At 37.3% G+C, this 144,179-nt stretch overlaps 8 protein-coding genes across 8 annotated transcripts; 3 read left to right on the top strand and 5 right to left on the bottom strand.

Annotated features, from left to right (window-relative positions):
• The first annotated feature begins 38,878 nt into the window (after positions 1-38,878).
• LOC135083893 (peroxiredoxin-2-like) lies at positions 38,879-42,704 on the top strand. The gene is made up of 7 exons (XM_063978647.1): positions 38,879-39,013; positions 39,095-39,143; positions 39,365-39,506; positions 39,756-39,891; positions 40,280-40,382; positions 40,968-41,096; positions 42,329-42,704. The coding sequence occupies exons 1-7, from the start codon at positions 38,981-38,983 to the stop codon at positions 42,418-42,420; spliced, it is 684 nt and encodes a 227-aa protein (XP_063834717.1). The 5' UTR covers positions 38,879-38,980; the 3' UTR covers positions 42,421-42,704.
• Positions 42,705-42,785: 81 nt separating this feature from the next.
• Positions 42,786-50,210, bottom strand: LOC135083879 (cytochrome P450 4C1-like). The gene is made up of 10 exons (XM_063978626.1): positions 49,915-50,210; positions 49,664-49,753; positions 48,878-48,991; positions 48,408-48,593; positions 47,708-47,907; positions 47,297-47,360; positions 46,181-46,370; positions 45,166-45,317; positions 44,532-44,708; positions 42,786-43,140 (listed from the first exon to the last, which is right to left on the bottom strand). Exons 1-10 carry the CDS (start codon positions 50,057-50,059, stop codon positions 42,974-42,976), a joined length of 1,485 nt encoding a protein of 494 aa, XP_063834696.1. The 5' UTR covers positions 50,060-50,210; the 3' UTR covers positions 42,786-42,973.
• Positions 50,211-52,383: 2,173 nt separating this feature from the next.
• Positions 52,384-58,813, bottom strand: LOC135083880 (cytochrome P450 4V2-like). Its single transcript, XM_063978627.1, has 10 exons — positions 58,632-58,813; positions 57,280-57,369; positions 56,681-56,794; positions 56,062-56,247; positions 55,308-55,504; positions 55,161-55,224; positions 54,860-55,049; positions 54,502-54,653; positions 53,553-53,732; positions 52,384-53,121 (listed from the first exon to the last, which is right to left on the bottom strand). Exons 1-10 carry the CDS (start codon positions 58,780-58,782, stop codon positions 52,964-52,966), a joined length of 1,482 nt encoding a protein of 493 aa, XP_063834697.1. The 5' UTR covers positions 58,783-58,813; the 3' UTR covers positions 52,384-52,963.
• Positions 58,814-60,604: 1,791 nt separating this feature from the next.
• Positions 60,605-66,816, bottom strand: LOC135083881 (cytochrome P450 4c21-like). The gene is made up of 9 exons (XM_063978629.1): positions 66,701-66,816; positions 66,232-66,345; positions 65,591-65,770; positions 64,933-65,126; positions 64,552-64,591; positions 64,271-64,454; positions 63,062-63,213; positions 62,244-62,411; positions 60,605-61,608 (listed from the first exon to the last, which is right to left on the bottom strand). The coding sequence occupies exons 1-9, from the start codon at positions 66,774-66,776 to the stop codon at positions 61,412-61,414; spliced, it is 1,305 nt and encodes a 434-aa protein (XP_063834699.1). The 5' UTR covers positions 66,777-66,816; the 3' UTR covers positions 60,605-61,411.
• A 15,383-nt stretch (positions 66,817-82,199) lies between these two features.
• LOC135083986 (protein SHQ1 homolog) lies at positions 82,200-84,763 on the bottom strand. Its single transcript, XM_063978748.1, has one exon. It carries the CDS (start codon positions 84,649-84,651, stop codon positions 83,260-83,262), a length of 1,392 nt encoding a protein of 463 aa, XP_063834818.1. The 5' UTR covers positions 84,652-84,763; the 3' UTR covers positions 82,200-83,259.
• A 466-nt stretch (positions 84,764-85,229) lies between these two features.
• Positions 85,230-106,987, top strand: LOC135083817 (wolframin). The gene is given in 10 exon segments (XM_063978562.1): positions 85,230-85,602; positions 87,461-87,565; positions 88,550-88,649; positions 89,631-89,750; positions 91,208-91,476; positions 92,966-93,076; positions 94,112-95,301; positions 95,594-96,102; positions 96,654-98,114; positions 106,549-106,987. Coding segments are annotated over 9 exon segments (2,808 nt in total). The 5' UTR covers positions 85,230-85,568; the 3' UTR covers positions 97,024-98,114; positions 106,549-106,987.
• Positions 101,023-106,119, top strand: LOC135083816 (myrosinase 1-like). Its single transcript, XM_063978560.1, has 7 exons — positions 101,023-101,123; positions 101,560-101,735; positions 102,256-102,828; positions 103,200-103,442; positions 104,572-104,729; positions 105,132-105,373; positions 105,967-106,119. The coding sequence occupies exons 2-7, from the start codon at positions 101,585-101,587 to the stop codon at positions 106,112-106,114; spliced, it is 1,515 nt and encodes a 504-aa protein (XP_063834630.1). The 5' UTR covers positions 101,023-101,123; positions 101,560-101,584; the 3' UTR covers positions 106,115-106,119.
• A 6,287-nt stretch (positions 106,988-113,274) lies between the features above and the next one.
• On the bottom strand, positions 113,275-135,076 carry LOC135083897 (serine/threonine-protein kinase pelle). The gene is made up of 10 exons (XM_063978652.1): positions 134,882-135,076; positions 133,717-133,945; positions 131,345-131,418; positions 130,602-130,673; positions 128,819-128,981; positions 126,957-127,094; positions 125,823-125,949; positions 125,124-125,288; positions 117,732-117,925; positions 113,275-115,372 (listed from the first exon to the last, which is right to left on the bottom strand). Exons 1-10 carry the CDS (start codon positions 134,996-134,998, stop codon positions 115,200-115,202), a joined length of 1,452 nt encoding a protein of 483 aa, XP_063834722.1. The 5' UTR covers positions 134,999-135,076; the 3' UTR covers positions 113,275-115,199.
• Between the last annotated feature and the right edge of the window lie 9,103 nt (positions 135,077-144,179).

The following is a 144,179-nucleotide window of genomic DNA, read 5'->3' as shown; positions in this document are numbered from 1 at the left end:
TATACGTGTACCTACTCACTTCTTTTTTTTTTTTTTTTATACACTCCTTTTTAATCCTCGTCGCCATTGTATTGTACACCTTTATCTCCGCCATTAGATTATTATTTGGCTCGCCTACGCACACAGCACGACCTGCCCGCACCACGGTCGGACGCCGAATGCCCCCACCGCTGACTGGGCTGTGACGTATGCGCTCGAGACAAATGTCTATACACTACAGATTTTATTTTAACTTTATACTAATTGACATTACGGTTTACATTTGTTTTTTGTGTAGGGCTTGGTGATAGGCTGAAGTCTGATCATTATTTATTTTCCAAAAAGTAAAAGGAAAGCCAATAGTTTCCTTATTATACCAGTAGGTAAAAAAATACTACTCTGTAGGATTATGTTATCTATCTTTTAACTTCATTCAATGGAGTGTACTTAGTATTTAGGTCACTTAAAGCCTTCTAACCTTGCTATTTAGTTGTTACTGCAGCATTCTAGAAAAGGATTTACATATAAATGTAAGAGATTATACTGATGCAGATGTGCTTTTTAGTCTGGAATAAACATGTTCAAGTAATGTTGTACATTGCAGGTTTAGCTAATGAATTCCAAGAAGAGAATTTAGCTGGGATCTTGTTCATATTTTGTTAATTCTTGCAATTTTATAAAGAAACTAGCTGTGCCCGCGACTTCGTACGCGTGAAAACCCGTTTTCGCAACATTTTTCATTGTTGCTCTGCTCCTATTCATCGTAGCGTGATGTTGCCTATAGCCTTCCTCGATAAATGGGCTATCTAACACTGAAAGAATTTTTCAAATCGGACCAGTAGTTCCGGAGATTAGCGCGTTCAAGTAAACAAACAAACAAAAAAACAAACAAACTCTTCAGCTTTATAATATAAGTAAGATGTTAGATATTATTTACAATTTGCAATAATAGCGTTTCAAAAAGCGGGACTAAAAACTATGCTATTTTTTGCTCTTTGACATCGTATATGTATTACTTTTAAGATATACTTTACCCTTCCTTCCTTATTATTAACTCTAAGCATCTATTGGTGAAAAAAGCATGAAGTTCGAACGTTTCCCACTTCCCACCACATGATGTGTGTATAACCTAATAGGAAATCGAAGATGCAGGCGCAAGTTAAATTGGATTTTTTGTCCACAGACTTGCAACTCAGTTAAAAGTTTATTTACAGGTAAAATTCGGTCCAAGCATTTTGAATGACATTATTTTCAGGGTTCTAAAAAACTATCAAAGCTTCATTCATTTACCTACATTAAACTCTTTGGTTATTGTTAGGTAACCCAAGTATCCCTATATTTATAGTTTCTGCAACTCACGAAGGCGAATGAACTCTACTTGTACGTGTACATGCACCACGAACGTGTAGTGTGTATCAAAACTTTTGAAAAACGAACAATAGCGAGCCACCACACATGTAAAGCTCACTCGCCTTCGTGAATTGCAACAACTAAACATGATAACTACTTACATTAAAAAAAGCCTTGGTAACTACGCATAAGTAAAATTCACCTACACGTAAGCTACAATAACTATTAGAGCATGAAAATACATAATTTTCTTTCTACATAGATTTTCCTCTAACACAAAGAAAGTTGTCATTTCCCACTAATGTAGATTATCATACTCCCTCCATAATTTCTGCCGACAAGTAAGTAATCATCTAGGTGATTTAGTTACCGACTTCTGTGTTTCGTCCCCAGATATTAGTGTGATTGATGTAGGTAGTCTATTATTAGTAGTAGTTTGTTTTTGTTCTGTAAGAAGAACATGTTTTACTTGGCCTAGGTAAACTTAATAATTTATCAAGTCTGGTAAAGGCGACTAGGGAATTACCTAAAATTTTTTAAAGGAGGTATAACTATAAGTTAATTGGTGACATTTTAGTTAGAGAATAGACAACCTGTGGGTGGATAAAAAAGAAACATAATTCTAAGAATAAAATTTTAGGGAATCAGCTGGGCGTGACGTCACATGCCACGCACCTTACCAATTAAAATGGCGCGTTATTTTAACGTGACGTAATATTATTTTTTCATTTTGCCACTCAACTTAAAGTTCACAAAGCAGCATGGCATTTGTTCCATTCCACGCTCTGAAACTAACTTTTCTTCAGATAAAAACAAATACCAGTCTCTACATAGACGGATTGCCATTTTATCTTTGTTTTCTAAACTCCAGTTATTAATGCAAATGTCCAAACCAAACTGCGAACTAACCACCGCAAAAAGTTCGCGGTTTTTGTAAGCGATTTGTAAACCCTCCCCGGAGTTAAGGTCCTACTTTGTAGGGTTCCAATTTTACTAGCATTATAATCTGTCTCTATTACTAACCTATGGTCGGTAGTATGTGTGACAAAGACAGGTTTTTTTTAGTTTATCGAAATGGTTGTTTGAAGTAGACCACTGGGTAGTTTACGTACGTGCTTCGACTCTGGAAACTTCTTTCTCTCGAGTCCCTTCGTTTATCGACAGAGCAGCAAAAGTCGCGCGTAAGTGAAGTAACCTTGCAATTCCATGGAACTATGATGATGTAGTGTCAACTGTAGCATAAACTTTACTCTTATTCCTACTGCCCAAACATTAAGAAAATATTTTGGAAGAAATGTATCTACCTGTGCCTGTCTACTTATACATTTTTGTCTCAAAATGGCACCTTTTACAACAGAAGATGCTTTACAGTGCTAACCTTGGTGTGATGTCCTCAATACTCTAGTACCTCCGAATAAATCTGGCAGAACGTTAAAAGTCCATCCAACCTAATGCAAATGTAAACTAAACAACTAACCGCAAGAAGTATCAAAGGCCAAAGCGCGGTCTCGCGAGCGATTTGTAAACCTCCCGGATCCCGGGGCATCCCGGGACGTGCCCGGACTCCGGGACTCCGCTTGATGGCCGCCGTCTCAGTTAACGTCGAGTGGGAAAAATTAGTCGGATTACGATGGAATCGCTCTTTATAGGGGACAAGACAAGGATGTAGAGAATATAAATTAGGCACTTTTTGGAACTCAATAAGCACATTTCATGTATGGCAACGCTTATTTAATTCCTAAACACTACTTAAAATTGACTTGGTTCTCTACGCATTTACATCAATCAAAATAAAAGTCAATAATTTCGGTAATATGTACTTAGTTAGACCAATCTCACTCTACCATGAGGTTGTAGCAGAATAGAATAGGTTGACTCTCACTATTCCCGTAGATGTCGTAAGAGGCGACTAAGGGACAAATTATAATTAATGCAAACATCAGGCCTTCCCAAGACCAGCGTGGGGAGTGTAGGCCAAATGGACGTCAATAAGCAATACCATGTTAACCCACAAGTCGGCCATTTTGAGAAAATCGATGTTAAAGTTTCAGATAACACATTGCCCCCCAAATTTAAACGGTTAGTGATAAGGTCATATTAATTGTTACCCACTGCTTTCTAATATTGATTGCTCTCATTGGAAATAGTTAAATTACGCAATATCAAGTAATAATGCAATTATTTAACTGTTTTGCTATTGCGAAATCCGGAATCACACTAAATTTGAGTCGAAAAAGTGTCAAGAAGCTTGAAACGTTTTTGAAAAACTCCTAAACCAGGGTACTATTTGTTCTACGTAATGTCAAGAGACATAACACTGTGTTGCTTAATTAGTTAGACACCGTAATAAAATAAGCTAAAAAGTCAAACATCAAACTAAGGCACATAGTTTTATTTTTTGGCACATTATAAGTAGGTCCTCGTTGTTTGTGATACGTGGACAATTAGACATATCAAAAATCAGCAGTCTTAAAAAACATCCCCATATAAAAATATGACAGTACTCAAGTAAGAAAGTAGGTACCTAACAAAAAATATTCATAACCTTCTTTAAGTATGTATGTATGTACCTACCTTCTAAGGTAGGCTAGGCACTTATTGCAGATCAGTCTTAAAAGTTTAACGACATTGGTCTTCTATGGAATAAATCTATTACAAACACAACAAAAACGACTTAAAACATTACCTTTTAGCTAAAATAGATGTTAGTATCAAAAATACAGTCTTAATATAGCCTATACCTAGACTATAACACAATTAAACAATGTACCTAAACAACATGGCATACAAAATGAGATCACTCTTACGTTAAAACCGTCAAAAAATTAACAAGGCTTACGATAACAACAAAAACGAGATTCCTACACCTACTTCCTAAGTAGGTATCTAAAAATGTTGGATAGACATTTCCGTGACATTAATCTTAAAACAAAAGCTAACAACAACCCTAATCGCAGGTGGGCATCTGTAACTTATTAGAAAACAGCATAGGATAATAAATAGAAGCGCCAAAGTAACTTCAATATTATTCAGATACATCATCCAAATCAACGTCAAAATCTATATTGATACCAAATCCGTCAACATCATCTTCGAAATCAGCACTGTTCGCATTTTTCAAGAAATTGTAAAATGTCTTAGCATCCTGTGGTACTAATTTCAGAATTTCTTTCAAATCCTTGATTTTTGCGCTGGACAATTCACGACCTTCAGGATAAAGAACTGGTAGATCCGTCTGAAAGTCGATATTTAATTTTGTTTTACGACCCTTTGTCCCTTTGGAAATGTCGGTGATTTTAGGCTCAGCATCCGCTAAATTCTCATTCATATAAATTTTTGCAGGTTCTTCTTTCCGCATGATAATTTCACAAGTTGATAACCATGAAATCTTCTGCTTGTTAATATCTGTTTTACGATTGGTTATACTGTCTTGAATTGGCGAAATAGAAAAGAAGTCTTCTTTGGTCATCCTTGTAACAGTAAATTTATTTTTACGCCTACATGACTCCATGACCTCAATATAGTCATCAGCAGTGTACAAACGGTTATGAGTCTTCAAGGCACATTCAACATCCCCAAATTCTGAATCGTTAGGTAGGTAGGTATGACCAGGCTGTAAGAATCTCAATGTTATTTTCTTCAATGTACTATGTCTTTGTAAAATATATTTCAGCATGAGAACTAGTTTTATACTTCTGTTTTGACCCCCGCATGAGTCAGCCCAGAGGATCAAATGGGTCGTTCCAATTTTTAAATAATCTTCAATATATCTCTTGAGGCACGAGCCCACTTCCTGAGTGCCTCGGCCAGACTCATACTCGACCCAGACATAAAAATAGCCTTTTCCGGAGCTACCACTATGTATTCCAAGATTGTGGAGATTCAACTGACGTTTGTAATAAACAATACTCGTAGGAACTTTCGGCAAGCAGTGTGTCTTTTCTAAATCAAAAGTGAGCGTTTCAATTTCTGGGTTTGTTTTCGCTGATTCCAAATCCTGTTTCATTTGATTCCTCAAGTTGTAAGCTCTGTCCAAGTGTTCTTTGTGCTCTTGTTCTGCAGTTGAAGCTTCTGTACTTGTTGAAGCTTGTGAGCTTTTCAAAGCTTTGTAGCGATCGCATCGGTAACAAGTATCTTTCTGATTCTTTTTAAAACAAAGATTGAAATCTTCGTGGAAAACTTTGCTAAATTTAGACAAACTAACACCACTTGGATGTTTTTCTTTGTAGAGATCATACAGTTTTGCAATGTTGAGATTAGGTGCCAAGTACTTTGCAGTTGTGCTATTTCTCGAGTAGTGTGAAACGTATCTCGGAAAACTGTTGATAAAGGCTTTAATTTCAGCAAGTTTCTCAGGAGATGTAGCATTCTTTCCACCTGATTTTTGGCCTCTTTGATCATTGACAGGTTCCTGGTTTTTAAATTTTTTCAGTGCAAAATCAATTCTTGTTTGGCTTATTCCAAAAGTATTAAGAAAGGTCTTTTTACACACAGTTTTTCCATTGACACGATAATATCTTGTAAAGCTTCGTTTTGAATTAGCAGTATAACTTCTTTTAGTTTCCGTTTCTGTAACACATCCTTGTAAGATTGCACACCTAGCACCATAGTTTCCACACATCCAAAATCTGTCAAATTCTTTCTTGCGTTCTTCTGCTGTCACTTTATCTGTGCATTTTTTTGGACACTTACAATCAAAAGAATCACCAGAAAATATTTTTCTAGTCACTTCTTTTCCCTTCACGCTTATGTAGTCTTCGTTACAGTTAGTCTTTTTTTTACGAATATCTCTGTTTTGTTCAGGGTATTTCCTTTTTCTTCCTCGTTTTGGTCTACCTTGGTTTTGCTCATCATTAGCGTCATTACTTGAAATAGGTATATAGTCCGGATCGCTGCACTCATGTCGTTCACATGCTGGAGGTAAGTTATTAATTGGCTCATGACTAGTAGATGATGTTTCTCCAATGATTGGTGATGCTTCTCTTGTGACTGACAAATCAGAAGAATGTGTAATTCTTGGAGATGGAGCACTGAATTGGGGCGTATCAGGGGCTTGGGTAGTTATTAGAGTTGAAGCTATGCTAGTCTGAGGCAAACCCGATGATTGTTGGCTGCTTGGATTTTGGGGCGATGAAATAATATTCTGGAGCACGTTTGTAGATTGAATATTTTCAGGAGACGTGTTACATTGAATTATTTCAGGTTGTGTTATGGTTGTAGCAGATTCAAAGGGTGATAGTCCGATTCGTGGCGATAGATTGTTCTTTCCGAACATATCTTCGCTTTGTTCCATGTAAGGAATTCTAGCGTTTGCTTCAAGCAAAATATCGGATGGTGATACGTTAGCATCTTCAATAGAATTTACATTCACAGTAAGATCCCTGTGATGATCGTAATACGGTACGCTGGCTGTTATGGAATTAACTGCATCTAACAACTCTTTGTCATCTATTGGTAGAATTATGTCCATTGTTTTGGTTGCAGAATTAAGGTTATCAATTGGCTCATGACTAGTAGATGATGTTGGTCCAATGATTGGTGATGCTTCTCTTGTGATTGACAAATCAGATGAATGTGTAATTCTTGGAGATGGAGCACTGAATTGGGGCGTATCAGAGGCTTGGGTAGTTATTAGAGTTGAAGCTGTGCTAGTCTGAGGCAAACCCGATGATTGTTGGCTGCTTGGATTTTGGGGCGATAAAATAATATTCTGGAGCACGTGTGTAGATTGAATATTCTCAGGAGGCATGTTATTTTGAATTATTTCAGGTTGTGTTGTGGTTGTAGCAGATTCAACGGGTGATTGTGCGATTCGTGGCGATAGATTGTTCTTTCCGAACATATCTTCGCACTGTTCCATGGAAGGAGTTCTAGCGTTTTCTTCAAGCAAAATATCGGATGGTAATACGTTAGCATCTTCAATAGAATTTGCATTTAGAGTAAGATCCCTGTGATGATCGTTATACGGTACGCTGGCTGTTATGGAATTAACTGCATCCAACAACTCTTTGTCATCTACTGGTAGAATTATGTCCACTGTTTTGGTTGCAGAATTTAAGTCATTAATTGGCTCATGACTAGTAGATGATGTTTGTCCAATGATTGGTGATGCTTCTCTTGTGATTGACGAATCAGATGAATGTGTAATTCTTGGAGATGGAGCACTGAATTGGGGCGTATCAGAGGCATGGGTAGTTATTGGAGTTGAAGCTGTGCTAGTCTGAGGCAAACCCAGTGATTGTTGGCTGCTTGAATTGGCATCAGGTGCTTCGCATAATTTAACGAGATTTTTTCCTCTTAACAACATTCTGAAATAAAAGTAATTACTGCTTTATAAACAATAGGTTAAGGAGACATACAGGATGCCCCAGAAAGCTGAAGTCTATTTTTATTTGCATGCGTACTTACCTGCTGAATAGCTTTTGTCCGGTCCTTTTTGCAGGATTGGCATCAGGCGCTTTGCATAATTTAACGCGATTTTTTCCTCTCGAGAACATTCTGAAATAAAAGCAATTACTTTAAAAAAACAATAGGTTAAGGCGACATACAGTTTGCCCCAGAAAACACACACGAAACACACACACACACACACACACACACACACACACACACACACACACACACACACAAACACACACACACACATACACACACACACACACACACACACACACACACACACACACACACACACACACACACACACACACACACACACACACCAAACACTGTATATTGTGATCTAAGTCTACCCTTTAGTACTAATAGGCTTAACGCGATAATAATTTTGAATTAAAAGAAATGTCTCTATTCGCTAAACAATCTCAAGTCCTTTGACATTCAATTCTAATGAATGTAATTAGCCAATATCAATTTTTCAAAACAATGTCAAGTCTCTTGACGTTCAATTCTAATAAAAGTGATTGGCTATTATTCATTTTTCAAAACCATGTCAAGTGCTTTAAAATTGTGCTAGGATCGCGAATGTGGTCAAAACATTATTTTGCAATAAGGTGTTAAGGGTTATCTATCAAAAAATAGCAATTTTACCAACATCTGAATATTGTTGAGGCACGGAACACGAAGATTATGAATCTTTAAGTATTGTAGTTTATACTTAAAAACAAACATTTAAGCTTTACTGTGCTTAGTACACAGAATATTCGCAAAAGTCCGAACTATAACCTCGAAAATCTATTTGATCAGCTATCGTATAAATAAAGCACTTACCTTGGAAACGTCCACTTATTTTCATATCAGTAATCCACATAGAAACTGTTTTTACACTTCTTTTGTCAGGAATCACAATGTGCTGATTAAAAACACGAAAAAACACAGAGCTGCACTTGACACTGTCCGAAAGGCACCAACGGTTTAATTTGAAGTTAGATACGCAATAACGTGTCAAGTGTCATAACACGTTTTTTGCTCGGACAATAGGGCCGGTAACGATACACTAATAGTGTCATATGACTTGCGACTGTTTTGCTTAATAATCTATGTGAGATCCAGAGCCCTCAGATATTTTCAAATTGATATTTTGTTAAACGAAATATTTTATGGCACATACCACTCTTTTGAAAAACGTTCCTTATCAAGAGGAAATTCCAGTTAGGTGCATAACTCTGTTTTCGATTTTTTGTGGGTTAACATGGTATTGCGTATTGGCGTCCAAATACTCTATTATCCTCTGGTAAAATAGAGAGGTCACCCAAAGGGCGATGGAGCGTGCTATGCTCGGAGTTTCCCTGCGTGATCGAATCAGAAATGAGGAGATCCGTAGGAGAACCAGAGTGACTGACATAGCCCGCAGAATCGCTAAAATCAAGTGGCAGTGGGCGGGGCACATAGCTCGGAGAGCTGATGGCCGCTGGGGCAGAAAAGTTCTTGAGTGGCGACCACGAGCCGGAAGACGTAGCGTGGGCAAGCCTCCCACTAGGAGGACCGACGATCTGGTGAAGGTCGCGGGAGGTGCCTGGATGCGAGCGGCGCAGGACCGGTCTTTGTGGAAATCCTTGGGGGAGGCCTTTGTCCAGCAGTGGACGTCTTTCGGCTGAAACGAACGAAGTTTTGTTTTTCATTATTATAATAATTAACTTTTTAAAAAAATAAAACCGACTTCGAATGCGTGAACACAAAAAAAACTAAAAATTAAAAATATTGCGTATAAAAAAGTTCATCCCCAATTTTCCACCCTTGGGGGTGAAATATTTTCTTCAAATTCGCATGAAACCACCCTTTTGATAATACCTATTCAACAAAAAAATAATCGTTCAAATTGATTTATAATCGGCGGAGATATTGCGTATAAAAAAGTTCATCCCCAATTTTCCACCCTTGGGGGTTGTTTTTTCTATTATTAAATTTAAATGGGACCACCCTTGAGGTATTACCTATACGCCGAAAAAAGATTTGTTCAAATCGGTTCGTAATGAGGATCATTTCGATTTTTAGCTGTGAATGCAGATTTATAGGGCTAAGAAATCCTTAATATACAGTCCAAAAATTTTTGTTCTACGACAAAAATTGACGAAGTTATGGCCAAATTACTAAAAAAGTTCACTGACCGCCCGGCGCGGGACCGATGACGTCATTATATCCGATCCGAACGCTCCGGCGTACTGCGTGGATAGAAAATATTTTTTTCTAGCCAAACTATCAGTTTTAGAGAAAAACTTGTAATGACATTTATTCATCAGAATAAAGTAAGCTATCGATAGGTAATTTTTAAAAATAGAAATTGTGAAAAATATCGCAGAAAATCCATACGCTCATACAATTCAATGGAACGCGGAGACGCGATTGGGGTCTCCGCGGTGGTATATTTGGCGATTTATTCAAATAAAGTGTTCATAAGAGTTGTTAGTCATATCTTCTTCCAAGTAAAATATAAAAATGTATAAGTATTAATTTATTTACTTCTAACAATAAGGTATAGCTGAGGCAGATACACTCTGCCTAGGCTACAAGCAAGACATTGCTATTCAGAAGATCATTTCGATGTACACACAATACCTACCTGTTATTTAGTTTTTCTGAGTTTAACCTACGTACCTACCTATCTATTCGCCGTTCCCATGGGCGGGCCAGCTGCTGCAGGAAAGGACAGCTGCTCCCCTATGACTTGACCCCACCCCCCTCCCCCAGGCCAGAAGCTGGGTAAGGCTAAGCCCCTCCCCCCAGCCCATAAGCATAAGCTGAGTATGACTTACCCCGCCCCCCCCCCCCAGGCCAGAACCAGAAACTGGCTATGACTTGATCCCCCCCTCCCCAAAAGCTGGGTAAGGCTAGCCCCTCCCCCCAGTCCATAAGCATAAGCTAGGTATGACTCCCTCTCGGCCAGAAGCTGGGTATGACTTAAACCCCCCCCCCCCCCCCCCCCGGCCAGAAACTGGGTAAGACTTGCCTCTCCCCCCTCCCACCAAGGCCAGAAGCTGGGTAAGGCTTGCCCCTCCCCCAGGCTAAAAGCTGGGTATTACTTATCCCCCCCCCCTAGGCCAGAAATTGGTTATTAGCACTCATATTATGTATTATTATGTTCAATACAAACAATCATAAAGTTACACTAACCCCAACCGCGTCTCCGCATTCCATCGAATCCTATGAAAATGTGGTCTTTGGACATAGCGATACTTATTTTTCACAATTTTTATTTTTTAAAATTACTGGTCGATGGGTTACTTTATTTTGATGAATAAATGTTATTAAAAGTTTTTTTCTAAAACTGATAGTTTCGCTGGAAAAAAATATTTTCCATCCCAATAGTACGCCGGCTGCGCTCGATTCGGATATAGTGACGTCACGCGGCCCTGCGTACGTTGACTTTTAGCGGCAAAAACGGCCTATGTTTATTACTTAATATCTTCGTAAGTAATGGTCCGATTTGGATAATTCAAAAAGATATATCTTTCTTATGTCTTAAAGATTAACGTAGATACTAGTTTTATTGCATTTTCTACAACAGTACTGATCCTCATTGGCGGAGTTATCGCGTAACAAACATAGAAAAAAAAAAAAAAAACATACGGGTCGAATTGAGAACCTCCTCCTTTTTTGAAGTCGGTTGAAAATAAACACTTAACCTCTTTTGCGTCGTACAGTCGGGTAGAGTGAAGTCTCATCCAGGATTTGTTTGAATCAATGGAAACATGGCTAAACGGCCTGTGTATGTGGGTAATGAAGGAAAGAGTAGGTCAACGTTTATCCAGGTCACATGTATGTGACCGATTTGAGTACGCTTAGTAACATAATGTTACATTACATTATTATAATGCATTAGTAAACAGCTAGCTGATGAAAACCGTGAGCAATCATAACTTCTACTTGTAATCTGACAATAGTAAACGGGGAGCTGATGATAGCCGTGAGCAATCATACATTCTACTCGTACCTAATCTGACAGAAAAACTCTTTTCATTATGTAGGGGAGAGTTCGGTATATTGTACCGCCGGGTAAATTGTACCACCCTCATATTTCGTAAAGTATTTATTGAATTGCAACACTCAGCGATACACAACTAAAATCAATTAATATCGGCCATGTGGTTTTTGCCGTGACAACAAACACGTGTGTTTTATTTTAATAAGTATTTTTTCATTGTTTTCAAGTAACTTTTGACAATACATGTTTAGATTGTAATTTTGTTAAATTTAATCACAGGGTGTTTCTAATATATTATTTAGAAGCGTAAATTAGTGTGGATTACAATTATTTGAAACATATTTCGGTATTTATAAGCTATATTTTTTACCGATTTTTTAAAAGCACTATCACCTAGTCGGCTAAAGAAGTGTACCACATCAAGTTGTATGGAACTTTACCAAAGGATTTTGACATTTTTTTTAGTTATAATAGCGTAGTTATGTTTGACTAACAATAAATGAAAGCAAAAGACTGGCAAAGTAGATTAGGTACAAGTGTGCGTTACAATAATTGGAATTACAAAACTCCTACTCAAAATCGTGATAACGTGTAAAACAATATCGATTGTCTATGTTATTAACTACTGTTCCTCTTCGTTTCCTAATTTGTTAAGAATGTATCGTATAATATTTTGCCATAGTTTTTTTAAAGGCTTGAAATTTATTGAAATCCAATTTAGTAACCCTGTGGTACAAATTATCGAACCGGTTGGCTAAATTGGACCGAAGCTCTGAACTCGTACTTTGTTGATTTGTGCTAAATATACAACAATCATGTTAATTAATACCTATGAAATAGTAAGTTGAATAATGTATCTTTTATTATATACCATGGACATTAGCAAAAACAAAAGAAAACTATGTGTAAAATGGGATTGAAAAAAACTGGTCCAAATTAGCGGACTCTCCCTTATTAATCTTTAAAATGTGCCAGTATTCTTTTATTAACGTATGCTTACTTATTCCTTCTACATACATGAGATAGGAATAATCGCGAAATACCACTCACTGATTAAACCCGAAATATCAGAAACTATAACACCAACAAACTTGAAAGGCATTTAGGTTCCTTACAGGATGTAGACGTCCACTGAGAACGGATTTTAAGGAACCCCACCCCTAAGGAAGTAAATGGCCGTATGGTGACGGCAGAGTAGAATACATTTGTCACCAACCCCTACTCTTCCCGCGGGTGTCGTAAGAGGCGACTTAGGGACTACACATCAAACAGAGAACGGGCAGCAGCGCTCTCTAAAAAACATCAATCTTTTAAACTGCGATCTCCAACCCGCCTGCCAAGCGTGGGGATTATGGCAACACCCTCCACTATAGTGGAGGAGGCTCATAGTCCAGCAGTGGACTGTAAAGGGCTGTTGATGAAAAGGAAGTAAAACGGAGCAGTGAGCAAAAGCTAGTGAGATATGAATGACAAGCAAGTTTCGTAATATTACCTAAGTTACTACAGAGTCCTAACTGGGATCCTAACTCCTTACTACAATCATTAATCCTAAGTCTAACTCATATGCTGAAAAACAGCAAGATGAAGTACACACAGGCTCCAAATGTTTGTCAAAAGAAATGTTGTCACGTAAAACTCACGTGAAACAACTCGGGCTTCGAATTAATCTCACTTGTTTGTTTTGATATCTACTTTTGGTTCCACGTGTAAAAATAACTTTTTGTTTCGTTTGCCGTCTTTTTGTTTAATGACTAAGGGTGGATGGCACCACCTAACATTGACCGTAACTTTAATGAAAACCGGTGATTTTTGTATGGAATTTGACAGATTTTTGACGTTTGTCAAAGTTAAAATAAGATGGTGCAACCCAGCCTAAGTAGCTAACCTTACGTCGTTCTGTCAACGAAGGATAGAAGAATAAGAGGATTTCTAGGAAGTTCTCTCAAAGAAGAATACTATGGTTGTGTAAACGAAAAAGTTTACTCATCGTTTTTCAAAAGAACCCCAAAGGTATTTTCGTTCTAATTTCAACCAAATGTCGTTCTCCGTAGACAAAGGTCTTCCCCGTGGATTTCCAAAATAACTGGTCCTGTGCTGGTGGTTCTGCGAACTTCACCAGATCGTCGGTGTAACTAGTAGAAGGCTTGCTCACTACTTTTCCGTTCTATGATCACCACTCGAGAACTCTTCTGCCATAATGGACGGCCATCAGTCTACGAGCTATGTGGGCACATAGCTTACACTACCACTTACCACTACGGCATATGCTGAGTGGGGTCCCGTTGCAGTGGGCATCTTGTTGGTGAATGTGAATGGGTGGCACTGCTCAGTTTACTCTTGTTTTTATTTTTTCTTCTTCCATTATTATGTGCCACTGTCATGTCTATGTAATTGCCTGTATTTGTGTGATGTCCATTGTAATAAATGTATCTTTCTTTCTTTCACTTAAGTTTGGCAATTTTACGGATCTCCTCATTTTCTACTCGACCAATTAGTAAGAAGTTTTTCGCCCGAGTGAGTCTAGTCAACATCATTGCTTCTCCACAGAACTTAAAATATTCGATGCAAAGGCCAAAACCATCCAAAACTGCAATTAATTTTGAACTGCCCTCAATAACTTCGGTTTATCAAATGAACTCCATGGTCGCTCCCTAGTCCCTACATTCCTGTGGAGACAGGAATGCCCGCCCTAATCTTGCATTTCGTCTTCTACCTCCGAAAATATTTGCAAATATCCGAGGGGCCGGAGCGTAATGGAATGTAAATTGAACAAATATTTGCGAGACTGAAATTATTTTTGAATAAATGCAGCCTTGGTGCACAGGTAAGGAATGCGGAACAGCTCATTCTAATGTTAAAGTGAGCCAAAATAACACTAAAAAGTAGACTGAAAATATCAAAATATTGATTTTGTCATGTACTAATTAATGAATAATCATGTAAATGGCTATGCTTACCATGTGATATTGGCAAATATGGAAACACATATCGCCTTCGCCATGCAGGTAAACAAACTTTTTACGTACCTACTCGAAAAATAAATTGGCACAAGATAAGCTGGGCATGCTTCGAGTTATCCGATAACACTTGCACCTGAAGAAAAATTTCTTACTTCAGTGAGAAGTGTGCATGTTGCAGTATTCTTTAAAATGAGCCATTCTTAGAATGTAACAAATGGCTGTGGCATGACATTGACTACTGCTCTGCTTCTTGTAAAATTCCTGTTTTGGACCAACGACCTCACAAAGGTAGAAGGAAGGCGCTGAATGCAGGCCGCTCCCAACCGGGTTATTTTGAAATCATTGGGGGAGGCCTATGTTCAGCAGTGGACGTCCTGTGTCTGAAATGATGATGATGAATGCCTACTATTATTTTTAGATATTTTGCTGAATTTCCTACCATTGTTTAAACTGGCTGTTTTGTCCCCATTGTGTGAAGTTTCGGGTGCGGTTCAGTGCACCTTCCTTTATTCGCAGTTCACTGCAATAATGCCAATTTGTATTCCGCTGGCAGGTTGAGAAATGAAAAATCTCTGTCGGAGGCCGCATTTACATAGAAACTGGGGTAAACAAAACTTCCCAGTTTCCCTTTGACTGAAACCGAAATTGTGCACGAACCATTTAAGCTTCTAGTGATGGGTATTTTTGCTGAAATATTTTTGAAGCGAGTTTTAAATTCAAGGAAGATCGAGATCCTATCGAGCAGTGAGATCGACTAAAAAACTGACGCACAATTGAGCGCACGATACTTCAACGGAGAAATCATTCATCACGGAGATTTCTATTGGTTTCGAAATCTGATTGGTTATTCTCTCAAAACACTTCTCCGCTTCGCTCCGCTCTACTCCACCTTGGTGGAAACCGGGTTAACCGGACCTTATACAAACAATTTACTCTTAAGTTTCGGCCAAACCAACGCATGCAGCCTGCGTGCGCGATAGCGATGGCGATCAGATGTCGTGTATGAATTTGTAGGGATGAGTTCACATCAACGTATCCTGTCATTGGTCGCGACGATCTATGCACGCGCAGTGATCGCCTTCACCGATGCGACCTGCACGCGTTGGTTTGGTCGAAGCTTTAAAATAATCTCAGATGGACTTGAGAATATCCGCGAGCAAAAATGTAATGCTGTAAAACGACTGCAGTAACGGCAAATATGTTAAAAGCTAGCCAACAGTTCTCTGTCATAAAGATGTATGAACAGAAACTTTCAGACAAGTCTGCAAGCGAATGAACTTGTTTTCTTCACTAAGTTTAGTGGAGCTACCTCGAGATAGATATTTGGAGCAAGTAAGACGAACTACGACGAAACTTAACTAAAGTTTGGAACATCTGTTCTCAGCGTAGTTATTATACACTAACTATGTATATCCAGTTTGAGACGGAGGTCTTTTACAGAGTTAATTATTTTGTCATGAGAAGAAACGCCGCAACAAACTCAGTCACCACTGTCTGCCGGTTAATATAATTAAATAGAATAGTAGTAGTAGGTACATTCGATTCAGGAGCAGTTCACTGAATTTACCATGCATTCTTGTATGGTGTATCTTAAGTATAAGAATGGGTATACAAGATTGCGTGGTATATTAAACAAGGTAGTGACGTGCTAATATCTAGTTTTACATAGTATTAAACGTGTTTTAAAACGAAAATTAGTAAGTACAAAATCAAAAACATTTCAAGCTTTTCACACATAACTCGCTAAATTCCTATCCAAAATAATATTCAGATGAGTTATCGCCCGAATTTCCCATGAATTTTGAAGCAAATTCCGATATCCTATTGCAGAGATGAAGAACCTTTACGTATCAACGACAATGTGCCACTTTTCTCAAAAAAATTGATGTAGTCATAATTCATCATCATCATCATCATTTCAGCCATAGGACGTCCACAGCTGAACATAGGCAGCAGGTAGCAGGAAGGCGCTGGATGCAAGCCGTTCCAACCGGTAATTATGGAAATCATTGAGAAGGTCTCCAAGCCTATGTTCCGCAGTGGACGTCCTATGGCTGAAATGATGAAGATGATGAATTTTGTGATTGGTGGCGTGCCCTAATATTGTAGCGTGTGCCATTGGTTCACCATCCCTGTCCTATTGGAACCGTTCAAATATGTATATTTCCGCCTGTTGCATACGATAATACTAATTCGCGATGTATCGTGTGCTAACAGCTCTTAGCGTGATTGCAAAACGCGAACAAATAGACAATTCGCAATATCCGCTTTGTCAAAACCATGTTGCTAAAGGTAAATCAATTGCAGTAGCACAAAGCTTTGTTTGTTTAACAGGATGCATTCTGAGAACTTGATGTAGGTAATTCTCATTTTGAGGCAGAGGAAGACCACCTAAAAGATGGACAGATGACATCCGACGACAAGCTGGAATTTTTAATTAAACAATTTGAAAAATCAAACTGCCTAAGGCGGGAATTGAACCCACTCCATTGAAGCTTGAATAAACTGGATGCAAGTGGCCAGAGATATACATATAGAAATCGGTGGAAGGTTGAAGAGGGAGGCCTATTTTAGAAGAAGAATCCCAAAGGCCGTTAAAAATAGTCTATAGATTTTTTTATTCGCACCGCCTATGTTCATTAGAAATACCTAGTTAATGTAAAATTCTAATGGAAAAATATTTTTTCAAATCGGTCCAGTAGTTTCGGAGCCTATTCTATACAAACAAATATTGTACCTACATTATTTATTTATAACTTTCGCTATTATAAATTACTTACTTTTCTATTACATCAGTTTTTCCAAACACAACCATCTAAAATGCGAAAGTAACTCTGTCTGTCTGTCTGTCTGTCTCACTTTCACGCTTAAACCACTGTACCGATTTTGATGAAATTTATAATAGAGATAGTTTGAGTTGCGAAAGTAACTCTGTCTGTCTGTCTGTCTGTCTCACTTTCACGCTTAAACCACTGTACCGATTTTGATGAAATTTATAATAGAGATAGTTTGAGTCCCGGGAAAGGGCATAGGATAGTTTTTATCCCGATTTTTGTAAATAAAGAACGCGTGATAAAGTTTTTCTGTGACAGACAAAATTCCACACAGGCGAAGCCGCGGGCGAAAAGCTAGTATTTATAACTACAAAAAAATTTAAAACGTGCTGTAGAAAATAAATGAAACTTAATCTGTAAATATGAAACGCGAGTCCCGCATTGGGAAGCAATTATTCGCGCCGCGTCGATTAATTTCCTGCTCCAGAAGGCGTGCATTTGAAGATGCGACGTCGATTACCAATGTAGACGTGGCGACGAATCTCGCTTGATCGTGTGAGATTTTTGAACGTATTTTCAGAGCAGTAGAATTTCAATTTGCATGCGCACAATATAAATAGTATAAAAATTCTTATACTCACACAACTTAGGCCTTAATCGTTGTCCTGAAAAGTAAAAATTGCATAGATACCTACTCCTTTTGGAGTTAGAACTCCAGAAGAAAATAGCGATATTCTTTATAGCGATATCTTCTTCTTTTGCTTATCGCTAAAATACGGCTTAATTATTTTCTAAGAATGTGATTGACAGTTTATTTATCACTAGCTTTTGCCCGCGATATATTTTATAGCCTTTATATGTTATTCTGCGTTAATAAGAATAATACTGTAAAGTTTCATCAAAATCCGTTCAGTAGTTTTTGCGACAAACATCCATCCAGACAATCTAGACACCCTTGGCTTGGCTTTCAGAGCTAATGGATTGTACCTCTAAAAGATTAATAACTACCTTACTAATGTTGCTGTTTGTTCAATTTTTATCTAGTTCGCACTTTATTCAGTTCAGACTTTTACCCATTTACCAAAATGGACCGTTCGAACTACTACGTACTACAACGATTGTCGAGTAGGTACTATTCCTTTGAACGATCTTCTACTCGTACGAAACGTTTACCAACATCCATTCGTACTCCATTTTCGTTCTTGTACTCAAATTCGCGCGCAAACTGATGAGAGAGCACGGCGCTTTTAGCTTTTGCTTAATTAACGCTGCAACCGCCCAATTAGTGAATGGCTGATGCGATGGATACACGACGTTTGTTTGCAATACCTAAAGCACATTCAACGGTAAATTACCTGTTTATTTAGTTGAAATGGTTTCTTACAACAGAATATGGCAGGTCTCATTAAAATGGACAAGTGGAAGGCTTTGGTTAGATAATCTGTGGAGGTAGAGCCCAGTAACATGGAAGTAAAAAGGTTTGTGTAGTGTATAGACATTTGTCTCGAGCGCATACGTCACAGCCCAGTCAGCGGTGGGGGCATTCGGCGTCCGACCGTGGTGCGGGCAGGTCGTGCTGTGTGCGTAGGCGAGCCAAATAATAATCTAATGGCGGAGATAAAGGTGTACAATACAATGGCGACGAGGATTAAAAAGGAGTGTAAAAAAAAAAGAAAAAAAAAGAAGTGAGTAGGTACACGTATAAGTTAAAGTTATAAATTAACTCACGGAACATTATTAATTTCAAACAAAGTATCTATTTAGATTGTGCTTAAATAATGAAGTGTTTACTTTATATTTTCTCAGCCACCAAAGTGTAAATGTGTGAAGAGTGATATTCCCGTTGTAATAATAAAGATAAGTGATGGTGTTTTTAAAATTAATTTATCGATCGGAAATAACGAAAATACTTTTTGTTGTGTGTGTGTTTTGCAGTAAAACGATTCTTAATATTTTACGTTAGTAACATGTACCTACATTAAGAAGTAGCTAATATAACACACTCACGAAAATAAGCGGAAAAGTAATAATCAGTAAAATATTATAATAATTTATTTTATACTGAAAGTTAATCTGGTCTGCGCATAGAAATATGACAGGAATTTATGACATAGTCATAAAATATGTTATGGGCTAGGTAAATATCTATTTTAACAATCAAATTACCAGCAAAAGTTTAATTACCTATCCAGTAATACAATTACGTAAAATACAGCAGATACATGCAACGTAATTAACTAGAGGAATGCTGGGATCGATCACTATCCAATAACGGTATTTATTTTTAAATTATTGATTGAATTAAAATGTTTGATGCAATACACTCAAACCAAATTAACAGTACCCATTTTGTCTATGCTTAAAATTGGTTAATGCCATGGAAATGAATTATTTAATTACTAATTGTTGTACAAATCTAGATTAGTATAAACATGTTGGTGATATTTTAATATAAAATAAATTACCTTTTCCGCTCGATGGCGTATGGTGACTATAGTCACTATTAAAAATAAATCGTAGTGTTATGGCAATTTATTTATTGACTTACCATAAGCGTAGGTGTATAATTATAACCCAGGTGTTAGTACTATCTATTTACTTTAATCGAGAAATGAATTAATGGAAATATTTATTTGAAATAAAACTCGTTTCACTGTTATTGATTATTATCTTGTTATATCAATATTTAGAATAAACATACGAAGATTTGTCTGTTGGCACTTTGAGTTTACAACATGTAAACGATTATGTTCACAATACCATTACCTATCTAAAGGTGCTTACTAACGGCAAAATGTCGTTACCTCATCACATAATAAAATAAATTGAATTAACAAATCCCTCCACCATAGTGGAGGAGGCTCATAGTCCAGCAGTGGACTGTAAAGGGCTGTTGATGATGATGATGATGATGAATTAACAAAATAAATAATTCGCAAGGATTATACATTTACATTTATTTTGAAACGTTTATAAACTATAACACCAACCTACGCACACATCAACCTATGCACACAAATTATAGAAGCAACATAGCAGCTATATACTGGACACATAAGAACAGTACTAAACATCAAATTGTTACATAACCGCAATTATTATTTAACACAATAATGGACAGTAACGTTCACGAGCGTTCAGGTAGTAAAGGATGATACGACAGAACGCTTACAGACGTCATAGTTTTGATTCGTTTAAAATTGAAACTGCTCCTAAAGGCAATGTATATGAATAAGTAGTGTCTTTGGGAAGTAATTCTTAAATTGTACAGTCCAACAAAGTGTTAACTGGACATTCAATTGTTAACAGCAGTTATAAACTGAAAATTAAATTGTAAGCAGCAGTATATGCTGGACATTAAATTGTTAACAGCAGTTATAAACTGAACATTAAATTGTTAGCAGCAGAATATGCTGGACATTAAATTGTTAGCAGCAGTATATGCTGGACATTAAATTGTTAATAGCAGTTATAAACTGAACATTAAATTGATAGCAGCGGTATATTATGCTGGACATTAAATTGTTAACAGTAGTTATAAACTGAACATTAAATTGTTAATAGCAGTTATAAACTGAACATTAAATTGTTAGCAGCAGTATATGCTGGACATTAAATTGTTAACAGTAGTTATAAACTGAACATTAAATTGTTAGTAGCAGTATATTATGCTGGACATTAAATTGTTAACAGCTGTTATAAACTGAACATAAATTGTTAGCAGCATTATTGCTGGATATTAAATTGTTAACAGCAGTTAAAAAACTGAACATTAAATTGTCAGCAGCAGTATATGCTGAATATTAAATTGTCAGCAACAGTATATGCTGAACATTAAATTGTCACATAAGAGCATTATAATGTTGAACATTAAATTGTTATCAGCAGTATAATAATATGCTGACCATTAAATTGTTAACAGCAGTATATGTTGAACATTAAATTGTTACATTAGAGTAGATAAATACTGAAATCGTACTGAATATTGTATAATTAATTATATAATACAATCTGTTGAATACTGAAGTGAATAAATAATATTGTTCAGTCAATATAATATAATGTCGATATACCTATTCTATTTAAAAAAAAACATATTAAAATCTACACTATCCAAACAAGGTTTAGTGATGATGAAATCAGCCAAGGGAATATTAAATTGCGATTAGGCATTAAATTGCAATGAAGCATTAAATTGCAATGAGGCATTAAATTGCTATGACGCATTAAATTGCGATGACGCATTAAATTGCATTGAGGCATTGAATTGCAATGAGGCATTAAATTGCTAAGACGCATTAAATTGCGATGACGCATTAAATTGCAATGAGGCATTAAATTGCAATGAGGCATTAAATTGCTATGACGCATTAAATTGCGATGACGCATTAAATTGCAATGAGGCATTAAATTTCTATAACGCATTAAATTGCGATTACGCATTAAATTGCAATGAGGCATTAAATTGCTATGACGCATTAAATTGCTGTGACGCATTAAATTGCGATGGTGCATTCAAGTGCAATGACATATTAAATTGTGATGTGAGGCATTTAATTGCGAAGACATCATAAAGTGGGTAGATAGGACTTGATTGCAATTTTTAGTTGTATCAGTGTACCTACCATGGAAAAATCATTCTTTTCAAGAGTAAGTACGGCTAAGTAGACTTACGCCCGTATTCACAAACGATGCTGCTTAAGAGCCATTTTACATTTTCGTGCAAATTTCTAAGATTTTGGAAGCATGAATTACTATCTTAAGCAACACCCAGAGATTATTTAATTACTGCGAAAGATAGTTCAATCCTTGTTGTTGACCAATAATGTAACGGATTTACTAAAACTCTTTTGATTAATTCTCAGTGCCCCATCTCCCACAACCATTTTACGGAAAAATTGCGCAAACTCAATTTCAAAGTCCTGTATCTATTATTTATGCTCGTATAATAAGCTTAAAAATATATAGAAATCATCGGACATATATTCTTGTAGTCCAATAATCAAACGGATTCTTGAATTTCATTACCATTATTGAGTAAAATCTAAAAATATTTTGGCAAATTTTTAAGATTTACGTCACATTTTGATCGTGATTTTTGGTTTTAATACACAGCAATAACAGCAATAAAAGTATCCCAAAATAAAGAATATTCATTGGAGAATTGATTTCCACAGTTATTGTTTAAATATTAGTAACTACTTTGTCAAAATATTGATGTGAATATCAGTATAAATTACAATGCGGAAGCCGACATTGATTAGTACGGCGCGAGCGCCCGTCAAGGCAGGACCTGTGTCATTTTTCCCGCCATGACGTTTACGTGTGTTCGTGTCATGAAGCGGAGATTTATACGGCGACCAAATACTTTTGATACTATGCCGGGAGGTCCGTTTTGAGTCGGCCGTTTGGTGGTTCGAAACAGACTAATATGCCAAGAGGTCCCGGGTTCGATTCCCGGCCGAGCAGAAATTGAAATGATGAAATTTAATTTCTTTGACGGGACTGGGAGTAACTATGTATTTATGTATGAATTTAATTTAATAAATAAATTATAAAAAAGGTTGTAAGTACATAGTATATCCATTAAGCTAGCACCCTTAACACAAGCATATTAGTTGCTTATTTTGGGACTAGATGGCATTGTGAAATTGTCCAAAGATTTGTTTATTTATTTATCCGCTTTGAGTTTTGTTTCGTGAAGAAGAAAAAGAACCGTTTTGTTTCGAGAGGGAAGTTTTGTTGTTAAATCAATAGTAATAAAAGAGGAAAGATTTGATTATTTGTTTGTTTGAAGGCAATAGGCTCCGAAAAGAAATTCTTTCACTAAATGTTTCCTATGTTGGCTATAAAATATTTTCAAAAACTTTACTCCAAAATCTTCGATAATTGGTCGTTTAATAAATAAATTAGATAACATATTAATATTTTTTTATTGTTTCCAGTACGATTTCAGTACTAGTTTTTAGAAATTCTATGATTTAACTAAAGTGTTATTTTATGCATAATTTATTAACTTCTAAAATATATTCCCTATTGATAGATGACGTGCTTCGTATTTGGTTAAAAAGGTGTAGAATGTTATTTTGAAGATAACTTGCTTCCATAGAGATATAGAAAGATGCTAAGTAATGCGCTGAGTTCGAAACTCAGTGTCAAAGAAGTTAAAATATGTGCTCATTATCCACTGCGGTATCAGTATTCAACGTTCGAATAATCTTTAGTAGTATGCAAGCAATGTAAACTGTTTACATTATAACGTCGCTGCTGTCATCATTGCTATCACAAGCAATATGTTCTGTTTTTGGGCATATTGTTGCGACACCGGCTCCGCCCCCTTATCACATTTCCCTTTAGTTTCTGTGATCTGTGCTTGCTTCGAAGTTGATATCAATTAAATATTCCTTAGTGCTTTTGATTTAAATTATTTTTTTTTATTTTGACACGTGTTTGAAAAATCAAGAAATAGTCAATAATACAACAAATGAAAACGAAACATTGCATTGCAAGTTGCAATGTTTCAATATTGATGAGGAGATTCCATTGGAAAGTCTGTATTCATTCCTAGGATTCCCCTAACACCATCAAATTCAAGAGAATTCTAGAGAGTGCAGTTTCCCATCTCATGCTTAGGGCCACGGTTTAAAATAGCGTGGTTGCATAGAGCCTGCAACGGGCAACCGCGTGCGCTGCTCATACTAATTTTCGATACAAAAACAAGTGTTGGCTCACGAGTTTTAGCGGAGTTCCATGTGGTAGCGGGAGTAGACTTAAGGGAAATCTATGCTTCTCCGACGGCCAGTTGTAAGTTGTATGCTCCAGAGTGTGCACACAATAGCCTGGTGATTTTAGCACCCGAAGGAAATGTTTCAATTTTGTTGTAGAAAGATATCATAATTTTGTAAGTATTCAGATATTTAAACATACCTAATAATTTGTAGGTTTTATATTAAAAAATATTATCATATAACAAAATTAATAATTTCTTAGAATAATTTAGTTTTATTAGAACCAGTTTCCACTTCTTCGCGGAAAAAGTCGCGGGCAAAAAGCTAGTATGGAATATGTAGTATTGCCCGCGGCTTTACTCGCGTGAAATTTAGTTTGCTACAGATCGTCATAAATATATTGTTATTCTGGTCGACGCCAGGGATGGATGAGCATCGCTGTAGCTGGCGACAGGGTCTTCTGGTTAAGGGTTCATGACGTAGTTCTCAGGCAAAATGAAATCCACTCATAGAAATTAATAAACTCAGTGTATTCACGAGAATAATTACACACAGCACTAGAGTCGTATCGGAACTGAGTGAACCAACGGTCTTGCGATAGGAACGTCCGACCCGAGTGATAGTTGAACACAAACTGCCTAGTACTGCTGTACTGTACTGTAAAGCTTCATCAAAATTTGTTCAGTAGTTTTTGCGTGAAAGAGTAACAAACATCGAAACATCCATACAAACTTTCGTATTTATAATATTAGTAAGACTTGTAAGAAGAAAGATAGTAAGATGAATTTATTTTAGTTATTTGTTAAATAATAATAATATTTATTTATTTCTTAGCTCTGTCTGATAATGGATCTGGAGGAGTTGCAATGGCCACCTCCATTGCAACTCCATAACAAAACAATAGAACCCTATGGAGTTTGGGCTTGTGTAATTCGCCTTGACGAATACTTCGTCTAGGTAAATGATATCCAGGGTCCGATGATGGAGCTGCAAGGGGGCAGATTTTTTTTCACTATGTGACTGTCTTTATTTTGTACTTAATATAATATATTTTACATATTATACCTATTCGTGTTTCATTATTAATCGAAATAAGTATAAAAATCTTTAAAAGACTAAATAAACTCTATTAAAATTTTAAATTAATTTATCATGTTTTAATACCTTATTCTACCTTAAAATTAATAACTTATATCAAGTCTTAATACGGTCACGGCTCAAGATTTTTTTGTCCATTTCGGCGTTCTTTTTACTCTTTTGTCGTTGCGTTGACAGTTTGTAGCTAAATTCGCGCGGAATATTTTTGTGAAATGGCTCTTAAGTTAAATGTAATGTTATTCTTTGGAAGAGTTAGATTGTGATGGGGAGACAGTCTCCGTTTCAGTTATATTTTCAACGCAACTGTGACTTTTAACATAGGGGGTACTGAAGCAGACTAATTTATGAATGTGTCTCCCTAAACACTTGACATTGGCAGAATTACTGCGGCAATAAAAAACGTGGGATAGTAAAAAGAAAAAAAAAACAGGTGGAACAAATGATGTTAACTTCGAATAGCATCTATGCGCTTATAACGACTTTTAAACATTGCAAGTTTGCTCCTGTCTGAGGTAATATCGTCAGTTGCAGGTTCACTTGGGGTAACTGACAAAATACAGTTTTTCAGTAGAGCCGTTTAAAGTTTTTTTTCGTCTTAAATCGGACATAACTTTTTTCCTATTTAACCTTTTTTGGATCTGTTTTTACATAAATGCTTAGAATTCTACGCGGTTTTAGATTAAATAAAAAGAATTATCTAATATGTCTTAGTTAAGGAAATAAATTGCAGTTACACCAATGTATTTTTGTACTTTTGACAGTTACACCAATTTTAAACCATACTTATGGAAAAAACATAGGTCGAATTGGTGTAAGTACTGCCCAAATTAAAATAATTTGACGTATTTGCTGGGTTTTGTTTACTTAGTTGCTGTATAATTTACGTAAAAGTATTAAAAAATAAGAGAATTTACGAAAAAAATAACATTTTGTCGTTTTCTTTTTTTTTTTTTTATTTTATTAGAAGTAACTTTTATTTTGTTAATCAAAAAATGTTAAAAAAGCCATGAAAATCAAGAAAATATGTGTATTTAATTTTTTTAAGACAGAAATATTTAAATAACTAAAGTATTACTGTGAAACTAAATAATTTCAATATTTTTTTAAGCTTTGACTTACCAATACCGTATTTAGCTCTACGGGGCAACTTAAACTGAAAACAATATGGATTTAATTTCCTACCTATTTATAGCAATGTTGAATTAAGTTCATGAGTACTACAACAGTAAAAGTAACAGAGTAACAACAGGTTAATGTTAGCAACACGCAGTGACGCCTGGTTGGCTGGATAGTTGCTCAATTTCAATATTTTTTTTGTTGAGCTAACTTTAACTTCTTTAACTGATACTGCTGGTATAATAATAATGTAATATGCCTTAAAACTTTCTAAATTCCTATTTTATTTCATGTTATAAACCTTAGCAAATCAGTGTAATTGCAAAGTTTTGTAACAAAATTTTTACATTATTACAGATACACCAATTCAACCTGGTAAAATTATAACAATGTCAGTTACACCAAAATTGTGAAGGAAATCTGAAAAGTTCACACCTGAAAATGTCCGTGTAATTGTAATTTTTTTAAAGCTAGAATTTTTTTACGTATACCATTCGAAAGAGCAGAAAAAACTAAGAAAAACTGTATATTTAACTCAAAAACCGTATTTTGTCAGTTACCCCAAGTGAACCTGCAACTGACGATATTTGAATCTCACGAAATAAAAAGGAGGTTAATGCAGATTATTAGTAAGTGTTACTTTCTGAGATACAAATAATATTGATATTAATACGTATAATTGTTAAAACGCTTATGTATACCTATTTATAAGAGATAATACGTAGTAAGGAGCATGCCGCGCGACTTCTCAGGCGTCCTCTTCTTCTGTCACTTGTGTGTTCCAACCTTGGACGAATAAACCACATGACTAGCGATAGATATTTACTTATCGCGTGACCTTTAGCGAGTGACGGAAGCCTTGAAAGTCCATCCAATTGGCTTTCACCTATGGCCCCTATCACGGATCATCAGATCACAAAAGAAAATTAAAGCGAGATGTGACAAGGAGGCATGGCCAGTGACGCAGCAATATGCCAAACAGAACACATTGCTCGCGACAGCAATGTGCCATGAAGTTGACGTTTTATGTATAAATAAACAGTTTATACTTATTGCTTGCGTAGTACAAAATATTATTCGCACAATCCCAAGTAACATTTTACTCCATTTAAGAGTTCAATAGTCGTTCACATGTACTCCACAAGCTGTGTATGTCAGCTGTATACGAGCTGTATAGCTTGCTATAATGCTTTTATAGAACCAGTTTGGGCACAAATTAGACAGCTTTAAGTTCACTATGGCTGTACATTAGCAGTATAATAGCATTATAATAGCAGTTTAAGTAGTAACATCGTACTTAAGGCTGACTTACGGCACTATATGGGACGCAGTGTGAACCATACAACGTACGTGAGGACAATAAAGAGTAACAAGTGGCTAAATGCACAGCTTTCAAAGTTATAAAGTCCGACAAAAGTATTCCAATGCTACCTAAAGTTCACGTGTGTCTTAAATTATTTCCACATTTCAATATTAGTTTGGTATTTGTACGTGAGTGCCAAGAGGGAAACAACTCGGGCGGATAATCATTTATGCAAATAATAACACGGGTTTTAAATACTTAATAATGTTAATGCCATTGGGAATGCAACTTTATCGTGAAATGTATACATATTTACAGCTAAAATATTTACGCGCCTCTGTAAAAACGCGATATTCATTTTAAAATATTTAAAACTGGCTGAGAGGAAATCTACAATTTTCAGTTTTTGATATTGGATTGGCATTATAATTATATTACGGTAATTAATTATAACATGAAACCAAAACTCAATCGCTCTATCTGCGAATTTTGTGATAAATCTGCATTAATTTTGGAGATTTATTTGGTAAATATTTTAGGTTATGTAGAACAAAATGGTGGAAATGAAATACGGCTATGTGAACTGTTATAACTCCAATTTAATGCGGTGAGCGTATATTAGGTTCACATGTGTTCTGTTAGAATGCTGTTATCTATATCGTCACCGTCGTGGCAGAATTAAATAACTGACACTTTTGGCAAAAAAACACTTTTTCCACTTTTTGTATAGTAGAAACTGTTACCTATATTTTGGTCTTACTCTCGTGGCAATATCTATGATATTTCCAAAGATATCTTCAGTTTAGTGAAACTATTGACCATAAATTACAACTCTGATTGTTGTAGAATTTACGTGGCAAAACTGAATAAGTGACTTTATTTAATTCTGCCACAACTCACTGCAAAACATTTCTTCAAATTAATTGTACTAAGAAAGTCAATAAGTGACTTTATTTAATTCTGCCACAACTCAATCCGAAACATTGCTTCATAATACTCGTACAATTGTGTTTTTGATTTATTTAATTTTTGTAATATTACTTTAAATGTTACTTTTAATTTCAATGTTCATTACTCAGATGTTGAATCTGGATAGTTACCTTCATCATCATCATCATTTAAGCCATATAGGACGTCCACTGCCGAACATAGGCCTCCCTCAATGATTTCCAATATGACCGGCTGGTAGCGGTCTGAATCCAGTGCTTTCCTGCTACCTTTATGAAGTCCACGTTGTGCTTTCCGGTACGTGCCCTCCACTCCAGAACCTTGCTGCCCCATCGTCTGTCAGTTCTGCGTACTATGTGCCCTGTCTCTTGTACAGAAAAACTGAGCATAGCCCTCTTCAAAGTATGCTGTGCCACTTTGAGCTTATTTATAACGCCTATAGTAAGAGGCCGCGTTCCCGAGCAGTCATCAGTGGTAACACATACAGATTGTAGATTTTCGTCTTTAGGCACTGAGATATTTTGGACAAAAGGATTTGTGTAGTTTCCCGAATGCTGCCCAGCCGAGTTGGATTCAACCTCTTTCTCTACCTAGCTGAAACGTTTGTCCGAGGTAGACATACTTGTCAACAATCTCGAGATTCGAGCTCCTAACCAAAACTGGGTAGGGCGCAACATAGACACTCGACAAAAGCTTCGTTTTTCCATGTTGTTTACCCGAAGGCCTACCTTTTGGAAGATTAAGGTCTTCGAGCATTGTGCCGAGGTCTTCCAGTGATTTTGCCATGACCACACAATATCGTCGGCAAACCGAAGGTGAATGATGTACTGGTCGTTGATGTTTGTGCCGAATCCTTTCTATTCAAGGAGTTTGAAAGCGTCTTCCAATGCAGCGGTGAATAGTTTCGGAGATCCAGAGATATAACATCTTCCTCATGCCTCGCTGCAGAGGAATCGCCCTCGTACTCCACTCCTGTACTCGGACCAACATGGTGGCGTTTCTGTACAAGCACTTCAGCACCTCGATATGTACCGATACTTTTCAGAAACCGGCTTGTTCGGGAGGCTGGAAGTCATCGAACCTACGCGCGAGATGATTCGTGATAATTTTCGAAAACAGCTTGTAGACATGACTCAGAAGCGAGATGGGTCAGTAATTCTTCAGCAAGGTTTTATCCCCTTTCTTGAAGAAGAGTACCACCACGCTTCTGTTCCATGCCTCTGGCGTTGTTCCCTGGAGTAAGAGAAGTTAAATAGTATCTGAAGGACTTGACTTCAATGTTCAGAAGCTCCGAGGTTATCCCATCATGACCCGGTGCCTTGTTGTTCTTTAGGTGTTTGAGAGCCATCCTAATCTCGTATAGGCTGATAATGCTGATATCCACAATATCTTCGTCGAGGTATATACCTCATATCTAACTAACTAACCTAACTGTCCATAAAACTTTTCAATCTCACCCAGAACCTCGGCTTTTGTTGACGTTACACCACCTTCCGCAGTCTTCAGCTTCGTCAGCTAGCTTCGCCCAATAGAGTTGTCTCTTGCGAACACTGTCGAGCCTTGGTTCCGCTCTATCGCCTCTTTAATACTATTTATTTGTTTTAAAGTTGCGAACATCATGTCGCAAGGACTTCCATATCTGTCTATTGAGCTACCGATGCGCCTTAGCGTCAACGGAGATCTGCAGTGACATTGAACGTCGTTCTGCCATGACGTTGAGGGTAAGGGATCCCTATGGATCCCTAGGGAGAGACAGTTTTATTGTTTTTGGATAATTTTAATTTTGATATTCATTTTGATGTTGGTTCTTTCAATTTGATTTCAATGTTATAGCAATCTGATGTTGATGGTTACCATACCAATTTGATAAACATTTATAAGTATTAAATAAATAGGTATATTCTAGTATTATATTTTAACAATTTTACAGATTTTGACTAAAATCGCATTAACAAAACAAATAAAATAAAATGAATAAATCAACATTTAGGTCAATAAAAGTGTGGCAAAATTAAACAAGTGTACTTATTCAATGGAAATATTCGTTTTTGTAATACCTCGGTTTTGGCAAAACTAAATAAGTGACATACAAAAACTAAATAACTGCAACTTAGTTGTAAAATACGGTTGTGGCAAAACTAAATAATTACATTTTTATTTTTTTTATTTAAAATAATACAAAGTAACATCATCGAAGAATATTGAATTAATAAAGGTAAATTTGCTGTATAAAATATCAAAAGACCGACAGTAAAATATTTTTACCCTTAAAAGTTATCGCCATTTTTAACGAAAAAAAACACAGAAACGTGAATATCTCGCAACTTTGGTTTTGTCAGTTATTTAATTCTGCCACGACGGTGACGATATGATGTTCCACATTTGTACCACTACAGCGCTAATGTCTATAAATTTATTCTAATGTGAACTTATGTACAGCTTTAAGATGTACCTAGTTCAGGTCAATTGTGTATCTTTAATTCTTTCAAATACTGAAATTTTAGAGATCCGCAATAAAAAATATTAATGTCCGTTAAATCGCCTAGCCCAGGTACTAATACCTAGTCAAGTATGAATACCTAAAGCATCAGACGGTAGTGTTCCCGGTTTAAATTCGTTTATTATGCTTGACAATTTATTTATTCAAAGCGGAATGAGGAATACGATTTTCAATAGCCCATGTTCTTATTTTTTTTTGCGAAAGGTTAAATAATTGTCCAAATCAAAATGGTATTCACTATCACAAGAACTGCAATCATCACACTCTGATATCTGGTATATTTTGAAGGGAAATTTCAGGTTCAGGCATAATATTTTCCTCTGCATCATGTACAGAACCACCATGAACAACTAAAAACAGGCTTGGGGAAATGTGTAATAGAATATCACATTCACATTCGTGTTCAGCTTAAAGCAAATAAGAGTAGTACTTGTGGACAAATAAACTGCTATTGATGTAAATGGACAACACATATAGTCCTTTTAACAGCCTACAGTGTACATGCGAACCATTGAAACACTTTTGTACAGATAGTAACAAAAGGTTATTTTAATTATCACAAACAAGTCCTACTACAGCTACTAGCTGTATAACAGTCTAAAACAAGTAAACATAACAGCCTTTGGCTTTATAAATGACCACGTGTGTTCTATTAAAATGCTAGCTGTATAACATCGTACAAGTAGGCCGTTAAACAGCGATTGCCGTATCTCTACCCTCCTATAATGCTCTTAGTCAGATGGCTGACTAAAGGATAGTTGTTAGAGTATTATAACACCAACAATCGTATAAAAGTATAACTCTACACTAGTCTACACTCCTATAAGTCCCTTAGACAGGTATAGGTGTAATTAATTGCAATAATACAGCTTATACATCACGAGTGAACTGTACTAATGCTTTAAGTACACATTGGAACTAAATGTGAACTCTTAAATGGAGTAAAATGTTACTTGGGATGAGTATCTACTGATATTGTGTTGAGTACTGACGTTGAGCACATTGAGTGGATAATGAGCACAACCAAACTAAAAAAAAAAAAAAAAAAATTCGTAATTGACTGCGTATGTAGTGGTGCTGTATGCTATGTACGTACATTACTATGGCAACGAATAGTCGTATTGAATGCATCGTGTGCATTCTGTGCATGACACACACTCTTCGCGAAGTATTTTTTTTTGTTTTGATTACCTTGTGTGTATGAATTCCTAACGCGACACTGGGTTTCGAAATCAGCGCATTGGTTGGCATTTCTCTAGATCAGCCGAAGGACGTCCACAGCTGGACGGGGGCCTCCCCCAAGGATTTCCAGAAGGACCGGGCCTGCGCCGCCGGCATCCAGGCACATAATTGTAAGCATATTATATTATGTATTATAATATAATATCAGTAGAGAAAGTTCAGCTATCAAGTGAGAAAATCATACATTTCCCACAATAAATCAGGCACTGTTTAAAGTTAGAGAGGAGAGATTGAATAGTCACCTGGAGCTCATACATAACTCGAAAGGGACTATTCATTCATAAACATGCTGATGATGTATGGAATTACATGTGCTCCTGCAATATTCCATGTAGGTAACCCGGATGGAGATTCTATACTTGTCACATACGAGTATTACTATAGATAATGTTGTCGGTCAAAAGAAAACTGTGAATATCTTAATACGAAAGTTCAGTTTCTTGAACACGAACATGGAGTCATCCCTCTGAAAAAATATTGTAGTTAATAATGATTTTGGAGCACCGACTAACATCACAGAACTACAAAGTTTTATTGGCCTGGTCAGCGAGGTAGGAAAATGGATTTCTCACTTGGCAACGATCACGAGGCCATTATAGGGGCTGTTGCGACAGAAGTAGGTTAGGGTATAATATAACCGATATTAAAGAAGCTGTGGGTAGCCGTCAACATGCTTTTGTGATAAATTAAACGCGGCCCGCCAGGGCCAGCCACGGCAACATCAGCCATGACGTCCATGAGCCATGGGATTATTACAACCCTGAATATAAAATATTGATGATGACTGTTAAAGGTCCTGTAGTGTACGCTGTATTAGTACAGTGCAATGACAAGGGACCACAAAACATCGTTTTGGGGATAAAAGGGGGCGTCCATAAATTACGTGAGACTTTTAGGGGGGGGAGGGGGTCAACGAAAACCTCACTAAATCTCATGTGGGGGAGAGGGGGGGTCTCGGAAAATATCACGTAATTTTTCCCGCAAGAAATAGAGTAAAATTGCCAGAAAACTGGGTTATTGAAGTAAAAAAAAAATTTTTTTTATGATGATAATGACAATTTATTCCAAACCGTCTAAATCAAATTAAACTAAAAATGCCTCCATCTGCATTGTGAACACTAAAGATGCAGAATAAATGTTAAATTAAGAAAATTCGAAATAAAAAAAAAACGTCATCGGCATCGCTATTGTATTATAAATTGACCAAGTGCGTGTCGTGCCACGAGCAGTGTAGGGTTCCGTAGTTGTCTGTCGTTACCACAATATAATATACGGCGAGTATATCACCCACCTTCGTTTCGCGGACGATATCGTAGTCATGGCTGAGACCGTGGAGGACCTAAACACAATGCTCGACGGCCTCAGTAGAGCCTCTCAACAAGTGGGTCTTAAAATGAACATGGACAAGACAAAAATTATGTCAAATGCCCGTGTTGTACCCACTCCTCTGAAGGTTGGAGACACTACACTCGAAGTTGTTGACAATTATGTATACCTGGGACAAACAGTCCAGTTAGGTAGGTCCAACTTCGAGAAAGAGGTTAATCGTCGAATCCAACTCGGCTGGGCAGCGTTCGGGAAGCTTCGCGAAATTCTCACGTCCGAAATACCGCAGTGTCTCAAGTCAAAAGTATTTGACCAGTGTGTGTTGCCAGTGATGGTGTATGGCTCTGAGACGTGGTCGCTTACTATGGGCCTCATAAGAAGGCTCAAGGTCACCCAAAGAGCGATGGAGCGTGCTATGCTCGGAGTTTCCCTGCGTGATCGAATCAGAAATGAGGAGATCCGTAGGAGAACCAGAGTGACTGACATAGCCCGCAGAATCGCTAAAATCAAGTGGCAGTGGGCGGGGCACATAGCTCGAAGAGCTGATGGCCGCTGGGGCAGAAAAGTTCTTGAGTGGCGACCACGAGCTGGAAGACGTAGCGTGGGCAGGCCTCCCACTAGGTGGACCGACGATCTGGTGAAGGTCGCGGGAAGTACCTGGATGCAAGCGGCGCAGGACCGGTCTTTGTGGAAATCTTTGGGGGAGGCCTTTGTCCAGCAGTGGACGTCTTTCGGCTGAAACGACCACAATATATTTCAGAAGCAAGCAATTACTTCATCTAAAGTCACTTTTCATTTTTTCTTCTAAGGAATTTTTACTGGTTAAGAAATTGTATAATACATGAGTCAAATGACTATTACTCTTAAACTAAGTAATGTATCTTAACCGTTATAGTTTTCCTTGAAAAAATTCATCCCCACTTTACATGCAGGGGAGCTACCCTAGAAATTTTTTTTTTTTTCAAAATTTTATTTTACCGTTTTGTCGGCGTGATTAATATAGGTACATACCTTCACAAAATTACAGCTCCCCAGTGCCAATAGTTTCCAAGCGAAACCTCGGACAGACAGACAGACATATCGAAACTATAAGGGTTCCTTGTCAGAACTACGGAACCCTAAAAAATGACATTACATACGTATGAAAATATTATGTATTCGTAGTTAAAGTAACCAATAGTCAAATTTGACAGATGTCAAATGACAAGTGGATAAATAACAGAAAAAATGTTTTTATAACAATGTTTAACTTGATATAGTACATTTTTTAACTATTAGTTTACATTTTATTAATATTTAACCATTAGTAGCAAATTTTAACAATTAGTTATTTTAACTTATGAATGAATCAAAAAACTGGTCCTAGGTTGAAGCAATTGCTTGTCTTACTAAACGACGGGAAGCTACGGAACCCTGCACTGCGCGTGGCACGACACTGGGTTACTGATTTTTTCATATAAATCTAATAGACTCGAAGCACAGACATTGCAAAATAGGCATTTTATTAAATATCACGTGAGATTAGGGGGGTGGGGGAGGGGGTCAGGCAAAATCTCACCAAATCTCACCAAGGGGGGCGGGGGGGTTGAAAAATGGCCAAAATTGTCTCACGTAATTTATGGACGCCCCCAAACTGGTGAGCGCCGTTGTTGCCAGACTGAAAAGAATGTGCTGTTGTATGAGCGGTCGAGCACTTACTCAATAATATATTTTTATACTAAAAATAATAGCAGTTGGAAATAATATTGGGTTCCTGGTTCAAACCTGGTGCCCACATAAGAGATAGGTGTTAAAATTGAGGTTTTATGGGATAAAGTAAAGTGCAGCCTTAAAAGGAATAATCCAAGCAGACCTAGCACTTTGCAAACTAACAAAATGTGATAGAGCATAATTACACATTTACCAACTATATTTTATCCACTTTCAACTATCAACTTACCTTTAGATTTTGATAGCATTAAATCGCAAAAAACGTTAATTACTAAATACGGTACTTTAAAGTGGATTATTTTTATTTTATTTAAATTATTATTCCATGAAATAATTATTTTCTTTAAAACAAGGAAAGGGTTGTAGTGTCTATAGCATAATGATGTATTAAGTATATCTATGCTATCATCTCAAGTGACTCAGTGGAGGCAAAGCATAGGGACAAGGAAATGAAGGAATAATGTAAGGTATATACAGATAGGAAGAGAAAAGAAAAAGAAATGCGAGTTAAAACCAGGGGATAAAGTTTACATAAATAATTATTTCAAAAAACTAAAAACACGCTTGTAGATAAACTGAATATCTTAAGACGAATCTAATGAGGCCAAACTCGATATGTTGACTAAAAGGCAATCCAAGGTTCCATCAGCCACTTTTTAGTCCCATCATCGGATCAGCTCGATGGAACCATAGTATTATATTGTCATATAAATGTACATTTAATTGCCAATTTTCATGATGTATCATCAGAAGTGCGTGTAATTCAGATTCTTAGACTTTATTACATAGATCGTTAAAAGACTTGCAAGTCGACCTAATAAAAGCGTGTTAAAAATATGACTAGAGAAAATAAATTGAGTTTGAATCGCGACATTACACACAGTAACTAAAAGTATAGGAGGATATTCAAATACATACAAAACTATAAAAAAAAATAAGAGTACTAGGACAATGGAAAGTGATGGACCAGAATGAGGGTGATTAATCAGAAGCTAATAGCAATATTATGGATACTGAAAATAGTAAAACAGTGAAGCAATAATGATCAAATGATTAAAACAAAGCGCCTAATAAAGAAGCGCCTCAAAAGTTAATTAAATAATAAATTGTATTTATTTCAAATTAAAACAAGGGAGGGATGTAGTGTATAGACATTTGTCTCGAGCGCATACGTCACAGCCCAGTCAGCGGTGGGGGCATTCGGCGTCCGACCGTGGTGCGGGCAGGTCGTGCTGTGTGCGTAGGCGAGCCAAATAATAATCTAATGGCGGAGATAAAGGTGTACAATACAGTTTGCAAACACTGCAAAAGATGAGTTATAATCAGGATTAATAAAATAATAGGTAGTATCGGAAAAATTAGTTCTTAGATCAATATTTAACTCAAACAGTTCATTTTATACAATTTATTTAACCTACTTTATACTTTGATTTGTTTTTTTAGGTAAGTATTTATAAAAAGTTTTTTGAATATAGTTCCAAAATACTGAACTGTCCTATGCATGACATTGACAGCGGGGTGCCACCGTCAATACCGGATCACTGGTAGCGCCCCCCTGTCATTGAGTTTGGTGGGACAGTTCAGAGCCCCGATTACGGTAACTTTCAACGTCTACAATCCAGACACGCTTCTCGATTCTGCGATACGATTGGTCGTTCAACAGCGTACGTCAGCTGTTTTGACCAATCGTATCGCAGAATCGAGAAGCGTGTCTGGATTGTAGACGTTAAAAATTACCGTAATCGGGGCTCTGCTTGGGTCATCTATAGCCGCGCCACGGCCGCGCGTATAGATGACCCACGCTGAACTGTCCCGCCAAACTCAATGACAGGGGGGCGCTACCATCGTTCAACTTTATGGTTTCCAACATGGCAAAAATCGGAACCAGCGATTCGGTATAGACGGTGGCGCCCCGCTGTCAATGTCATCGATAGGACAGTTCAGTATTTTGGAACTATAGTGCCATTTCAGTGTTACCAATGCCATTAATACGTTAAAAAATTGTAATTTACTTTGGTCCAAATCATACTAAAAACTTTTTTTTTTACTTTATAGCGTATAACTTAAAATAATCCACAAAAAACACTTTTATCTCGTTCAGTTACAGTAAAATTTTAATTTAAAACAAAATTCAAAATAGATTAATTTCATTTACACCGTTTTAAACATAGATATGGTTTTTATAGCCTGACCAGGAACATAAAAACCCTCGCCATGTTGCGGAAAACTAATGGTACTAATTTCTTTTAATGGCAACAGTAACTGAAAACTTCATTGACATGTCACCTTGCATGTCAGTCTATTGCTGTCAAAGTGTAAACAAACTTTATTTTAAATGTGCGCAATTGATTTTGTGAATGAAATTGCTAAAATCTTTTTATAGTCGTGAAAGAAAAGTGGTTCACAATGTGTTAAAGTATTTGTCGAAGAGAAATACCAAGGGTTCGGACAATATTTTCATTGAATAATGTTTCCAACAAAGGTTGTCAAATTGACTGACATGTTTATCGTATAGTACAGTCCACTATGAAAATTAGCTGTGGTTTGTTTCAACTACCTATTTTAAAGTTTTTTGTCACTTTCTAAGTGTTGAATTTTATGGAATTGGGAAAGAAGTACCGAGTTTGAAGCGTTCATGAGCAGACATTGCAGTTGAATATTCAAGTTCTGAATTTGATTATTGATAAATAATAAAATAAATCCTACTAGCTCGATTGATGGTTTCATTTAATTTATTTAAACTAGGTTACCTATAATAATATTTTTTCGTTAATATATGAAAATATCAAATTAGCCCGATACATAAAGTTAGCCTATTAATTTAACACGGGTGCGACTATACTCAGTGTTGCACTATCAAATGCAATTGACGCGCCTCTATGCCAGGGTTTTTATGTTCCTGGTCAGGCTATAAAATATGTTTTGGGTAGATTCGGTCCGTCACTTGTCACCACCTGTTTTTTGTTGGTCGTTCAATCAGTGTTGCCAGAAGGTTACTTTTGTAACCTTTTAGGTTACTTTTGAACTGCATTGGTTACTTTTAGGTTACACTTCTAATGAAAAGGTTACTTTTAGGTGATTTTTCAGAAATTGTAGAATTAACTTTTACAGGTTATTCAGTAAAAATATTAATAGTGAGAATTTAAAAATTATGTCATAAACTGCATTTAAACATGAATTTCATTTATTATTTGTTAAAGACAATGAGTTTTAGCAAATGTTTTTTTATACGACCGGTCACTTTTCGGTCTTCATGGAATGGTCAAAATTTAGGTAAACATGAACCATCCATGAACAACCTTACACAATCGCTCCGCACCCCCCCCCCCCCCCCCCCCCCCCCGTATGAAGGTTACTTTTTATTCAAAAAGGTTACATTTTTTTATATTTCTGGTAATTTCTGACAAGACCCGACTGGTAACACTGCGTTCAATACGTCAATGTCACTTTCTGGTTGATTTCTTTCTTTCTGCGGCCAATTTTAATTTGTAAATTAAATTAATTGCCTAGATATCTTGTAACTGCAGAAGATTGAATTTTATCTCATCTGAAAGTAAACGTAAAGATGTCGTTCTTAGTAAAACAACTTACTCGCAGGGTATGTTTTCATCATTAGGCATCCTATCGCAATATTTTTTAGTACGGTATTTTCGAATAATTCACGTAATTTAACCCACAGGTGCTGGCCCCGGCGCTCTCTACACTCAAACAAGTTAATTTCTCTACCAGTAAGTATTTATTATTTGGTATAATCTCCAAAAAAACTGTTTTAGTTACGTAAATTATAACCTCTTTCGAACCGCTTCAGTTATTTTGTTAACTTCGTAGTGCGCAGTAAAAATGATAGGTATTATTTTTAAAAGCTTTTTTTAACAAGACCTAGTTAATCAAGTTTCAAAACAAGTATCAGCAATCTATAACTTCTTACCACATTTTTTCTCTATTACAGCAACTGCAGTCTTCACTCCTAAAGTCCAGAAGCCTGCACCAGACTTCTCAGCCACTGCCGTTGTCAACGGTGAATTCAACAATCTCAAACTGGCAGACTTCGCTGGCAAATACGTTGTTTTGCTTTTCTACCCGTTAGATTTGTAAGTTTACATTAACACAGTTTATTACATGCTCAAGAATTAATTATTGTAAAGAAATTCCAGATACAATGGGAAATCTTTTGTGTCAATCATTAAAATCTGTGCCACCTACCCACACTCATAAAGGTCCAAAATCTGTTTCCATAAACCTTAAAACATACTCAATTTTTTATATTTCTAACTTTTGCGTTGTATTAGTAACTACACTGTAATAGTTACATAAAGCACTATAATTTCTTATATTTTCAGCACATTTGTCTGCCCAACGGAGCTAATTGCGTTCAGTGACCGAGCAAAAGAGTTCGCTAACATCGGTTGCCAAGTTATCGGTATCTCCACAGACTCGGAATACAGCCACTTAGCATGGACTAACACCCCCAGGAAGGTAACTTTGTAGTTACTTGTTTATTTGTCCCTAAAGAACTTTTATATTCCTCATACAAATTGTTAGCTGATTGGCCTTTTGGCTTTTGTATTGTATAAGACAGCCTGACCAAAATATTAGCCAACAAGAAGTCTAGTCTGTGGGGCTCTTTATTTTATACCCACAAGGTGAACACTAAACTAAACTACCTACCTACATTGTAAGATTTATCATTTTTATAGTTATTGAATTTGAAATGATGAGTGATTATTGAACTATTAATGATAAAACATCAAATTCTGGCAAATATAATAAAAAATGTGCCAAATTAGTTACTACTATAAGATTTGGTTATTATCATAGTTTTTGAGATTGGCACATACATTTTTCTTGCTTTTATAATTTTCAGGAAGGTGGAGTGGGCAAATTAGATTTTCCGCTATTAGCTGACTACAAGAAAACCATTTCATCAGACTATGGTGTGCTTATAGATGAGGGGATCGCACTCCGTGGTAAGTTTTCATGTTAATTTTCTTTGCTTTGATTATAAAATGAGGTTATCATGTTAAATTTCTAATATTACATGGGAGCACTAGCATTAGCTGATAAAAATGAAATTATCATACTGATAAAATATTAATGTTATCACTCAAATCCATTTGTTACTAAGCTGTGTCCAATTTCATTTTACACAAAATATTACCAATAAAGTATACTACTAACATACAATATGCTAAAGGTCTCAGGTGGGTTCAATGCCTACATAATGCATCTTTATACATAACTAGCTGACCCGGCGAACTTTGTTCCGCCTTAATGGCAATAAATAAGCAGACTTTTTTTTTAGAACGGGATAAAAAGTATCCTATGTCCTTCTCCTGGCTCTAAACTACCTCCCTGACAATTTTCAGCTAAATCGGTTCAGCAGTTCTTGAGTTATAAGTGGTGTAACTAACACGACTTTCTTTTATATATATAGATTGTTTGTTTGTATTAATCTAGCTAGATGATTTTCAAAATATTGTTATACTAATGCAGTAGTCTAAAATGTCCAAAGATACAAACATTTATTTACTAAACTGTCTTTTCTACTTCAGGCATGTTCATCATCGACAAAAACGGTATTCTCCGGCATATGTCAGTCAATGACTTACCAGTAGGCCGCTCTGTGGAAGAAGCGCTGAGACTTGTGAAAGCATTCCAGTTCTCTGATAAACATGGAGAAGGTAAGTCTATAAGAACTACAGAGTGGAATTTTGTAATGCCATCTGGAGGGAAAGTACTCTTAATACTGCAGATAGAAAATTTTACTAAAAGAAAACATTCCTTTATTTTTGAAAAGAAAGAGAACTGCATTTATAGATTTTCGAAAATTCACTATCATACCATACAATTTTCTGTACGTAATTAAAATAATTTAAGATTTTATGGATTTCCTTTCATTTGATTTATCAAGTTTGTTAGAGAGATTTCATCCTTATACTTGACCCTAACGATTGATGCAATAAAAATACAGGGTGTAATTTTTAACAGATTTTAGTTGGTTCGATTCCCGGGTGTGGCAAGCAAATTTTTGGAAATCTTTGAATGCAGTCCTATTTCTTTTCAAAAATAAAGGAATGTTTTCTTTGAGAATTTTTTTCTATCTCTAATATTAACGGTACTTTGCCTCCAGGTGGCATTACAAAATTCCACCCTGTATAGTTTCGTTTCAATTTAATGTCATTAACTGCTGGGTAAAGGCCTCACCCTCTGAATTCCATAGTGACCATTACTAAAACGTAGTATAGTCATAAGTCAGTGTTCGTGAGATCCAAAGTAGCCAACACGTCTTTGTTACAATTGGAATAAGGTTGTGTTGTCAACTTTTTGGCCAATTGAGTGTCACGAACTATTTGACGCTGACTGTACAGGCAAGTCTCCCACTCGATAGACCGCTGATCTGGTAAAAATCGCGGGAAGACTCGGGAAGCGAGCAGCGCAGATTGCAGAAGTGGTTGTTAAAATCTACTAAAGCCTGGTCCGTGAGCACGTAGAATCCCGTCCAATGACCCCAAGCTACCCATCCTTATCGCTCGCGCGTAATTATGTTGCTGTCGCGACTGTGCGACGCGCGCCCGCAGTGAGTGTGCGAGCGCGACAGCAACATAACTACGTGCGAGCGACAAGGATGGGCAGCTTGGGGTCATTGGACGGGATTCTACGTGCTCACGGACCAGGCTTTACTACAATCAACTGTATTAAAGTTATATTTGTGTATTTGTAATAGGTGTGTATCAATCAATACCATGCACTGTGATTTAATTTATTAGCAATTAGAACATTTGTTGTGAGGCATTAAAGCAACAATAGCCCAAACTGCCGATTCGATCGGTCCGTAGTTCAATCCCCGTCGTTTAAACAATATTTTAGTCCTAATCACAGTATTTTCTTACTCATTTTGTCTTTCTGTTTACAGTTTGCCCAGCTAACTGGAACCCAGAGACAAACGCGGACACAATCAAGCCAAACCCCAAGGAAAGCAAAGAGTACTTCCAGAAAGCAAACTAGCTTGCAAGTTAGTTCTATTTTCCTACCAATAGATGGCGACTGTAGCAACTATGCATCTCACATATGAAGTTTTTAATAGTTTTATAACTTGCATAATGGGTTTTGGTATTTAACCGTATGGTCGGCTCGAATACTAAGTATTTATTGAACAAAAACCAAAAGGCATTTATTTTAAGGTAAAATGAAAATAAGATCAATTTTAGTTTTAAAACCGGATTTAATCCAACGTTTAGATCAAAGTCTTCTGTTTCAAAGGTGTTTTAATTATAAAGTTTTGTTATAAATACTGTTTTATTTTTAAATTCCTTGCTTAATTACCTAGATATAATATTTTCTTCAAAAAGCTTTTAAACGACAGAACTTATTTTAAAAATCTTTAAATATGTATAAGCTTTCTGTACAGAATTCCATATAAAACAGTCCATAATCGCCCCAAAAACTTAAAAGAGTAGAAAAGTGTACAAATATCAATTTCCACGCTCCCCGTTTAGTGGAAAAATAATTTACCCATATTTTTAGCCTTTAAACTTATTAAATAAATAACTTTAAATTATTATTCCCTTTTAATTTGCCTCGGTTCTAAAGAAATCTTGCAACCCTCGGCTGGCTTCAGGAATAGTTCGAGTGTCAACACCAGTTGTCTATGGTCGGCTTTTATTCTGTAGTTGCGCAAGATATGAACTAAGGTGATTTTCATCAACGTCAGTGCATAGGATCTTCCTGGAAAAACAAATAGAATTTAATTCTATTAGGTTACAGTTCGCGCAGACATTTTCAGTTAATAACTTTTTTTAAAAATAAAACCGACTTCAAATGCGTGAACACAAAAAAAAACTAAAAATTAAAAATATTGCGTATAAAAAAGTTCATCTCCAATTTTCCACCCTTGGGGATGAAATATTTTCTTCAAATTCGCATGAAACCACCCTTTTGATAATACCTATTCAACAAAAAAATAATCGTTCAAATTGATTTATAATCGGCGGAGATATTGCGTATAAAAAAGTTCATCCCCAATTTTCCACCCTTGGGGGTTGTTTTTTTTATTATTAAATTTAAATGGGACCACCCTTGAGGTATTACCTATACGCCGAAAAAAGATTTGTTCAAATCGGTTCATAATTGGCGGAGTTATCGCGTAACAAACATAGAAAGAAAAAAAAAACATACGGGTCGAATTGAGAACCTCCTCCTTTTTTGAAGTCGGTTGAAAAATAGCGTGCTTCTTGATATGTCATCGTCTGTAGGTATCTCATAATGGGATTTAGGATTGCGCTGTGGTGTCAGAAGCCGTGTCAGGGTTTATTCCACTATTCCCCGTTGACAATCCCCGTCAACGGGGAATAGTGAACTTTTGTTAATTAATCCCCGTTATAAAACTTATAACGTTAAAAATAAAATCCTAATATAACGGGGATTAATGAACTTGTTAGTTCATTATTTTCCATTATAAGCTCCAAGTGGCGTTAACGGGGATTGTCAATGGGGAATAGTGGAATAAGCCGGTGTCAGGCTGTAAGCAAGAACTCAAATTACGAAAATAAGTTAACACAACTCATTCAATATAATTTCGTTGTTTACACGTCTCGTCTCCACTCAGCTTTAAAGGATATTGAGCAAAGTGGAGGATTATGAGCAAAATGATGGAGGTGACATTTCCATACAAAATACGTCTTATAAAGCGGAGCGATAAAAACCTCCGCACATCTCTGCTATGCTTCGCTTTGGTAAACAACCTGCCCACCATAACGCCACTCATCTTGTCTGGTCTCCGCTGATGCAAAACAGCCATATTAAGCTGCCTGGCAAAAAGGTTTCGGAGCGGTGAGCGAGGTAATAAAGTCCGCAATGAGGGCTATCGTTTTAGCGCTCACCAGTTAGCGCCACTGTAGAGTAAGGTCCTGTCACTTGCTAGCAGCGAAGACAGTGGCACCAACTGGTGAGCGTTACAGTGGTAGGAGAACTATCGCATTTGCACTCATCAAGATGGTGCCACTGTAGAGTAAGGTCCTGTCAATCGCCAGGGGTGCCAACTGTTAAGTATAAAAACGATAGCCCTCATTCCGCAATACTCATTAGCTCCACTTGGTTGGTAAGATAGCATTACGTACCAATGCAAGCTCGTCGTCCAGTACTGAATCCAGTGTAAGCATTACAGTTCTCTGGTACTGTATTTTCCAACCACCTCTCCGGTCTGAACTGGTCTTTATCCGCCCCCCACACCTTGTGTCGGCTGACTCCGCTTAGGAATATAGCGCAGTTGCTACCCTCCGGCATGGTGTAGTTTCCTGGAAAGAAATAGACTCGATAAAGTCTTTCTTATCTTATCCTATTTTTGTCATAGACCAGAGTTGGAGACACGGTACTCCACAGTTGGAAACCGCTTTGCACTGAAGGAAAGTCGAACCTTAACTCCGAACTCTATGTTCTTTAATTAATTTCGTTGCGGGTCCAATGACAGTTCAACTTTTCCCGCGTCAAACTTGACCTTCACTGGTTGGGTTTTTATTGGCGGTCAATGCCGGTCAAGCTTTAGAACCTCGCTATACAGGAGTCCTTGTCGTGTCGACAGCAAACCTATACAGTGTCAGCCCAAAACTCCGCTACAAGAGTGGCGTTGTCAGTAGCATTAATTAAATCTTCCTGCGTGCTGTTGTTTGGGCACGCAGGGCACGACAATATAGGTATATACAGAATATGCAGCGGTGGGAATAGTCCCGTAGTGTTGTATAAAAAGAAACTTACTAAGTTTGACGTCCTTGTCCACATATCTCAGTATAATTGGTGTGACCGGGTACAGTCTGCCCACTTCTTTCAGGACGGCATCCAGGTAGACCAGTTTAGATAAATCGTGCTTCTCCACGTCTATATCTGAGTTTCCGAATACCTCTTCCAACCTGTGAAAGAAAGGTGGAAATATCAAGTCTAGTAAAAAAAAACCGGCCAAGTGCGAGTCGGACTCGCGCACCGAGGGTTCCGTACCATTGATTTATGAAATTAAAATTATTATTTTTTATTTAAGTTATTAGTATGAAAGATTACGCGGTAATAAGCGGTTTACGATTTACGAGGTATTAAAAAAAAACTACTTACTAGATCTCGTTCAAAACAATTTTCGTTGGTAGTTTTTATAGTAATGTACATCATATGTTTTTTTTAGATTTTTCATTTTCTTATTTTAGAAGTTAGACCCCCTCTAACTTTTTTCCACTTTGGAAGCGTCTGTCACGCAAACTATTCGGTTTAGAAAAAAAGTATTTTAGAAACCTCCATATCATTTTTAAAGACCTATCCATAGATACCCCACACGTATGTGTTTGACGAAAAAAAAATTTTTGAGTTTCAGTTCTAAGTATGGGGAGCCCCCAATATTTATTATTATTTTTTTATTTTTGCATCAAAATCTTAATGCGGTTCACAGAATACATCTACTTACCAAGTTTCAACAGTATAGCTCTTATAGTTTCGGAAAAAAATGGCTGTGACATACGGACGGACGGACAGACAGACAGACATGACGAATCTATAAGGGTTCCGTTTTTTGCCATTTGGCTAAGGTATGACGTCATATCATAGTCCTCATTGCCTTATAAAATATATGCGAGTGTCGCGTAAATAGTAAATAGAGTGTCAACTATCCTGTGCAGATAGTTGTCGTTTTATTCCCTCCATAAATCCAGCACTTGGACAAATGACACCCCATCTGGCCATAAACAAAAGACGAAGAAGACAAGTGACAACCGCCATTTGACGCACTTACTCAGCATACACCTTCTCTTGGACATCAGGATAGGATCCCAATAGAACACACGTATATGCCGCCGTAGTAGACGACGTGTCATATCCAGCCAGCACCATTGTATCCACTTCGCCCCTGATCTCCTGATCGGTGAGAACCCCTTCTTCTACCAGCTCCAAAACTAGGTCCATGAAGCCTTTGAATCTTTTACCTATGAAAATTAAATGGTAATCAGCATTAGGTCATTTTGGTCTCCAATACAGTAGCACTATCTTATTTATCAGAGGCTGGAGGATTTGCTTCTACATTCTTAGGCACAATTTCCACCAAGGCGGAACGTAGCGGAGAAGTGTTGGGCTGTCAAAGCGGAGCTGTGCAGAACGGAGAGGAGAATAGACGAAGAGCTAGTGAACGCCAGACCTACGTAATTTTATAAAAGCTGACCATTAAATCTGATTTTTATGTATAATATTTGGACAATAATTAGAAGTATTTTCCCCAAAAGCCAGACAGTTTTGACAGTTCCAACTCCTTGCCAGACAGTTTTTTTAGGGTAGCTCCCAAAGCCACGATGACCATAAACCACAAACTTCATAATTCACCAACATTAGATATATCCTATATTGGGAGCATACGCTGACAAACTTTCAGCTTTTATTAAATGACGTAGGTCTGGCGTTCACTAGCTCTTAGTCTAGAAGTGGAAATAATGAAATCTGATTGGTTATTCAACACACATTTGCTCCGCTCCGCTTTGGTGGAAACAGGGCCTAATATTCTTAGTGTTTATTTTTTTCACGTTTCCACATGTTATTGTTTACCTATCTGTTTGTTTACTTACGTTGAGTTTTAAACATGTCTTTGATGCGGTCTAAGTGAGCTTGACCTTAGACCTTAGCATAATCTACTCACTGGTTTACATCTTAATAATATTTTCAAATGTTATCTTTATAAATTAGTGTTACCTTGAAGTGGTTTCACGTAGTGTAAGAAGTTCTTTTATAGTAAAAGAATTGTAAGTAGAGCCAATAGAATAAAAGATACCAATTTTTTCAATAAAAAACTTCATTTTCAACATTTAAAATAATGGTCCTAATATTGAACCCTGAGCAACTCCTAGTCAAAAAGATAACTTACCAACTTTATTTGTTTGTCCAGCACCAAGTCTATGTTTCATTGCTCTTCTTTTTTGCTGTATTATCTGAAACAAAGTTGATATAACTTGAAACGCTAAATCTAGACAAATATAGGAATAGAACTAACCAAAATAACAGTTGATGATATCTTCACAGCACTAAATAATAGCTTTTACACAGCTTTAAATGATGGCAGTTGACATTGATATTAGAGACATGAGAGACATCTAGGTACAAGCCGATCGAGTTAACTGCCATCTCACTAGAATGCGACTCCCTCGCAGTTACCCGCGTTCACCCCGTTCGTACCAGACCGTTGATGTGACGTCACGGCTGCCATGTGCGCAATTAACTCGACCGGGTTGTATAGAAATAAAAATACAAAAAAATAAGGTTAGTTATCATTGATTACCTCATCATTCATCGTTTGAAGCGTCTTCAAAGCTTTTTCCTGACGTTTCTTGAGTTCAGTCCAACCGTACACAAAATTGTTATGCATCCAAACATTTTGGATTCTTTGGATCATAATTCTCCGTATATCATCAAAACATCTCATGTAAACTTCCATTTTTTCGATGTTTTTTTCGTTTAGCTCTAAACCGAATGCGGTTACTGTAAGAATTTTAATAATTAGGTAGGTAAATTATGCCGGTCATACTCATACCTCAGGCACTGAGTTAAGCGGTAGAGCTATAGTTAATGTAAGACGAACCTTCAAAGAATCGACTAAGTACGGTATAAAACTGGTTACGAATCCTGATCGTCATAGAAATACTATAGGAAGTTAAGGTTTGCTAAATGCAACCGAGTAAGATAGTCATTTAAACTGCATAATTATGGCAGATCAGTGAATGGTTAAATATCAGAAATATCTGGACAGCAAATGTTTCGAAATAATCTTGGCCTAAAGGTTAAGAGTGCAAATTAGGTTTGCCCTTTAGGTTTGTCATAGTTGGGTAAAAAAAGAATTCGTCGTTTCAGTCACAAATGACGTGCAGTGCTGGACAAAGGCTCCCCAAGGATTTCCATAACGACCGGTCCTGCGCTTCCCGCATCCAGGTTCTTCCCGCGACCTTCATCAGATCGTCGATCCACCTAGTGAATTCACTCACATAAATTCGCCTCTAAAGCAACCCGCCCGATATATTCCAAATGTTCAAAAGGCCCCATGTTTGTAAGCCTTGCCAGATTGTTGACGAGGGTCCGTGCTTGGCTGTTGAAGACCCCAATGAAGCCATCCACCACCTGCTGGCCAAAAGCTGGATACAGCAGCTTCTGGTGTTTCTTCCAAACTGTCACTGGAAAGGAACCGACAAGCGTAGACTGTAGAGTAGAGTTTTTGTTACACTTGCATTTTATCAGCTTGCTGAAAAGAAATATTTATTTCCTTTCGCGATATGACCGCTTTTATTTCTACCTGTTCATATTTTTCAGAACTTTACAGACAACTTCTACTGCTATTATCGGCATTATCTAAAAATTAAAATAGTGATGTGATATCGTGAATACTTATCTTTTTCTTTGTCAAATGCTCTACCTGAGACTTACAAAACAGTCGAAGTGAAAAATTCTGAATCTTTACCTGGAGCAGTGACTAGTCCATCACCCACCCAGACACTCAAAAGTTTCCGATAAAAGTAGTTTTTTTCCAAACAAGCACCCATCACCGTGAAATAGTCTTCGGGGTCGCAGATCGCTGGAAAATTTAGTAATATTGTCATAAGTCGGTTGTTGATCTTACATAATTAATATTAATATACTGAACGTGAAAAGTAAGTATTCATAAAAACAAAACTCGTGGGTTGTCAAAGCATGTACACTGTACAGTCTCCATCAAATAGTTTGTGACACCAAAAGTGGCCAAAAAGTTGACAACAACCTTATTTCAATGTAACAAAGACGTGTTGCGAACTTTTTGGCTACTTTGGGTGTCACGAACTATTTGACGCTGACTGTACCTACTTGTATCAAAGAAACAGATTGACACACATCTCAGTATCAAAGACGAACGTTCTTTTTGAATATTGCTTAACTTCTTTTTAAAGAAGCTTTAATGCTGTAGATATATCGTTTCATCTTTATCATCTACTAGCTGTGCCCGCGACTTCGTACGCGTGAAAACCCGTTTTCGCAACATTTTTCATTATTGCTCTGTTCCTATTGATCGTAGCGTGATGTTGTATAGCCTATAGCCTTCCTCGATAAATGGGCTATCTAACACTGAAAGAATTTTTTAAATCGGACCAGTACTAGTTTCGGAGATTAGCGCGTTCAAGTAAACAAACAAACTCTTCAGCTTTATAATATTAAGTATAGATCATCAAACGATCTATAAGTAAAGTGGTAGGTTTGCATAATAATCACTCACCGTAGTATGACATGGGTCCTATTTTGAAATGCATAACGCCATCATTCTTCAGGCATTCCCTTTGTATATCTTCAAGCAGATTCCATAACCCTGCAATTTGAAAGCATACCTAGGACTATATTCATTTAGGTAAAGTTCTAACTACTTAGCATACATTACATAATAGAGATCTTTGCTGTCAATCAAGATTTGCTGTTAGGAAAATAACTACACCCTTAATTTTTCTAAATATTAAATTAAAACATTCTTACGTTTCCCATTTCCCACCAACAAATGCGCGTGACCAATGATCGGCAAACATCCAGGGTAAGTCGGGGGTAGATTACCCTTAAAACCTTTTCTTCGGGAAATTACCCACACACCACATAACACTACCACAAACAATAAAATGTACATTTCAAAAACTAATTATCAACTTCATGTAACTCCTCTACTCGACCGCAAACTGATGTTTTGTCTGAGGTTTCCTAGCTAATAACTTAAAGCAGCTTCTTAAATTAACGAGCAATAACGACTGGTTTAAATTAATATTTTCTTATGTCTAATGCTCTAACACGGTTTCTCAAAGTGGGGAATGCGATAAGTCTTCGACAGACTTTGACACCGGGGGGTCGCGACGATCTAAGGTTATGGCCGGGTACTCGCGACACCCCACTCCGGCGATGACGAAACGCCGCGGAGGTTTTAGTGGGTATACCCCGTCCTTTTCAGGACGAAGCAGCGCCCTTTTTAGGGCGCCGCGAGTCCCACACACCACCCTGTCCCCCGGCAGTGGTGAACGGTGCGCAAAGCATTTACTCCGCGACAAAAAAAAAGGATTCGCGACGACATTTACGCAATAGTGGCAGAATGAAGGTTTAAATATTATCCAAAATTATTACTCGTAATATTGACTCCATTTGCGAAAAGAAACAGGCACACCCATCACATGTTAAAAAGACGTTTCTTTGGCACTTTATTTCGTAGGTACTTTTTATTAAAATTCACACCTTATTTTTCTTTAGGGGTTCGCTGTCCCCTGGAAACTTTAACATGGGTTCTAGGAGCCGAAAGTTTGAGAAATCCTGCTCTAACACACGCGAAACGTTTGACCACCTTCTACAAACAACACAGTTTCAACCGTGACTTTGCCCAGCCGAGGTTTTAGGAGACCGCGTGAAACTCGTTCGTATACGTAGGTTATAATTATTAATCTGTCCTAAGAGTCATTTATTTTTTGCTAATAGGCTCTAAAAAGCGCTTTTATGGTTCGATCAAACTAAAGCGTGCAGCCCGCATGTGCAATGGCGATGGCGATGACAGGCTTCACGCGTTGGTTTGGTCGAACCTTTACACGTCCCAGTTAAACCTTACCACTGCTTCAGAACAATATGTGGGCCAGAAGAAGCAGTGCAATCATCATCATCTCAGCCATAGGACGTCCACTGCTGAACATACGCCTCCCCCAATGCTTTCCATGTTGCCCGGTTGGTAGCGGCCTGCGTCAAGCGCCTTCCTGCTACCTTTACGATATCATCGGTCCACCTTGTGGGTGGACGTCCCACGCTGCGTTTTCCGGTACGCGGCCTCCACTCCATACCTTGCTGCACCATCGGCTGCAGAAGCATAAGCAGTGCAAGATAATCAGAAAAAACTATTGTTGACCTCTTTTTAAAGGTTTTTAATAATATTTCTAGTTGCAAGCTAGGCCTTGTTTCAGTGTTGAATCTCATTTTCCTTTGGAACATTCCCGTATCCCTATCACGAGAATTAATACCTTAATGTACCTCCAACAACTACAATTTCTTTCACATGCTGTCGTTTATCTTAACGTATTGCGGCTGTAATGTGTATGATGCTTTATAAATGTACTAGCTTTTGCCCGCGGCTTCACTCGCGTGAAATTTAGTTTGTCACATATCGTCATAAATTATAGTCTATATGTTATTCTGGGTTATAAACAATTATACTGTAAAGTTTCAACAAAATCCGTTCAGTAGTTTTTGCGTGAAAGAGTAACAAACATCCAGACATCCAAACTTTCGCATTTATAATATTAGTAGGATAATAAATTGTAGAATCCCATTAACGACCAGTGCGGTCAAAGGTTGTTTTGATGGTTAATGGAATAGAGAAAAATAATAACTTATTTACTTATGTTCGTCAAACAAACAACAAGTGCCAATCAGTTATTTCAGTGTGTTACGCCTTTATTATGCAGCAAAAGCTAGCTGCCTTTTCCCTAATAATTTAAAAAACTTATAATTTGGCCTTTATACCTTTACGAGTAATAATGTAGAACTACCAAAACTGAATGATGAAACTGAAATCGCTCAAAGTGCCTATTTCCGCTGGCCATCACACCGCATCTGCATTCTGCGCACATTTATATTTGTGCTGCGGATACTGTGCGCAACGTCACAACACAAAAACATTGCAGTTAAAATTAGTTGCTAAACTTTTTGCTTCATTAGTATGCATTGCGTGAACATGAATGCAATGTATTATGAAAAACCGGTGCATACTGCATTCAGTATTTAATTTATGGATAGGTTTGGGTAATCAGTGCATAACGCTAAAAACGGCTTATAAACAATACCTATTTACCTACACATTGTTTATTTATCATCATCATCATCATTTCAGCCACACGTACACTGATGAACATAGCTGGTTTCCAGCAACCATATTTTGGCGTTGTAGTCTAATATAAACAATAAAGTAAATTAATAAAAACAATATTATGATGTAGAAAAAATATATTTTGAAAAATCATAGCTTAAGAAAAAATACGAAGCCCTATTTCCTGTCCATAACATTTTCTTAATACAATCCCTCATACTAGACTGCCCTTACTCTAAAGCCTCTGACACAAGCTATGTTTGAATTGAAAGAAATTATTTGTTTGAGTATTAGACTCAACCCTTTCTATTTGATCAAGTATAAAAATTACACCCTGTATACGGAAACGTATTTGAACGTAATGTGAACACGTAAGTTACTATTATTTCTCCATTAACTCATCATTTGTCGGCCGTTTGGTGTAGTGGTTCGAAACGGACTACTATTCCGGAGGTAGCGAGTTCGATTCCCGCACAGTACAAACGTTTGTGCATGAACGAACATATTTGTTTGTATTGGACTGGGTGTTTTCTATGTATAATAAGTATGTATTTACAAAAAAAAAGTATTTAAGTATGTTTATATCCGTTGTCTAGTACCCATAGTACAATCTTTGCTTAGTTTGGGACTAGAAGCGCAGTGTAAAATGTCGAAGGATATTTATTATTATTTATTATTTATTTATTTCTTAACAATAATCTACCAAATCCTATGTTCTAACGTGATGTGGTGTCCAGCTATAGGTTTCGTCAGTATTTCCATCTTCATATCCAGCTTGGTGTAGTCCCCCTTTATTTTGTAGTGGCGAACTATGTGGCCCAGAATGGTTTTCAGTGACATCAGGGCATAAGCTTTACCTGTAAGAATAATTAATTGGAACATTAGTAAAATGTTCTGTACAGAAAACGTGTTGACACCACCAATCAATTGACGTATGTTCTGGTGCCGAATGGAGAATGGTGTCACATAGTTTATTCAGTAATTTACAATGTTTTATGAAAACCATTTTTTCATCTGGGACTCCAGGATGTATTTAATATCATCATCATCAGGTCATTTAGACTTCACTACAGCAGCCTGACAGCCGGCCCTCTAATTAACCAGAGGTTTCAGAATATTTTACATATACTCCCAGGTCTGACAGATTTATCTGGTTTTACAAGTGATGCCTGCACGATATTTGGATGCCTTTGATGTGAGCACTACCGTTTTGAGTTGGATCCGTGACTGTGAGGGCCCCTGCCTGGTACATTATTTTGTCCCTTTTATACTGTACGAATGAAGTTACCTATACAAGATCGCCTCCCGACTCCAAACGTAGCAAAGCTGTTAGGATTCTCAGGAAGTCTAGAAGGGTCCAGCCACCGTTCAGGCTTAAACTCATGCCGGTCTTCGCCCCACACGGGGTGACGGCAAGTCGCGTAGATCAGCATGATGCACTCGCTTCCAGCTTGCAGAGTGTAGTTTTCTGAAAATTTAAGTACAATTTGTAAATGTCATGATGGTACGTATACAATAAACTCACGCACGCCCGCATTCACAAACTTTACTATGAGATCTCGCAGTACGCGTGTACGCACAGGGTGACATACGAACCAATCACAGAGCTCTATTCAACGCTGTGCGTTCTAATTACTGCTTCACTTAAGCAAGCATAGTTTGTGATTATGTAAAGCACTTTTTATATGAAGCATAGAATCGTTATTTTGGCTTCGTTCTGATTTTTCTTGACCCAAGAAAATGGCCTGTCCACCCATGGATACCTGCCGCCGGGTGTGGCAGTTATATCACGCTCCAGCTGGTGGAACCCGCTAAAAACCAGGACCTCTACCCTTCTGAGAACGTCCCCTACGGGCATCAAGGATTCATCAGTTGAGTTGATGAGCCGCTGCAGACGACTCATCGACACAAGCCGCCTGGGGCGTCTGGTCCTGCTTAGCAAATAAGCTAACTTCCCTGACGTCTCGCCCTAATAGGGCGCAACCACATCCTTACTCCAAGAGGGGTAGACTTGTCATACCTTTTTTTTTGTCGCGGAGGAAATGCTTTGCGCACCGTCACCACTATCGGGGGACAGAGTGGTGTGTGGGACTCCCGGGCCAAAAAGGGCGCTGTTCCGTCCTGAAAAGGACGGGGTATACCCACTAAAACCTCCGCGGCGTTCCGTCATCGCCCGAGTGGGGGTGTCGCGAGTATCCGGCCGTAGCCTTAGACTTCCGCGACAAGACTTGTCATACCTAACTGAACATCTTTATCCAATTCCCTGATGATTATAGGAGCAATAGGAAAGATTCGTAAGGTCTCCTTTATCACTGCCTCCAAATACACCAACTTCTGTAGGTCTTCCTTATCAATATCATTGTCTTTAACCTTAAGAACTTCCTGCAATCTGAAAAAATAAATGGAATAGTGTAAAAAAACAGGTAGGTGTGTAATGTAAAAAACATTAACTCATGCAACAGACTTGATAAGAATATAATAAATACTTGCAGGCCTTTAAAAGACTGACCTGAGTCATATTTTATTTCTTAATTAGGTCACTTTCTAAAAAAATATTCCATAACTTTTCTACAAATTATGCGTTCGTGGACTTACTCAAGAAAGGTCCGTTCTTGTATATCAGGGTACGATCCTAGCACCACCAATACATAAATTAGAGTAGTAGCCACAGTGTCGTACCCAGCAAATATCATCGTGTCCAGTTCTTCTCTTATTTCTTCAACTGTCAAACCTCCTTTAGTGACGTCCAAGATTACATCCAGTAAGCCCTTAACTTTATTGTTATCTGTAAATTCAATAAAAGTAAATCAAAAATTGATATTAAATCACAAGAAAGTTGAAGTTCAAAGCTAGACTAGTGGAGGTGGGAACGAAGGTAAGTGTCGTAGGTACTGACCAGTTTTGGAATTTGGAGATATCTTTGGAGTAATTTCACTTTCTGATTTTTTCTTCTTAATTATCTAGAACAAAAGAGTACCTATAAAATAGTTATTTTTAAAATTGTTAGCCTTGCAATATTACCAGTTTTGCTTATTTTATTTACCTCAAAAGACACATCGCAAGTGGTCTTAATAGCCTTATCCTGCTTCTTCTTCAGATTGGAGAAGCTGTAAATGAATCGGCTGTGCATCCACACGTGCTGGAACCTCTGGATTAGGATGTTGGTCACCTCCTTGAAAGCCTGGATGTAAGAATCCATTTTGATCTCTTTATCGTTTCTGGCAGCACCAAACGCGATACCTTTGGACAAACGATAAAGAAAATTGATTAACTCCTACTGCTACTACTTAGGCTGGGTTGCACCATCTTGAACTTTAACAAACTTCAAAACTCCATACAAAAACACCGGTTCTGGTTATTTACGGTAAAAGTAAGGAGGTGCAACTCAGCCTTGTTAGGCTAATATTTATCAGTGGCCAGAATTTTATGGACATAGCATTATTTGAAGAATTTCATTGTGACATTCATTGGGTACAAGAAGCCTAGAAGGAAAAAATGAAAATAAGACTTTAATATTTGGCACAAAGAACTTGAAGCTACTCCCGTAGATGACGTTATTCTATGTTCTTCTGATTAACTTTCCCAGGGACAAACTTGATCTTCACTGGTTGAGTTTTTATTGGCGGTCAAGCTGTAGATCCTGGCTACACAGGAGTTGCAGCGGTGGGAACGAGAGGTGGGAATAGTCCCGTAGAGTGTAGGTAGCTACTTATACTGTTTTTTTTTTCCATGTCGCTAAGTTTCACATCACTCATCACCTCATTGCGAAGATAAAAGCTATTGATTCAGATACTCACGGAAACTGGCCTCAAGAATGGCTTTGTCCAAATAAGGCACAGGATCAAACGGAGTCTTCCCCACCTCAGCTGCCATATTCTCTACCAAGATCTTTCCATGGCTGTTTATTATACCCAGGAAGCTCTCCAGGACTTGCTGCTTGAAAACTGGGTTTAACATCTTGCGGTGGACCTTCCATGTGGGAACTGTTGTAGGTATAGAAGGAAGAAGAAGTTATATTTTTTCTAATGACTGCAAGTGCATTCTATGGAGGCAGGCTTAGCCCATTAAGACCGAGGATCTGGTAAAGGTTGTGAGGTCCTGGATGCGGGCAGCGCAAGACCGATCGTTGTGGAAATCTTTATGGGAGACTTGTGGCTTTTGTATGCTTTTGTTTAAGACCCGGGTTCCACTAAAGCGGAGCGAATCGGGCCGTCAAATTTTTCCATAGAATTTGATAGCGGCGGCGCCCGGCGCGGCGTTGAGAAGAGAAGTGGAAAAATGAAATCTGACTGGTCATGACACATTTCTCCGTTCCGCTCCGCATCGGTGGAAACCAGGCCTTACAAATGGACAAGTCTTACTTGCGAAAGAAATTCTGATTAAGATATTTCCATAAATAAATAAAAATATTTTCACCTGATGCAGTAACCAGTCCTTGCCCGACCCAAGAGCTGACGATGTTGCGGTAGAAGAAGCTCTTCTCGAAGCAAACGCTCGCCACTTTTGTGCAGTCTTCTGGGTCGCTTAGCGCTGTAATACAGGGTAAGTGAGTATAGGTACTTTTTTATGCAAATTGTAAATAATTAACAGCCACTATTTAGCCTCCCATACTTAATCGTTTGTTCGTTCGTTCGTTTCAGCCAAATGACGTTCATTGCTGGACAAAGTACTTAATCCATACTTACCTAATATTCAATACAAACTCTGTCAGGCTGTTTGTTTGTTACTCTACTTTTTTCGTAAACTTCTGGACTAAAGATGTATATGGAGAGAAAGATTTTAAGACTTAGAGAAAAAACAAAGAAAAACTTTTATCCCAAACTTTGGAAAACGCGCGTATCACAAGTTTTTCTGTGACTGATCGAAAAATGGGACTATTCCCACCTCTCGTCCCCACAACTGCAACTCCTGTGTAGGGATCTACAGCTTGACCGCCAATTAAAACCCAACCAGTGAAGGACGATCAGATCGACAGTGAACCTGATAAAACCTAGTAAGTATGTAATTTCACTCACCATAATATGTTTTTGTGCCTATCTTTATGTACGTCACTCCGCCATTTTCTAGATTATGTTGTTGCATGCATTTCACAAACTGCCACAAATCTGTAAATTTAAGAAATGACCCTTGAACTTTAGAATTTACTTACTTACACATTTTATTTGAAAATAGATTTTTCCAAAACCATAATCCAATAATATGGTATCCTTCCGTTTGGCCAAATTACTTTTCGCCAAATTTCACTTCACAAACAACTTATCGCCAAAGTTTCATTTCCCAAATAAGCTTTTAGCAACTGTACTTTTCGCAACTAATTCATTTGGTCAAATTAACATTTGGCCAAATTTTACTTGGCAAATGTTTATATAGCAAATGTTTTATTTTGCCAAATATTATATCCCAAATAATTTGCTTGGTCAAATTGACACTTCACATACTTACGAGTACCCACCGTTACCCACAAATCAAAGCATAAGGCACATGATCATGATTTTCACAATAATTTTATGTAAAACAGAGAGATTGCAGAAAATAGTATGGTTGCAAAAAGTAGGTATTGTAGAAAATAGTAGGTTAGGTTAGGTTAGAACAGTGACCCTTAATGCGCGAAGGCGAGCGAAGCGTGCCGCGGCAGCGGCCGCCGAGCGCTAGAATCATCTCTATTGTTAATGAATCATTTGGAAATTTCGATAAAAAGAATGAAATATGAAAATTTATTTAGAAATTTTTTTATATTATAACTACCCACTAAACAAAATAATAACCACAAGCTAATTTGTATTCCATTCTATGCACCAATCAAATTGTTTTGTAAATAGTTTATCGTGAAATATTTTTGCCAAATGAAACATTTGGCAAAACATACTTTGCCAAACGATAATTTGCTGAACAATAATATGCCAAAAACGACATTTGCGAATTAAAAGTTTGCAATAAGTTGTTTTGCCAAATGAAAATTTGCGAAACGTTGTTTGCGATGTGATAATTTGGGAAACGTTTTTTGGCCAAACATTAGTAATCCCAATAATATGGATAATAATAATTTGTCTGTCTCGAATCGCCTACAAACAACGTTTCACATATTACATAGAATGTATCGAAGCAATCACGAAAACGAATCTCTTCTTTCTTGAGGCGCAAGTACCTAAATCGTGAATTATATGTGATAATGCTGATTAAAACGAGTTAATACCTTTTACTTCACTGGGAATCGAACCCAGGCTGCTATTGCGCTATTAGGCCTTACCTTTTTTGACGTTTGTTAAAGTCAAAGTAAGATGGTGGAACCCAGCCTAATTACCTAACAAGAGAGAGTTTATTAATTAAACCAAAGCTAGTTAGTTAGTAGTTAGGGCTAGTTACTTACGTGCTGTATCCCCAACCAACAAATGAGCATGCCCAATGATGGGCAAAGCGCCCGGAAATGCTGGGGGCTTCTTTACATTCGGCTTGAGCACCCAATAACATGCGAACGCCAACAACAACACGAATGCTTGTATAAACACTGTTATGTACATGACTATGTAGTGCGAGTGATGCTACGTGACTGTTACGGACACTGAATATAACTTAATCAACATAATAGGTATTAAGCCGTCAATTGATGTTATGTATCAAGGGGTTATTGTCGATTTGCCGAAAAAAGCAGTGTAAATTCGTCACACTTTTAATATTTTGGAGTACATTTGACATGTAATATTATCACGTTTATGACGAATTTAGGTACTTTCAAAAGTGTGACGAATCGACTTCGTGGCAAATTGACGATAACGTGACAATTTTGATTCTCAAAATAAGTTTCGTGCAACCATATCTCATAAAGAGCTACCGTATAATAAATTTAAAGGTATAGTTAAAGATCACATGCTTAAAAAAGCCTATTATACAACTCGATATTTTATTAATGATAAGTCATCCTGGGAGTAGGATTATGGTCCTCTCATGCTCGCACTAAAAAGAATTAAAATGAAAAGTAATGTATAAACTAATAATAATCTCTCAAATGTTATAGAGTCATGCTTCTCAATCTGGACTGTTACTTAGCTTTATTATTAGTTTTTGTTTTTTTTTAAAGAGATAACTTGGAATTGTCATTCTCACTAAAATGTCTCTGGGGTGGTGGCGTAGTGAGGCGGGTCGTTACATTCCCTCTAATATGGTCGAGTGAAGCGATGGCTGGTTCACTCGTCATGTCTGTGAACAGGCGCTGCTTTCGGGGACTGGTCAATCCAAGTTATTCAAATTTATGTATGCGAGTCATTTCTACTAGTACCTTAATATGTAAGTCTAGATATTAGCACGTCACTACCTTGTTTAATATACCACGCAATCTTGTATACCCATTCTTATGATACACCATACAAGAATGCATGGTAAATTCAGTGAACTGCTCCTGAATCGAATGTACCTACTACTACTATTTCTATTTATTTATATTAACCGGCAGACAGTGGTGACTGAGTTTGTTGCGGCGCTTCTTCTCAGCACTTGCCAAATGTTGGTCTCGAAGCGCTGGTAGGGTAAAAAGATTATGAGACATGTAGAGGCTCCTTAAGAGCAAAATGACGATTTGTAAGAACTATTTATTAGTCTAAACAAATAAAGAAATTTTGACTTTGACATACTAAGTTCACTTTACGACACGTTCACAAGGCTGTTGTAGTTTTCGTACTAAATCTTTTGATGGCGATTTTAATATGAATACGATTCGAACTCGAAAGTTTTTCGAGAAGCCTAAACACTCGTGGTCTGTAACAGTAACGTCCACAGGAGTATAGAAGGCACAAAATAGAAAATTACCTATACCTACTCAAGCAAAAAAAAATGTGGGCAAAATAAAAATATGTTTTTTTTTGTCATGGTTAAACTTCTACCATAAATTCTAGCAGTAAGTACCTACCTAAATAAAATCTTATCACAACGTAGATGGCAATTCACCGCCAAGATTGGCTACATCATCAATAGAGGTTTTAACTTCTTCTGCCTCTCTTATTAAACATAGCTTAAAAGTGGGTTCAAACTAAAGCATATTCATTCCAGTGATTCAATTGAACCCAGGACCTCCAAAAAAGATGTAGGCAGGTCTCCAGAAATAAGTAGTTTCTAGGAAACAGAAATAAAACTGAAAAACTTGTTTACTTCTTTCTTTCTTCTAATTTAATACAGCTTTATTTACACGATTATGCTAATCATGTTTTTGTAATGTCACTATTTCCATACCCAAAAATGTTTATTCTTACATAAACAATATTAAGTTTAGTTCATTTTGTGTACCTAAATATTTTTTTCTACGAAATGATTTTAAATTGACAGCAGGCTCATAATAATTAACAAATCGTATTGGTTATAAATACTTTATTTACATAATTGTGTAAGTAAATATTATTAGTCAACCGTATTGATTGCTTAATTAAGATATTGTACCATGCCCATTTATTATAATTTAGTCAGTTTCTCAATACAATACGATATGGTTATATGTTGTTTACCAATGCAACTTCTATCTTATTTAACTTGCTTAGCTCTGAAGTCAAGCTTTGCTCTGTCATGAGGTCATTGGCAGGTAGCTAATAGCTCATAAGATAGGCCCCCATAATTTTTAATTGTCCGTGGTGCATATCTTTTTATAAAGGTTACTAAACCTTTGTTTGTCACCTGTCATCCGCTTTGCAACAGAGGAAAGTCGAACCTTAACTTCGAACTCCTCCTATGTTCTTCTGATTAATTTCGTTGCGGGTTCAATGACAGTTTAACTTTCCCCCGGGACAAACTTGACCTTTATTGGTTGGGTTTTTATTGGCGGTCAAGCTGTAGATCCTGGCTACGCAGGAGTTGCAGTGGTGGGAAATAGGTGGGAATAGTCCCGTGTCATGAGTGGAAAAGCTACACAGAGCTAAGTAATATAGCCAGGTACCGAGGTCCTTTTCTTGAAACCTGTTCGTACGGTTATCTGCATCTTCTTGCCTTATTTAAATAGTATTAAAGTAACTTCTGGCAGCAAGAATCTGGAGTGGAGACCACGTACTGGAAAACGTAGCGTGGGACGTCCACCCATAAGGTGGACCGACAAGCTCAGAAAGTAGGAAGGCGCTGGATGCAGGCCGCTACCAACCGGGCGATGTGGAAATCATTGGAGCAGGCCTATGTTCAGCAGTGGACGTCCTGTGGCTGAAATGATGATGAAAGTGTCTTCGATCGCCTCTCCAAAGCTATATAATGCCCTGACACTGGTGTGAGGAGCAGTTCTTGTTTGATCACCAACTTTTTTATATCAGCAATCACTTTGTAGTCCCTTAGCAGGTGGATCAGGATGACTTTCATCGAGCTTAAGGCTAGTTTCATTCCTGTAATACAAATTAAATCACAATGAGTAAGTAAGTAGATTGTTCTTCTTTTGTTTTTGTTGTCAAAATTTAAGTTAGACCCATGACCTTTAACTGTGGTGCAAGTTAAGCAATAAGGACAAGTCTATTTGATAAATTATGGTTAAATATTAATGAAAATCAGAGGCTTGAATAACCATCTAACTTAATTACAAAATAACTAGGACTAATTTGTTCGCTACATAGGTACCTAGATCGTACCGGTATCAGTCTTAAAAAAGATCTGAATTTAACTCTGCAGTGCAAAGATATCAGTAAAGACTACCTGGTTCATCATGAATCCCTAACCAAACTAAGACCTAGCTATTTCAGTGAGATATTTAAGTTACGGGACTATTCCCACCTCTCGTTCCCACCGCTGCAACTCCTGTGTAGCCGGGATCTACAGCTTGACCGCCAATAAAAACCCAACCAGTGAAGGTCAAGTTTGTCCCGGGGGAAAGTTAAACTGGCAACGAAATTAATCATAACATAAAATATTTAAGTTAGTGTGTCCCATCTGGGAATTCAACCTAGGATCTCCGATCAAGAGTTTTCACTAGACCTTGAAGGCATTTTGACCGAAAGAAAATAAGAGATTTTCTTTCATGACTTACCAATACACGATCGTCTTCCCAAGCCAAATGTAGCATACGGTGGCCTTGAGCTCCCATCCAGCCATCTCTCGGGCTTGAAGGCTTCTCTTTCAGCTCCCCAGGAGTGGTGGCGGTTCATGGCATGGATGAATAATAAGCAGTTGCTGCCAGGGTCGATGCTGTATTTACCTGGAACGAACATAAAATTATCCTGCCTGCCGCCGCTTGATTCAGAGGGCAAAGAAGAAGAACATAAAATTATTGTAGTTTTAATGCAACAGAAATCATTGCAACAAAAACTCCCGCCATGCTTATAAAAGCTCTTATACTCCTCATCATCATCATTTCAGCAGTAGGACGCCCACTACTGAACATAAGCCTCCCTCAATGATTTCCACAATGGCCGGTGGTGACGGCCTGCATCCAGCGCCTTCCCGCTAAAAACTACTTACCTACTTACCAAAAAATAATAATTAATGCTACATTTCCCTAACTAGGGAAATAATGGATTTAGGGGTAGCTAAATTGGGGTGTAACATTTATCTTCGCGCTTAATTATTGTTATATTATAAATAAATAAATCTTTGGAAAATTTCACACATGGGTGCTAGCTTGACGGATATACTACATATACATATACATTACATTATATTACATAGTAACACCCAGACCCGTCATAGAAATCAAAATGCATCATTTCAATTTCTGCCCGGCCGGGAATCGAACCCGGGACTTCTCGGCATAGTAGTCCGTTCTGAACCACTACACTAAACGGCCGACGTATTTATAGAGCTTTTAGATAAGTTATTCTAGAGTTAACTTTTATTAATCATACTTACTAAGGTCCATAGAATTCTTTGTTTTCCTTGTTAAAATGCTAACCACTGGATATAAACGCAAAACTTCTAAAATCACAGCATGCAAATAAATGAAATTATTCAGATCGTCCATCTTTACTTCTCGTGTTGAATCGCTCAATACATTTTGAATTCTGTAAACAATATTTTTAAATTGAAAGGATCAAGTAGGTAAGTATTCAATAGACGAAGAGAAAGATAAGAAAATATTATTATAGAGTGGGTTCAGTGGGTATCGAACCAAAACCTAGCTAACTATTATAGGTAGGTATTTAACTTTAATAGGCCAGGTGCTATTCGTGCAGGTGCTATTTAGGAAATGGTATAAGAAAGTGTTGGGTGCATGACATCATGACGTTCTATACCTACGATAAACCCCAGAAGTCCATCGAAGGGGTGTAATAGGAACTCTGATTTAAATGAAATATGCACTATGGTGCTCTACTCTTAATTCTATGGAGTGTATGAGGTTGATTGAGTTGTTCTGTGTATGAAAGAAGCCAAAACTCTTTGAATTGGTTTGGCGGTTAAAGCAGGCCTGTGGAGATGAACAGGCCTGCTTTAACCGCCAAACCAATTCAAAGAGTTTACATCGAAAACAAAACACGCACGATGGCCCACCTACAGGATACTATTCGACAAGGCCTCACATACGACATACGAGCGAACATTGACTCACGCACGCGTATTCTTGTGTATGATGGAAGAAAATAAAGAAAATGGTACTAAATACTGTGCAGTATTTAACTGCCTAAATAATAATAAAAACACAGAATGTACTTTTTTAAGTTTTAAGTTGCCTCAAGACACTGAGAGGTAAATAAGTAGTTAAAATTATTCATGATAATTCATGCTAAATCATGTAGTTATTTCCTCAGCCATTTTCCGCAGTTTGGCATCTCACGTCACATCATTTTACCGAAGTCAGCCCTATAGCTTCGGCGAGGTGCCGATCACTGACGTTTGTCAACAAAATGGTGCTTAGGTAACTCTTGAGACAGGCTAAATTACACCATATTGTTAATGACATTGAGCATACATTTTTTTAAATACCTTTGCGAAGTAAAACTTCTGTACGTAGTACTTATTATTATTCTGTGGTTAAAGCATTAAAAAGTATCAATCAAAACCTAATAATCAATTGGCAAATAACCCCTTCTAGCGCAGTCAGGTAAAACTCAATTAACTTACTCCGTATAAACACGTTCCTGCACTTCAGGATTGGATCCAATCATGACTAATATAAAAGTCAAAGAATTCACTAGAGTGCTGTAACCGCCAAAAATAATTCCATGAATGTCATCAACTGTGTTCTTTTCAGAGGAGACCCCTTGAATTTCCAGCCCCAGTAAGAAGTCCAATAAAGTCTCTGATGCTGAAATTAAAGGTTCAATTTTTAACGTTTATTTGCCTGAAATTACGAAAAAAACTTACAACAAGACAACTTATTTCCCTGAGTTTAATTTTATTACCTGATTTTTTCTTGAACTCTACTCGTTTCATCGTAATAAGCTGAAAACAATTCAATTTATTAATTAGCAAAAAAAATACTTTAGATATTTAAGTATCGAACTTTTGCTTACCATGTAAAATCGCTCGATATTAATATTCATTCAATACTACAAAAATATCCTATTCATCGTTGAAGCGTTGGGAAAAGTTAAAGTACCTACTTATTTGAAATTATTATTGTTCGTTCTTTTCAGCCAAAATTGGGCAATTAGGCCTCCTCTAATGATTTTCACAACGACCAGTCCTGTGCTACCTATATTCTAGATACTTCCTGCGACCTTCACCAGATCGTCGGTCCACCAAGTGAGAGACCTAACCATAGGTACTTCCGAATTACTTACCTCGTTAGTCAAAGCCTTCATAGTCCTAACACATGCATCTTGTCTCCGTTTTAATCTAGACAATCTGAAAATAAAAGTTTTATGCTTCATAAATGACCGATGCCGTTCATAAAGAACATCCATTGTTTCTTGCATGCACGTCTTGTGGGATGCTATAGATTGCAGCTCATCTTCAATGTCACCATAAGTGGATTCTGGAGAAAATAAACGGTTATTTTAAAATATTTGCTTTCATTTCTGTGTTCTAGTTTTTAAGTAATTGTTCTATTACTTTTTAACTGACTTCAAGAACCATAAATTTGGATTTAAAGCGTCGCATATTTGCTATGCGCAGTGCAGGTTAAAGTCTAACATTATCAGCATCCTTTAGAAGTCCACTGCTAGCTAAGGTCTGCTATATAGAGAACGAAACAACAACCGTATCTGTCTACAAACTCATCGTCATCATTTCAGCCACAGGACGTCCACTGCTGAACATAGGCCTCCCCTAGAAGCAGTCCTGGATTTGTCAATAGGCCGTATATCCCGCGGCCTAATTGCGGCAGCGGCCTAATTGCGGCAGCGTCCTAGGGGCGGCAGATTTCAGATGACGCTTACTCGATTTCAGAAGATAAAAGTTAAATAAAGATCCAACCCCACCATAAGTTATAAAACTTACTGAGCAAAATTCCCATTGCAGCATTTTGTAAGCATTCCGTCTGATCAAAAAATCCTTTTCCAACTTTGGATTCCAACTCTTCAACCAGGATCTTCGCGTGTCGGTTCCACACTCCCGTCCGAGCTGACGCTGCATCAAACATCGGCTCCATAAGAGTGCGACGCTTCTCCCAGTCTGGAACTAAAACGGGAATTGAAAAGGGTAGAGCTAGTAATAAGTCTTCGTTTAACTACTATAGTTAAATAGGTAAGTAGCTGTGCCTGCAATGTAGTACGCGCGTAAAATTAGTTTGAATATTTTTCCCGATTTCCCAACATTTTTCATTGATGCTCTGCAGACTGCACTAAGCTAAAGGTTAGTATTTCTATGTAGGTAATGTAACGTTCTTACGAATGGTACGATACAGTTAAAATGTACGACATTTAGTTCGTGAAAAGATGATAGGTACACTAACATCACATCACAGAGCGGCTCGTTATTCTGTTACAAGTAAAAGCTCTAGCTAAACTCACCTTAATAGATGCAGCTTCTATTAGCTTAGCGTGATGGTATAATAGCCTATAGTTTTCCTCGATAAATGGGCTATCCAACACATCCAACATAAGAAGAAGAAACTTAGCAAAGTCGGGTACGTTTATTACCTGTGGTAGTTGCAAGTGCCTGACCGAAAAATGCTTGCAAAGAATCCTCGAGTAGAAAAACTTTTTCCGTGCACGAATTAGCTACTTTTTCACAGTCATTAGGGTTGGATATAGCTGTAAAACGACAATAATTATTATGAACAATTGCAAACCTTTACACAAACTGCCCAATAGAACCAAGTAAGTAGGAGGTAAAGCCCGGTCTGTGAACACGTAGAATTTTGTCCAATGACCCCAAGCTACCCATCCTTATCGCTCGCGCGTAATTATGTTGCTGTCGCGCTCGCACACTCACTGCGGGCGCCCGTCGCACAGTCGCGTTGAGTGTGCGAGCGCGACAGCAACATAATTACGCGCGAGCGATAAGGATGGGTAGCTTGGGGTCATTGGACAAAATTCTACGTGCTCACAGATCAGACTATAGGTACTGTACTATTTAACTACTTAGAAAGTACCTAGTTATACTGACCATAGTAAGTGTATGACTGATTGGCCCCTGAATAAAAATAAGTCATGCCTCCTTGTTTCGTACAATCTTCTTGCATATCCAACAGTCGAGGCCAAAAAACTGAAAATTAAAAATTCCCAGTTCAGCACGAGTAGTAAGTACTAATTTTACTCTTATAAGAAGTCAACATCGCACGGTTGGTAGCCATTGTCATTGGTGGAGGCCTATGTTCAGCAGTGGACGTCCTGTGGCTGAAATGATGATGATGATGATGATGAAGTCAACCTAAATGGTAGAGAATGCGTATTGTTATTAAGTCCGCCATTTTACAAACTTGCGTTCAATAAAGAGAAACCACATACACGCTTTTCTGATAGCGCAATGACGTAATGACACAGTTTCCCAGGTTCGATTCCTGACCCGGTCAGTTCAGTGAACGATTTATTTTCTAAGTAAGTACTCGTAGTCTGTTTATTTATACAGTGTGTCCGGGTTTGTAGTGATCAAACTTTAAGGGCGTAATCTAGTTACAATTTTATCGATGAAAATACTTCAAATTTGGGGCTTGACCCATTTCTCGCAAAATTACGAGGATTTAAGTTTTTAATTTTTGGTTTTCACCTCTTCCTTCAAAAACAAGTGAAAGCGTGGGTAGCTTAACACTAATAAGCAAAAGTTTTATATCATGCGATAGCCAATAAAATTATCTATTAGCAGAAGTAGAAAACAGATACAAGTTTCATACATTTTAAGGGAGTAAGAATGGATTTAATTAGAAAAAAACATGACTTTTTTCACTTCTTTTTCAGTTATTTTCCAACACAAGAAAAACCAGGTCGTTAAGGTATGTTTTATTTGCATTGTATTATTAGTATTTGAGCTATTCTACAAAACGAACGTAAATTTATTAGTCTACGTCTATTAGTTTCGACGTAATTGTTGAACAAAGATACCCCTTCCCAGCGGTTTCCATAGCGCACGCGACATGCGAAAATGCACTGCCTGAAAGATTCACACAACCTATTCCGATTACTATGGAAACCGCTGGGAAGGGGTATCTTTGTTCAACAATTACGTCGAAACTAATAGACGTAGACTAATAAATTTACGTTCGTTTTGTAGAATAGCTCAAATACTAATAATACAATGCAAATAAAACATACCTTAACGACCCGGTTTTTCTTGTGTTGGAAAATAACTGAAAAAGAAGTGAAAAAAGTCATGTTTTTTTCTAATTTAATCCATTCTTATTATAATGGGAATAATTGAAATGAAATAACGTATTTCTGTGAAAGCCGAAGATCGAGTGTCTTTTATTTTATCATCGATAAAATATTACATAGACAAAACATTCTATAAAGTTTAAGATTACCTATAGTTTATTTGATGTTCAAACTACTTTCTAACACCCCAACTACAGCAAATAAACAATAATTACAAAAACAATAACAGTTTATCTAACAGTCCATTTGACTAATTCCTAAACTTTCAATACATTTATAATGTTTTATGGGACATAACGCTTTAGTCAGGACATCAGCTGGCATTGCATTAGTAGGCATGTACTTCAAATCAATTATTTTATCATTAATCACATCTTTCACAAAATGATATCTAATATCAATATGTTTGCTTCTCTTTTGACATACATAATTTGCCACTAATTTCTGTGCGCTTTGACTATCGTTATACATTAGAACAGTACTTAGATTACCAGTTAATTCAAACAGGAAGTTTCTTAAATATATAGCCTCTTTACTAGCTTCAGAAATGGACATATACTCTGCTTCCATACTAGATAGAGCCACAGTTCTCTGTTTTTTACTCTCCCAAGAAACTGCTGAACCTGACATAGTAAAACAATAACCAGTATAAGACCTGCGGTCTACAGTATTACTAGCCCAGTCGGCATCAACAAATCCAACAAGTTCAGATTTTTCTTTTACATATTTTAGACAATAATTCTTGGTTTTCTTTAAATATCTGAGTATTCTTTTTGCATAACTCCAATGTGTATTAGTGTGACATTTGTTAAACTGACTAAGAAAACTGACACAAAAAGAAATATCAGGCCTAGTAAGTACTGATAGGTACATTAGACTGCCTATCAATTGTTGGTAAGGAATCTCAGGATTGCATGTATCAGGCTTTTCAATATCTAATTTACATTCCATAGGAGTAGTTGCAATTTTACAATCTAACATATTAAATTTATCCAGCAACTGTTCTACATATTTTTCCTGATCCAGAGTAATGCAATTCAAATCTTTATCAACTTTTACCCTTACGCCTAAACATTGTTGAACCTGTCCTAAGTTTTTAATCTTAAAGTTAGAACTCAACACAGATATTAATTCTTCAGTTTCTTTCTTACTGTTGGAATAAACAAAGAAATCGTCTACATACAAGGCAATTATTATTTTAACATCATTGTACATTTTTGTAAAAACACAAGGTTCTAATTTACTCTTTTTGAATTCTAACTTACAAAGACATTGCTCTACCCTTTCATACCATGAGCGAGAGGACTGCTTTAAGCCATAAATAGCTCTATTTAACTTTACAATAACCTTTTCCTTCTTATTATTATCATTAATATCAGGCTTAATCATATAAATGTCCTCTTTTAGATATCCATTCAAAAAAGCTGTTTTCACATCTAAATGTGTAATATCAAGATTTAATTGTACAGACAAAGCAAATAAGAGCCTAATTGTGGAATGTTTCACTACAGGTGAATATGTTTCATCATAATCAATACCGGGTCTCTGTGTGAAACCTTTTGCTACCAAACGCGCTCTATAACGTATACTATTATCAACATCAATCTTTCTTTTAAAAATCCACTTACATTGAACTAAAGTCTTTTCATTAGGTAACTTTTCAACCGGCACCCATGCATCATTGTCATCAAATGCCTGCAGCTCGTCCTTCATTGCCTCAATCCACTTGTCTCGATCTGGACTCTCCAATGCCTCTCTGACAGTCACAGGATCACAAGATGGCTCTGAACTAGACGTGGTGCATAAGTTGGTATACCCATACCGTTCTGGTGGCCTTCTCACTCGTTTGGGTATTACTGGAATTGCCGGTTCTGATAACATTGTTTCCTCCTCCTCTACAGATGTTTGAGATTGCTGCAAAGTTGAATCCAAATCAGTCAAAGCATTAGACTCTGAAGGTCCTACTGTGTCATCATGCGACTCATTTTCAGTGAAATCTACAGGGCTCATAATGACAACCAACTTTTCTTCATCAATGTTATTGCTACTGCTTGGAACCTCTGATTGGACAATATCCCCAACTGAAACTGATACATTAGAATCTGATGTACAGTTTCCTTTTGCATTCTCATGTACAATAACATCTCTACTGGTTGTTATACATCTTTTGATGGGGTCATAAACTCTGTATCCCTTTACATTATCTGAGAAGCCGACTAATATGTGCTGTCTTGATTTACTATCCCACTTTAGTTGTTTCTCTTTTGGTATGTGAACCATAACATGACTGCCAAATATTCTAATATGGGCTAAATCTGGTTTCTTGTTTGTCCAGAGCTCATAAGGAGTTTTATTATTTAGTCCTGATGCTACAGATCTATTCTTAAGATAGACAGCGGTGTTTGTTGCCTCTGCCCAGAACTTCTTATCTAATCCTGCATCAAATAATAAACAACGGGCTCTCTCTACAATTGTTCTATTAGTTCGTTCACTCAAACCATTTTGTTCGGGAGTGTATGGATTGGTCTTTTGATGTATTATGCCACTCTTTTTTAGGAAATTCTCAAATTCATTGCTACAAAACTCTAACCCATTATCAGTTCTGAATACTTTGATTTTTCTACATTGTTGGTTCTCTACCAATTCCTTATATTCCCTGAAGTACTTGAAAACTTCTCTTTTTTCTTTGAGGAAATAGACAAACACCATTCGAGTAAAATCATCAACAAATATAAGAAAATACCTTGCTCCACCAATTGAAGTAACCTCCATGGGGCCACAGACATCAGCGTGGATAACTTCCAATGGCTCGCTGCTCCTCGTTCCCACATGGCCAAATGGTGAGCGCGACTGCTTTCCTTCACAGCACACGGTACACGAGTTTTTGTTGATCACGGAGTTATCAGTGCACGATATTCCTGTCACTGCTCCATCTTTCATCTTGTTCAGATCGTTCATATTCAGATGTCCAAGTCTCCTGTGCCACATTTCACTGCTTGCTGCTGAAGAGCTTGATGTAAACAAACACTGTTTCTTTTCTATGACCATCTTGTAGACACCATCTATCAGATTTGCTACAGCCACTAATGTGTTCTGTCTGTTGTAAACATGGCAACAATTCTCCTTAAAATCGACTTTATTCCCATTCTTGATAAGTTGACTGATGGAAATTAGGTTTGTGGTAAGGTTAGGTACACACAACACATCTTTCAACGTCACTTCATAAAGGGAATCCGGAGTAACGGTCATGATATCAACATCCCCAGAGCATAAAACTGGCATAGCATGTTTATATTTGGAGTCATATGTGTACTCGCACCGCTATCCAAATAGAAGTCCTGTTTGCTGTAATTTCCACTCAAGAAAACTGCCGAAAATGCGTTTGTTTTCTTTATCTGAGGCTGATTACTCTGTTGTTTACATTGAGATTTGTAATGTCGGGTAGATCCGCCGATTTTATTCCGCGGGATTTATTTTACGTTTTTTGAAAAACTTAACAGGGATGCGTGCAAACTAGCTTAAACTGAAAGGTTAAGCAATAAGCTTTTTAGATCAGTGCTCCAGTATATAATAGTAGTCTTTGGATCAGTGTGAGGCCCTTAGATTCAATCGTGATTTTAGAAGTAACAAGCGTCCAAATATTTTTTCACAAAATGGTAATGACGTTTTCCTAATGGTAATGATTTTATTAAAATGGTAATGATCTTATGTTAATGGTGATGACGAAATATATTTTATAGTAATACATTAAATTAAAATTACTTAAAAACTAAAATTTAAATATAATTGTTTAGCTAAACACCAATTTTATCTGTGTTATTTTCCTAGCTAAGCACGTACCTATTAAAGAATGGGTTGGAAATAAAAATAAATGTATTCAATATTTTAATGAATTTATTGAATTTGGAACAATACGGACATTAGTTAATTTTTTTTTACGTTCCTAATATTATTCAGAATCAGAAAAAATATATATTTACACCAATGAGGATTTTGATTGAAAAATATGCCTAGGTACTCTTACTTAGACTTACACAATAGTCAACATACAAGAAATGAATAAAAAAAACGTCTTTTCGTAAACTAATAAAAAACCTTCTCATTTAAAAACAAAGCTTAAAGAACAATGGGACAAAACGTCCCCAGAACTGTAGCACTTTAATACCTACCTTGTATGATAGACCATGCTAATACCCGACCGATCTCTCTAGCTACAATCACGGCAAAGGTCCTTGACAGTGTGCTTGACTCTCTACTAGATAAATATTTAAAATCACATAATGCTCAATTCGGGTTTAAGCCTGGACTGTCGACCGAGAGCGCCATCCTTAGTCTTAAGCACACTGTCAGGTACTACACGGATCAGGGGACTTCCATTTACGCATGCTTCCTCGACCTCTCCAAGGCGTTCGATCTTGTGTCTTATGACATCCTTTGGGATAAGATGAGGAGGCCGGGCGTCCCGTCAGAAGTATCACAAATATTCCATTATTAGTATGCTAACCAGATTAACAGCGTAAGATGGGCTAACGTTTTTTCTGAGGAGTATGGGTTGCAGTGCGGGGTGAGACAGGGTGGGCTGACGTCTCCCAGGCTTTTCAACCTATACGTAAATGACCTCATTGTTGCCCTTAGCAGTATGCGTATCGGATGCTGGGTAGATGGTGTTTGTATCAACAACATAAGCTACGCTGATGATATGGTACTGCTGGCGCCAACAATGGGGGCTCTCAGAAAGATGGTGGGTGTGTGTGAAGCGTATGCTAAATGCCATGGCTTATTTGTATAATGTGAAGAAGAGCGAATACATGGTATTTAAGGCCGCCAGTAAATGTCCAAACGTGGTATGGTACCCGACCTCTTGCTGAATGGGGTAAAGTTAAACAGAGTCACTAAATTTAAATATCTCGGACACTACGTTACTGATGACCTTAAAGATCATGTTGATATCGAGAGGGAACGAAGGGCGCTGGCAGTAAGGTGTAATATGTTGGCTCGCAGGTTTGCCCGATGTAATGACCACGTCAAGATCACTCTGTTTAAAGCATACTGTCAGAGTCTATACACGGGAAACCTATGGACCACGTACTCGCAGAAATCGCTTGGCGTCCTTCGGGTCCAATATAACAACGGTTTCAGGGTGCTGTTGGGCTTGCCTCGCTTCTGCAGTGCTTCGGAAATGTTTGCTCAGTCGCATACTGACGGCTTCTTTGCTGTCCTATGCAAGAAGACTGCCTCGTTGCTCAGTAGGATACGGGCGAGCCCCAACAGTATCCTGAAGACCGTGGCGGAGAGGTACGACTCTCCTATTATCCGACTCATTTCCTTCGGCTACTTCTTACCGAACGGGTTGGATAATTAGTGGTATGTTATAATAAGTAAATTACTAACATAGTTGTATAAGGCACCCATTTACTAACCATGTGGATCATTGTTATCTTTAAATGAATAAATTGAATTGAATACTATAATTTTATTATATGACAGCTCAAGTGTGACATGTGACAACTCGACCCCTGCTACAACTCAAACCCTGCGACAACTTGATTTTTTTCAACACTCAACACTTTTAACTTACTTCAAAATAATGGTTTCACGACTGCTGGACAGTGGCGGCGTAGCATGGGTTGGCACCCGGGGCATAGCACAGCACAGCATCCCCCGTCATAAGTCCTTAATGTAAGTAAGTTGGGTATACATATAGTGGGGAGGTAAGACACCCCAAAATGGTCTGGTGCACCCCCTTTTTTGGGTTACCGATTGAATGAATGAAAGGTGTTAGTTCGAATGAGCTATATGATACTAATCGCAACACACAGGGGTCCAGTTGTCGAACTGTCGTAGGGAACCTACGACAGTTCGACCCCGATGACAACTATGATACTTATTGTAAACCATTTAGCTCCATCAATCAATGCCTGAACAGAATCTAGAATAAATGCTCAGAGTAGTCGCAGGGGTTGACGTGTCGCAGTGTTCGACTTGTCACAGGGGTCGAGTTGTAATAGAGATCGACTTGTCGCAAGGATCGAGGTGTCCAGGTCGAGTTTTCTTAACGCTCAAGCAGTCGTGATACCGTTTGAAGTAGGTCAAAAGTAATTTAATCGAGTTGTCGCAGGGGTCAAGTTGTCGGAGGGTTCGAGTGGTCGTAGGGTTCAGCTGTCGTATGGTCCAGCAGTCGTGAAACCATTTGAAGTAAGTCAAAAGTGTTGAGTGTTGAAAAAAATCAAGTTGTCGCAGGGTTTGAGTTGTCGCAGGGGTCGAGTTGTCACAGGAGTCGAATTGTCCCGGGGTCAAGCTGTCGTGATACCCATTGAAGTCGGTCAAAAGTGATTTTGTATGTATTTTTTCAGGGTTGCTTATGGATTCTTATTTTAGATATAACTTTTTTCTGAGACATGCATGTGACATGCATGTCTCAGAAAAAAGTTATATATATAGTAAATAACTTGAGCTGTCATATTATATAGCCTGACCAGGAACATAAAAACCCTGGCATAGAGGCGCGTCAATTGCATTTGATAGTGCAACACTGAGTACAGTCGTACCTGTGTTAAATTAATAGGCTAACTTTATGTATCAGGATTCAGGATTACGGGCTAATTTGATATTTTCATGAATTAACGAAAAAATATTATTATAGGTAACCTGGTTTAAATAAATTAAATGAAAACATCAATCGAGCTAGTAGGATTTATTTTATTATTCATCAATAATCAAATTCAGAACTTGAATATTCAACTGCAATGTCTGCTCATGAACGCTTCAAACTCGGTACTTCTTTCCCAATTCCATAAAATTCAATACTTAGAAAGTGACAAAAAACTTTAAAATAGGTAGTTGAAACAAACTACAGCTAATTTTCATAGTGGACTGTACTAAACTATAAACATGTCAGTCAATTTGACAACCTTTGTCGAAAACATTATTCAATGAAAATATTGTCCGTACCCTTAGTATTCTCTTCGACAAATACTTTAACACATTGTGAACCACTTTTCTTTCACGACTATAGAAAGATTTTAGCAATTTAATTCACAAAATCAATTGCGCACATTTAAAATAAAGTTTGTTTACACTTTGACAGCAATAGACTGACATGCAAGGTGACATGTCAATGAAGTTTTCAGTTACTGTTGCCATTAAAAGAAATTAGTACCATTAGTTTTCCGCAACATGGCGAGGGTTTTTATGTTCCTGGTCAGGCTATAATAAAATTATAGTATTATCATGTACTATCATATTATAAGGTAGGTATTAAAGTGCTACAGTTCTGGGGACGTTTTGTCCCATTGTTCTTTTAGGAAACCATTCATAGTCATCATTACCATATACAAAGTGTCATCACCATAAGCCTAAATGATATGGTAATGATGTTAATGGTAATGACGAAAACGATTTTAAAATTATATAAAAATAATTGTCACCACTATTGGGACACCTCAATATCGCCATTTTTTTATTGTAATCACATGCTACAAAGTGCTAATTATTAGAAAAATATCGATATATAAAACTTACCAAATCGCACAAAATGGGAATGACGCGAGCCGATGACAAACTGCGAGTGTCTCTCGTTTTCGGAGTTTAAAAAGTCTCGGAGCTGCGTAAATTTTACGTGCATTCTGTTCTGTTACGAGCAACGAATTGAAGAGTGGGACGCGCGGACACAAGCGGACACAAGTCGCGTCGCGGCCACATTAAAGAACCTTTGATGCTGCCGCGATGGCTATGACGATTTCTCGTGACAATATTTCAATTCATGATTCCATTTTATTGGCTAATACGATTTCAATATAATTTTGTTATTTTGTCACGGTAAATATGTACATTTTAAATTTATAATCAAAATCTGGTCTGTGTATAGGTAAAGTAAAAAAAATTGAAAGACAACGGCAAAGGTCAGTATTTTTACTGTGATGGTAATGACGTTTAGTGCGTGTTTTCTTGATTATCGAAATAACTTGAAGTATTTAATCAATATGGATCATGGCGCCTTATGTGGAAACTTGTATGAATCGTTATTCAGAAGTTTAATTTACCAGAACTACAACAGTTTTTTTTTTATCGATCGGAACATAAGTTTTTTACTGTTTCGCGGATTTACCCTGTCCAAACTGCTTACAACGATAACACTTGACACTTGACTTCTCTGATTTGACATTTGATGAGTCGGGCATAGACTTTCCATTTCCGCCATACGCACCGCCATGAAGTTGGTTGGAGTTGTCGAACTTGCCAGTGCTACCAACTTTCAAACTATGACGACTGTGCTGCCCTCTACTCAAGAATGCGCTTCCCGCCTCGCAGTCATTTCCTGCCAAATCTATGAGCTTCGTTTTCACTACGTCACTGGTAATGGCGATTCCCGAATGCTCGATTGCCATAATCATGGGGAAATACTTTTCAGGCAAACCAGCTAACAATAAACTCCCGATCCACTCGTCATTTACAGAGAAACCTGTTCCCGACAACTTCTGGGCCGTTTCGATGATTTGTGTAACATAACTCGTCATTGATTCGCAGCTGTCAAGGCGAATTGATATCAAATTCCTGAGTAATGTTATTCGTCTTGAGAATCCAGAATCATCAAACATGTTTCTTATTCTCTGCCACAGATCTTTGGTGCTTTTAGCTTCTTTAATGTGGACGTATAATGACGGATCTATTGTTAGGATCAGCTTGGCCATTGCTTTTCTGTCTTCTGTTGCCCTGGCTTCTGAACTTTCTTGCTTGATGCAGTCAGACATGCCCTCCAAGACCAGCAAATTTTCCGCTGCAAACGCCCATTCGTGGTAATTCTGGCGACCCAATAGCTTAGGCACACTGGTTAGGAATGCGTTTGAAGACATTTTTGATGTTTCAGTTCTTGCTTCTTGTAAATAAATACGCGCCTATTCCAGATAATGCACTTATTGATAACTTTTTGGGTTTACTGGGCCCATAACCTATTATAATGGGAATAATTGAAATGAAATAACGTATTTCTGTGAAAGCCGAAGATCGAGTGTCTTTTATTTTATCATCGATAAAATATTACATAGACAAAACATTCTATAAAGTTTAAGATTACCTATAGTTTATTTGATGTTCAAACTACTTTCTAACAATTCTTACTCCCTTAACCCTTTCAGGACGACCTAACACGATCGTGCACGTTATTTCAAAAAATTCCCGCGCCTTTTCTAACCAACTTTTCGGGCCCAAGACGCTAGCCAACGATCGTGCAACAGTCTGTTTATGAATTAAACGCATAGGTGCGAGAGAGAAGGCAGTCAGTGTTCTTTGACATCGAAGTAAAGATGTCGACCTCTTTTGTTGAGCGGAGTGGTCAGCGTTAGTACTAATTATTTCGTGATTAATTCAACTATTTTACTAGAATTTTGCTTTTAATATTTTGTTTAGTTAGTAATGTAATTCGGTAAATAATATTTTTGGCATTATTTATTTTGCAGAGGGAAATATTACCTCTCAAAATTTTGTTTGCACGATAGTGATGATCCGACTCAAACCCAACATGCGGTGACATACTTTGTATGGCGGTGAACTACTCTATTTTAATGCTTTCAATTAAATTTCGGCTTTTTGGAACTGAATTAACGGGTGAATTGTTGCTTCAGCTTATTAGGCATGTCAATTATTCCGAAATTGAAGAGATGGATCATGATGAAAGCAATGTAGAAGTCTTGGTTTGCCATTGATGCCTACTGATGAGCCTCAATCACCTCCAAGACCAGGTCCATTGTCAGTTACTGTGCCAATAGCTCTCTAAAAGTCGTCGGAAAGCGATGCAACTGGCCAAAGGGTCTTGATACAGATGCCATTGAACCAGAGGGATTATTACTATCCAGAACGATTGTCAGCAGTAGTAGTCTCCTTTGACCTACAGTGAAGGCTTTTGACGATATCTTTTTTGAACATGCAGCTGTTTGTACCAATAATTATCCGCAAAACAGGAAAGTATTGAATACCCCAGCAAATAAGTTCAAAAAGTAGTTTGAATTAGTTTCTTCATGGGATGTATTCCGTCTCCATGCATTCACCTGTATTGGCGACGAATAGAATGAGATTAGCTTTAGTTGCTGATAAAATTTTCAGAGATATTTTTTGAGTCTTAGTGTGGCTTTCCATGCTGTAAACAGTGATGAAGCTCCTGCAGTAGGAAAACCAGAATTGAGTTTCGGAAGGAAGGGCATGCAGTGCTTACTCAAGTCTGGAATGCTTGAGACAAAGTAGAAAGCCAACATTTTTTTATTCCGTAGACGAGCAAATGGATTTCATTCTCTGGGACATATTCACATGGTTTTTGACAATCAAAAAAACAAAGCCACATTCACAGGAGCTTTCGTCGCTACTAACCATGATGGTTTGATGATTGACTTCGAAGTTTATCAGGACGCAACAATAAACTTTGAAGATCTCTAGGTTTTTGAACTTCTGCAATTCTTCATCTCTCTCAAGTAGACTGCAAGCAGTTAGCTCTGTATCTTTTGACAGGTTTTTCTCATCCATACTTTTATTCGAGAAATTTAATGAAATGGGGCTTCATGAGACTGGCACAATTATGAAAACTGAATCCCTAGGACGAAAAATAAGGACATCAAGCAAGAAACCCAAATATTCATTAGTAATGATATTGTTATTGTAAAATGTATGGATAATGGATAACAAACCCGTCTTAGTAGCATCCAATATTACATCAGGAGAGGATTTTTTCCTCATCAAGAGATGTAATAAAAATCTGCTAGTACCTACCGTTTTACCTATTTTAAAATGATTTGCAATTTAAATCAGATATATTACTTAAAGTTCCTTCTCCTTTTAAGAGTATTAAAAATATATGTTTCTAAACATTTTATTGTTTTTTAGGTTTTTAACTTCAAAACCTGACACCGTCACTTTCGTGCAGTAAATTAATTTAAGCCTGAGCGTCACGATCGTGCTGGGTCCCCCCCACGCAGAGGGGGGCGAGGGGGATTTTTAAAATTATTTTTTTGGAGTACCTTATACAATAATAAAACACGTTATGTAGTCAAAAATGTTAATTTAAAAAAATCTGAAATCCGGCCTGAAAGGGTTAAAATGTATGAAATAACTTTTATCTGTTTTCTAGTTTTGCTAATAGATAATTTTATTGGCTATCGCATGATATAAAATATTTGCTTATTAATGTTAAGCTACCCACGCTTCCACTTGTTTTTGAAGGAAGAGGTGAAAACTAAAAATTAAAAACTTAAATCCTTGTAATTTTGCGATAAATGGGTCAAGCCCCAAATTTGAAGTATTTTTATCGATAAAATTGTCCCTAGATTTGGCCCTTAAAGTTTGATCACTACGTGCCCGGACACACTGTATAACGGACTTTAAAAAAGAAAACACTCACGTCCCTTCACCCACAAATGCATGTGCCCAACGATGGGCCAGGCGCCAGTGGAAATGGGCGGCAATTTCCCTTGGAGATATTTTCGCCTTCTTCTCCAAGCATAGACACAGCACAATATACTCGGCACGATTATAAATAATAACATTTTAATATAACTGTTTCAGATTTATTATGAAAGCACGTCAAAAAATTACACTAGGTACTCTCTTTGCAATCGGGTAAACGCAATGGATCCTGCTGACCTCTTTTAGAAAAGGTCACTGCAATAAACCACTGAACTGTTGTTGTTGAATTCACGTTGTTTCAGGAATTCTTAAGTCTGTGTTTACTCAAATATGAATACAGTTATTGGCATTGATTTTTAATGCATAAATTATCTAACTTAGCTGTCTGCAGATGAAGAGTAAGTAAGTATTTATGTTGAAATCGATCGAGTTACAAGTTTCCTGTTTTATAAACCCAAAACAAAGTGATGTTTTTGCTATGAACAACAGGTTGACATAGATAAACTACATAGGCCCTGTGAGCATCCTGAAAAACAAATATTTTGAGTTTTCCTAGCAGTACATACGTTTTTAGCAACCCCAATGTTTTATTTTCTACTGTGTACCACCTACGCTCTCTAGCTATAGTCTGGTCCGCGAGCGATAAGAATGGGTAGCTTGGGGTCATTGGACAAAATTCTACGTGCTCACAGACCGGGCTTTAGAGTAACATCCAGTTTAAAATATCCGGCCATCTATAGGTCCGGGAGTATTTAAGACAATATTTCTAGCGATATTAGAATAGGTTTTAATTTGAAAATTACATATTCAATTAACGCAGTGCGTGATGCGTGCCATGTGGGGGAAGGATTTCCTTCATTACGCAAAGATATTATGCATCTATAGGCAGATGCAAGGCTGCGGTTTAGAGATAAGGTAATGCATGATCAGGGCCATAGCTGGGCACCGTTAATCAAATAGTTAACTTCGTTAATCGTTAAACCGTTAATAAAAAAATTAACTTCGTTAAACGTTAAAACGTTACATTTAGCAAGATTTAACGCAAGTTAACGTTAATCGTTAATCCGTTAACCCATTATATAACACGAAAAAATAATTGTATGCAAGGTTCAAACAATTTCGAAAGCTTGTATCGCGCATGGAATTTATTCCTCTTTTTAGCCAGAGAGTTTTAACAGTTCCAACTCCTTGCCAGACAGTTTTTTTAGGATAGCTGCCAAAGCCACGATGACCCAAACTTCATAATCCACCAACATCCTAAACTCACCTTTTTTTTTTTTTTTTTTCGGGGAAAAATGCATTGAATTGCATACCTACCCTACGGGGACAGGGTAAACCTAACCTAACCTATATTGGGAGCATACGCTGACAAACTTTCAGCTTTTATAAAATGACGTTGGTCTGGCGTTCACCAGCTCTTAGTCTATAGTATCTAAATCTCAGAGCCTTGGTTCAATTACAATACAATTTAGCACCAATGTGCTCGAAAAGACAAATTTTATCCAACAAACCCAAACTCGATTAGTTTCCACCGTTTCGTTTAGAAATTCCTATGGCCACCTCCTGACTCCATCATCAGGACCTGGACATCGTCTAGTACTAAAGTGCTCGAAAAGACAAATTCAACGAACCCAAATTCGATGCGATTCCGCTGTTTCATTTAGGAGTTCCTATGGCCGCCTCCTGACTCCATCATTAGACCAGCTCAATGGTACCACAACATTGCATTTTCATCGTACTTACATAAATATACCAAATTGCAGCTCAATCGGTTGAGGAGAACTGGTCTTAAATTCAGTTGCAAGATTTGTCCCACACATAGGAACAAGTGAAGTCAATATAGGTATAAGGCCTGTTCATCTCCGCGAGTTTACTTCGATAACAAAAAAAGCACGATGGCACCCTACAGGATTACTATTCGACAAGGCCTCACTTACGAGCAAGCATTGACTCACGCACGCGTATTCTTGTGTATGATGGAAAAAAATAAAGAAAATGGTGTACTAAATACTGTGCAGTATTCTGTCTAAATAATAATAAAAACACAGAATGTACTTTTTTAAGTTGCCTGAAGACACTGAGAGGTAAATAAGTGGTTAATATTATTCATGACTAGCTTTCCGCCCGCGGCTTCGCCCGCGTGGAATTTTGTCTGTCACAGAAAAACAATATCGCGCGCGTATTTGCTTACCGTTTAGACCTACCCTGGACTACGACAAACATTTTAAAACCAAAATCAGCTCAATCGGCCCAGCCGTTCTCGAGTTTTAATCAGACTAACGAACATCAATTCATTTTTATTTATATAGAAGATAGATAGAAGATAATTCATGCTTAATCATGTATTTCCTCCGCCATTTTCTGCAGTTTGGCATAAACGTCACGTCACACATCATTTTACCGAAGTCAGCTTGTGTGTGTGCTTGACTCTTGAGACAAGCTAAATTACACCATATAGTTAATGACATTGAGCATACAGCTCCACGCAACGCGTTTTTCTAATGTTTTTCGGCGTGCCTGCTGTATCTTTTTGGTAAATAGTAGTTACTGGATTAACGATTAACGGACTTAGGATAATTTAACGGAAGTTAACGAGTCCGTTAACATTTTTTAAAGTTAACTTAAAAGTTAATCCGTTAATAGAAATGTTAACTTCGTTAATTAACGATTAACGGATTAACGAGTTAATGCCCAGCTATGATCAGGGCCATCTACAAGGGACCTTAGGCATTTAAGGATTTTCACAGAGATTACATCACAAGTTTCAGGATTTGTATCGTATTTGCGATCACCAGTTGGCGCCACTGTTTTAGCCACTAGCAAGTGCAAGAACCTTACTCTACAGTGGTTCCAACTGAAAGGCATTTAATAAAATATGTAATTGCAAATCGGAATAAAACACAATAACAGACATTTATAATATGATTTAATAGAGATTTTAATACAATGTATTACATGGATTTCAATGGTAATTAGGTACTTTAAATGGTGCATGTAGTAATAAGGTGTATATTTTTTTATACAGGGTGTTGATTTCAAGTTGATCTCGCACGGAAAATATATTCGCTGAAAATTCCACTTTCGTTTGTAATTTTTTTATGGTGGATAATGCGTTTATATGTCACCTAAATAAATATGGCGAGGATTGAAATCAACATCCTATATTTATTATTTATACCACCTGTATTTATTATTTATACCGTTAAAACACTATTTGTATAATCTTAGGTCTTAATGTCCAGGTTTTAAATTGATTCATGAAACAGGCACTTCACTAATCAATTCATAGACAATTTTTCAATCAAATTAAAAACTGGACTAGTAAAATCGCGCCAGCAATCAACCACAACATTACAAATTAAGTAGTTCAATAGATATTCAAGTTTAATAACTTAGATAATGGTTCAATTTTACATTTTGTTGTGCATATTATTGCTATTGCTACTGTTGAATACTACATAATAATTGTATTTTTTTGTCTAAATACACTGAGAGTAGGTAATGTACATGTATAATAAACTGGTAATTGTAATTCATATAATGTTACACTTATTCAAAATGATTGTCCCAGAATCTCAAAGGCTTGTATATTCCGCACATTTACTATTTCCAGCTGCTGAACTGTTATAGATCCGTCTTCACTGTTGCATATCTCATTTAAAATAGTTTATAATAACAGCAACATTTTACCAACAATATCAACGTACCAAATATTGCCAAAGATTACAATGAGGAGTGAAAAATGGTAACACGATCTTATAATTTGCCAGCACTTCAAACTACTTTTTGTTACAAATGTGCTGCCATCGGATACTGTTATTCTCGATTTCTTCGAAGTACCATGTCAGGTGTCCATAACAATACCAAATTCCAATCTTTGGCTAATAAATTCCTATTTTACTCAGTCTTCGTATCACTGCGAAACGTTTACAAGCCTTTGCACGTCGACTATGCGTCGAAAGCCTCCTGTCATGATGGATGTTGGTCATCATCAGAGTCAAGGTCATCTGAGGAATCTTCTGACGAATCACTAGCGATGTATGATGAGTCATCATCTTCGCTTTCTTCTTCATTTAGTGCATCATTATTACACCCAAGACCAAGTATATTCAAAGAGGCCATTTTTAGTGCCATTTCGTTCTCTAAAATCTGTGAATGCTCAATTTTTACTAGTTGAGCAGCATGTTCTAATTCTTCTAACTCTAATTGTACGTCATTTTTTGAGATCTGTTTGTTAAGAATTTGATAGTACAATTTATTGATATCGTCATCGCTGCATTTCTGCAAAAACACTAAATAATCTTTTATGTACAATTGATTTAAAATGTAACGAGCATCATTGCTTTTGTTGAACATTGTGTGGATTTCAATAAAACATTTTATGATGAACTTTTTGCCTTTCTCAAAGAGCAATGTGACATCATTTTTTACCGCTTCACAAAGTTCAAAATTTCTGAATATTGGGAATACTAGAGCCCTTCTGTAACAAGCAATTAAGACTTCTTGTATGTCATTGAAGACACAAAACCAGCTCAATGTAGATGATAGTTTATTTATTGTCCAACTGGACTCCACTGTGCTATCATTAAACGTAGTTCTTTTATCGTAGCAGTATCCGTATAAAATGTCAATAATCCCAAGCATAACCTGTTGCTTCTCAGTTTTGGTCAACAAATAGCTTTTATTCGGAAGCTCCTTCAGTACACTAATTTCATCTTCAGTAAAATCTATGTTATTATAGTCAGGACTATCCCAAAACGGTGTGTACTCTAAGTAGGGCAATATCAGCTCAGGTTCATACAAATCTGCCAAATAATGGTCTGGTGAAAATTTGTCGTCCTCATACTGTATTCTCAGGTTATTACGATCAGTTATAGCAACGTTTTGGGGATCCCTTAATTCAAATATTTGTGGGTATTCGCTGGCGAGATCTCCAAATTCTGTGGTGAGTTTATTAGCAAAACCGACTGCATATTCAGCAGTGGGATTAATTTCTTCATGTTCATCAAGTGTAATGCCGTCTTCGTCAAGCATTTCGACTAAAGCGGGGTTCACATCTGGTATATCCCGAGGAGCTAGCAAACTGGTAATCATGTCTAAGTTTTCAAAGCACTCCCCTGGTTGTTCTTTGTCGAAAGTAAGGGTGAAATCACCAGAATCACACGTGTAAGATCCTTTAGAGCTGTCATTATCCACTAATCTGCCAGGGAGTCGCAATCTCAGGAAATACGGACTGGATACGAAGAGAAAATTCTCCCCGTCCACATCGATTTCTGTATCGCCGATGTTGGTGTAAGGTGCATGTATTGTTATGAACACATGATTCGCGTCCTGCGAAAGTTTAAAGCGCGGAGTCAGCATTTTGAGCACTTGCACACAAACATTTATCTCACAAATTCGCAGTAAGAAAACAAAACAATCTTGAAAATAAATAAAATCAATAATGTGCAGCGCACATTGCGCACATGCCGCTTCCAAGTTTTTTTGACATTAATTTGACACTTTGTTTCACATGTTTTTGTTGATGCATTTCGCAGCTGAAAAATACAAATACCGCTCAATAAAATAAATTAGAAAAGCTGATAAACAAGAAAAGAACTAGTTATAATTAAATTACTAACATTTATTATTTAACATGTAAATAAATCTAAACTTAATGGCAAAAATGTCAACAAGTTTTGTGAGGAAAGGAACGGATTTTAGTCTGCGTTTCGTTATTTATAGAGGAAAGTTTATCACCTTTGAAAATAAAACAAAACATTTTACCGGAAATGCATCAATCTTTAAATAGCTACTTGAATAAAACGACACCCATGCTAAGTATCTATTTTTGAAATGTAACAAAAGAACACAAAAGTAGAGCCCCAAAAGTAAATGCGTGGGTGGCGGCGGGTGCAGTGAAGGGGTGTGGGCGTTTGAGTGGGATTTGAGTTTACTTTCACCTAATCTCCTTTTGTCTATAATAATAACTTTCATTCTGCTACTCCACTGTCACTTATTTAATTTTAATGTGTTGTTTAATTAATATTGCCCACCACATCTCAAAGTTACAAATCTCAAAACCTTGGCGTTTCGTTTTGCATCGCAAATAATGACATTTGCAAAGACTGTGATTGATCAATCACTTTTGACAAATTGAAATATTCGCGAGCGGAACTGGAGGAAAGTCAAAACATTACAATTAATTGGAAAAAATAGTGGTTTATTCTAAATCGCGTGAATGTACGATAAAAAAAGAATTGAGACATTAAAGTTTAGTTATTTATGTGTGTTATAATATGCCGGTAGGTCGAAAACGGTGGAATCTTCATGGTAAGTACAAGAGTGTAATTTAGCCCAGTTTCCTTTTAATTACAAATCATTTGTTTACTTTTTAGAGAATCTAGATAACAAAATATTTACTAGTCCCCTCCAGGTAGTGTTTGTAACATTTTATGTGAACTGTTGAAAGATAATCATGGTTCAAATTCATTGAGTTAATGCATGATAAAATGGGAGCAATTACTGACCTTGTTTTAGGCACTTCTTTCCTACTAATGAATTAAAATTCATAGATACTTTCACTGTAACAATAATGAGTAATAATATTCATCAAAACTGCTGTGCTAAGAAGATTCCTAACTAGACATTTTGAGTCATTTTAGGTATTTATGTTTTCTAGAGATCAAGGTTTTATAAATAAGTTGGATGCAGATTTATATACCTTTTACTGTAAGTTTTAGGTACGTACATACCTACTTGAATACTATTCAAATATGACCTAATAATGCAGTGTCCGTCCAAAATACCTTTCTTTCTACTATGTATATATTCTTATTATAGATTTAATTATTAAGTGCAATTTAGATATTTTATCATTGATTTTTATTTACCTGCCTGTTACAACATTCTATCATTCAAAGTGAGCTGCTTTTGGTTAAAGATTTTGAGTCAAGTTACATTCATACTTCCAAAATGTTATAACCCAGTCCAACTAAAACAAAGTAAATATTTACTCAGCTGCATTAATAAGATGTTCTAAATGTTGCCTGCATTTAGAACATCTTATTAATGCAGCTGAGTAAATATTTACTTTGTTTTAGTTGATTTGTTAAGTCTAGATTAAAATGAGTCCTTATTGACTGAATGAATACAGTTCATTGTACTGTAGTAGCATAACTCTCATTGTAGAATGTATTTTTTATCATTTCTTCATATTGGTATAGTTCTTGCAACTTACGAAGGTGAGTGAGCTTTACTTGTGTGTGTACGTGTACATGCACATAACGATAGTGTAATGTCTGTCAAAACTTTTGAAAAAACGAACAGTAGCGAGCCACCACACATGTAAAGCTCATTCGCTCATCTATGCTTTTGTGAATTGCAACAACTATAATCGTAGTAGAAGTAGTAATGAGATCAGTCATGGACTCATGGGCATACTCAGCTTTTGATCCAGAGGAGGTAGTCTGGCACAGGGGAGTAGTATGGTCCAGGATGGTAGTATGGTCCAGGGAGGTAGTATGCTAGTATGGTCCAGGGAGGTAGTATGGTTCAGGGAGGTAGTATGGTCCAGGATGGTAGTATGGTCCAGGGGGGTAGTATGGTCCAGGGAGGTAGTATGGTCCAGGGGGGTAGTATGGTCCAGGGAGGTAGTATGGTCCAGGATGGTAGTATGGTCCAGGGGAGTAGTATGGTCCAGGGAGGTAGTATGGTCCAGAGGGGTAGGATGGTCCAGGGAGGTAGTATGGTCCAGGGGGGTAGTATGGTCCAGGGAGGTAGTATGGTCCAGGATGGTAGTATGGTCCAGGGGGGTAGTATGGTCCAGGGAGGTAGTATGGTCCAGGATGATACGGTCCAGGGGGGTAGTATGGTCCAGGATGGTAGTATGGTCCAGGATGGTAGTATGGTCCAGAGGGATAGTATGGTCCAAGGGCTAATCTTTTTAGGCAAAGGCTTTTCTTCCTTCTCATTAAGAGAGATGCTGCACGGACGTAGACATTGCGGTGCGGTGCCGCAGCGGGGTTGTAGCGTATTTAAACGCATACAGATTTATATGAACGGAGCGGCACTGCTGCGATGACGCACGGCTACGTCAACACCTATGTGCTATCTTTCTAAGACTTTATCAAACTGTTGAAGTTATTGTTATACTATGAAGTTCCCAATACTTTTTAGTGATCTCTTACAGATGGGCCACAAGGATCTCTGCGGCGGCTGCGCAACCAGCTGGCCGAGGACGGCTGCGCCGAGTCGCAGGTCGTGCTCGCTAAGCAACTGCTAGAAGAGAAATGTGGTAAATTTAAGCCTAGACGCAAACCGCCGACTTTTAGTTGGCCGATAGTTGGATGTATGAAAGTGCACACATTACACCTTGGTAATGACATTACACTTTGGTATCGGACGATTCTGCATACAAATCAAAATCGGGCCCAACTATCGGCCAACTAAAAGTCGGTGGTCTGCAGTTAGGCTAAGTCGTGAGGTACGGAGGGTATTCAATTTCCCTCGAAGATGGAGAGGCTCGCTCGAGAGCGAGCCATAGATAGCCTGAGACTGAGCCGCAGACAAATATCCAAACAATAAGGACAATAACTCGCGGCTCCGTTTCGTTAGGCTTCGATCGACCTGCAAGCTTTCAAGAAGAGATCGTATCTTTACCTTAAAGGCCGGCAATACACCTGTAACGCCCCTGGGTCTATGGGCGACGGTAATCACTTATCATCAGGTGATCTGTCTGCTCGTTTGCCTCCTGTCACTTAAAAAAAAACTGTTAAGATCGTCGTTCTGTCTCCTTCCTAAAGTTGCTGTGCCCTAACTGGGTCCACATTGAATAACTACCTAAATTGCAAGACCTAATGTGAATGTGGTTATGCAATAAACGATTGAGTATTGAGGACAACGTCATCGTCGTCGCCCCTTATTGCAGAAAGAGTCCCTGAAAACCCAATGTCCGTCCCCATCAGCCAGTCGGTAGTATGCGCAAAGCATTTCCTGACGGGAAAAGGAGGCCGAGGTAGGGAGAGAAATATGTCAGGGGACACCAGTCAAGCATGTGTCGTTATCGAGTTTTACTCGCTACGATATTAATACAGAACACTTCCCTCTACATAAATATGAGGAATTTAAGCATATCCTCATTGGATATGCCTAAACGTTTAAATAAAAGGCGTATTTCCTGTAAAAGGCCCACTGACTGGGTAGAACAGCTACAACAGAACTGCTTTGTCGTGTCGTCATATGCAAGCGTTATCATAATCCTCGTAATGTTTTATTGCAGAGCTTGAAGCAGATAAAATATCGAACTTCAAACAAGCTTTGGAATGGCTGATATGTGCTACTGAACAGGCCCATCCAGAAGCTAGAAGAATGTTGCGAAGGTAAGTTTATTTAAAAACTTTTTATTAAACTCTAAAAAGTCAAGTCATTTTGAACTCCTCCTATGTTAATCTCGTTTTCTCTGATTAATTTCGTTGCGGGCCTAATGACAGTTTTAACTTTCCCTCTTGACAAACTTGACCTTCATTGGTTGTGTTTTTATTGGCGGTCAAGCTGTAGATCCTGGCTACACAGGAGTTGCACTTGCAGCGGTGGGAACGAGAGGTGGGAATACTCCCGTAACCCTAAAAGTCAATAAATAAGGCCGGTCATAAAAAATACTGGCACATAATTTATTTTAAAACTATGCAACCCTAAAATCTTCATTATTATAAAAATACTGGCACGTTAAATATTTTTTTTTACATTGACAATGCTGTCAATCAGAAAAACTTTCACAGGCCGATGTCATACGATCGGTCGGCCTTTAGAAAAATCTAAACAAACTACGGAAAATCCAAGCAAAGGACAACCACGATGGTAATATGAGGTAACCGACAATGCCTATCATTCTTCAGTTATGTAAACATAAACACTGGTCACTTGAGGTACTACTCGCCAGCGGTAAACACGTATTTTTATAAGTAGTGTGTGTAGTTATTAATATAAATAAATGAATGGGCATATACACGATTTCGCTCTGTGGAAGATACGGTGGGATAGAGTTCGCGATGAGTTGCGGAGATCCATGTAAGTTTTGGGATTTTGTGGAGTTTTTTTGGGATTGTTGATTTCAATTTTTGAGGATGCGGTCTATAGAGGTATGGCAAGCTATATTTTGGACGTGTCTAAGTGCCCTGGAAAGGGCCTATGCACTAAATAAACTATTTGATTTAATATCGTGTTTAGTCATAGTATACCATTATCATTAGGTCATTTAGTCTCCACTGAAGGAGCCCTCTAATTTGTGTCAGGGGAAAAGTGAACTTGCCATTTACATTTAAGTATTAAAAACAAAACTTAATCTTCTGTCCTTATCACAGGTGTATCCGTAGCGGTGTGATAGACGAGGACAGCGCGGCGATTGTCCGCGCCAAGTCCTGTCTCGCCGCGAGTCGCCAGGAGACGGTCGCTAGGAAGGCGGCCAGAGACCTCTTCGCAAGGTATGAGAATAATATTTCGCAGATTTCTAGCATCATCATCGTCATCAGGTCATTTTCTAGGCTAGTTTCCTAAAAAAAATTTTTTTAGTCCGTCATGTTAATGTCAAAAAATATTGGACACATATATTTTTATTTGTCAATCTAACAAATAATTACATAGTTATGGTGCGTTGAAGTTCACATCCCTGAGGGATGTTTCCTGGGTCAAAAAGCAAGAGTTTTAATTAGTCCGTCAGTTAACTTATCAAAAAATACTCTACACGTATTTTTCACTTTTTCAAACTAATGAAAATTTAAAGAGATAAAGCGCGCCAAAGTTCATAAGAAGAGGCCCGTGACGTCAATGCGTGCATAAAAGTGCCGCACGTTGTGACGTCGTGCGGAACTTCAACGCACCATAATTATGTAATTATTTGTTAGATTGACAAATAAAAATATGTCCAATATTTTTTGATATTAAACATGACGGACTAAAAAAATTTTTTTAGGAAACTAGCCTGTCCTGATGTTCGCATAGTTCTCTCGAAGAGTGGGTCCTATTTTATTCGTTAGCCTATCTATATCATCGGCAACAGAATTTCGGGCAGCCATGATATATCCAGTAGATCTTAGATATAAAGGAGTTGCAGTGGAGAGAACGAGAGGATGGATTCGTTCGGTATTTAGAGCGCTTTCACATAAACGCCTATATGTGAAAGCGCTCTTATACAAGCCCAATACAAACTGATAAAACTTTTTTTTACGTTGAGACATGCTTTACACGTACCCGCTGGTTAATGGGGAGTATGGGGACGTCTAATAGATTATGTGGGACTCTCCTCGCCTGTTTGCTAACAACGGGGTCTTAGGGCTATTTTTCACCGGGACACCATGGCGGCGCAACCAGTCGCCGCTACCAACAAAATGTATGCAGCTTTGCGCAACCAAACGGACACAGGTGAGTAACTCTCTATAGAGCTGTATACATTTTGTTGGTAGCCGGCGACTGGGTGCGCCGCCATGGTGTCCCGGTGAAATATAGCTCTTAAGCAACGCGAAAGTTTAAAACGAAACTGATATAGGCTAGAGCAGTGGTTCCCAAACTTATTTAGTCTACTGCCCACTTTGGGAATACATTATTTTTTAGCGCCCCCCATTTTTGTAGTCAAGAGTCGAGCTCAGTCGATGTCTAGTCCTCCTAGTAGATGACGCCTCCCAAGCCTCTACACAACGTTCCGATTTTTTTTCTGGGTCTCTTACCGCTCCCCTTTAAGCCTGCAGCGCCCACAAGGGGGCGTTATCGCCCACTTTGGGAAAGACTGGGCTAGAGTCTCGTTCATAACGTTACAAACTGATATAAGTTTTGCCACTTAAATTGTCGAACTTTTGAAACTCAATATTTACTCAGAGCTAGAATATAGTATTTTTTAAACAAGTTGTGTCATGTTCCCGTATATTTTTAATGTCTTGGTTTCCAGCCTGTCGAACGGAGAGCAGTACATAACGACCGCTCAGCTCGAGCGAAGGATCCGCGAGATCTGCAGCACCACGCTCTGCAAGCAGGACCCGGACTCCCCGGACGAGGACGACCCGGGTGAGGTCTAGTATAGTGACACTACTACTGTATGCAGCCTGTCCAACGGAGAGCAGTACATAACGACCGCGCAGCTCGAGCGAAGGATCCGCGAGATCTGCAGCACCACGCTCTGCAAGCAGGACCCGGACTCCCCGGACGAGGACGACCCGGGTGAGGTCTAGTATAGTGACACTACTACTGTATGCAGCCTGTCCAACGGAGAGCAGTACATAACGACCGCGCAGCTCGAGCGAAGGATCCGCGAGATCTGCAGCACCACGCTCTGCAAGCAGGACCCGGACTCCCCGGACGAGGACGACCCAGGTAAACTGACTGACTGACTGACATAGTGATCTATCAACGCCAAGCCCAAACCACTGGACGGATCGGGCTGAAATTTGGCATGCAGGTGGATGTTATGACGTAGGCATCCTATAAGAAAGGATTTTACAAAACTCCACCCCTAAGGGGGTAAAACGGGATCCACGCGTACGACCGCGGGAAGTCGCGGGCGGCCGCTAGTAAAAATAAATAAATAATAAATAAATACCTATTTTAGGCACCAGACTCTCACACTATAGGTTTTCATTGTCAGCATAGTAGAGGCTAAGCATTACAATATTTTAAGTGTCTCGGTTAGATTCTCACTCTGATCCGATGAGACCTGGTGACCTGTAATAACAGGTATCCTTTTTACCTCTCAGTCACCAAACTCTCACACTATAGGTTTTCATTGTCAGCATAGAAGGTTAAGCATTACAATATTGTATCATACTTTATTCGTTCGTTCGTTCGTTTCAGCCAAATGACGTCCAATGCTGGACAAAGGCCTCCCCCAATGATTTCCATAACGACCGGTCCTGCGCTGCCCGCATCCAGGCTCTTCCCGCGACCTTCACCAGATCGTCGGTCCACCTAGTGGGAGGCCTGCCCACGCTACCTTCCGGCTCTTAAATACAATTAATCATTCAGCATAAAAGCGCGCGGAGTCGTCCACGCGGGTTCCTCTAATCTGACGTTTCTTGTATGACATTGAGTCCGCCTTATGTACACCGTTCTATGTGCATATAAGTTTTAAATAAATAAATAAATAAATTGACATTATAGAATGTCAATGTCACTGTGACAGCAGCTCATTGGCTATAAGGGCTATATTTCACCGGGACACCATGGCGGCGCAACCAGTCGCCGGCTACCAACAAAATGTATACAGATCTATAGAGAGTTACTCACCTGGTGTCCGTTTGGTTGCGCAAAGCTGCATACATTTTGTTGGTAGCGGCGACTGGTTGCGACGCCATAGTGTCCCGGTGAAATATAGCCCTTACGATACCGTTATTTTAACGTTTTAGATGTTTCACAATTACCAGTACCTATAAATATTTTATTGTCGGCCGTTTGGTGTAGTGGTTCAGAACGGACTACTATGCCGAGAGGTCCCGGGTTCGATTCCCGGCCGGGCAGAAATTGAAATGATGAATTTTAATTTCTGTGACGGGTCTGGGTGTGACTATGTATAATATTTATGTATTTAAAAAAAAAAGTATATAAGTAGTATATCCGTTAAGCTAGCACCCATAACACAAGCATTAAGTTGCTTACTTTGGGGCTAGCTGGCGCTGTGTGAAATTGTCCAAAGATTTATTTATTTATTGTGTAGACGAAGCTCGTGCACTGGGCGACGAGCAAGCCCTGGAGCCGTCGCAACTACAGGCCGGGGATCAACCGCATTCCAACGGGACCCTGCGCCCTACGCACGCGCCCGACGATGGTGAGTCCAGTACCCTCCTATCCTCAATAGGGTTCCAGAACCCTAGTACCCCAGCAGATTTTTTTACTATTTATTTGGCACAAAAACAGTCATTACAAATATCACTTCAAAACAAAAATAGTAACTAAGAAAAAAGACAACGAGTGCCCAAAAGTAACAATTAAATGAACAGATAGTTACAAGACAATATTTCTAAAGTTTAAGTACATCCATGATATTATAAGTTTACAATGGAATTTAAGATACCTAGCGCTCCTCCAAATACCCACTGCACCTTCATCTGGAGAGTTCTAGGTACTAAGTCCAGTACTTCTAGTACCTCTCTAAATAATTTTAGATATCTAGTGCCCTCCAAATACCCGGTACCCCTCCAGGTAGCTACTTTCCATGTACCTAGAAACCCTTCAAATACCTATTGCTCCTCTAGATACCTAGTACCCCTCTAGATAACTAGCGTCCATTCTGATACCTAGTTTCCCTCCAGATGTCTAGTATCGTAGTATCCCTTCAGATACCTAGAGCCCCTCCAGAAACCTAGTACCCTCTACCCCTCTAGATACAAAGTACCCTTCCAGATACTTATGCCCATTTTCACCATCAATCTCTAATTTTTAAATGACCCCCATGAAAACAAAATTCATGTTAATTGGTACCATAAGGGTCACTTATAAATTAGGGATTGATGGTGAAAACGGGCATTGGTACCCCTGCAGAAACCTAGTACCCCTAGGTGTGCCAATTCAGGTAGGCACTTTATACCGATACCTAGTACCCTTTCAGTTATCCTGTACCCCTCCAGATACCTGGTGCACCTCAAAATACCTCCGGACACATAGTATCCCTCCATTTATCCAGTACCCCTCCAGATACCCAATTCCTCTCCAGATACCTGGCACCCCTTCTGATACCTGGTGATCCTCCAGAATCCTAGTGCCCCTCTCCAGATGATTCAAAATAACCTTTGTAAGAACACAGCCTAACTTAATGCATTATTTCCTAGAGAGCATACAGATTTATAAAATTCCTCTTTTGCAGATTACCCAGACGCCTGCGCACCAAACGACGACATCCGAAACCTAACAGTTGACAATCTTGTCTCAGCAGCCGTCGACTACTGTCAAGGAGAACTACCCCTCGTGACATATGACCTCACTCTCACAGACCCCAGTGTCAAAGCCTTAGACCACATCCCCTTGCTACACCAAGCATTCCTACACCCTATAGTCTTTATACAAGTCTTATATCTCAAGCTGTTATACTACTTTGCTACATTCTCTTTCAGGCTCTCAAATATTGAATTAGCCCTTCTTCTAATAGCATACTTATCGGTCAGCGCGGATAGTCTATACCATCTAGTCCCTCTAGTTTTGTACTACGTCAGTTTTGTCGCAATGGTCATATGTACGTTCAAAATGATTCATGCAAAACGACAGTTTATAGATTTCAGAAAATGGTCAGGTCTTTTTCTGAGATATAGCGATGGGAATCTTCAGCCAGATGAATCTGAAAATCTATTCGTAAAGAACAATTTGGGGCCGTTTATGCAGTTTTTCTTGGCGCTGTTCATCAATTTGTTTTTATACCCTTTTATTGCCACACAGTGGGTCCCATTCTCCGAATTTTGCGTCCTATCTTTCTTCCTAATGTTCCTCACTTTATTCTCTTTTGGGACAAATGGGAATCCATACCCAGATGTACTGGCATTAGTGTCCTTCGGCATAAATGTCCTGGCCAAGTACCCATATGAGAAAGACACAGTTGTACACCAAGGCTGGCGGTTTCTAGATCTCCACATATCGAATTATCCGTCTTACATCCTAGGAAATAGCATCGAGTTTTGTCTGAACGCGCGCGTGTTCTTTTCTCTATTAATACCTATTATTTTAGTCCTTATGGCGAAGAGAAGTGAATGGAAAGGATTCTTCAAATATACCTTACCCCATTGCGTGACTCTCAGTTGGTTGCAGATGTTCATTATGTGTTCCCATGGGTGCACTACGTATGGTTTGATAAGGGGCACACTTGCTTTGGTGTGCTCTTTTCTATTCTTGCCTTTGATAGGGGTGGTGACAGTGACCCTACCTATATTCGCGTTCCTACAATACATAACGTTGTCCAGAGTTCTGTATACGGTTTCTATTGTGGTAGGGTTTGGACTGAGTTTGTTTGTAACCTGCTTGCTGGCCAAGTCGGAGGTGACTAAGAAGTTCGTCACGCCGTTTCAGGTGAGAATATATTTATACTACAGTTTTTTTTGGTTAAATTTTTGATTATATTAAGGTTTTCTTTATGTGCACAAAATATTTGTACAGTAATTGCAGTCTGGAATACTTTTTAAATTGACAAAGTGATCTGAGAATATAAATATACTTTACATTTACTAGACTTTTATTATTATTATTTACTAGATTTAGCACAAATTAAACAAAAAAAAAAACAAGATTTTTACTATCTTTTGTCATTCACCAAGTAAATTATTATTTAAAATTACCAAAGAAATATCGTTTTTATTTTCAGCTTGCTGTCGGCCTCCTAACCCTAATCTACTTCGGCAACCAGTTCGTAGCAAACGTGCAAGATGACGGCCTACCCTCCGGATTAATCGAGCTAATTGGCGACGAGAAAGCCAGCATCAAAAACCTCCTCAAAAACGAGTTCATAACCGACTACGACGACAATACTTACCACATAAACTGGGACGATTACTATACCCAGTGCAACATGCCTTCTTGGTCGGATTATAACATGGCGGAAACGCAAATCAAGTGTTCTGTACTAGATGGCGCTAACGTCAATTGGGAAGGCTACATAAAAGAGGTCAAACTCAAAACTGTCGTAAACAGATGGAATGACTTCGCTTCGTGGTTGCCAGCGTTTTTGAAGGAGTATTTCAAGTGTTACTACGGCGAGGAGTATGCGACGTTATGCCAAAATACGGAAGGTCCAAATTCGGTTAAGGAGTGCGAGTTTGTGAGGAGTGTTGCAAGGCAAAGCGGGAAGAGTTGCCATTTGAATAATTTGGACGAGTAAGTTATTTTTTACCTTTAGAATAGACACAAACTTATCACTTAACATTTGTTGAGTATTCGCTATCGCATTAACATAATTGCTGGATGCCAGTTGCTTTATTTGTCAGATATCTCTATCTGTAACCCCTGCAATCCTGCAAACGAAAGTTGTAGATTATTTATTTTTGTTTGTGACACCTAAAACCAAAACGAGTTTTTCTGACACATAAGACTTTTTTGTTTATCTGCAAACTCTGCTTGTCTTTGGGCAAGCAAATGGTCGTTGATACTATTCATTTCTAAAGCCCGGTCCGTGAGCACGTAGAATTTTGTCCAATGACCCCTAGCTACCCATCCTTATCGCTCGCGCGTAATTATATTGCTGTCGCGACTGTACGACGGGCGCCCGCAGTGACTGTGCGAGCGCGATAGCAACATAATTACGCGCGAGCAATAAGGATGGGTAGCTTGGGGTCATTGGACAAAATTCTACGTGCTCACGGATCAGACCATAGGCAATATATTTATATTAAAAAAAAAACAATATTAAGCAGTTATTCTTATTTCAGATACACCTACGAAGTAAAACTGCTTATGGAAGCGGGCGGCGGGATCCTAAAACGTCGTTCCGAAATCTCCGTCATTTTCGACCACATATTCTCAAACTTCACCCGGTCCCTTCGCGTCGACGACAAAATACGCTTCAAAGGTACCCTCTCCAACGATCCAGGTACCTACAATATTGGCACTAAAGACCTAGTCATTAAGGGTCATGAGATATCGTGTATAGAATGCAAAGACGCCTCAGGCAGTATAAGCTCAAAAATGCCAGCGTCTTCAAAATTCTCGGATTTGTTCAAAACGATTGTCAACGACTGCGTAGTGTCAACTAAATACATTTTGAACTTTTTACTCAATCCTGTAATTGTTTTTAAGTAAGTTTTCTCGGGATTGCTGTTGGGCGAAATATTTTTTCTTCAAATACATGCAAAAGCAAAATAAGACTATTAAACTGTTCAGTTCCTAAATGGTTGAAATAATAAAATTTTTGAAATGAAGATATTTCTTCACGTTCAACGCGTATTGAATTGATAAATGTATTGTTAGTGTTGCCGAAACATCGATATTTTGATATCGATAGTGACTGTGTATAATTCGATATACAACACTGAACGAGTTCACTTTTGTCGGTTTGATATGTGGTAGCAATAAATAAATATCTATAATAGTTGATCTCTAAAAACGCCTATGGTTTTATATGTATCGTTTTTCAGTAATATGGCTATTTACATTTATTTAAAAAAGTCTAATAATGTATTCCAAAGCCTATTTTTGTGGAGTGCAATATTTACTGTATTAATATGTATGGTGCAATGAAATGAAAATATTTTTGAACAAGTTTTTTGAAGGATGTATTCTCTTATTTGATGTTTTTATGTAACATTAGCAATCAATTAACTAAATAATGTAGCTTTTTCTTTCTTTCAATATTTTGTTGTATTACCAGGCCTGTTCATCTCCGCGAGTTTACATCGAAAACAAAACACGCACGATTGCCCCCTACAAGAGTACTATTCGACAAGGCCTCACATACGAGCGAACATTGACTCACGCACGCGTATTCTTGTGTATGATGGAAAAAAATAAAGAAAATGGTGTACTAAATACTGTGCAGTATTTAACTGCCTAAATAATAATAAAAACACAGAATGTACTTTTTTAAGTTGCCTCAAGACACTGAGAGGTAAATAAGTAGTTAATATTATTCATGATAATTCATGCTAAATCATGTATTTCCTCCGCCATTTTCTGCAGATTGGCACCTCACGTCACATCATTTTACCGAAGTCAGCCCTATAGCTTCGGCGCAGTACCGATCACTGACGTTTGTCAACAAAACTTCTGACAAACTTGCTTGACTCTTGAGACAAGCTAAATTACACCATATTGTTAATGACATTGAGCATACATTTTTTTAAATACCTTCGCGAAGTAAAACTTCTGTACGTAGTACTTATTATTATTCTGTGGTATTACTAGCAATTTAGCAAACTGTTGACTAAAAATAATTATTGCTTTATGATAGAGATTCTTTTGATTCGTTCACTCATTGAAAGGAGATGGGACTATCCATGCTAGTACGATGGCTACTGCGTTAGATATCGATTTATCAGCCGAGTGACATCACTAATAATTTCGGCCGAATAGAAATGGCATTTTCCAGACTGATATTTTTTATTATGTTATGCTTTTATAAAATTACTAACCAAGTTATTTTTATGATATTTAATGGTTACTCATAACTTATTAATTAATTCTCCACACTTGTTTGATGCTTTGTACCATTGTTAAAATTATTTAATCATTTAACAAAGTAAAGGCCAAATTATCTTGCTGCTACTTGCACAATTTTCTTACAGTATAACAATCACGGTTTACTTTAAATCATACATTAGAAAAGTATCCCAACTAATATTATAAATGCGAAAGTAACTCTGTCTGTCTGTCTGTCTGTCTGTTACGCTTTCCCGCTTAAACCTCGCAACCGATTTTGATGAAATTTGGCATAGAGATAGTTTGAGTCCCGGGAAAGAACATAGGATAGTTTTTATCCCGGTTTTTGAAACAGGGACGCGCGCGATAAAGTTTTTCTGTGACAGACAAAATTCCACGCGGGCGAAGCCGCGGGCGGAAAGCTAGTTGGTTAATAATTGAGTCACTAAAAGTGACTCGAGTTTTTGAAATTAATTCACCCCAATAATATCATAATAAAAAAATACGTGTCTAAAAAGGAAGTTCTCAATATAATCAAATATTGTTTATAGTTGTTATGCTTTACTTTGGATTCAATTGTTTTGTTATAAAACCTATGCGGGTAATTCTGAGATAAAACATAGTTTTAATTATGACTGTTACGTCACCATATTGTTATGTTAATAAAGTACCTATAAAAAATTACAGTGTAATTACAAAGATTGTGTGTAATTTATGATCTTTTATGTTTGACGTTTTGTATTATTATTGTAGATGTAATGTTGATTGAAATGGATAAGGCCGGTATTTTGAAAAGATAGTATTTCAGAATACGGGTTTGAAAATGTGTCGTGCAATTTTGATGATTCGAATATGTATTACTTAAAAAAAAATGACAGAAATGTTATTGTTAAACATCGTTTTGTCTCTTTCGATGCGATTGTATGTGACAAAACAACGTGTAATTTTTCTTCGTTGCGCACATTATCTTACTGCTACTATTCGTTGCGACTAGTTATTAGTTCTATCGTACATAGGCGACTACTAGTCTGCCACTAGTTGAACAAAGCACTTTTGGCCCAGTGACTAGTGTCTACCAGTGGTGATCATGCCTTGTAGTATCGATGACTAGTCGCTACTCTTGACTAGTGACCAGTTGGCCTTTTGTGCGGCAGCGATTTACATTCAAATACAATATTTATTAATAAAAAAAAGTAGTGAGTATTGTGCTGTTTATAAATGTCTATGTAAAAAAATAATCTGTGAAATAAATGTAAATACGATTGATAAATTACGTAAATGACATTATAATGTATTTTTGAAATAATGTTAGACTTTACTCGCCTATAGAGTGAAAGGGTATCGTTTTATGACAATAGAATATATGAAATGTCAAGTGTTATATGAATAAAGGAATATTTTGACTGAATATTATCGTTTTTCGCTTCGTTCGTTCGTTCGTTTCAGCCAAATGACGTCCACTGTTTTTCGCTTATCACGTATTAAATCATTTAATTGATAAGTAGGTACACTTACAAAGTAATAATGTTGCAAACGACAAAGTAGCATAATAAGTAATCTAATATTACATCATTTATTAATTAAACTAACTACTTGCAAACTTAATTAAAATTGAACGTCTTACAGTAAATGAGTTTTATAACTCGTGCATATCTTAACTCATTATAAATAAAATATAATAATTATGTAAATATGATAAATAAATCACTTCATACAATACACATGAGAACCTACACAGACATAAATATTAATTTAATTATAATTTCATAACAATTAATGTTATAAAAATATAATTAAAATGCAAGAAGAATGGCATCAGTCTCTTCCACATTCAGTCTCCTACCCAGCGCAATAAACTTTTTGCTGCAAAGAAAAATAACCAAACAACTTGCACAGGTAACGATTAAAATATCACTAATATTATTATCTAAAAAAAAATTCAGTGTAGAATACTTGAGAGTTATTTCAGAAACGGGTTTGAAAATGTATCGTCCAATTTGATATTCGATTTTTTTTTATCGACAATTTAAAGTTCAACAGTACCTCTCTAGTAGTTCAAAAGTCTTTGGCGCCAAGTCGCATTGCACTTTGAGTTTGATAATTTGTAATTTATTTATTTATTTATTTAATTAGGACAACCAACAAGACAGACACAAATGCAAGCAAAGGGGTTTACATACATAATTTTGTCTTAAGACTAGGTGCTATCTTAATTACAGGATGCCACGGCATGGATTTGTTACACTGTTGTGGGCTCAGTGTCACCTAATAGCAGCCCGCATCATGTCACGATCAAGAAGTGTCGGGCGGACTATTTTTTCTATAGAATTTGGCAGCGGGTGGTGGCGCTGCGCGGAACAGAAAAGAGAAGTGGAAATAATCAGAACTGATTGGTTATTCAAAACACTTCTCTACTCCGCCCCGCCTTGGTGTAAACCGGGCCTGACAGACCGTTGTTCATACATAATGCGGGCTGCGTTCACTTTAACCTGACCTCTGCAGAACGGATACCGTGTGGCAAATCCATAATCCTTTAATAATTTATTTAAATAAATAAATTTCGAATGCAGCAAGGGCATCGGAAAGTAAACAAATAACTGGCAAATTATCTAATCTACAGTTTATTGTTAGCAATAAATAAACTTAGGACGGATTCTCAGTTATTCTTTTATCTATACGGCATTTGCGGCCCGGTCTTCGGGGCAGTGTGTCGTTTAGGAATTAAGGCAAGATACTGTTTTTTTTTAAATAAAATTGTGGCAAAGGTAAGTCGTTCTTTTAACATATTAAATATATTTTTTGTCGAACGATTTGGTGTAGTGCTTAGTTGATAACTTGATGAATACTCCAGTGGGCTGAGTGTGAGTTTACATCAACCGAGCTCACTAGTGCGTAGCGCGTTTAAAAAATGTATGAAAATTTTAGTTTTTGGACGTTTCCCGCTAAGGGTGCTGTACAATCCGTCATACATTTAATCTCATTTTTTGACGCGCTCAATAGTGAGTGCGTTTGACGAAAACTCACACTAGGTCCTCAAAGGTTGCAAGTTCGATTCCAGCTAAATATTGTGTGCTTGAACTTACCTACCTATTTAAATTTATTAATCTGGATGTTTCTTATTTATAACAGGAATGTATTATTTACTTTGCCTAGCTTGGGACTGGATGGCAACGTATAAAATAATGATAATTTTAATTTCAGGTCCATCAACAAAATAAATAACAAGATGAGAAAAGGATTTGGATTGCCGATTGTCTTTTGCTTGTTTCATCTGGTGATCTCTCAAAAGAACTGTACCACGATACGTTTACCGAAGGGTTTAAAGCTGGGGGTGGGTTCAGCTGCCTTCCAGATAGAAGGAGCTTGGGATGCTGCAGGTAAAATAATACCAGACTATTCACACCTCTCGTTCCCACCGCTGCAACTCCTGTGTAGCCAGGATCTACAGCTTGACCGCCAATAAAAACCCAACCAGTGAAGGTCAAGTTTGTCCGGGGGGAAAGTTAAACTGAAACATCGTCAGGTCATAGTCTCAACTGTACTGTAGGAGCACGACTCTCTAATTTATCAGAAGCAAATTGTCACCCCCAAGACAGAAGATAAGCCATATCGGGCCCTTATACTTATGTTTAACAACACCATTAATTTTATTGTTATTTGGTAATTATTTAGTCACTTACCTAAGTGCCCCTTTAATTTAAAATCAATTAGCGAAGTCAATGTATGAGAATGCGAACTGAATGAGAATGCCTTATGGCATTAAGTTCGTCTAATAAACGTAAATTTTGGCATTAAAGTATAAATAAATAAAATGGAAGTACCTACCTATTAATGTTTAGGACGTCACGTTACGAAGTATTTCTTGAATTGGCATTAATCGCAGTTAATTACTTCCAGACAAAACTCCCAGCATTTGGGACAACTTCTCGCGATCCAGCGGAGTGATCAAGGACGGATCAAATGCGCAAGATTCGTGCAAGTCCTACGAGTACTACAAACGGGACGTTGCCATGGTCAAATACCTTGGCGTCGACTTCTACAGATTTTCCATATCGTGGCCACGCGTTCTGCCTACAGGATTCCCAAACAAAATAAGCAAAGAAGGGTCCGAGTATTATAGTAATTTGATCGATGAATTGCTAGCGAACGGTATTGAGCCCGTTGTGACGATGTTCCACTGGGATTTGCCGCAACGTTTGCAAAATTTAGGCGGATGGGCAAATCCTCTCATAGCAGATTGGTTTGAAGACTACGCCGACGTGTTGTTTGATCTTTACGGAGACCGAGTGAAGACCTGGATCACTATAAATGAGCCCAGGCAAATGGGATTGTTCGGTTACGGAAGCAACAGATTCGCACCGGGAATAAACGCTCACGGCATAGGAGAGTATTTGGCCGCCAAAAACATTGTCATGGCAAATGCTAAAGCATGGCGTTTGTATGATAGAAAGTACAGGCCGAAACAAAACGGTAAGTACTTTGGATTGTATGAGTGAAAGCTTTACTTGTGTTAGGATGTCGAATAACAATGGTCCAGTTGTCTAATACCATCTTCTTTTCGACATTTGGACCTACAATAGACCCTTGCACAAGCCCCCATATTGTTAGTTGCCTATCACTTCAGTTGCAACCAACGGCTATTTCTTTTTGATCTACTGTGTAAATACTCTGCAACATTTTATCTGCCACACCATACTCATCAAGTTACATAAACGAAGTCTCCATTCCATCACAGAAACTCTTGTCATTTGCTTTTCCAAAACCTACATGCTTCAGATTTTGTACTTTACACTTTTACAGCAATCAAGACCATACTAAGTTAATTATTGTATCTATTTTAGGTACCTGCAGCATAACAATAGCTACAGACCACCGCGAAGGTATAACGGATTCTCCCGATGATATCCAAGCCGCTTTGGACGCCATGGATTTCGAAGTCGGCCTCTACAGCCATCCTATATTCACCAAAAAGGGCGGCTTCCCAGACAGCGTGGTCAGATTGGTGGCAGAAAAGAGCAAAGAACAAGGCTACCTAGAAAGCAGGCTGCCAGAATTTACTGAAGAAGAAATCGAGTTTGTTAAAGGTATTTTTTTAGAAGAGCATCATGTGTTAAAAAAACTAACGTGAAATTATGTTTATCTTTTGACACTTTTATTTATTTATATTATGTCATAAAGATAATGTAACACGCCATTGAAACTGCGTTATCAGATGCTGATAAAAATTAACTTTCAGAAATAACAAAATCGCGTAAACAAATACCTGCCCTAATTTTATTTCTTTGAGCATTAGGTTTTCTTACAATACTAGTAGTAATCACAACATCTGATTAAATCTCTACTACGTATTATTGTCATCTGTATTTTGCAACATTCTACTTTTATGTAGCCAGGACAGGACCTTGATCATCAATAAAACACGTGCAGGCTGTTTTGGTGTGGTTACTTAAGGCTGCGTTTCCACCAGAGATATGCGAGGATGCGTAGCGAGGGATGTGTTTGTAAACGGGCAGACAGTGCCATTGCACCATTGTGACTGAGTTTGTTGCGGCGCTTCTTCTCAGCACTTGCCAAATGTTTGTCTCGAAGCGCTGGTAGGGCAAAAAAAGAATGTGACATGTATAGGCTCCTTAAGAGCATTTGACGATTTGAAAGTACCAATTTAATTAGTCTAAACAAATAAAGATAATTTTCTGATCTGATTTAATTTATTTTTAAGCGTTTCGATGATTGTTATTCGATTTTACATAAAAAAATACTAGGTAGGTAAGTAACTTGACAAAATAATTTTAAATAGTTTTGTATACATCTACGAATAGGGATGATGACTGGGTAATTAAATCGAAATTCTATTTAGTCCGTCAGACAGATAATTAGAAAATATTAGACTCATATTTTTTTATTTTTTCCATAATCCAATTACTTATATTGAGTTGAAATGTCGCGTGACGTCACTTTTAAATAAAGATAATTTTGATTTTGATTTTTAAATGAGGCGATTCTATTGGTTCTTTACCAACACGTCCCTCGCTACGCATACTCGCACATCTTGGTGGAAACGCAGCCTAAATGCCGTCTGCCGTCTTTGCCTACAAATTATAAACTATTTAATCACTTAATAAGAAGAGTTACAATCTAGTGACATCTGATTTCTATGTTTTATTAGAGCACAAAATTGTCATAAGAATGTAAAATTCTCTCGCTTTTTTGTAGGAACAAGTGATTTCTTCGGATTCAACCACTATTCCACAAAGTTCGTCTCTCGCAAGAGCTACAAACCGGGAATGTATCCCATACCTTCGCACGATGACGATTTGGGCGCGTTTGGGACATTGTTGGACTATACGCCTGCTGTTGTACCCCATTGCACTGTAAGTACTAGTCTACCACCATAAAATAAGGCCCTTTCCAGGGCACTTACACATCCCAAATATAGCTTGCCCTACCACCACTTCGGGACAACATATGGACTGGTGCTGAGAAGTGGCGAAGGAAACTCAGTCACCTTTATCAGCCTCAATCAAAATACTACATTTTTAAAACATTTTTTTTTACGCTTTTCCGTGAATGAAACGATCTATAAGAGTAGGCGCACACCGTTGGTTTTTAGTTGGCCGATAGTTGTGCCCGATTTCAAATTGTATGAAGAATCGGCCAAATCGAATCGGCGTAGTGTGCGCACTCCCATACATGCCCATACTGATCAACTGCCCGACTAAACTATCGGCCGACGAAAAATCAACGGTGTGCGCCTACTCTAACTCTATTTACAGTCTATCCCATGGGGAGCACGAAAGGCATTGAAATGGGTGAAAGAAAACTGCGGTAATCCTGACATAATGATCATTGAGAACGGTTTCGGGACCCACGGCGGGTTGCAGGACAACGACAGAGTCACATACCTTCAAAGCTATCTGTTGGAGATCCTGGACGCTGTTGAAAAAGACCAGTGCAATGTCGTCGCTTATACTGTGTGGAGTCTGATGGATAATTTTGAATGGGACAGCGGATTGAGGTAAGCTGTTTGTGTTAGATTTTAGACCTACATTTTATGAAACAACATCAAGTTATCATCTTTATTTAGTGATCATTGCAGGAGCATGACCCTCTCTAATTTGCTGGATCAAATGCCTAAACTAACCGCGCTAGCCAGATCGGCCAGGGAATGATGAACATTTCATATTTTAATGGGCTTGTGTAGTTGTAATCAAATTGTAATGTGAATTACATATTATCAAGTTATTTTTATTGTTCGTTTTGTACCTTTGTTAAACCTTATATTAATAAAGCCTAGATGGATAGTCTTCATACAAACGCTTCGTCAAAGGTGAGGCAAAAATCTTATGTTACTGTCAAAACGTTGTTTTAAATGTGGCGATTTTTCGAAAGTGAGAGATATTTATCCACATTTATCGTAATAAATTGTTGTTATTTGTTATTTAATAAGACATTTAATCAAAACAATAAAGTTCCAAGTGGACCACTAAAAGTGGCCTCACTTTTCACTCACTTTAAATATTTAGGCTTTAATAATACCCCCCGTCCGCCAGAATTTATGTTGTTTCAGACTAGTCCCATGACATTTAATAAATTGTACACGTTTTTCAGAGTCAAATTCGGAATATTCGAAACCAATTACGACGATGAGAAGAAAACACGGACTCCGCGAGCCTCCGCGTTTTGGTATAAGAATCTGGCAGCGACGAAATCTTTAGACTGTGATTTTAAACCTACTTTTAAAAATATACAATTTTAAGACTGTTTTTTTTTATTTTTAAGCGCTTGGATGATTGTGATTTGACTACATAAAAAATACTAGGTAGGTTTAAGTACTTGACATAACAATTTTAAATAGTTTTGTATACATCTACGAATTATAATATTTTTTGTAATATCATGTAATAATGAAGTAGGTATTACATTAAAGAAAAAAAATGTTTGTAATGATTTTAGAATTTATATTGTATTTTATACGATTATTGGTTACTTTTAAATAGTTATTGCAACAATTTTAGTATTTTTATTGTATTTTAGAAGAACCCTAAAACCCATTATTAAATTAAAATACTTTATTTGATTACTTCCTAGGCATTTTGCAGACATTAGAATGATTTTAGAATTTATTGTGTATTACATCCAATTATTTCATATTTATTATTTAATATAATTCGATGGGTGCCTGGAATAAAGCCGCAATCGACAAAACACAATTTTACAGGAGAAGAGATTTAGTGAAATTTTTGAATAATAACTAAACTACGAGGCGTATCCAAATGGTTTGTATATCAAACGATGCGTTATTTTTTCTGGAGTAACATATAATGTGCATAAGGTTATAGTGCTTAGAATATACCTTAAAAAAGGTAGAAATACATATTGCCGCTTCATACATTGAAAGTCGGTTCCGTAAGAGTCCATTGTGGTTTTATTCCGGTAAAAAGTGCAAAAGTAATCATACAGCAATAGTGCATTGCAGCGTTGTGCGCTGATCTGAAGGATGTATGGCGAATACAGTAATAGCGGTTTGCTTGAATTTAATGATCGACTTGGAAAATGTACTGGTGAATGCTGTGTACATTATATGTTCATATGGTCCGTATCGAAATGAGTACAAAGTTGAATATCTAGAGTGTTTAGTTAATATCTTTTATAAAGTAGTGGAATTCATTAGTACATAATGATAATATTATAATATTACACGCTTTTGCCCGCGGCTTTGTCGTAGTTTAGAAGTTATCAATAATTTTGTAACTTTTTTTCAATTTCATGACCTAGTAGGCTTTAAAAAAACTTATCTTTATTTCGGGTTGACTTATCTCAGATTTCTTTATTTTGACAATATCGCTATTAATTGCAAATGTTTGAAAAAAATATTCACCTTCCTATCTTTGATGCAAGATTCAAAATTTTTGCTAGAAACATAAAAAAAATTCTTTTAGCAGAACATTCTCAAAATTTCAACTTAAATGTTTAAATAATAAAAAATGAGAACTTTCATAGGTCTAAAATAATTTTAAAAACTGCGCAGTTTTCTGGACATTCATAATAATACAAAAAAAACATGTACTTAATAGGCCACTATTTTTGTAATCGCTCCACTAAAGTGGTAAGTCGCTAAATGTTTTTGAATTTCTTAAAGTGAATTAATATGGGCAATCTTCTAAGTTTACATTACGTAGAACAGATTTAGAGACAATAACTGAACAGAACATGTTTTTATTCTCAGCAAGGAAGCTTTTGCCCTTTATCACACCTGGTGGAAACTGTGATCAGGCTCAAGGTAGAAGGAAACTTCAACTACAGATAAACTATGGCTTCCTACCTCCAATGCCGAAACATATTGTTATTATAAATAAGCTTTAATGAACATAAACCAAATATCCCTCCTTCTTCTCTTCCTAAGTCCCCTTTATCTTCCTAAATCTGTCGCCATAACAATAATGTTGACAGCATCACTGTGTTCCAGCAGTTGTCAGGTAGGTACACAGCATTGCTTAATGTAAATCCAAACAACATATTTTTATTGCATAGAACACCATGAAGTATTATTACTTAAGAAAGTTTAAAGAAATTGTACAAGTAGGTAATGTTTATTGTGACTTGGTACACATAGTTTGTTTCGGGGAACAAAGCCGCAATGGCCGTTACTTGTAGAAGTTTGAAATAAAACTTTTAACATTGAACATGCCACGATTATTCTGGTAAACAAATTTCCGGGAATAACGATTCAATATCCATAGTGCTTTTGGTAAATCAGCCAGTTTCAAAGATAAAATTCTGAAAAAAAATCACAAGGTGTATAGGGACCCCCAGATTACGAAAATTGCTTAATCGGAAAACTGCTGCTATGGCTATTGCGGCTTTATTCCAGGCACCCATCGAATTATTTTAGATTTTTATTGTATACATTTTAGTATTTTAAAAATTAAAAAACAGCTAATTATGAAATAAGTATTGCATTTGACTAGTTCCGGGGCATGCCGTCGATAAGTCGTTTTGAACCGGTCGACTTTCACTGATGGAAGGGGAAGTTACCTTATCGCTGGCATGCCGCTGGACAGTCAGTTCGATTTGAGCGTTCGAAGCGAGAGGTACTATTAGGTTGACGTCATAATGTCGGAATTGTGTAAATCAGTGGTGCTGAAATACAAGTTCAACAACCTACAAGAGTGTTTCATTTCAACTCAGAAGTGGGATGTGATCTACAGCTCATAAGGTACGTCTTAATTTATTTGGTTAAAAATTAATTGATTTTAAAAGTTCAAGTAGAAAGAAGTGTGAATATTTCGTTTAATGCATGGAAAAGTTATGTTTAAAACGAGGCTAGACGCGCCTCCAGATTATTAGGCTAGATGCGCCTTAGACTATGACTATGACCATGACTATGACTGTGACTGACTTAGTATATCGAGGCTAGACGCGCCTCCAGTTTATTAAGCTAGATGCGTCTTAGACTATGACTATGACCATGACTATGACCATGACTATGACTGTGACTGACTTAGTATATCGAGGCTAGACGCGCCTCCAGTTTATTAGGCTAGATGCGCCTTAGACTAGATGCGCCTTAGACTAGATGCGCCTTAGACTATGACTATGACCATGACTGTGACTGACTTAGTATATCGAGGCTCGACGCGCCTCCAGTTTATTAGGCTAGATGCGCCATTGACTTTGACTAAGTATGAGACCTGTAGAGGTTCCTTAAGAACATAATATTCGACCATTTGTAAGTACTATTAATTAGTCTAAACGAATGAAGATATTTTGACTTTTGACTTTGACTTTGACTATAACTATGACTATGACCATGACTATGACTTAGTATAACGAGGCTAGACATTCCTCCAGTTTATCAGGCTAGATGCGCTTTTAAATATGACTAAATATAACGAGGCTAGACGCGCCTCCAGTTTATTAGGCTAGACGTGCCTTGGACTATGACTATGACTTAGTATGACGAAGCTAGACGTGCCTCCAGTTTACCAGGCTAGATGCGCCTTAAGGGCCCCATTGTTTAGGATGTCTCTAGAATAAAAAGCCTTCTATTGCTGACATAACAAGGAAGCCGTCCAGTTGTCACATGAGTTGTGTGTGTAGGTCGCACTGAATAAAATACAAATATAAATACAAAATCTTTATTTGTGATGCATAAGTATAATAGAAACATGTCACAATGGTATTTTACTACACTTTGCTCAGGGAGCATAATATTAATTGTCAAATAAAAGATTTTTTAGATTTATTTTTGAGATCTAGATTTTTGGAAAAGATATGAATCAAACTTTTGCTTAATATAACATGAACATAGCTTCCATATGATGTTGAGTTGATGCTGGTCAGACACAGTTTATTTCGTCGAGTACTTTATTTCACAGTTGAATACAACGACGACTGAAGATGGAGCTCGTATACCGCCAGGGACAACCGTCAGCTGACAATGAAATAAGCGTGCTAAGCGGAAGAAGTTGTCGTCGTCGTCCAGTAAGAAGGCGCCACCACGATCGTCTTCTATGGAGCCAAGGTTGAAGAAAAATACTCGAAGGAGCTCATCTTCTTCCAGCTCTACTGAAAGAGCAGTGCCACATGTGGTTCGTAAAATTTCTGATAGACTCTAGTGAAGAAAAGAATTTCTTCATTGGTAGTTTTTTTTTATTGCGCACACATTATTGAATATTACGCATACCTACAGTAAAATGGGAATATTAGCTTATGTAGTAAATCTTTAATAGTAATTATTAAAGGTAATAATAAATTATTCGATTATATTGTATAAAGGAACGTAAAAGTAAATGTGCTAAAAAAATACATTTGAAAGAAAATATTTTTACACAAGTAAAGTGAATTAATTAATGATGCGTTTATTTTAAAATTGTCATCGGTTCGGACTTTCGGTAGGTACTTTTGCCAAGTACAATATCTTGTCTATCTATAATTCCACTTCAAAAATATATTTCGAATTATTCTGACCTCTGGTTACATTAGTCTGACCTAGATAGGACCTGTTTCTAGGTGAATTATGCTTTTTCTTCTAATTTAGTTTTCTCAAAGAACTAAATCAGTTAGCGACCTCAAATAAACACAATATTATTATTACTGTAAGAAGTCAGTAACTATAAAAAGGTTTCATAGATAGGTTATGTTAGGTTAGGGTCACTTTTCATTTTTTGGTAGAGCAAAAGATATGAAACGTCAAGGTTCCATAAGAGCAGAAGTTTAAAGTTTTTCTTTTAGTAGTCTTTCATTTTTTTTATGAGCGCTATTATAATAGCTAATGCGAATAAGAGAATTTTGTCTTTAACTTAGACATTGCAAAAGTTAATTGGCTTGGCTAAGAACTACGGAGTCCGTTAGAGGAAATTTTGAATCCTACTACTTGAAAGGATGAACAGTTTACGTAGTTATTTTAATGACAGAAAAAAGAAATATGAGACTGTTTTGGCAAATAAAAATTCCTTTTAAATGTTGGTAGTGAGTGCACTTGTTGACGCAAAACCGATGCTGAAACTAAGTATAGTTTGGCGGATCATTTCAATATCAATTCCAATTGTAAAAGTTGTGGTCAATCATCAGTCATACCTCTGTGTATAGGGCGAACATAAACAAAAATGTTGATGAGATTGACGCTGTTATAGAAGTGTTAGTGATTGATGATGCATAGCAGACTTCACTGACAATAGACGATTTGACACCATTCCCCATTAATTCGATATTACAATTTATTAAAGACATTCTGATCTTGAAGACTTAATCTGAAATGACCTGTAAATTACCGTTTTTGGTCGCATTGTAATTGATAAAGGTAGTTTGATTGAATTCACAAGATAGTGACGTCACTTGCTTGTCGTGCCATACAAAAAAAAAAGTTTGATTTAACAGTTTTTAAAAGTACGTCAATTGACTGGTGGTGTCAACACGTCTATCGGTCAAAACTTCACGTAACTGAAATTTCTCACGGTTTGGAATACTGACATTATATAAAATTCCTGGTCAGAATATTTTCGAGAGCCACGAAGATGACGGACACAGGTGAATACCAGTTAACATAAATTTCTAGTTTTACAGAGGATAGTTTCAGACTTTTAGAGTTGCCTTTCGATTTAAATTTTTTAAATAACTTGACACCTGGCGAGCTTAAGGCCGTGGGTTCGATTCCCGCCTTAGGCGGTTCTATATTATCAAGTGATAATAAAAAAAATATATACAGTGGATGTTTAGATAAACTAATATTTTATAATGCGAATAGCTTTCCGCCGAGAGTTCGCCCGCGTAGAATTTTGTTTGTGACAGTTGTTTGTTTTGTATGTCCTTCCCCGGGACTCAATCTCTATGCCAGATTGCATCAAAATCGGTTCAGTGGTTTAAGAGTGAAAGCAAGTATACAGAGTTACTTTCGCATTTATAATATTAATATATAAATTAAACTGGGGGCCAAGTACCGGATGTTTAAAAGAGCCTTTTTTTAATTCACAACGCCAAAGGTGAAATCGTTTTTAGTAATTTGTCGCCTAGTCCAATAACACTTAAAGCAAATGTTTTAATAGCTACTTCAATGCTTTTTGGAGCATGTCCAATATGTCATGTAAATCGAATTGTTAAAGACCCCTCAGCTATGGATACTCTCGATAGAGCTGGTATTATGACTAAGCCCGGACTTAGTTCCGACACGTTCTGGTTAGTTAGATAAGCTTTATACTCTTTTGTGAAATTATCGCGATTGTATTACTATAAATCTGACTGAGATAGGACGTAGGTACACGTGCAGTCTTTGATGTCAGGATGAAAAATAATGTACAAATACCACCATTACCACTTATCTCATTACAAAAGGGAAAAGGGTTCAGAAATCCATAGATGACTAACTTGATCCATAGCTGCTTATATCATTCAGGACTCTTAAATCATATTTAGGTCAGATCTTGATGATAAAGAGAAAAGTCTTCAATGTTCTGTAGCAGTCACTTACTTTAGTCGATGAAAGACAACTTCCATGAGTTGGAGACACTAGCTGTGGTGTGTGTGCTAAAAAAAGGTGTATATCTTTTAGGACTTAAAAGTTTCTACTGGTTATGCTGCCTTAAGAACCACGTTAAAAAAAAAGAGAAAAAAAAAATTTGTTCCGCGAATAGTCCAAATACCAAAATTTAGTCATAGAATCTGACGACAACCCATCCAAACATCATAATCTCTTCAAATAGCAGATACAGTAAGGTTGATACCAAATTATTTTTAGTGGTCCCACGTACAGCTAGATGGCAAATATGTTGCGCTAATCGTGATGAAATTGAGCATCACAGACATTCAGAAACACATAATATAAGATCACTGTAATTGTACCTATTGGTTTTAAAAATTTGGAAAATTTGTAGAGAAGAAAATTATGTTAAGGCCTTAGAAATACATAATTCTGACGAAAGTACCTTTAGTGTTAATCATAAATCGTGACCATAATTCATTATTTGCCAGATTACGGTTACAAATGGATATAATTGGATATTTTTTTATTTTATTTTTATTCTTTATTTGATTTGGGGCTTTTATCCACATGGATATGTCAGCCCCATTGTATCTTCATAATTGGATATAATATTAACGTTTTGACATGTTCTTAAAAACTTACTAACTTTCACATGGCAGTCATGGCAAGATACACTGTAATTAAATTGATTATGTACTAACATCTAATGGACGTGTATTTTATGTGAAATAAAAATTTGGATTTAAAAAGAGAAGTTTCCAATATATACGATATGAGAAGTTTTGAGAAAATTATAAAGTAAAACGATTAATATCTAAATTTCATGCAAATATCCGTTATGGGTTATAAAATAAGTCATTACGAATAATATAGATTAGGTGAAAATGTATAAGTACCTACAAGATTTTTCTCCGTTTCTTAACATTTGTTACTGGTTCAATATGAAGAATATAGTTTCTAAAATACATTATTAATGTTAAAACACTTGTTAACAAGTTGTCATAGAATTGTTTATCATTCTACTATATATGCTCCATATTGTTTTGAAAAGTAATATTAATGATTTTAGAATAAATCCTTATTAGACGTGAATGCCGGGAGGCATCACGGTGTCGGATGGCCGAATGTAATGATTTTAGAATTTATATTGTATTTTATACGATTATTGGTTACTTTTAAATAGTTATTGCAACAATTTTAGTATTTTTATTGTATTTTAGAAGAACCCTAAAACCCATTATTAAATTAAAATACTTTATTTGATTACTTCCTAGGCATTTTGCAGACATTAGAATGATTTTAGAATTTATTGTGTATTACATCCAATTATTTCATATTTATTATTTAATATAATTATTTTAGATTTTTATTGTATACATTTTAGTATTTTAAAAATTAAAAAACAGCTAATTATGAAATAAGTATTGCATTTGACTAGTTCCGGGGCATGCCGTCGATAAGTCGTTTTGAACCGGTCGACTTTCACTGATGGAAGGGGAAGTTACCTTATCGCTGGCATGCCGCTGGACAGTCAGTTCGATTTGAGCGTTCGAAGCGAGAGGTACTATTAGGTTGACGTCATAATGTCGGAATTGTGTAAATCAGTGGTGCTGAAATACAAGTTCAACAACCTACAAGAGTGTTTCATTTCATGTTTTACTTAAAATATTTATTTCTCATTCATAAAAGATTTAAGTAAGAATGTACTTAAATAAACTTAACTATTTTATAAATTCTTATCGCAAATAAAAGCTAGAAACATTTTATTTGATTTAAATTGTTAGTAAATATAATATTTACGAAAATACTTATTTTAAAATGGAAGACTAGACAGACTTTAAAAAAGCATATTAAACATAATTATACAGGTAAAAATAATACATTAATCGTATTGGAAGAATAAGATTTATAAGGCACAATACCATATTATGTGTTTTCAAAAAATATTAATTTTACCACCATGGCCATAGTGCGTAAATAGATCATGGTGTAAAAATTTTTTGTGCTTCAAAATTACAAAACATCATCAAGAAAAATTATATCATACTATCGAATTAAAAAAATATATTGCCGTATTTTCTGGCATAAATACGTTTTATTTAGACGGACGATCACATAATTATACTTAAATAATTAACAATAGTTATCTTTTTATTAAGAGGCACATTACTTATTTATATTTACTTATCATATAATTTGAGTGATTTTAGCCTTAAATCTAATTGGTTTTAATATTGTAGACTTCTAGACTTGTCAACTGTTAAACGTTTGATATAATACAGTGTCGTATCTTAGCTAAAACATCTAGATATATTTGTGTACTAAAAGTACATTACTAAAAGTCTAAAAGCAATACATAAATGTCGCGTTTGAGTCCCTTCGCTTCAGTTTTGACCCTCAACCAATGGTAAATATTAACCACGTTATTTACTTTAACTTGTTGTACCTTTTTACATCGGACTTGTCTTTGTTGCTTTTTACATTGGACTTGTTTGAACTAACCACAGTCTCTTCACGTAGCTTTAGGCGGGTGCATCATGCTATCCAACAGTTTGTACACTTCCAACATTTTGGGCCGTTCGTTATGCTGATAGCTGGTGCAGTGGATGCCCAATGCCCATGTTCATGAATTAAAGTACAATAGTAACCATATTAATTTAAACTGTAGCACCTTGTGTAAAAGTCCAAAAACAAAAAGAAAATACATTTTTCATAAACTTTTTTACGTCATTGTCATTTATACATTGGCGTTGTTCCTTTTTACACCGGACTTGGAGTTGTTCCCATTTACATCGGACTTATCTTTTTTACATTGGACTTGGCCTTCTTGGACTAAGTTACATATACTTGAACTCACCAATCTTCACGTAGCTTTAGGCGGGTGCATCATGCTATCCAACCGTTTGTACACTTCCAACATTTTGGGCCGTTCGTTGCGCTGATAGCTGGTGCAGTGGATGCCCATGTTTATGAACTCGCGGCATAGTTGCGGGTTCGAGTGCGGAGTTCCGTAGAGCACGCGGTCTTCGTATTGAGCTGGAAAGACATTTGTAAAGTTAAGAAATTGACAAAACAAAAATAAATCTATAAAAGTTTTGTTCATTTATTTCATTGAGTTTCTGACGCTGCTTCTTTTCAGCTCTGGCTCATTTATTGTCCCGCAACAGTGGTAGGGTGAATACTGGGACGTAAGTCATTTTTAAAAGCCTACTTGCAAAAATAAAACGAGTTTTCAGTGGCGTGGTAAAGATTGGCAACCCTATGGTGTCAAAAAAGGGAAACCTATGCGATAGAAAGAGACGGAACCTTAAAGAATATGCGGTATGTTCTTAGCACTGAGTAAATTGAACAATCACTTGGTTGCGCAAATGTAGTGTTTGTACAGCGTCATATAGTTATCAATTTTTTTGCCGCTTTGGGTGTCATGAACTATGTTAACGCTGACTGAATGAAATATTTGTATATCACCATCATTTAGTCTCCACTGCAGGATGACCTGTCTAATTTACCAAAGGCAAGAGGGAACGTTTGCCATACCCTAGATTGAGAAGTAGTCCAGTCAATGAATGCCTTAACGACGGTGTAGAGAGAAATCCGTGGAACACAATTTCTGACCTCGGGACTTTATTTAGCCTAGTTAGGTGGTGAACATAGCAAAAGTCCCCGCCCTTAGCCCTTGAGCCAGCGGGGAGAGGGGGGTTTAAAGGTACCACTTTTCGGTTTTTCGCTTAATCCTCGGAAACTATGCGTCCTAGTGACATGACTACTATGAACCAAAAAAAGCTTATTTAATTTGCTACAGGCAAGACCGTCAAGTTTTTCTGTATCTTGTATAGTTTTTGCGGCATCTGCTCTAGAAGGTCTGTAAAATTGGAAATTTTATTTTTGTCTTACATGTTCCTATCAGGAGAAAATCGACTAAATCAACATTGAGCAAACACTATAGACATGCGGGAGCATGTTAAGCCTAGTTCCAGGGAGGGGACTGCACCGTGCGTATATTTAGACGAACCAATTGGAGCCACTTTTGACTCTTCATCATTCAAAAACTACTGTGCATTAACACTTCAAATTTGGCTCATGTATTGAGACTTGCAAAATATACGTCAGCTTCAAATTTTATAAATATACCTCAAACGGTTATTTAGGTATTGACGTTCAAAAATCGACATTTCGAACACTAAAATCTATCTATCACCTGTGAAATGTTAAAATTTACTGGTTTTTAATTTGTTCCTATGTATTTACATAACTACCTTTCTGGATGCCAAATTTGAACCTTCGAGGTAATCTGGAAGTGGTTAGAATTTGGTCTATAGGTCAGACATGTAGATTTTTGGACGTCAATACTTAAAGAACCGTTTGAGGCATATTTATGAAATTTGAAGCTGATGTATATCTTGCAAGTCTCAACACATGAGCCAAATTTGAAGTGTTAATGCACAGTAGTTTTTGAGTGATGAGAAGTCAAAAGTGGCTCAGTGATTCGTCTAAATATACGCACGGTGCAGTCCCCTCCCTGGAACTAGGCTTAACATGCTCCCGCATGTCTAGAATGATTGCTCAATGTTGATTTAGTCGATTTTCTCCTGATGGGAACATGTAAGACAAAAATAAAATTTCCAATATTACAGACCTTCTAGAGCAGATGCCGCGAAAACTATACGATTTATATAAAAACTTGACTATCTCACCTGTAGCAAATTGAATATGGATTTTTTGGTTCATAGTAGTCATGTCACTAGGACGCATAGTTTTCGAGGATTAAGCGAAAAACCGAAAAGTAGCACCTTTAAACCCCCCTCACCCCGCCGGCTCAAGGGCTAAGGGCGGGGAGTTTTGCTATGTTCACCTCCTAACTAGTCTAAATAAAGTCCTGAAGTCAGAAATTGTGTTCTACAGTTTTCCATCTATAATGCTTTATTGACTGGACTAAAGGTTTAATGTTCGCTTATTTCTCCCTTCGTCATATCTTCTGACATCCTCGAAAAGAATGGGGTGCTCTGTCGAAACCACACGGTTTATTTTGTATAACTTGTATTAAATAAAGTAGACTAAGAGCTAGTGAACGCCAGACTTACGTCATTATATAAAAGATGAAAGTTCGTCAGCGTATGCTCCCAATATAGGATAGAATGCTGGTGAATCATGAAGTTTCATGGCTGTCAGCCAGACAGTTTTTTTAGGATAGCTGCCAAAGCCACGATGACCCAAACTTAGAATAGAATAGTTTTTTTATTTGAAAGAAAGACATACAAGCAACAAGCAAGAACTTCATGATTCGTCAACATTCTATCCTATATTGGGAGCATACGCTGACAAACTTTCAGCTTTAATAAAATAACGTAGGTCTGGCGTTCACCAGCTCTTAGTCAAAAGTATTGTGACCACATACCCGTGTCCTGTCGCTGTTCCTTCTGCACTCTCATGAAGTCCGCCAGCTTTTGTATGGGACGCGAAGCATCCGCCGGCCTCAGACTCGTGGCCAGTTCCAATAGCACCACGCCGAAGGAAAACACATCCACTGCTGGTGATAGACAGCCCGAGCGAAGATATTCGTCGGGGAGGTAGGGACGCGTGCCGTGGACCCTAACAACAAGTAATAGAGCTCATTTTAGAACGAGCAAGCAACAAGGCACAAAAATAATTTCTTCTGAGAGTGAGTAGCGTCAGCGCAATGAACCTTAAGAATAATGCTCAGAGCTCATTTTAGAATGAGCAGGTATTAAGAACGAGCTGACAGCCCGAGCGAAGATAATCGTATAAGTACGCGTGCCGTGGACCCTAACAACAAGTAATAGAGCTCATTATAGAATGACCATGACCAGACACGCCCACTTTCTTTGTCAGGCAGCATTGATCCTTAACAATAAGGCATAGAGCTCATAGTAGAACGAGCGGTATGCAAAGACTCGTAGCTAGTTACAATAGCAATAGCAATAACTACGCCGAAGGAAAACACGTCCACTGCTGGCGAAAGGCAGCCCGAGCGAAGATATTCGCGTGCCGTGGACCCTAATTAAAAGAAATAGAGCTCATTTTATTAGAATGTGCAGATACCTCTGATAATAAAGGTACAAAGCTCGTTTTAGAGTGAACATTAGCCGAAGACTGCTATCCCGAGCGAAGATACTCGTCGGGTAAGTAGGGACGCGTGCCGTGGACCCTAATATAAAGATATAAGGCTTATTTTAGAACGAATATATGCGTCTACCGCTGGCGACAAATAACCTAAGTGCAATGACCCTTAACAACAAGGCACAGAGCTCATTTTACAACGAGTGGCTTTAGAAGTACTACCAGGCCTGTTCATCTCCGCGAGTTTACATCGAAAACAAAACACGCACGATGGCCCACCTACAGGATACTATTCGACAAGGCCTCACATACGAGCGAACATTGACTCACGCACGCGTATTCTTGTGTATGATGGAAGAAAATAAAGAAAATGGTGTACTAAATACTGTGCAGTATTTAACTGCCTAAATAATAATAAAAACACAGAATGTCCTTTTTTAGGTTGCCTCAAGACACTGAGAGGTAAATAAGTAGTTAATATTATTCATGATAATTCATGCTAAATCATGTATTTCCTCCGCCATTTTCCGCAGTTTGGCACCTCACGTCACATCATTTTACCGAAGTCAGCCCTATAGCTTCGGCGCAGTGCCGATCACTGACGTTTGTCAACAAAATGGTGCTTGACTCTTGAGACAGGCTAAATTACACCATATTGTTAATGACATTGAGCATACATTTTTTTAAATACCTTCGCGAAGTAAAACTTCTGTACGTAGTACTTATTATTATTCTGTGGTACTACGCCGAAGGAAAACACGTCCACTGCTGGCGATAGGCAGCCCGAGCGAAGATATTCGTCGGGGAGGTAGGGACGCGTGCCGTGGACCCTAAAGAGAAGGGAATAGAGCTCATTTTAGAACGAGCAAGCAACAAGCGTTTCAGCTCGGAATGACAACTTCTCAAAATGACAACCGGGGCGCAAAATGTCCACTTCTCGAAATGACAACTTCTTAAAATGTCAACTTCGCTAAAAGACAACTTCTCATAATGTCTATTTCTCACAATGACAAATTCGCATTTGGTCAACTTCGCATTATGTCAACTACTTGTTGATATTTTATTTTCATTATTTCTAGAGTTCTAGTTCTTCTTGAGTTGTCATTATGCGAAGTTTTACTCGTATAAGTACGCGTGCCGTGGACCCTAACAACAAGTAATAGAGCTCATTATAGAATGACCATGACCAGACACGCCCACTTTCTTCGTCAGGCAGCATTGATCCTTAACAATAAGGCATAGAGCTCATTGTAGAACGAGCGGTATGCAAAGACTCGTAGCCAGTTCTAGAAGCACTACGCCGCGCCGAAGGAAAACACATCCACTGCGGGTGATAGACAGCCCGAGCGAAGATATTCATCGGGGAGGTAGGGACGCGTGCCGTGGACCCTAATATAAGGCTTATTTTAGAACGAAAATATGCGTCTACCGCTGGCGACAAATAACCTAAGTGCAATGACCCTTAACAACAAGGCACAGAGCTCATTTTACAACGAGTGGCTTTAGAAGTACTACCAGGCCTGTTCATCTCCGCGAGTTTACATCGAAAACAAAACACGCACGATTGCCCCCTACAAGAGTACTATTCGACAAGGCCTCACATACGAGCGAACATTGACTCACGCACGCGTATTCTTGTGTATGATGGAAAAAAATAAAGAAAATGGTGTACTAAATACTGTGCAGTATTTAACTGCCTAAATAATAATAAAAACACAGAATGTACTTTTTTAAGTTGCCTGAAGACACTGAGAGGTAAATAAGTAGTTAATATTATTCATGATAATTCATGCTAAATCATGTATTTCCTCCGCCATTTTCTGAAGATTGGCACCTCACGTCACATCATTTTACCGAAGTCAGCCCTATAGCTTCGGCGCAGTACCGATCACTGACGTTTGTCAACAAAACTTCTGACAAACTTGCTTGACTCTTGAGACAAGCTAAATTACACCATATTGTTAATGACATTGAGCATACATTTTTTTAAATACCTTCGCGAAGTAAAACTTCTGTACGTAGTACCTATTATTATTCTGTGGTACTACGCCGAAGGAAAACACGTCCAATGCAGGTGATATGCCTATCACCCGAGCGAAGATAGATACTCGTCAGGTAAGTATGGGCGCATGCCGTGAACCCTAATGAGAAGGAATAGAGCTCATTTTAGAATGACAAGACACGCCCACTTTCGGCGTCAGGCTGCCCGAGCGCATTGATCTTTATTATCAAGGCGCAGAGCTCATTTTACACGAGCTGGGAGGTTTTCTTTCAAAAACCTTTTTATAGAAGTTGAACTGAAATGGTGGGAGAACAAGAGGTAGGATTAGTACTATAAAACACTAAGGTTTTGGAAACTAATTTAGTCGAATGAACTAAACTTCGCTTTAGGGATGAGACTGGGCTATTCATAAAAAAATACTAAAAATGGCTCTAGCATTAAATTGATCTATCACCAAATCCACATAGTATACAAAACCGGGCTCTAGAACCAAAATTTACTAAGGTTTATTTGTTTCAACTTAAGAGCCATTTTACATTTTCGTGCAAATTTCTAAGATTTTGGAAGCATGAATTACTATCTTAAGCAACACCCAGAGATTATTTAATTACTGCGAAAGATAGTTCAATCCTTGTTGTTGACCAATAATGTAACGGATTTACTAAAACTCTTTTGATTAATTCTCAGTGCCCCATCTCCCACAACCATTTTACGGAAAAATTGCCGCAGACTCAATTTCAAAGTCCTGTATCTATTATTTATGCTCGTATAATAAGCTTAAAAATATATAGAAATCATCGGACATATATTCTTGTAGTCCAATAATCAAACGGATTCTTGAATTTCATTACCATTATTGAGTAAAATCTAAAAATATTTTGGCAAATTTTTAAGATTTACGTCACATTTTGATCGTGATTTTTGGTTTTAATACACAGCAATAACAGCAATAAAAGTATCCCAAAATAAAGAATATTCATTGGAGAATTGATTTCCACAGTTATTGTTTAAATATTAGTAACTACTTTGTCAAAATATTGATGTGAATATCAGTATAAATTACAATGCGGAAGCCGACATTGATTAGTACGGCGCGAGCGCCCGTCAAGGCAGGACCTGTGTCATTTTTCCCGCCATGACGTTTACGTGTGTTCGTGTCATGAAGCGGAGATTTATACAGCGACCAAATACTTTTGATACTATGCCGGGAGGTCCGTTTTGAGTCGGCCGTTTGGTGGTTCGAAACGGACTAATATGCCGAGAGGTCCCGGGTTCGATTCCCGGCCGAGCAGAAATTGAAATGATGAAATTTAATTTCTTTGACGGGACTGGGAGTAACTATGTATTTATGTATGAATTTAATTTAATAAATAAATTATAAAAAAGGTTGTAAGTACATAGTATATCCATTAAGCTAGCACCCTTAACACAAGCATATTAGTTGCTTATTTTAGGACTAGATGGCATTGTGAAATTGTCCAAAGATTTGTTTATTTATTTATCCGCTTTGAGTTTTGTTTCGTGAAGAAGAAAAAGAACCGTTTTGTTTCAAGAGGGAAGTTTTGTTGTTAAATAAATAGTAATAAAAGAGGAAAGATTTGATTATTTGTTTGTTTGAAGGCAATAGGCTCCGAAAAGAAATGTTTCCTATGTTGGCTATAAAATATTTTCAAAAACTTTACTCCAAAATCTTCGATAATTGGTCGTTTAATAAATAAATTAGATAACATATTAATATTTTTTTATTGTTTCCAGTACGATTTCAGTACTAGTTTTTAGAAATTCTATGATTTAACTAAAGTGTTATTTTATGCATAATTTATTAACTTCTAAAATATATTCCCTATTGATAGATGACGTGCTTCGTATTTGGTTAAAAAGGTGTAGAATGTTATTTTGAAGATAACTTGCTTCCATAGAGATATAGAAAGATGCTAAGTAATGCGCTGAGTTCGAAACTCAGTGTCAAAGAAATCAAAATATGTGCTCATTATCCACTGCGGTATCAGTATTCAACGTTCGAATAATCTTTAGTAGTATGCAAGCGATGCAGGCCGCTACCAACCGTGCGATGTGGAAGTCATTGGGGGAGGCCTATGTTCAGCAGTGGACGTCCTGTGGCTGAAATGATGATGATGATGATGATGCAAGCAATGTAAACTGTTTACATTATAACGTCGCTGCTGTCATCATTGCTATCACAAGCAATATGTTCTGTTTTTGGGCATATTGTTGCGACACCGGCTCCGCCCCCTTATCACATTTCCCTTTAGTTTCTGTGATCTGTGCTTACTTCGAAGTTGATATCAATTAAATATTCCTATTAGTGCTTTTGATTTAAATTATTTTTTTTATTTTGACACGTGTTTGAAAAATCAAGAAATAGTCAATAATACAACAAATGAAAACGAAACATTGCATTGCAAGTTGCAATGTTTCAATATTGATGAGGAGATTCCATTGGAAAGTCTGTATTCATTCCTAGGATTCCCCTAACACCATCAAATTCAAGAGAATTCTAGAGAGTGCAGTTTCCCATCTCATGCTTAGGGCCACGGTTTAAAATAGCGTGGTTGCATAGAGCCTGCAACGGGCAACCGCGTGCGCTGCTCATACTAATTTTCGATACAAAAACAAGTGTTGGCTCACGAGTTTTAGCGGAGTTCCATGTGGTAGCGGGAGTAGACTTAAGGGAAATCTATGCTTCTCCGACGGCCAGTTGTAAGTTGTATGCTCCAGAGTGTGCACACAATAGCCTGGTGATTTTAGCACCCGAAGGAAATGTTTCAATTTTGTTGTAGAAAGATATCATAATTTTGTAAGTATTCAGATATTTAAACATACCTAATAATTTGTAGGTTTTATATTAAAAAATATTATCATATAACAAAATTAATAATTTCTTAGAATAATTTAGTTTTATTAGAACCAGTTTCCACTTCTTCGCGGAAAAAGTCGCGGGCAAAAAGCTAGTATGGAATATGTAGTATTGCCCGCGGCTTTACTCGCGTGAAATTTAGTTTGCTACAGATCGTCATAAATATATTGTTATTCTGCTCGACGCCAGGGATGGATGAGCATCGCTGTCGCTGGCGACAGGGTCTTCTGGTTAAGGGTTCATGACGTAGTTCTCAGGCAAAATGAAATCCACTCATAGAAATTAATAAACTTAGTGTATTCACGAGAATAATTACACACAGCACTAGAGTCGTATCGGTCTTGCGATAGGAACGTCCGACCCGAGTGATAGTTGAACACAAACTGCCTAGTACTGCTGTACTGTACTGTAAAGCTTCATCAAAATTTGTTCAGTAGTTTTTGCGTGAAAGAGTAACACACATCGAAACATCCATACAAACTTTCGTATTTATAATATTAGTAAGACTTGTAAGAAGAAAGATAGTAAGATGAATTTATTTTAGTTATTTGTTAAATAATAATAATATTTATTTATTTCTTAGCTCTGTCTGATAATGGATCTGGAGGAGTTGCAATTAGAGATGGGTTATACTAGGTAAATTTGATACTAGGTGCACCTATTCCTAGTATTTATTAATACTCGATCCAAATACCTATTCCACCTAGTACGTAGTAATTTAGCATACTTGACGCGACTAGTGCGGACTAATCTACGTAATATGACTTTAAAATACAATTTTCTTTGAAAAGATACAACCGTAGTATGAATAATGCAATTTGAAATTGAATAATAATTCCTTCCTTCATACTTCAACAGGCTTAGGACTGTCAACTTAAAAGTTGGCGTATTTAAAAGATATCAATTTCATAAAAATATTTACATATTTTTTCTTATTTACATGAATATGGTTTGACTACGTTTGTGTGCGTTTGCTTCGTCGCGCTCAAATTTGTTTGGTCAGACAGAGACGGAGTGAATCTCTACGTTCGCACATAAGCTTAGCGAGAAATACTAGGTGCGCGTAATACACGACTACGGATTACGCAATAATAACCTCTATTACTTTGTTGGTAGGGTCGGAAATCGTGTAATTTATAAAATACTAGGTGGATCAAGTATTTAAAAAATTGGAATAGGTGCCGCCTAGTACTGTAAAATACCTAGTGTGTAGATCTGTTCTAGTAAATACGTCTCATCTCTAGTTGCAATGGCCACCTCCATTGCAACTCCATAACAAAACAATAGAACCCTATGGAGTTTGGGCTTGTGTAATTCGCCTTGACGAATACTTCGTCTAGGTAAATGATATCCAGGGTCCGATGATGGAGCTGCAAGGGGGCAGATTTTTTTTCACTATGTGACTGTCTTTATTTTGTACTTAATATAATATATTTTACATATTATACCTATTCGTGTTTCATTATTAATCGAAATAAGTATAAAAATCTTTAAAAGACTAAATAAACTCTATTAAAATTTTAAATTAATTTATCATGTTTTAATACCTTATTCTACCTTAAAATTAATAACTTATATCAAGTCTTAATACGGTCACGGCTCAAGATTTTTTTGTCCATTTCGGCGTTCTTTTTACTCTTTTGTCGTTGCGTTGACAGTTTGTAGCTAAATTCGCGCGGAATATTTTTGTGAAATGGCTCTTAACTTTAATCGATTCTCAACATCAAGTTCGGCATAGTAGCACCAAGCTTGGCTTTCATCACCAATCTATTAAATTTTTAAGTTCATCGTGAATGATAGAGTATTGTGCCAATAACCAATAAACTTACCTAGAAACTTTAAAGTGCGTCCTATTATCTCCATAAGGTCCCTTTCTTGCCAATCCAAAGTCGCCAATCTTCGGTATGAGGCACTGATCTAAGAGAATATTCGCTGGCTTGATGTCCCCATGGATGAGCGGCGTACTCGTCATGGTGTGAAGGAATTGGAGGCCTCTGCAAAAATTTAATGAGTAAAATGGTTAATTTAACTCTATCTATGTTACAAGAAACACAACGTGGACCGGCGTGCGCTGTAGTGGCGTTGAAACTTTAAAACTAGCAACAGCTTACTAATATTCGTAATAACCCCGCGGGAATAGTTTTGAAGCTTAGAGTATTATTTGTCTAATTATTCAGTATTTGTGCAATTTAAGCTTTTTCTCTTCTCTAAATGAAAAGGCAAATAATGCTGGAATATGGTGGTGGACTTTTACTCCTGCATATTATGTATTCCTGAAGTGATAAAAGGGAACATTTGTAAATTGTATCTATATAAAAAATTAATAGTGTTCTTCGAAAAAAAGTGACACACATTGTACACATCTTGTTCTCTGGCGGTGATGCCAGTTAATGCCAGTGCAATTTTATATTGTATTGAATCCACATCCCTAGCACAAGTATAAAGCTAGAGGAGATAACGGGAATATACAAGTTCTTTTTAATATACTACTATTGTTTTATTATTAAATTCATAAAATATTATCTCACCGGGCAACACCGTGCGCTATTTTATGCCGCTGCGGCCACGACAGCGGCGCTATGTTGTTTCTTCCGCGCAGGCGCACTTCCAAAGACCCGCCCGCCATTAGCTGGTACACTAGACATACTTCTGCACCTAAAACGAATGAAAATGTAATAATATGACACACCCAGTTTTTTGAGACACTTTTCATGAGCTGTCTAAACTATTTCTCCATAATATTTCATTAAAAACTAAAAAATCATTTATTTTTACAAATAGGCTTTTAAAAAGCACTTTTACACGTCCCAATACTAACCCTACCACTGCTTCGGGATCGGGACAATAAATGGGCCAGTGCTGAGAAGAAGCAGCGCAAGCATTACATTGCACTTTTAGAAAGTCCTGCTGGAGGGATAAAGTATAGATGTGCCTTATGTTATTTTGAATCTTATTGCGTTCTTAGGATCAAAAAATATTAACTTACTGATGTTGAAAAAACAATAGTATAAAAATGCTTACGTCTGCCATCACTTGTAGGTTTTGTTTACATTTATTAATTTCAAATATACGTTAATAATTTGCGTTCGAAAAACAGTGACATCATCGGCTTGTATTGCCATTCAAAATGTAGATTCGGGGACAATACAATTGCATTTCGATAGCTCATAAAAGTTACGTAGTAGTCAAAGCAAGTATCACACCATGCATACAGAACATAAACAAACACCATGCATCATGTACTTATACAGAAGCTCAAAGTTGCACAGCGTGCTATGGAGAGGGCTATGCTTGGTGATTCTTTACGAGATCGAATCAGAAATGAGGAGATCCGTAAACGAACTAAAGTCGCTGACATAGCCCGACGGATTAGCAAGCTGAAGTGGCAATGGGCAGGGCACATAGTACGCAGAACTGACGGCCGATGGGGCAGAAAGGTTCTGGAGTGGAGGCCGCGTACCGGAAAACGCAGCGTGGGACGTCCCACAAGGTGGACCGACGACATCATAAAGGTAGCAGGAAGGCGCTGGACGCAGGCCGCTACCAAACAGGCAGCATGGAAAGCATTGGGGGAGGCTTATATTCAGCAGTGGACGTCCTATGGCTGAGATGATGATGATGATGATGATGATGCATAATGTAAATCCGTTAATAAATCTTACCTCCACAGCTGTATCCATACAGAGGCACTATGTTGTCATGTCGGTACTGGTTGAGACACAGCTCCCTTATGAGTTCCCTGTCTCTCGCGTCTGTTGCTCGCAGCCTCTTCACAGCTACTGTCAGTTGCTTCCATTCACCTGTAGGAAGTAAGACATATATTAATATTTAAAGCCTGGTCCGTGAGCACGTAGAATTTTGTCCAATGACCCCAAGCTACCCATTCGCTCGCGCGTAATTATGTTGCTGTCGCACACTCACTGCGGGCGCCCGTCGCACAGTCGCGACAGCAATATAACTACGCGCGAGCGATAAGGATGGGTAGTTTGGGGTCATTGGACAAAATTCTACGTGCTCACAGACCGGGCTTTAGCAACAATATTTAAGCCAGTAAAGTCTAAGCGAAATCAAAAATCTAGTTCCGGGTAGATATTTCTTGTTTATAACGGTTGCGGCCGAAGATTCAGTTTCGACTGGAAATCGAGTTTTGGTAAGTGTTGTGAGCATCAATGTGGTTACCATGAGTTTACGTTACTACCCGTTCGCGCTAAGTTTGCCGCTCCGTGGAATGCGCGCCCCCCAACCGCGATTAAAGGCAATTAGTTAGTGATTAAACGCAATTAATGTGTCTTATTTTACGCAAATACACAATTCTTATCAATATTAATAAATAAAAAATATTTTAAACTAGTTTTCCGCCCGCGGCTTCGCCCGCGTGGAATTTTGTCTGTCACAGAAAAACAATATCGCGCGCGTATTTGCTCACCGTTTAGACCTACCCTGGACTACGACAAACATTTTAAAACCAAAATCAGCTCAATCGGCCCAGCCGTTCTCGAGTTTTAATCAGACTAACGAACATCAATTCATTTTTATTTATATAGATAGATATAGTTTGTTATAGTTAAAGACGTTTCCCTTCGAGTGACGTCATATCGCCAGCGGCAAACTTAAAGCGAACGGATAGTAGGTGTGCTCGCCAACGAGTGCATTAAAAAATTCCGTGAAGATTTTAATTCTTGAAAGTAGCCACTTGAGAACTGTACAATATGTCATACATTTAATGTCATTTTTTACGCAGCCGCTAGCGAGAACCCTAACATAAAGATGGAGCCATATTTTACACACAAAATCATGGCGCGCATTGGATGAGACTTAAGTTCGACTGCGAACTTACATAAGACTTCGTTCGTTTCAGCAAAAGGACGTCCACTGCTGGAAAAAGGCCTCTCCCAAGGATTTCCATCGCTCATACTCTGCCCGCATCCATGTGCTTCCCGCAGCTTTCACTCAGTCCACATTACGTCTTCCATAAGAGCATAATATCACAGAATAATAATAAGTATTACGCACAGAAGGTTTACTTCGCGAAGGTATTTAAAAAAATGTATGATCAATGTCGTTAACAATATGGTGTAATTTAGCTTGTCTCAAGAGTCAAGCACCATTTTGTTGACAAATGTCAGTGATCGGTACTGCACCGAAGCTATAGGGCTGACTTCGGTAAAATGATGACGTGAGGTGCCAAACTGCAGAAAATGGCGGAGGAAATACATGATTAAGCATGAATTATCATGACTAATATTAACCACTTACTGAGAGTTACTCAGTGTCTTCAGGCAACTTAAAAAAGTACATTCTATTTTTATTATTATTTAGGACATACTGCACAGTACACCATTTTCTTTATTTTTTTCCATCTTACACAAGAATACGCGTGCGTAAGTCAATGCTCGCTCGTATGTGAGGCCATTGGTGAGGGGTTGTCGAATAGTAATCCTGTAGGGTGCCATCGTGCTTGTTTTGTTTTCGATGTAAACTCGCGGAGATGAACAGGGCTGATAATATGTGAAAGGAAACTGACCTTTAAACACCTGCGCGAACCCGCCCTGTCCAAGCAAATTGCTTGCGCTCCAGTTGCCTGTAGCTTCCTTCAGTTCTTCGTACTTCAACATAGGTATAGCTGCCACGTTGCGCATGATTTCTGCTCGGATATCGTTCTCTCTGCTATCTGTTGATGACGTTGTCTGGAGACGAAGGGGTTGAAATATTAGGGTAGTTTAACAATATTGCGAATTTGCGAGTCATGATACTCATGATGAAGTCCTTCGCAAATACACGTCTGATTTGGGCAGTTATTGCAACGCAATTTTTTATGATGAACTCATATTTTTTCATTACGAACAATTGTTATAACAAGCTACTTTAAACGCCCTTTATTTTGATACCCCACTCGATAGGATTCGAGAAAAAAAAATTTAAGACATTATGACGCCTATAACCCGCCATTTTGATTTTTTTTTCAAATTTAATATAGCCAGTGTCACTCTCACGATTAAGACGAATCTAACGCTCACGCTAAAATCGGTCAAGCCGTTTAGGTTGTAGGCCGTGCCAGAGAAATATACATACATACATACACTCGAAAAAACATAACCCTCCTTCTGGCGCAGTCGGGTAAAAAGTGTTTGAATTCTTTTGGTAATAAGTAAAGTGGTTTTGACTGGGAGACGAATGGAACGATAAAACCTTACTACGTCACCATCTAAGCGCCTAATTTACCGTGTGACGAAAACATAAGAACCGAAAACATCACAAAAACCTTAATTTGATTATTTTTATAGTCTCAGTCATTAAGGAGTGAAACATCAACGTGCATTAGATTACTTTTAGCAAAACCGGATATGTATCATTGAGGAAAAAGATAACACATTTACGTTATACTCTTGTGAATGTAATGGCTCTCATTCATAAATATTCATTCATCACAACACAAAGTATAGAATGGAGTAAAGAAAAATCCAATTTTACATCATTGTTATGTGACTACACCTTATGAATGAATGTCTTTAGACTAAATACATTTATGTATTCTGTGCTAAAGGCATGTTCGAAAATATTTCGCTGCTCATTTAAAGTGAAAGTTGTAAAGATTATTTTAGCGAATCAAGAATTTGTAAGTGGGTTATCTTCCATCCCTACTAATACTATAAATGCGAAACTGTCTGTCACGCTTTCGCGCCTAAACCACTAAACCGATTTTGATTAAATTTGGCATAGAGATAGAGTCCTGGGAAAGGACATAGGATAGTTTTTATCCCGGTTTTTGAAACAGGGACGCGCTCGACAAAGTTTTTCTTTGACAGACAAAATTTCAGGCGGACGAAGCCGCGGCCAAAATGTCTATAAATTATAATAATTTAAACACATTTATCTATAGTCGATATTCTAAGCAAATCAAACAAATGTAGTAGCAACAAAGTGGATCCAACTTCAATAGAAACCGATAACATCAAATCCAAGAAAACATGCGCACACGCCGCGTTCATTAACATGCAAAAATGACCTCTATGGTAAACAAAACATGATAAGATTTTTATTCGAGAATAAATTTTATAATAATACATTAACTTAAAATGACTTAAAAACTAAAATTTAAAAATGCTCATACAATAAAAACTGCTCAACCAAATTAAATAAAATTATTATGGAACCAAATGGCAACTATTCTGCATCGATCAAAATAAGAATCACGTAAATTGGCTCAGAAATATCGGCGTAATCGGTGTACGTACATAAAAAAAACCAACCGAATTGAGAACCTCCTCCTTTTGTTGACGTCGGATAAAAATAGGTTGCGCCAGTACCTTACTAATATCGAAGTCATCGTCTGTAGGCGAGTCGACGAGACCCCCGCTGGAAGTCGGCAGAGGTACACCCTAAAACAAGGAAAAGTATTAATAAAACATGAGTCACCTTAAGAGTATCGAGTAAATTAATGTTCTTTTATGACGTACTTTGAAGAAAATCGTCACGAATTTGTGTTGGTATTGATATTTCTGGGAAAAATTGTTTCATGTGTAACTTACATGCTTGGTTTGCAAGTTACTGAGTAAATAAAAGGTGAAACAAAGTTTTGCCCGTGCTGCTGGATAAAGTCAATCCAAGTTGTATGTGTTTAAAAAGGCTTGTTAACTATGAAACACATTTCAGACCTCTATTCTAACTCAAGTGTATCAAGCCTGTGATTTAATATCAAAACTTGGGCTACATAGAATAATCTAGTCAAGAATTTAGATAGATGAAGAGATGATATGGGGCTTAGGCCATAGTAAAAAATATCCTCAATAGTAAATAGAGGTGAGGTGTTTCGATTTTAATGTGGGTCCTAAAGGAAAAGTGATAGAGCTGATACAAAATAAATAACAATCCTTGTAGTTTGAGATCTTTTTCCAGAATAATAATAATAAATAATCTTTATTGCACACCACATTGAATAAGACCAAAAAAGAAACAAACGGAAAGGCACAATAGGCGGTCTTATCGCTGTGCAGCGATCTCTTCCATCCAACCTATGGAGAATCACCTTAAAACATAATTAAGATTTTACCTGTTCAATCAGCTTCACTGGTATTGGTATCAGAGAGTCTTCTGTGTGAACCTTTTGCTTTTTGTTGTTTTTATCTGGAAACAAAAATTAATAGTCATTTTTTCTTCACTGAAGTGGAAAGTGGAACAACCTTCTCTGATTTCCCAGACAGAAAAGAGGCCTACACTCCCCACCCCCACACTAGCCAAATGTGGTTTTGTTCCCCAGTCGATGAAGCACCTGATGTCATGCCCTGAGTGCCCAAGCAACTGCACTCAGGAGGATTTGATGAGTGCTACTGACAACGCCACTCTTGTGGCGGAGTTTTGGGCTGACACTGTGTAGGTTTGTTGTCGACACGAAAAGAAAGAAGAAGACTAGCCAAATGGGGTAGGGAGGCCCGATGTTGGCTTATTTTTTGTAAAGATTATTAGCAATTTGTATTGCACAAATTACTAATAGTCCCATTAGCCCTTTGTATTAAGCTAAATAAGCTTGTGTTACGAATGGGCTCACCATAATAGTCAAGTGGCGGTGGGATTCGAACCCGCGTTCCTCGGATCTCGAGTCGGCCAGTCCGACCACTTCACCGTTGGGCTATGATGGCTTATTTCTCATTTAGGCTAAGAACTCACGGCGCGATTTTCACCCGCGCCCGCGGCGGTTGTGGAATTGCGGTTTTATTTCAAAACTCGTGAGTTCTTGGCTCATGGTGAGCTAAGTCACTGGTACAAAATGGTCGCCCGCCGATCGGGCGGTTTTCGCGTCGTGAGTTGTGCATTAGTTTTTACATAAGTATCTGCATTCTACAGAAGCTGCGGGCCCGCAACCGCCGCGGGCTCGGGTGAAAATGAGTTCTTAGCCTTATGCCCGTTTTCACCATCAGTCCCTAATTTTTAAGTGACACCTATGTAAACAAAATTCCTGTAATTTGTTACCATAGGGGTCACTTAAAAAGTAGGAATTGATGGTGAAAACGGGCATTAGTCACCTCTAGGTGGCGGTTCGCGTCGCCGAGACCAAGACGGGAGACTGCGACTGTTAGTTGACTTAGGTCTCTGTCTCGCTCCCGAACTAACGCTTATACCAGGGTTCGAAAGGATAATTATCATGATAATTATCGTGATAATAACAGATGGATAATTATCGATTGATAATAACAAAAAAATGCGCTCGTGAAAATGGACTGTATTCGAAGTTTTCGAACGTGTATTTCCGCACTTGCGTCTAGTGGTGGGCGTTATTCAACATAGATAGTTACAAAACCTATTTTTTTAACTCCACAATGATCACTAGTGATCTAGCGTCAAAATATTTGTCTATTTTCCAAGCTTTATGCGACTATAGTCTATCCAATATAGCTTGATTAGAATGACAGCTGCCATCAAAAGTAACGACATAACTTTGTAGTAGCGATCAATGAGAGCTAAATATTGGCGGACAAGAAATAATAATTCACGTCTGACCTACAAACAATATTTTCGACGACAGTGCTTCCAATAAAAATGATAATTTCGTGTAAATGCAGCGTTAAATTACACCAATAAGTAGTAATTCGAAATTATAAAAATCAAACTAGAGTATTAACGACGTCTCTACAAGGTTATCTCGAGTTACAAAAATGTTAGTGTTGGGACATATCGACAAATTAATGTCATATTAAATTAAAACTATTTTTTTAACATATTTAACAAAATTTTTTTCTAACTAATTTTTTAACATATTTAAGTCAAGTTATACGTTTTTCTAAATGTTCACTATTAAAAACCAAAAAACATTTCATTCTTAAATAATCAAACATCGGAAATCAATCACCGGTAATTTTTTGGGTATTCATAGCACCGTTGCTCTAGAAGAGATGCCCACCGCCCTCTAGCGAGAGGAAAAAACCACTGAAGAACACTGATGATAATGACTACGACTTAGGTTGTACACCCTTGACATGAATTTTAAATTTTACTGTCTTTAAATTTAAATCATAATTGTCATTTTTATGAATAAAGATATGAAGAAAAATTGGGTGCATTTTTTTATATCATTTTTTCGAAAACTTATAGATACATCTATGTGAACCGTACGAAACATACCCATCACTAGTCACATTCGTTTGACAGCCGTCATTCTAATCAAGCTATATTGGATAGACTATAGTGATGGACTGATGGATAACTTGACAACAATCAGCAACCAAACATAAAACAACATTGGCAATCAGAATTTTTTATGTCAATATGACAAATGTATCTTATATTGTTGATAATTATCTTGATAATTTCGAACCCTGGCTTACACATTGTCTAAAGTCAAATAATGGTTACGGTCTCTAATCTTGGTCTTTTGTCTCCATCGCAGTGCGATCCTGGCAGTTATAAAGGCCACTATAATCAACATACCTTCAATAACAGATGTGTCTTTGTCCCGTCCTCCGGTAGGGCAGATCTTCGTCAACAGCGCATGGTATTTACTCTCCACCACCGGTAGAAGTACCCGTAAAGCTGGTATGTGCTTCATGCGGTACAGTAAAATAAAGAGTTCTCCGACTCTGTGGTTGAGTTGGCCCCAGTTTGTGAATAGCTGGTCCGTCGATGACTTACAGTTACGGTGGGCCATTTGTTCTATTTCCTGAATGAAAATAAGACTATAAGCTAATATATTGTTGAAAGAAAGAAAAAATATTTATTTGGTATCAAAGATATTACAATACAGATCAACAAAAGAGCAAGAGTTGTAAGTATAAATAAGTCTTAAATGATTATTGAAATGATGATGATGATGATTCTTTGGTGTGCAGCTTTTTATTACACAGCTACACAGTTTTTATTGAGCTGGGACTGAGGCAGGTTTCGAGATTTGTTCATTTACAAGTTTTAGGTCTGCCAAGAACCTAAGGTAGTACAACTAAGGCTGAGTTGCACTGTCAAAAACTGTCAAACTCCAAACAAAATACACCAGATAACCTTCAAGTTACGGTCAAAGTTAGGTGGTGCAACCCAACCTAAGTAAAATTGAATGAAACTAAATAAACATTTGTCCCCTTATTAATAAAAGTTACCTAGTTGAACTCTGGCTTAAGTTGTCATTATTTTAGTATGGATTATGTCATTTTAATCCAGTGTTCATACTAGGTGTATTTTTTTATTATTATGGGGGTTGAATGATAAGTGTTCAGCCAACTTTATTTGACTCATGTCTATGAGATATTTTATGTAATGTTTAGTAGGTATATGGCCCTAAAAAATCATTGTATGTGTAAGTATAGTACATAAACAAAGTATCCTAATTTCTACTTATGCAATACACAGATTGTAGAAGATAATTCATATAGTCATGGTAATTTAAGATATTCTAGTCATTTCAATCCTTTTAGTGTTGAACACACGAAAGTTTGACCTCATATCCCGAATAACAAAACAGGTTTATTCGATGTTTACGACCGACTATTTTGATCAATGGGGATTTCTGAATTACAATAATTGCTGGTGATCACATAACTATGGACGAACCACATTTCGGTAATCCCAACAAGTGGTTGGGAAACCCACGGTGCAAATCACTTACTTTAATTTCAAATGCTTTGTAGCTCATATTGTCAGCCAGTTCCTTCCAAACATTGTCATCGTCCAATAATCTACACAATTCTCTTCTAATTTCATACGGCAGATCGTAAATATACATTTTTTCAAAGGTTTTCCTTAAATTTTCTTAGGTACGACTTTACACACACAAACAACACGCGCAAAACAATTTGGATGACTGCTGGGCTGGCTGATGTTGACAGTTGACACCAGTGTTGTTCCTGACAAATTTAGGGTTGCCGTATTCTAATTCTAAAATTGCCGGATTTTTAAGGAAAACTACGAAAATTGCCGCATTGTATAAAATGTTTATTTGGAAGGTTTAAATTTAAAAAATACAAGTGATGTATTATGTACTATGCGTATACTACTTTTAAACTTACTTATTTTATTCTTCACTTTTTAAGGTTTTGAATAATTTAGTCCAAGAACCTACCCGAATAAAAGTGAAGAATATACCAAAATGAGGAAATAACGATTTTAGACATTAAAATTTCAAAGATAAGGTTGCATTTTTGGCGTTTCTTTTCGTGGCGCTTCTACTTCATCTATGGTTTACAAGTTTTTGCGTTCCATTATACGAAATATTTATTTCTTGTTTACTAAAACTCATGAAAAACTCATAAAACTCTACTTTACTCAATTGCCGTATATTTTGATACGGTAATCAAAGTGCTGCCGTATACCGTATTTATGGTGCCTAAGATGCCTGAATGCCGTATATTACGGCAATTGCCGTATCAAGAACAACACTGGTTGACACTAATGACAGCGATTTGACCGATGTTGCCAGACTGGGTTTCCCATGTTTACTCTAAAATATGTTACTATCCCTAAGAATGAAGTAAAACCAGGCCTGGCTCACTCCGCGCGGTACATCCGATATTTACCTACAGCGAAGCGCCCCGCCGGCGGGTATTATATCAGTCGAGTGTCACGCGCGCGCCCCTCAGGACGCTGGCGTGCGTTGTAGTATGATTATAATTCTATGATCGAAGTATTATTTAAAAATGGACATAAAGAGAAATAAATATTGTGCGGCGTTCGGGTGTTAAAATTCGAAAAGAAATCTACCGGATTTATCTTTTTTTTTCGCTTCCCAAAGATGCTGAAAGGTATGTTCGCCATGTAGGTAATCAATAATTCTTAGGATAGTATAGGAACCTAACCTACCATGACTACTGCTCAGAATTCGTTCGTTCGTTTCAGCCAAATGACGTCCACTGCTGGACAAAGGCCTCTCCCAAGGTTTTCCATAATGAATGCATACTTACCTACATACGTACCTCATTACAAATAAGTACCTAGATTAATTATTTTTTCACTAGTCAGCAACCCTAACAGCGTAAGAAGAGTTCAGAGGCACGCGATAGAAAGAGACAAAACTTGTAGGTGAATAAAATTGTAGGTACGTAGTGCTGTGCGAGCTGAATTCCACTGTATCGCGTCGTAGCAAGACTCGCATTTATTTAAATCGTCTTGCGGAGTAATCCTTCTGTACCTGTACTATTACTTATTCTGTGGTAAAACCCGGAAAGGGGTTTACAGTTCTTTCTGTATGGCCGTAAATACTTTTCAAAAATATGGATGGTAGGTAGTTCGAAAAAAGTCTTTAAGCCGCTTTTGACAAAAACTTTAAAAGAAACTGCTATCCATTGATTTGAAATGTGATTCGCATAGAAAAATAATAAAAGGTATTTTATTTAATGCTACAATCATTTCTTTAATTTCTTTAATCGCCAGAACATTAGTTAGTGAGAATATTAGTTCTTAGATGAAAAAAAAACATGCGAATATAAGAAGTCAGTAAAAATATTTTTACTGAAAATCTGGTGAAAGATACTAACTTGGCAACTCTGTAACTGTCATACGTTAAAAAAATTATTATGTCAATGTCAAATTGACAGTTTACTTTTTTTTATTATTGTAGGCAAGAACAACATTAAATAAACTAAAGTTTTAAAAAACAAAATTAAAAATATCCCTTCGTAATATTACTATCCCTTTGAGCCCCACGTCTTCTATAGAATTCTTTACTATTTTTACGATTGCTCACAACCCTGAAAACAGAAAATTACTGTTCCTAGGGCATCGCTTTTGGTTTTTATTTTACATAATTAAAAACTTATCGAAGCATGAACATTTTTTACCCGACTACGGCAAAGCAAAAGGAGGGTTATGATTTTGACAGGCTATGTATGTATGTATGTATGTATGTATGTATGTATGTATGTATGTATGTATGTATGTATGTATGTATGTATGTTCATCTGTTCCCTCGTAACTTCTAAACTACTTATCAGAATTCGACAAATTATAACATATCATTAGAAGCGTCTTAATTGTCCGCTGGTTTTATGCTAACGCCCTTACTAATAAAACTTACACGCTCGTTGAACAGTGTTTTAAAGTGACGTTTAGTATGGAAATGTCATTTTAAACCAGTGTTCAACAACTGTTTAACTTTTTATTAGTAAGGGGGTTAGTATATGGGGTTTCACAAAATCTAATGTGGCGCCCTCTAGCGGACAAAACATACAGAGTGAAAAAATAAAGTTAAGATAATTATGCCGTGTTTCGTATCATTTGAAAGCGCTTTACTTGTACATTTTGAATATATTATAAATATTACTAGCATTTGCTTGTGACTTTACCTGTATTCATGGGCTGATTGCATAATAATTCACATCTTTTCGTTCATAGCTTTTTTACTACTTATTAACACCAAAAATGTATAAATAATAAAAAGTAAAAAAACTAAAACCCAACTACGACAAAAAACGACGCTGAAAAAGTATTAAAACAAGATTTTCAGAATACTGAACTGAACAAAGTTGCTAATGTAGTTGCATAGTAATTTTCATGTTCGGAAAGGCGTAGTCACACGTTACATATACGTACCTACCGTAGCACTTTGACAACGTGTGACTGCGGTTTTTCAAACATGAAAATTACTATGCAACTACATTAGCAACTTTGTTCAGAACAGTATTATGAAAATTCTTGTTTTAAACTTTTTCAGCGTCGTTTTTTGTCGTAGTTGGGTTTTAGTTTTTTTACTTTTTATTATTTATTTTAATCATCCATTAAGTAATTTCAGTAAGTATTGGGATTGGGCTCGTCGCTAGCAGAGCTGATCATTGCTGGAAACTGTATTCTCAAGTATACATACCTACTTACCTGGTGAGATTACTGACTGGAAGACGGAGAGTAGTTGGTTCTCCTCGATGGACCGATGACTTGCTAAGGTTGCTGGAAGCCGTTAGCTGGATTCAAACAGCCCAGGAGCACTGACTGCAATGTGGAGATTGGTTTAGACCTCCTGCTCGACGGCGACCTGGCATGGTCGCTCGCGGGTGGCCTCTTTAAAGATGCAAAATAGCTTAATGCTAGCGTAACCTACATAAATGAAAAAGAGATGAGACTATGATTCTAGAGACTGACGGTGATGATGATGATTTCACCGAGTTTTTAAACATACTTTGAAATACAATGAATAATCATTATTGATTCTTGAAACTATTATAATCTACGCTTGCGGTCGTCTTTGCAACCGCGTAACGCGAGATGCATGTGCCAATTAGAGGAGTAGGTAACCAAGCAATACATAAGTATTACTTATTCATTGAATTATAATGTAATAAGTAAACAAAATAATAAATAAATGACACTAAGTTAATCCAAGTTAAGAGGGACGACTGTACAATCATGAGTGCTTCATGGCATAGTTGGCATAGTAGTGGTTCGCGTACCGCTCCACAAGAGGTTGCGGGTTCAAATACAAACATGACAATAAATTAATCGTATTTGTATGGTTATCGTTGTGTTTTATGTATGTAATAGTAGGTATGTATTTCTAAAGTAAGCTAAGTTTAAAGCTTGCTTAATTTGCTAACTAATATTATAAATGCGAAAGTAACTCTGTCTGTCTGTCTCGCTTTCACGCCTAAACCACTGAACCGATTTTGATGAAATTTGGCATAGAGATAGTTTGAGTCCCGGGAAAGGACATAGGATAGTTTTTATCCCGGTTTTTGAAACAGGGACGCGCGCGATAAAGTTTTTCTGTGACAGAAAAAATTCCACGCGGGCGAAGCCGCGGGCGGAAAGCTAGTGATGCATAAGTAATAGAGAAAACAATGGATAGATAGAAGAACGTTATGTTTCGTAGAGGCTTACATTATTTAAAATCAAAATCAAAATTATCTTTATTTGTTTAGACTAATTAAATTAGTACCTACTTGCAAATCGTCAAATGCTCTTTACCATTCTACATTAACAAAACAAAATAATTATTAATTATAATGGCTTCATACATGAACTTCATAGATTCCACATGTCCAAGTATTCCACGTACCTAGCTATTATTCACTGTCGAATCACGTTTACCTTCTAGAGTCCTTAAAGTTATTGGTTTTTCTCGTAATTTTTTCAACAATAGCAAACCTTGGCCAGAATGGGACCAGTCTGCCAATGTTTATTCAAATGTACATTTGGTTATCTGCATCGTGTTTAATCGATTATTTGTATACCACTAACGAGTATGGATGACCCAGTTTGTGTTTGCTTTTTCGACAATAGGCAGATATTATGTTACAACACTATTTTTATCTGAAAATCACTTTTCTCATCAAATCTTTGAAAATTCCATGTTTGAAGTAGGTACTATCATCATCATTATATTTTCAGCCACAGGTCCACTGCATAGGTGTCCACCAATGATTTCCATATTGCCAGCCAGGTTGGTAGCGCCTTCCTGCTACCTTTACTTATTATGAGGTTGTCGGTCCACCTTGTAGGTGGATGTCCCACGCTATACCTATGGTGTAAAGATAAGTTAGCTATGCCTACTAGTCCTACTACGCCTGCAATACTAGCTACCAGTATTATTGAAAGAGGACCTACTTATGCAGGAAAATCAGGAGTTGTAGAATATAAATAAATCATAGCATTGTTAGGTATTTCAATGAAAGTTTCGCAGTCCAGAAATGAAACTGAAATCATTTCAGAATTGGCAGCAATTCTTCATTTAGGTTACCAACTAACTACTTATGGGACATATTATTTTTTAAATTGAACCTAAGTTTAATGAAATATTTATAAAACATCCTATCAAATAAAATAATTTAATTCAATTTATCATACGAAAGTACAAAATACACAACTGAATTGATGACCTCCTCTGTTTTTATTTTAGTTAAGTAGTTACCTATTCGTAATTATGTGAACCTCAGCTTCAAAATGTAATCGGTTAATTGACCAGTAGGTATCTTATCGACACGACGGAATTTCTCTCAAAGTGAACAATGAGTATAAAACTAAATTATATTGCGGGTTACACTTACGTAGGAATTGGAACAAATATAAGCAGGAGACACTTGAATACACAGAAAACCACATGAGCGCAGGGCCGCACTCTACTGTGGAACTTGCAGAGAAAATTATATTTATTAAAAAAAATGTTGTTATTGGTATTTAACATCGCCAAGAAGAAGAAGAACATTGATAACAGAGTACAAAATGCTTTCTCTCCCAGTCAACCTATGGGCCCAGCAGCAGAAAAATTAAATTAGTGTTAGTACCACCTACCTACTTTAAAACGGTTTGTACCTCTACCTCTAAAATAAATTATGTAGATTGAAAAAAAAATGTGGTTAAAACATTCGTATCTTAAACTCTGAGCTTAAACCATAGAAATATCAATCTGTTTATACCATGGTGTAATGTGGGTACGTAAGACGTAATTTTCTTTTATGTACCTAATTTATAAAAAAAAAACACCATAAGATTGTATACGGAAAGCTAAAAACCAATATGGTGATGATAATAAACCAGTTTATTATTGTTTGTTTAATAAATAAGAAGACGCCTAACATTAGTGTATTTTAGATTAGTAAGTAAGTAATATGAGTTTGCAAGGATAGTTGTAAACAAATTAACTAATGAGTGTAGTTTCCGTAAATATTCGAGGCCATTTACTATTGACAAATCGATTAGATAAGGTTTATTATTGAAAAGAGTCATTCAGACTCAATTGAAAGATAATTATCGGATTATTTCCTTTTTGACTAATTTGTTTTTCAGTTTATTAATTAGTTCCACCAACGTCTAACTTAAAGTTTACAAAAACAAAGTCTTATTTGTATGTTATTAAATTGTAACAATGAAAAATACCATTTTATTCAATATTTTTACTTAATACAAGGCTGAAACTAGCTGTATGTAACTTGCACTTCGAAGTACGGAATCGTAGTTGATTCGAGCCTTCAGTTTCCTTATTCAACTGAAAATAAATACACAAAGCGATTCCCAGTTCAAATTCAAACGTTTTGTCTAATCCTGAAATTGAACCCAGAACCACGAACCTCCGAGTCACTCTCCTAAAGGTTTACGTATTATATGCGAAAGTAGTCTTACCTACCTATGTCGTAATATGTTTGTTACTTTTTCACGGTAAAACCACTTAATATTATGTTTAGATGCAGGGAAAAATATGTTCCTGATTTTTTTTAATAGTTTATATCCCGGTTTTTGAAAGGGAATCACGACTGATAGTATTTTTGTGACAGAATAAATTCACATGAGCGAAGTCGTGAGCATAAGCTAGTGAATTACAACTTATTAATCAAAAACTTAGTACAGCCCTGTACTCCAAAGGCAGGCTGGCTTCGTCCACAAGACCTACATTTCCGAACCACAGGCCATATCCATCTCAGTCCACCTCCGATCACCTCCTGAAACAGATCTATCCACGTTTCATTAATTATTTAATCATTAAATAATTTATTCATTATTGGAACTGCATCCTGAAACGTGGCCGCTGCATTTGAGAGAGGCGCTGTAAAGGTAAGGCTATTTGTTTCTGTAGTGTTTTGTTTTATTAACCTTTAAAAATTCACGTGGTACCTAGTGTATAGCAGATAGGTTAGTGTAGCAAGTTTTAGTTGCAAGCACATTGTAGTAATATTTAGTATTTTTATGCAAATCCTAAGTGATACGTTACATGTTTTTATCTATGTGGTGTTTTAGCAGAACTATGGTACACTTGTAGGCCTAAGATGCGCGCCGCGATAAGCGGTTATCACGCCATTTTATCGATTTTGCTCATACATTTTGACGTCGATAAAAGTTATCACGGCGCGCATCCTAGGCCTACTGAACTACGATGAATCCTGTACCTATCTCAGGTTATCAACCCTCCACCCCATAAAATGGTCTTCTAACAAGCCAATTAGAAAATTAGTATGGTGTTTTGATACACTTGATTTTAACAGTAATAACCTAAAAGTACAAAATCCTACGCAAAATAATTATCTTTATATCAGCAAAATCAAACTAAGTGAAAATAGGCTACTTTAATGGCCACCCCCCAAGGGGTGAGGTCTGTAGGTACCTGCTCTGTAATGAGACATCAACGTTTATTTTGCTTTGCTAAAGCCATTTGACCTATCAAAGCAGAGCCATGTGGCTATCATTTGATAGGATTTCTTATAAAAGAAGTATCTGGGTCACCTGCCTAAGCCATCCACTAATGCATTAATGCATTTTTTTTAATTTTCAGATCGCAAATGTAAGCACATCATAATACGGGTACGTATAATGCATTCAAAGATCAACAATCCGAAATAATGCTAAAAACTGATCCTTTCCACTCCACTCGGAAAATGTAGGTACCTAGGTACTTTCTGAAATTAAATAACTCTACAATATTGTGTAAATTAGCTTTCCGCCCGCGGCTTCGCCCGCGTGGAATTTTGTCTGTCACAGAAAAACTTTATCGCGCGCGTCCCTGTTTCAAAAACCGGGATAAAAACTATCCTATGTCCTTTCCCGGGACTCAAACTATCTCTATGCCTTTCATCAAACTCGGTTCAGTGGTTTAGGCGTGAAAGCAAGACAGACAGACAGACAGAGTTACTTTCGCATTTATAATATTAGTATAGATTAACGTCTGAAATCCAACTCTACTTTGACCGTGTGTTTTATGGATAGCGAGATTTGTCCAATTTAACTTAAACATTTTCGTAGCACCATTTCATTCTCTATTTCACCTTTACATAGAGTTCGGTATTTTTATACATAGAATGAAGTAATATAGATCTATGTGAATAATATAGCTCCATGTGAGTTTATTTGATTCTAAATTGTTTAAAAACTGTAACACCTTGAATTGGAGAGGTAGTGTTGTAGACTCGTGTACAAGTAAGTACAATGTTTGTGCAAGTGTGCTCAGTGTCGCGACCGAGTTACAATGCAAACACAAATTTACTGGCATTCCTGGGTTCGGTGCTTAGTTTTAGTCAATAACCAAGTTATAATAAGTATTTATACCTATTGAGCCTTAACAACTACAAATGGTAGAGTGGTCTAAACCTAACCAAAGTTTCTAAAACCATTTTTTTCGCTATTAACATGTGATTTTTGTAGAGTGCAGGTACAGCAAATAATCTAGAGCACGAGTGTGACCCCCTGGGGGGTCGCGAAGCCTTTGTAGGGGGATCGCGAGAGGTCGTAAAACTACCTCAGTAAAAAAACAGTAAAATTTTAAAGATAGATTCGGTCCCTATAACATCTTTGTAACATTATAAAATGGATGAAAAAAAAAAGGGGGTCGCGATATATTTTTTCCTACTTGGGGGGTCGTATCATGAAAATGGTTGAAAAACACTGATCTAGAGTCTAAACTAGAAACGACATATTATGAATAATAATAAAACACATTACATATCTATCTAAACTATTTTAGGATGTCTTCGGTCTCATCTGCATCCCTTGAGTGAGATTTCTGTCAAGAGCAAGCAAGCATACTATTCATCATCGTCATCATTTCAGCCAAAGGACGTCCACTGCTGAACATAGGCCTCCCCCAATGACTTCCACATCGCACGGTTGGTAGCGGGCTGCATCCAACGCCTTCCTGCTACCTTTATCAGGGCGTCGGTCCACCTTGTGGGTGGACGTCCCACACTGCGTTTTCCGGTACGTGGCATCCACTCCAGAACCTTGCTGCCCCATCGGCCAAGAATACTATTATTAAAGTTTAAAAGTTGCATTGTAAAATAGACTGTAAATGTAAATCAGCTTAGATTAGATAGATTAGATTAATACGATTTAAATGTCCAAGGAAACTAAAATAAATAGTTTATACAAAGTTAATACTTACTTATTTTATAATTTTCAGGTCTGTGATTGCCTTCTGAAAAAACTATAGGCTCTACATTTTTTAAAACAAAGGTAATTTTACTTTTAAGAAGTGAAGAAGACAGAAGAAAACAGAAGAT

Source organism: Ostrinia nubilalis, chromosome 24 (assembly GCF_963855985.1).
Source record: "Ostrinia nubilalis chromosome 24, ilOstNubi1.1, whole genome shotgun sequence".
NCBI classification, from domain to species: domain Eukaryota; kingdom Metazoa; phylum Arthropoda; class Insecta; order Lepidoptera; family Crambidae; genus Ostrinia; species Ostrinia nubilalis.
This window is presented reverse-complemented; position numbering and strand designations above follow the sequence as displayed.

Coding starts and splice junctions, on each gene's coding strand:
- LOC135083893 (XM_063978647.1), top strand. CDS start 38,981: ATGTCGTTCTTAGTAAAACAACTTACTCGCAGG. Junction 39,014..39,094: donor TAAAACAACTTACTCGCAGG/GTATGTTTTCAT, acceptor TTTAACCCACAG/GTGCTGGCCCCGGCGCTCTC. Junction 39,892..40,279: donor GGACTAACACCCCCAGGAAG/GTAACTTTGTAG, acceptor TATAATTTTCAG/GAAGGTGGAGTGGGCAAATT.
- LOC135083880 (XM_063978627.1), bottom strand. CDS start 58,782: ATGTACATAACAGTGTTTATACAAGCATTCGTGTTGTTGTTGGCGTTC. Junction 56,248..56,680: donor AGGACTGGTTACTGCATCAG/GTGAAAATATTT, acceptor TACCTACAACAG/TTCCCACATGGAAGGTCCAC. Junction 53,122..53,552: donor CGGGAGGCGATCTTGTATAG/GTAACTTCATTC, acceptor TTATTCTTACAG/GTAAAGCTTATGCCCTGATG.
- LOC135083897 (XM_063978652.1), bottom strand. CDS start 134,998: ATGTATATTTACGATCTGCCGTATGAAATTAGAAGAGAATTGTGTAGA. Junction 117,926..125,123: donor ACGCACTTTAAAGTTTCTAG/GTAAGTTTATTG, acceptor ACTTGTTGTTAG/GGTCCACGGCACGCGTCCCT. Junction 115,373..117,731: donor GGAACAGCGACAGGACACGG/GTATGTGGTCAC, acceptor ATGTCTTTCCAG/CTCAATACGAAGACCGCGTG.
- LOC135083881 (XM_063978629.1), bottom strand. CDS start 66,776: ATGCAAGAAGATTGTACGAAACAAGGAGGCATGACTTATTTTTATTCA. Junction 62,412..63,061: donor AAAGAATTCTATGGACCTTA/GTAAGTATGATT, acceptor TGTTCGTTCCAG/GTAAATACAGCATCGACCCT. Junction 61,609..62,243: donor GGGAAGACGATCGTGTATTG/GTAAGTCATGAA, acceptor TTTGTATTACAG/GAATGAAACTAGCCTTAAGC.
- LOC135083986 (XM_063978748.1), bottom strand. CDS start 84,651: ATGCTGACTCCGCGCTTTAAACTTTCGCAGGACGCGAATCATGTGTTC.
- LOC135083879 (XM_063978626.1), bottom strand. CDS start 50,059: ATGTACATTTTATTGTTTGTGGTAGTGTTATGTGGTGTGTGGGTAATT. Junction 48,992..49,663: donor AGGACCCATGTCATACTACG/GTGAGTGATTAT, acceptor TAAATTTTCCAG/CGATCTGCGACCCCGAAGAC. Junction 43,141..44,531: donor TGGACGACGAGCTTGCATTG/GTACGTAATGCT, acceptor TTGTTTTTCCAG/GAAGATCCTATGCACTGACG.
- LOC135083816 (XM_063978560.1), top strand. CDS start 101,585: ATGAGAAAAGGATTTGGATTGCCGATTGTCTTTTGCTTGTTTCATCTG. Junction 101,736..102,255: donor AGGAGCTTGGGATGCTGCAG/GTAAAATAATAC, acceptor AATTACTTCCAG/ACAAAACTCCCAGCATTTGG. Junction 102,829..103,199: donor GTACAGGCCGAAACAAAACG/GTAAGTACTTTG, acceptor TATCTATTTTAG/GTACCTGCAGCATAACAATA.